At 46.4% G+C, this 144,179-nt stretch overlaps 1 protein-coding gene across 1 annotated transcript; it reads left to right on the forward strand.

The window, feature by feature from the left end:
* Positions 1-3,045: 3,045 nt before the first annotated feature.
* On the forward strand, positions 3,046-120,507 carry LOC147121047 (mucin-like protein). The gene is made up of 17 exons (XM_085977688.1): positions 3,046-3,636; positions 9,608-9,718; positions 10,994-11,214; positions 12,917-13,004; positions 13,521-13,808; positions 28,650-28,895; positions 30,938-31,090; positions 36,079-36,257; positions 49,900-50,092; positions 53,233-53,352; positions 65,262-65,381; positions 84,648-84,668; positions 88,984-89,096; positions 102,979-103,171; positions 115,055-115,177; positions 117,785-117,944; positions 120,251-120,507. The coding sequence occupies exons 1-17, from the start codon at positions 3,111-3,113 to the stop codon at positions 120,360-120,362; spliced, it is 2,967 nt and encodes a 988-aa protein (XP_085833814.1). The 5' UTR covers positions 3,046-3,110; the 3' UTR covers positions 120,363-120,507.
* Positions 120,508-144,179: the final 23,672 nt, after the last annotated feature.

Raw genomic sequence — 144,179 nt, forward strand, 5'->3', positions numbered from 1 at the left:
CAGAGGGAAGAGGAAGATGCAGAAGACGAAGATGCAGAAGAGGAGGAAGCAGAAGAGGAGGAAGTGGAAGGAAGGATGCAATCCAGACAGCCCCTTTCTGGCCGGGATATCCGGGATGGAATCATCCATCTGTGGTACCAGTGACCACAACTATAATTCCCCTTTCAACATTTGTCCCACACCTTCCCTTCCCTCTGTTACTACCATCACAGCATCCTCTTGGCCATAATGCTGAAATGAAAGCCACCACAAAGTAAACTTTCCAATCCAACTTTATACATCTATCCATCCAATATGACATCAAGAAATCAACTAATCACCCATGTGCATTTCTTTAATGACTGTCTAGTGTGTGCCTTTGCCTATCCTACTGATGTCACGCAGGGCTACCCTAGTGGCTGCAGCATGGCTGGTGGAAGGCTGCTGACTTTCAGTGGGGGACACTGCAAATGGCCTTGCAGGACAACCTCGAGGAGCTGGTGGCTGGGTGTGTGAAATTGAGTGGCGTTGTTTCTTCTTCTTCTTCTCTCCTCTCCCTCTTCTTGGTCAACTACTGGCTGGGCAGGCTGTGTAGAGATTGTTGGTAACTCCGTGATGGGGGGTGGAGGTGTCATGCAATGAGCAGTGTGTGAGGCCACTGGTGCAGTTGGTAGATGACTTTTAAAGATGCATTCACTGACCTTGACCACTGGTCTGAGCTCATGAAGCTTCTTTGGGCACTGGAGCCAGGTCATGGGGGTGACACTGCTGGCAGTGACGGCCTTGGTGATCTGGTCCCACATTGTTCTTTCTGGAGGACCACCTGGCCCCTGTGGGTAGAGGATCTCACTTGCAGTGTTGACCCCCTGCAAAGCTGGAGTGCTGCTTGCGAGACCATGGGTGCCCCTTCCCTGACTTGTTGAGCCATTTGTGTTAGTCCTGAAGCACTTTTCCCATTTTTTTAGGTGCGGAAGGCAAATCAGCTTTAAGAGCTGAAGACTGCCATTTGAGACTTATATTTAATGTTGATTTATTTCAGAAGGTAGTTAAGTTCCAAGGGCTGAAAACTGCCTATATTACGTATATGATTTTTATTTTTTTCATTTTAGAAGGCAGTTCCCCTTTAAGGGACCAACACTGCTTTCTAAAATGACAAGCTAGCTTTAAGAGAACGCTGCTGTTGCTCCAGGGACGCTACATTGGGCCTCCTGCTGAGAGTAGCACCCGAAAACCAGCCTTACACGGTAAGTTTAGTGTTGCACTAATGTTAAACAGCAGGCAACACCAAAATACCGGTGCTGCCTGCACAATTAATTCAGGCGGTCGTTAAGTACGGCGTGCAGTGGCACCGGCAGCTTTTTGGTGCACTGGAATTTTTAGCCCAATTTGTCCTGTTATTAGGCAAGGTATTTGCTTACGGATTATTCTGTTTTTTTTGGAAAAGAGGGCAATCAATAAATGTTATTGTAACATAGTGGACCAGATATTCCGACCCCCCCCACGGGTGCGTACGAGGTGCGCATGCACCCGTAGGGGCCTCGCAAGTGTCTCGCAAAGCGCATGCGCTGAAAACCAGCACTTCCGATCTATCCTCTTGACAGATCATCCGCCTGCTCGGGAGAAGGGCCTCCGCGGGCAGAGAATTCCGCTTTCTGCAGAACCTCCGCCCGCTGAAAACCTTTAAAAATCTTATGCCTGGTAAGGCCTGCTTTTACCAGCATAAGAGTTAAAAAAAATTGAAATGTTTTCACTCATTTATAATTTAAAAATACTTTTAAAAAAGGTAAGTTTATCTTTAGCCCCGTAAAAAACTTAATTTTTTTCAAAAAATTTAATTTTTGTTTAAAATAATTAATTTAATGTAATTTTAACTCATTTTAAATATGTGATGGTTTTTAAAAATGTATTTAATGTTTAACTGTTTTTTAAGTGAACTCCATTCATACTTTTGACAGAGACCTGTCAAAAGTGTGCAGTGGGATTCCCTTCTTTGATTGGTTCCCCATGGCCCAAGTGATCCCAGGGACGCTTGTGAATCGCCTTCCCCCCTGGGATACCTGGGCCTCTGCGCATTTCGTAGTGGAGAGGCCCAGGGTCGGAAGTCTCGGGACATACGGAACCAGCAGGCAAGTGAGTAGATTTTTCCTGATCGAAGGCATCCGCATGTAGGAAGCCTCTGATCAGAAAATCTGTCCCAATATATTATACTAAAAGTAAGACTGTTATAATGTATGGAGTTGTAAATGCTTCCAATAATAAATCTTGATATTTTATTTTTATGAAAAGAATGTTGTGAAATGTCTGTGGCCCTGATATTACTTCATAAGATACTCAGGTACAAACACTTAATACATTCATCTAAAATTCTACTCTCCATTTTGGTGGCATTAACCTTTTTATTTTAAACAGATTAATGTCTCTGCTAAAGCAGTGGATAAAAAAATTTCAGATGAAAGTATTAAACATTTGTATTTTAGTATCCATGGTGTAATTTCAGGACTTATATTTTGCATGTGTTTTATTTTGTTTAAAATAAGAAAATATTAAAATTCCCAAATAGGTTTATTTAAATTGTACACAATAAAGCAAATAAGGAAATTTGAAATAAAAGCAGAAATAATTGAAATTAATTCAGGCCAATGAGTGTCCAGAAGGGAAAGAAAGATTGATGTTTGAGTGTGATTTGTCATGAGAATTGGTTAATAATAACATTTTGGTTAACTTTAAGGTCAACATTTTCGTGTGACCTTCGTCAGTCATGATGAAGGGTCACATCCAAAGTTTTAACCTTTTTCAGATACTGATCGATGTGATTTATTTTTTCAGCATATTCGGTATTTGTTATTCCATGCATGAGTAAGACCATCATAGCCCACTGTTAGATTTGCCTCACCCAGGCCGTAACAAGTACATTCTCTCTGTAAACTGACTGTGTTCTCTACATGCTCTTGATTAGTTGAGTAGGCTTAGTCCGTTGATTTGTAACTGCTTTTTTCATTTGACATAATCTACTCTTTCGGAGAAATTTTAGATTTTTCCCTAACAAAGATATTTATTTACAGACAAACACGTTTCAGTGCATATTGACTACGGATGGAATTTGCTCCTTTGCTTTGTTAAGATATGCTACAATGCTCTGGTATCCTGGTCAGAGATTATTCCACAGAGCATTGATGGGCTACACAAATGGAAAAGAAATATTTTACAACGATCCCCAAACACAAAAGATTAACACATATGGCCCAAGAGGAAGGTACAGGCCAGATCAAACAATTGGAAACACAGGACTCCATGGGCAATGGGCTTACCGGCTGGATCTGCACAACACCAGTAAATATGGTACAAGCTACCAGCAGAAGTGCTGGAATTGGTATCTAACTGAACCAAATCCTTCTGCCTGGAATACCGATGTACAGTCTTGTCCCTGCCATGAGTCACAAGCGAAGGAAGACAACCGTTTTATACCTGAGATTACACTATTCAATGTTTCAGCCAAACTGAAGCTGGAAGGCAAAAGGATAACATTTCAATCTGCATTACCTAATAGGTTCACAGCTGGCCGAAGGTGCATCTATAGTTCGGGTTACCTGATTGCGGGCATAACTGACCGTTACTTTATTTATTCCTCAGAAGCAACAACGATGCAGGACCACATAAGTGAGTATAGATTAAAATGCTTTTGTTGTCCCAGGTTAAATGCTCAATTGATGCTGTTAGGAAATCTCAGCTGGAGTGCCAGTAGGAATGCTGTAGTTAACCTTACTGCCTAGATTAGAGAGGAGATAAATCAGCCAGGGTTTCAATTCCTGATTGATTTTGAGTGACTTCTGCTGGAAAATGTGTGTGTGGTTAACAGCTGATGACAGGTTTGGGAATAGCTCTTACTCTTTGTTTCTCATGACTTGAAAACTGTAGAACTCCTTTCCTCCCTTGGGCTTCAATTCCTCGTACAATCTTTTAAAATCCTTGGCATTACTTCACTATTACTTCTTGATTTTACTTCATATTCTCCTCTACTCTTTTGAACTTTGGTGGTGTCTTATGCTGTCAGAATTAGCCAGTGTTGCCATCTTTTCCCAAATCAAAAACCTCCAAAACCAGACAGGTAAATGGATAGAGGTATGTTTAATACTTGTTTTGTTGCTGTTACTGTTGAAACTTCATTGAAAATCTTAATAATGAATACCTCTTAATCATGAAGCACAGAAGCACACTTTCCCTGTGGAACTCTTGCAAGTGGTCTACTCTAGTTCCAATAACACACAAAGGCCTAGAAATTCAGTTGGGCGCGCCAGCCGTTAGCGCCTTAGGGGGAGTAGATCTCGAGCGCTAGGCGCTTATCGCCCGGGCGCAGCGCGATCTGCGCCTCTCCCCAACTTCAGGACACATTTAGCGCCGGCGCAAAGTCTTAGCGCGCGCCCTGCTGCGCGCGCAGATCATGACATCATATAATAGTGCAACGCCCTTTGTGCGCCCCAAACCGGAACTTCACTCGCGTCGGCCCATTGTGCGCCGGGCGTCCCGAGCGACTGTGAAGTGGAACGGTACACAGGCCAGCCGGGCCGGGGGGAGCGCTAATTAAAGGGCACTTACCCAGCAGTATAAAGGCCAGCCATTTTGCAGCATTCACTCTTGTGCAACGGTTTTTTGGACAGAGACCAAGGAGGAGAGTTTACTGGTTTGGACCAACACTTGGACAGGTATTTTTGGCTCAGGCCAGAGCTTACCAATTATCTTAGCCTTCATTCAGAGCTCAGTGTTTGCCAGCATATAATGGGGGCTGCATTGGGTGGCAACGCTGAATTTCAGCCTTATGCCAGAAGGGCTTACAGACGCCGTGAGAGAGTGGCAGCCCTGGCTAGACGCAGAGGGGGCAACAGGCGTCGCCAACTGAGGCCTTACCCACGCAGGGTATACCGCCAGCAGACCTCCTATCTGACCATGTCTGCCGCGATGTGTGTTAGGAGGCTGCGATTCCGAAGGGAGGTGGTTGCAGACATCTGCCGGCTGCTTCAGAGAGATCTGCAGCCACAGCTGATGCGCAGGACGTCTCTGTCGGTGGCAGTGAAGGTGACGGTGGCTCTCAACTTCTATGCCTCCGGCTCCTTCCAATCCGCTACTGGGGAGATTGCTAACATCTCCCAGTTCGCTGTGCATTGCTGCATCCGCCAGGTGACCGAAGCCCTTTTCAGAAGGAGACATCAATTCATCTCCTTCCCCATGACCCTGGACAAGCAGCAGCAGCGTGCAGTGGGGTTTGCAAGAATAGCGGGCTTCCCCATGGTGCAGGGCGCCATTGACTGCACGCATGTGGCTTTGCGGGCACCTCTTGAGCATGCCGAGGATTACCGCAACCGGAAGGGCTACCATTCCCTCAATGTACAGCTGGTGTGTGACCACAGGCAGCGCATCCTAGCTGTCAATGCCCGCTTTCCAGGCAGCAGCCACGATGCCTTTATCCTGCGACAGACAACTGTGGCTGACATGTTCCAGGCACAGCCTCCCCCAAGAGGATGGCTTATCGGGGACAAAGGCTATCCTTTGTGTACCTGGCTCATGACCCCGCTCCGCGCGCCCACGACCCCTGCTGAAGAGGCATACAACGAGAGCCATCAAGCGACGAGGAACCTCATAGAACAAACAATCGGCGTGCTCAAGCAACGGTTCCGCTGTCTCGATCACTCCGGGGGAGCCCTCCAGTATTCGCAGGATCGAGTCTCCCAATTCGTCGTCGTTTGCTGCATGCTGCACAACCTGGCTATCCGCAGGACTCAGGCACTGCCACCTCACGTTGGACCACCACCTCAGGAGGAGGAGCAGGAGGAGCATGAGGACGACGAGGACGAGGAGTACCAGCCCAGGAGGGACGCACAAGGTCCAAGGGCCGCCCGTCGTCGGCTTATTGAACGTCACTTCTAGGCCCCCTGTCAGGGAATGGCTTGTGCCAATGATAGAACATGAATGCAGCCGCTCCGCAAGCCCTCAGCCGGTTAAGGCAACAAACACTTCAAAGATCAAACATGGACAATGTGAATAAATAAAATGCTTTATTGTACAAACTCTGGGCCCTTCCCACATGAAAACCAAAAACAGAGGAAACCCCCAAAAAACACTCCAACACATTACTCACTCCCACAACCTGGGGAGGATTAACAAAATAGGGCAACTAAAATGGCCGTCATTGTCGGCCTTCGTCCAAAACAAACATCACATCATCGGCCTTCAAAAAACTAACATCCAATTCTCGGCCTCAAGAAACAAACACAAATGGCCACACATTCGAATATTTGGCCCGCTAGGGCGATGCCTTGGCCATCTTTGGGTGGCCCCTGCCCGCCCTGCTGCTCCGCCTCAAAGTAAGGCCATTGGCTGCTGCAAGGCTGGGGGCAGGCTCCTGAGGGGCACATGTCGTGACGGCAGATGCCCTTGGGGGTCGGCCTAGTCGAGGTCTGGTCGTCGAGCGGCCGGCTCTTGATTGCTGCAGCTGTGGCTGGCCAGCATCAGTCGCTGCAGCAGCTCCTGGCAGCTCCACTGGGGGAGTGGCAGTGGCGGCTGGAGGAATGGCGGCAAGCTGGTGGATGGCAGGCGCTCGCTGGTCGCCTGAGACACTGGCACTCGCCCGGGCCAGCACTGCAGCATGCGCACCAATCTGCCGAGGGACAGACCGATGTGCTGCTGCAGCGCGCCGCGTGCCCTGGCGATGCCTGGCTGACACAGCGAGTGTGGCAGCAGTGAGTGCCCGTGTTGACCTGTTCACTGCCCGCAGCAGAGCAGCCAGTGACTGGATGGCACCACTAATCACCTGGCCAGTCGCTGCAAGATCTGCCCGGTATTCCACCCGACTGGTGGCCTCTAAGGGCCCGAACTCGGCCACACTCCGAGAGAGGGAATCGATGGACTCAGGCAACCGTGACACTGCCGCCATGAGCTCCGTGTGCCAGCGCTCCGAGTCCGCGGACAAGTCTTCGAGGCCTTCCATCTCCTCGGCGAACAGCATCTCCTGACTGGAGGCCGGACTCTCCCTCTGGGGAGAAGGCCGCCGAGCTGGCCGACCCTTCCTGCGTTGCTGGAGGCCGCTGGGCCCAGCAATTGGACTCCTCTCCGACGCATCCCCCCTCTGGGGAGAAGGCCGCCGAGCTTCCACCCCCCTCCCGCCTTTCTGCAGCACGCAGGTCCCAGGAGCTCCCCTCCCCTTCGACACTTCCGCCACGCTGCCCTCCAGGGAAGACGTGTCCCCTACATTGGCCTGGGTGGCCGCGGCTGAGGGTTCCCCTGATGGGCCGCCTTCCTCTTGCTCCTCCTCCTGCTCCTCCTCGGAGGGTCTGTCACTGGCAAGTTGAGGGACCTCCTCTTGACCATCTGAAAGCAGGAAGGCACAAGAGTAGCTTTAGAGTGAGGAGAGGGCGTCAGTGCGGGATGCATGAGTGGTGGCATTCAGCGCATTGGTCGGACAGTGGCAAAGGATGTAGATCTGATGCGCAAGTGGGACGAGAGAGGTGCAAAAGGTGATGTCCTTACCATTGCTTCCCAGAACAGGGTCGGCATCTCCACATGCCACGGGCCCAATCACCCGGCGACCCATGAGGCGCTCCACGCGATGTTGCAGGTCGGTGAGTGGCTGGATATGGGGTCGTCCTCCCCCGGTCGCAGTCCGGCTCCTGCGATTATTCGCCAGCTTGGCCTGCAAGAGAAAGGACGGCCTCTAAGTACAGTGTGTCGCCGTGATCTTGTGTGCACTGCCTCCCATGGTGGAATAGCCTGGCCAGTGTGTCGCCATGATCTGCTGTGCACTGCCTCCCATGGTGGAATAGCCTGGCCAGTGTGTCGCCATGATCTGCTGTGCACTGCCTCCCATGGTGGAATAGCCTGGCCAGTGTGTCGCCATGATCTGCTGTGCACTGCCTCCCATGGTGGAATAGCTTGGCCAGTGTATTCAGTGCAGAATGTGCAATTGATGCTCATGCCTGTGCCATAGCTGCTGGATGAAGGCTGGCCATTAGAGCTTTCAGGTCCCTTTGCCCATAATGTGAGGTGCACATGCAAGGATGAGGAGGTCATTGGAAAGGGTACTCACCCTGACAATGCGTGTGAGGTCATTTATCTTTTTGCGGCATTGGGCACCGGTCCTGGGGACGTCGCTGTTGGCTGACAGCTTGCTGGCGACATGCCTCCAGGCTCTCCTGTAGACGCGGACCGTCGCCTTCTTGCCATTGTCCGGGTACAAAACATGGCGCCTCTTCTCCACAGCAGCAAGCAGCACACTCAGATCATGCTCTGAGAAGCGCTGCGCACGTTCACGGGCCTTCTCCATGTCTTCAGGCACTATTTGGGTCCAGCAGCAGTGTTCAGGCCTAGCTGGAGGGCTCCACTATCCAGGGCGTGGCAGCAGACACAGTCGACCCTTCCCCCTTAAGAGCTGGCCGGCGCCAGGGTGTCTGCTGTCAGTCACGAGATGGCCGCACCTGCGCTGCACCCAGCCTCGGCGCTATCGATCACCACCTCCGGCTTAGCGCCCAAAGAGAGGCGTCCAACAGCAGTTTTAGCGCTCGCCCGAACTAGTAGGGCGAAGCTAATGAATATCAGAGAAGTGGCCTAGATTTGGGGGCGGACGCAAACTTTAGCGGACGCCCCACTTTAGCGCCCCAAAAGTGGCGTCAATGAATTTCTAGGCCAAAACCCCTACTTCAAGCACCCCTCTGCTTACTATACCTTGTCATGGATGTGCATCATGTTACAATTACTTACATCACCTCTCCTGCCATCAGCAATGATGACCATTAGCAACCAGATAGCAAGCTGTGGAATTGAGCTTAATGTCAGATTGGTAACTTTTACCACACAGTCATGTCAATTCTCTCAGTCAATACAGGAGTCATTAAAATACCTACTAATAGACATTAAGCTATTTTGAAACAAGTGTTTCCAGCAAACATATGGAATAAATATTCAATATTTATGTAGAATAGCTTACTTACTGTCAATAAATATTTCAAATCTGGGTCTGAGTATCAAAAGTTTGTAAATCATTCTGGCTCCAGGTGGACAGAGGTCTACTGACTTTGCAGGCCCCAATTTGAAAACTTGTGCCTTCATATTTTAATTCTGGAATATTAGATTTCGGTTAAGAGAAACATCCAATGAGCTAAACTTATGTGGACTTTATCGTTAATAATTTTTTGGGCTCCTCACTATAAGAGAGACATAATAGCCTTGGAGAAAGCGCAACACAGATTTACCAACATTATAAAAACAACTTGCATTTATATAAGTACCTATAACGTAGAAAAACATCCAAAGAAGAATAAGAATTTTAAAAAAGGGGAGAAAGAAGAAGGCAATTGTGTAAAATCAGACACTGAGAGGGTCCTAAATTCAGCATAGTCAAGAAAGGCCAAATACTCCTTTGCTAAAAAATGTTTGTTTCTATTAATGGGAATTGTAGTTCTTCCGTACCCACTATCCCACCCCCCCAGCCCCCACCCCCCAAAAGACAAATCCCAAACCTTGGTGCTGTGGAACTTTTCATGTAATCCAGTGTATTCCATCTTTATATTTAATAATCAGCTTGTTTTGAATTTTAATCACAATTGTTTTATTTTTTAAGCCATATATATATTTTAATTAACAGTGGGGGACTTGGAACCTTTTGAATGGTGTTGTAGAAAATCCTCCTTATGCAATTTGTATTATGAAAAACGACCTATTGATAAATGTGAGAATTATACTTCATTGGGTTTAGGTAAGTGAATAACAATTTAAGTTGTGCATTATGACTGTTGTGGCTTATCGTGTTGAGAATCGTATTTATATTAGTTGGATTCATTTAATTCGGTGTTTTTCAAAAGTTATCTCCTCTTTTCCAATTGTTCCCTTTTACAATCATTCATTGAGCTCCAACTAGGAGAGCACAGGGTAAGCCATAGGCGCCTGACTGTTGTCACTGCTGCTCCATAATCAGCCTGAGGAGGTATGACTGAAGTCAGGAAGACTGCAAAATACCAGCTTTTTCTTATAAAGGTTGAATAGTTATTATATTGTGTTCCATCTCATCGACAGCTTAAACACACCCACCTAACCAAGACAATCAAGTTGAAGCCATAAGTAGTTGTAGGATACAAATTCACAGCCTTCAGGTTGAGCACCAGAAATTGAACCAAGAAAGCAAGAAGGCTGCTTAAGTTAGTCTTTTTGTTTCCCAACTGATACCTTACCTTTTTCTCCTCAATTTTTCCCCCTTTTCACTTTTCCTGAAGAAGTGGACTGATGCAGGACATGGCATCCTCAATGGCCATTCTTCATGTATGAGTCTAGACAGTGTTGGTAAACTATTTAACTCAAGGGCAAATCATAGCCACACCTATTCTTGTTCCATCAATACTGTGCACATTCCAGCAAGGTTCACTGCCTTAGAATCAGGAGCAAGAACCCTGGCTGATTTTATTTCACCTCCATGGGCACTGAGGCCAAATGCAGCACCCAAGTGCCACCCATGTGATTTCAGCTAATCCTGCACAGGCTGGGGATCAAACCTGAGACCTAACTGGTTAATGGGGCTCTGTTCCACACTGAGCAATGCATTTACCCACTAAGCCACTGAGGGAACCCCACTTATAAATATTCTTACAGATCTTTTTGCGTAGATTTTCGGAGCCACAGTGTGGTATGGTAGCACAGGGTTACTGCCAAAGCTAGACACTTCCCCACAGAAAAAGAGGAACAATTAGAGGATACGCCATCCAGGTGACTAGTAGCCAACTCAAGAGTGGTTCAGAAAAGGTGTAATTGACTGTGACATGGGAAGGGAAAGAGGACCTAAAGATGGAGGAGAAAAATAGCCCCCAAAAATGTCAATAGATACCATTCATTATGTAATTGAAAAATGACAACAACACGATCATGGACTCAGACTAAGTGGATTTAGGCTCAACAAAATTCATTTTTATAAAGGTAGAAAAGTTAAAATAAGTACTGTATATATGGATAAATATTCTAAAAATGAATACTTCTTATTAAGGTCAGATTTATGGAACCCTGCATGTGAAAACATTTGATGGAGTTGACTACATATTTCATGGACTTGGAGAATACGTCATTGTCAGGCTGTCATCAGACAAAGGACATAATATATTTACTCTTCAAGGCCAAAGTGACCTGATAATCAAGGATAACACCTTTATAAATGTAGTGGCCTTTGTAAAGTTTGCTGCATTTTATCAAGGGATGGTAATGATGAAAGTAAGTACTTTATTCTCAGAGTCACATCCTGATTGTTTAAAATTTCTGTTTCAAAACAGTCACCAACATTTCTGACATCTCTAGTCCTAAACTAAAACAGAACTTTAGTACGATAGCAAAATACTGCAGATGTTGGAAATCCGAAATAACAACAGAAAATGCTGGAAAAACTCAGCAGGTCAGGCAACATCCGTGGAGAGAAATTTGAGTTGACGTTTCGGGTTTGACCCTTCTTCAAAACTGGAGAGAAAAGGAACTAGATCGAAGGCAGGGCTGCGATCGGACAAAAGAATAAAAGAACCAAAAGAAGTAAAAGAGATTAGAAGCTAGACGAGATGGTAATAGGCTGGGATTAGGTGTAAAGTGTACTGGCAGGGCAAAAGATAGCTGCCAGGTGTGAGAGAGAAACAAAAGGAAAGGGGGGGGGGGAGGAAAGGAGTGGAAAAATATAAGTAAAAATGAAATAGGGGCCGAGGTTATGATCTGAAATTGTTGAACTCGATATTGAGACCGGAAGGCTGCAGAGTGCCTAATCGGAAGATGAGGTGCTGTTCCTCGAGTTTACGTTGAGCTTCCGTGGAACAGTACAAGAGGCCAAGGACGGTGAGGTCCGAGTGGGAATGGAGCGGTGAATTGAAATGACAGGCGACCGGAAGCTCGGGGTCACCCTTACGGACTGAACCTCTGCCCTCACCCCTGCCCCTCCCTCCCGGAACCACGATAGGGTTCCCCTTGTCCTCACCTTTCACCCCACCAGCCTCCACATTCAACGGATCATCCTCCGGCATTTCCGCTACCTCCAAAGTGATCCCACCACCAAACGTATCTTCCCCTCCCCTCCCCTTTCAGCATTCCGCAGGGACCGCTCTCTCCGAGACACCCTAGTCCACTCCTCTATCACCCCAAACAGCCCTTCCCCTTCGCCTGGCACCTTCCCGTGCAAGCGGAGGAGATGTAACACCTGCCCCTATACCTCCCCCCTCCCCACTGTCCAGGGCCCCAAACACCCCTTCCAGGTGAAACAGCGATTTACTTGTACTTCTCGCAATCTAGTATACTGTATTCGCTGCTCACGATGCGGTCTCCTCTACATTGGGGAGACCAAACGCAGATTGGGTGACCGCTTTGCGGAACACCTCCGTTCAGTCCGTAAGGGTGACCCCGAGCTTCCGGTCGCCTGTCATTTCAATTCACCGCTCCATTCCCACTCGGACCTCACCGTCCTTGGCCTCTTGTACTGTTCCACGGAAGCTCAACGTAAACTCGAGGAACAGCACCTCATCTTCCGATTAGGCACTCTGCAGCCTTCCGGTCTCAATATCGAGTTCAACAATTTCAGATCATAACCTCGGCCCCTATTTCATTTTTACTTATATTTTTCCACTCCTTTCCTCCCCCCCCCCTTTCCTTTTGTTTCTCTCTCACACCTGGCAGCTATCTTTTGCCCTGCCAGTACACTTTACACCTAATCCCAGCCTATTACCATCTCGTCTAGCTTCTAATCTCTTTTACTTCTTTTGGTTCTTTTATTCTTTTGTCCGATCGCAGCCCTGCCTTCGATCTAGTTCCTTTTCTCTCCAGTTTTGAAGAAGGGTCAAACCCGAAACGTCAACTCAAATTTCTCTCCACGGATGTTGCCTGACCTGCTGAGTTTTTCCAGCATTTTCTGTTGTTAAAACAGAACTTTTCTCATTTCTTTCAGATAGAGTGGGGATCCTCCAAGTCTGAAAAAGAACTTTCTGTTACAGTAAATGATAAAGATATCAGATTGCACAAAGGTGAAGATTTAGGTAAGAGTTAGTGAAAGAGCCGGTTGAAATGCTGCAAATGCTAATCTGTTAAATGTCTGTCACTGTACTTGAATTTAGACATTGTAAATATCATACTTTAACAAATCTAAATTGTCATATTATTGTAAATATAATTCTGCAGACTTCCAAACAAATTCATTTCTTTTACAACAGTGTACTATATGCCTACTGTGAAGCTGGTCTTTAAATCCCACCTGTGTATAAGTTACTCCCTCCTGAGTTGTTTTTCTGAAATGTATATTGTATATAAATTAACCCATTGTATTATAGCTGTACTTTATCCACTTTGTATTTTTCATTTGTAATGTGCATTTGTGAGATTTGTGCGAATTCACTTTGCATACTTTCTCCACAAATACCGCTGATTCCAAGAGCCATGATCAGTCATTTGTCATTTTCATCAGCTTGTGATAACTAATCTTGATTGACACCTGTAATTCAGCTGAATTTTAGTAAATAACAGTCCCTTTCCATTTCTTTGTTTCTTCTTCACAGAAGTATACCATTTCAGTGAGAACCAGTTGGCACTGGTGTGCGAAAAAGGGACCAGATGCTCCGCAGTTTATTTTTCTGGATTACAGGTTACAGTGGAATTAGGCATAGGTGGCTTCCTTCAGGCAGCAGTCTACTTGCCACATTCTTTCTACAACAGAACTCTTGGTCTACTTGGCTTGTGGAGCAGTACAACAGCAGATGAATTTCTGTATCCAAATGGGGATTATCTAAAGTTCCAGTCTGGCAGTGTTCCCACCGAGGAGGAAGTATATAAGTTCCAACAATCCTGTAGGTCTTTGTAGTAATTAAAACACAGGTTACAAATGTTAATCTGGTTTCATTTTAGGTTGGCTCAGCATCCCATGTCTTTTCATATTCTGTCCCGAAGGAAAAGCACCATGCTGGAGTAGAGTTTCATGGGTACCAGCAACATATTGGTACCTCACGCAAGTAGCCATTGTTTATGTGTGACCCTGAACAGTGAGTGTAACAAGCTATTTGACGGCAGATGCTATCGGAGCCAAGCTCAATCTTGTCCTTACCTAACAACCACACATGCACTTTCCAGCAAAGGTCACTGGCTAACGGTCAGGAATATGAACACAGGTTGACTTTTTCCCATCCTAGCTCAGGGCCCACAGGTCAGTTCTTGAGAACAGATAATTCAGCAGACCTTGGATTGAATCTGGGACTTACTGGTTGATATAACTATTTATCACTAAGACCACCTATTTCCACCTCCGAAACATCGCCCCACTCCACCCCGCCTCAGTTCATCTGCTGCTGAAACCCTCATCCATGCCTTTGTTACCTCTAGACTTGACTATTCCAACGCACTCCTGGCTGGCCTCCCATCTTCCACCCGCCATAAACTTAAGCTCATCCAAAACTCTGCTTCCCGCATCCTAACTCACACCAAGTCTCGTTCACCCATGACCCCTGTGCTTTCTGACCCACATTGGCTCCTGGTTAAGCAATACCTCACTTTTAAAATTCTCATCTTTGTTTTCAAATCCCTCCATGGCCTTGCCCCTCCCTATCTCTGTAACCCCCTCCAGCCCTGCAACCCTCCGAGATATCTGCGTTCCTCCAATTCTGGCCTCTTGCACACTCCTGATTTTAAACGCTCCACCATTGGCGGTGTGCTTTCAGCTGCCGAGGCCCTAAGCTCTGGAACTTCCTCCCTAAACCTCACCACCTCTCTACCTCTCTTTCCTTCTGAAGACACTCCTTAAAACCTACCTCTTTGACCAAGCTTTTGATCATCTGCCCTAATACCTCCTTATGTGGCTCGGTGTCATATTTTGTTCGATGTAGCTCCTGTGAATCGTCTTGGGATGTTCAAGGTGCTATATAGATGCATTGTTGTTATAATTCCCCACATGCTTTTGATCCATTTCTTATTGTCCATTTCTAACCAACAGCTGTTTCTAGAGTACACCAGTATCTTTCTTTATGCAATTTTAGTTTTTATTAAATAAAACAAAAATGCTTTGTTTTATATGTGAGTTAAACTGCCTTAGTTTCCCATCGTGATGCATTTTCTGCAGTTGAGGGGATAGGTAGTTAATGTATTTTCAGGCCTCTGACAACATAGCTCTGAAATGACCTTCAGAGCAGCCTAGGAATGTTTCACCTTCTCTTCTGTACAAAGGCACCTGATTCTCCATAGCAACACAGATCAAGTGGTAGGGAGCCCCAACACGGGAGAGAAATGAAAGCTGAGGATCAAAAGCTGCATTTAAGGTGACTGCACGAAATGAAGCATTGAGAACCAGACTAAGACAAAAGCCATGTAGAATCGGACAGCAAAACAAATTACATACAGGCATCAAATCATTGATTTTGCATTATGAAGAAAGGATTCACTTCAACTGGAGATAAACCTATAATAGTAGTCTGTGCAGCATTCAGAAGAATGTTTGCACCTAGATATGTGGGTACTTTGGTTCCGGAAGCTAGATATTCCTGGGGGCACTGCAGGAGTCATCCCCTTTTGTTCTGTACCTGTGGGACATCTGAACAGGAATGACCAACCAGAATCAGTTATTAAGTTAGAAATAACTGTGGATAGAAGATAACTGTTAAACTGTTAAACTGGTGTCAAGGAACGTAAGCTTACAGGCTTAGTCATTATCTTTAATATTTGAGGCATTGAAAGGAGCCACATGAGCAATGCATGCATCATTTATCAATTCATGGATAATGATGGGTCTCGATGCTCATTGACATAGAATGCAAGCATCTCCTACCATTGTGTATTTGATCTAGCTTGCTACATAGTTCTTTATTCGGCACCTGTTAATGAGGAAATATATACAACGATCTTCCATACTTACTTAAATTTTCAATTGTTTCTAAGGTAATGCTGTGCTCCATTAGCAGTCAGGTAGTTCCCGATTTAAAAACATAATTTCAGGAAATCTTGAATTTAGTGGACTGTTTAAGAAACATGTGCTGGAGAGATTATTGGCTATGGTTCCAAATTTTTGTTGTCCTTATAAAAAAAAAAAAGTATAATAATGCTTTCACTTTTTTTACTTCTGTATAATCATAATTCATAATAAATTTGTCTTGTAGATTTAGCCTGAGCATTGCAGTCTGACAGCGTGTTGTTTTTCTACCTAGCAGTGAGAACAGGAACATACAGTAGGCAACCCATGCAACCTCCAGTGTCAAATATATTGCGCAAAGGGAAATTGTTAGTCTGGTGCAGTTCTGGTCTCCATATGACAAAAATGCTATTGAAGCACTGGAGAAAGTGCAGAAAAGATTTACATGGGTGTTACCAGAATTGGAGTTATTAGGGAAGATTGAGCAGGCTGGGGCTCTTTTCTCTGGAAACGAAAAGACAAAGAGGAGACATGATAGAGGTCTTTAAAGTTATGAAGGCATTTGATAGGGTAGATGTGGAGAAACTTTTTCCACTTATGGGTGATTCCAGAACAAGGAGGCTTAGTTATAAGATATCCACTCACAGATCAAATAAGGAATTTAGGAGGAATTCCTTAACACAGAGAGTAGTGAAAATGTAAGTGGAACGTGGAAATCACTGCCACATGGAGTGGTTAAAGCAGAGAGCATTGGTGCATTTAAGGGGAGGCTTGAAGCATACCTGAGGGAGAAGGCAATAGAGGGAGATGGGAGCAGGATGGGAGGAACCTCGTGTGGAATATAAATACAGGTCAAATGGCCTGTTTCTGTGCTGCAGATTCTCTATATGATAGTAATTTTAACTCAAAAAGTCATCATGGGTCATCTTATGGAAACTAATGAAAATCCAATAGGGAATTCAGAAGAAACTTATTTTTCCAGAGAGTGATGGGAATGTGGAACTCGCTACCACAGGGAGTGGTTGAGGCGAATAGTATAGATGCATTTAAAGGGAGGCTAGATAAGCATATGAGGGAGAAGGGAACAGAGGGGTATGCTGATAGAATTAGATGAGGAAAGACGGGAGGAGGCTCGAGTGGAGCATAAACACCGCATGGATTGGTTGGGCCGAATGGCCTGTTCCTGTGCCATATATCCTATGTAATCCTATGGTATTCAAGAAGAATCCCAGACATTCCAGCATGGCACCTGTGTGTTTGTGCTGCAATATATGATGCCTCCACAATGGCCCTGCAAACTTGATATAGTTTTGTATTCCACAGCTGTTTGCTGTTGTGCTCTTTATAGTTAAAAAAATCTAATTTAAAAGAAAATAACGAAAGCTGCAAGGAGCAGTTGCTAAAACCAATCTTAAGTTCCTGAAGAGCCACAATTGTTTTTAGGTCACGTCATAATAACCCACATGGAATTAAATCCGTCAGACTTTATATTAACATTTGTTCCTGTGTAAGTTCATACACTGGAATTGACAATTTTAGTTTAAATCAAGTTGACATGAATCTCTGAGTTTGCAGCTCGGAAGTTGCACCAGTTGAGTGGGATTCTTAATCTGACTAATCATTTTTTCATACAAGGTGATTTGGAGCCTAGCGGCTGTAAATTTTCAACAAATACTATAATTATAGCTACAATATAAATGGGACTTGTAATGTCAGAGCTAAAAATTCTTAAAGTAGATTTAAGAATCTTTGTAAACAGATGGGTTCTGAGTTGACGCACCTCCACACCCACAGTAAAGCAGGATGTGCCTGTTACATGGTAAATATTATGAAAGAGAAAATGACAGCAAATCTCAGCTAGACCTGTAATCATGGCGCAGAAACTAAAAACCATTGTCACTCTCTTGAAGTAAGGGAAAACATTTTCACCCAAAGGGTAATGATTATAATATAATAATTGCGCTTATAGAAGCATAGAAACATAGAAGATAGGAGCAGGAGTAGGCCATTCGGCCCCTCGAGCCTGCTCCGTCATTCAATGCAATCATGGCTGATCATCCAAATTCAGTACCCTGTCCCTGCTTTCTCCCCATACCCCTTGATCCCTTTAGCCTTGAGAAATATATCCAACTCCTTCTTGAATATATTTAATGAATTGGCCTCTACTGCCTTCTGTGGTAGAGAATTCCACAGGTTCACCACTCTCTGGGTGAAGAAATTCCTCCTCATTTCTGTCCTAAATGGCCTACCCCTTATCCTTAGACTGTGACCCCTGGTTCTGGACTCCCCGACCATCGGGAACATCCTTCCAGCATCTAGTCTGTCTAGTCCTGTTAGAATTTTATAAGTTTCGATGAGATCCCCTCTCATTCTTCTAAACTCCAGCAAGTACAAGCCCAATCGATCCAATCTCTCCTCATACGTCATTCCTGCCATCCCAGGTATCAGCCTGGTGAATCTTCGCTGAACTCCTTCCATGGCAAGAACATCCTTCCTCAGATAAGGCGACCAAAACTGCACACAATACTCAAGATGTGGTCTCACCAAGGCCCTGTACAACTGCAGCAAGACATCCTTGTTCCTGTACTCAAACCCTCTCGCTACGAAGGCCAACATACCATTTGCCTTCTTAACCGCCTGCTGCACCTGCATGCTTACCTTCAGTGACTGGTGCACAAGGACACCCAGGTCTCGTTGCACTTCCCCTTCTCCCAATCTATTGCCATTCAGATAATAATCTGCCTTCCTGTTTTTGCTACCAAAGTGGATAACCTCACATTTATCCATGTTATATTGCATCTGCCATGCTTTTGCCCAATCACCCAACCTGTCCAAATCATCCTGGAGTTTCTCGGCATCTTCCTCACAGCACACACGCCCACCCAGCTTTGTGTCGTCTGCAAATTTGGAGATATTACATCTAGTTCCCTTGTCTAGATCATTAATATCAAATCAAATCAAATCAAATCAAATCAACTTTTATTGTCATTGTTAGTGCACAAGTGCAGTACAACGAAATGTAGGCTTGCGGCTCCCGAGAGTGTACATTTGGATTAAGACATTTAAACATTCAACATATATTTGGCTTGTAGTATATTAACATAAACATAACCATAATAAAGTGCATTGGCAGATGTGCAGGCTTTAGAGTTTATTTGTGGAGTTCAGTAGGATGACAGCCCTGGGAAAGAAGCTGTTCCTAAATCTGGTCGTACGGGTGCGAATGCATCTGTAGCGTCTCCCAGATGGCAGGAGGGCGAACAGACTGTGGCTGGGGTGGGTAGGGTCTTTGATGATGGACCGTGACCTCCGTAGACAGCGTTTCTGGTATATGTGCTCTATGGTCGGTAGCCGGGTGCCGGTAATGCGTTGGGCAGTTTTGACTACCCGCTGCAGGGCTTTCCGGTCATAGTAGCTACAGCTGCCATACCATACTGTGATACAGTTTGTCAGGATGCTCTCTATTGTGCAGCGGTAAAAGTTAGAGAGGATCAGGGGTGACAGGTTGCATCCCTTCAGCCTCCTTAGGAAATATAGGCGCGGTTGGGCCTTCTTCACCAGAGAGGAGGTATTGAGGGACCAGGAGAGGTCTTCCGTGATGTGGACTCTGAGGAACTTAAAGCTGTCCACCCTTTCCACCACAGCCCCATTGATGTGGATGGGGGTGTGACTTCCGCCTTTCGACTTCCTGAAGTCCACAATGATTTCTTTGGTTTTCTTGATGTTAAGGGCCAGGTTGTTATCGGCGCACCACTTCACGAGATGCTGGACCTCCTCCCTGTAGGCTGACTCATCGTTGTTGGTGATCTGGCCTACTACCGTGGTGTCATCCGCAAACTTGATGATGGTGTTGGAACCATTAACAGCCACACAGTCGTGGGTGAAGAAGGAGTAGAGGAGGGGGCTCAGCACACATCCTTGTGGGGCCCCCGTGTTCAGGGTCGGGGGGGGGGGGAGGTGTGGTTACCTAATTTGACAGACTGGGGTCTGTTTGTTAGGAAGTCCAGGGTCCAGTTGCAGAGGGAAGTGTTCAGGCCAAGAGTTTGGTGGCCAGCTTGTTGGGGACGATAGTGTTGAATGCTGAGCTGTAGTCTATGAACAGCATTCTGATGTAGGTCTCCTTACCATCTAGGTGATTCAGTGCCGAGTGTAGAGCAGTTGTGATTGCATCCTCCGTTGATCTGTTTGCCCGATAGGCAAACTGGTGTTGGTCAAGAGAGGCAGGAACACTGGCTTTGATGTGGGCTAAGACCAGTCTCTCGAAACACTTCATTATGATGGGTGTGAGTGCGACAGGTCGATAGTCGTTCAGGCACGTCACAGCCGTTTGCTTTGGCACAGGAATAATGGTAGCGGTCTTGAAGCATGTAGGGACTACTGCCTGGGCCAATGACAGATTGAAGATGGCGGTGAAGACATCAGCCAGCTGATCGGCACATTCCTTGAGTACCTGTCCAGGGATGCTATCCGGTCCAGCAGCCTTTCGTGTGTTCACTCCGCGTAGAACACCCCTTACGTCGGAGGTCGACAGAGTGAGCACCTGATCTTCCGGGGGTGGCAAGGCTTTGGTAGCCGGCTCCCTGTTGTCCCTGTCGAAGCGAGCGTAGAAGTTGTTAAGCTCCTCTGGGAGGGAGGCATCGCTAACCGGGGGGCTGGTGTTTTTGCCCTTGTAGTCAGTGATGGACTGGATGCCTTGCCACATGCGCCGGGGGTCCGAGTTGTTGCGGAAGTGATCCTCTATCTGCAGTGTCTGTTTCCTTTTGGCAGTCCTGATACCCTTTTTTAGGTTGGTCCTAGCTGCACTGTAAGCCGCCGCGTCGCCAGATTTAAATGCTGCGTCGCGTGCTTTCAACAGTGAGCGGACCTCTCCGTTCATCCAGGGTTTCTGGTTGGGGTATGTCCTGATATTTTCATGGGTCGTGGCGACCTCGACGCAGCTGTTGATGTAGAATAGCACTGTGGATGCGTATTCCTCGATGTCATTATGGGCAAACATGCCCCAATCAGTGCGTTCGAAGCAATCCTGTAGCTCCGATACTGCCCCCTCTGGCCATACTTTCACTGCTCTCACTGATGTTCGCCCTCTTTTGATGAGTGGTTTGTATGCCGGGGCTAGAAACAGGGAGAGGTGGTCAGACTTCCCAAGGTGGGGGCAGGGAATGGCCTTATAAGTGTCTACAATGCTCGTGTAGACTTGATCCAGTGTGTTCTCCCCTCTTGTGGGGCAGGAGACATTCTGGTTGAATTTCGGTAGTACAGTTTTTAGGTTTATGTGATTGAAGTCCCCCGCGACGATAAAAGCTCCGTCTGGGTGCGCAGTTTGTTGTTCGCTGATGGCCCTGTAGAGGTCCTTCAGTGCTAGTTTGGCATTAGCGTGTGGTGGGACGTAGACCGCAGTGATGATTATGTGGCATCTTAGCATGTCAAACTGTCTCAAAGCAATTCACTACTTTTAAAATACAGTGATTGTTTTATAGACAATGGGGGAGAAATTCGGTTGGCAGCGCCTCCAATTAGCGCGTAAACAGGCCGAGAAGTGGGGCGTTAGCCAATTTTTGGCTGGGCGCAGTGAACCCAGCGCCTCCTCCCATATTGAGTGGGCATTTTGCGCCGGCGCCAAACCATAGCGCCCACTCGCGGGCGCAGGCAGATCATGACGTCATTTCAGTGTGCAACGCCTTTTGGGCGCCCCGGACCGGAAATTCAGTGTTGCGCCCCTCCGTTCCGCCTGGCGCTAATAAGGACTGCTTACCTGGAACGTTCCCCAGTCGCTCTCGGGCTAGGGGGGCGCTCTTTAAAGGGGACTGCACTGGTATAAAAGCGGCAGCCATTTTGGGAGCACAACTTCCTCGAGACTTTCACAGAGTTGCTGAGCTGCACTCTGAGAGCCATTGCACCAGTGAGCCAGTGCTGGCCAGAGGAACTTCAGCCTTCTGACCATCACCTTGCAGCTGGTGAGCATTTACAACGTTTACAATTTCTTGTGCACTATTACTATGGGGGCTGCATTAGAGGGGAACGTCCTGCTGCTGAACCATCTGGAAAGGGCACAGAGACGCAGGGAGAGAGGGGCAGGAATAGCCAGACGGAGGAGGGCCAACAGATGTCGCCTCACCAGACCTTACGCTGCCAGGGTTTTCCGACAGCAGTTCTGTTACTTGAACATGTCAGAGGAGCAGTGTCTTAGAAGGCTGCGCTTCAGAAAGGAGGTGGTGACTGAGCTGTGCCACCTGCTTCAGCCAGATCTGCAGCCTCAGATAAGGTGCAGGACCTCTCTGTCGGTGGCTGTCAAGATGATTGTTGCCCTGAATTTCTATGCGAGCGGCTCCTTCCAGGCCGCAACTGGGGACATCGCTAACATATTGCAGTTTGCGGTGCATTGCTGCATCCGTCAAGTAACAGATGCCCTATTTAAAAGGAGGCGGCAGTACATCTCCTTCCCTGTGACACTGGAGAAGCAGTGGGAGCGCGCAGAGGGCTTCGCAGCAATAGCAGACTTCCCCATGGTGCAGGGCACCATTGACTGCACGCACGTGGCTTTGCGGGCGCCTGTATTGAATCCGGAGGAGTTCCGCAACCGCAAGGGGTTCCATTCCTTGAATGTTCAGCTGGTCTGTGACCACCGACAGCTGATCCTCGCAGTCAATGCGCAGTTCCCTGGCAGCAGCCACGACGCCTTCATCCTGCGCCAGACTTCAGTTGCAAACCTATTCGAGGCCCCAGCTCACCCAGGAGGCTGGCTTCTCGGTGACAAGGGCTATCCTCTGTGCCCATGGCTGATGACGCCACTCTGTTCGCCCAGCACTCCTGCTGAAGAGCGCTTCAATGCGAGCCATCAGGCGATGAGGAACATTGTGGAGCACACAATCGGTGTGCTGAAGCAGCGGTTCCGCTGTCTGGACCATTCCGGAGGCGCCTTGCAGTACTCACCAGAGCGAGTCTCCCACTTCGTCATAGTCTGTTGCATGCTGCATAACCTCGCCATCCTACGCACCCAGCCAATGCCACCAGCCATTGAAGCACCAGCGGAGGAGGAGGAGGAGGAGGAGGAGGAGGAGGAGGACCAAGACGGGAGGGAGGTACAAACTGGAAGGGCCGTCCATCAGAGGCTGATAACAAGCCGCTTCTAGGCCCCTCTGATGGAATGCTTGGTGCCATTCGATGAGGAGGAATGGAACCGTCCGGATAACTCAAAGCCTATGAAGGGCAGTGAATGTAAATATCAGACATGGCCAATGTAAATAAAAAAAAGTTGTTTATTTTGCTAAATGTGCTTCCTTCCAACATGACAAAGCAATGGCAACAGAAAGCAAAACTAACACACTAACACATACGTGACTCGCACACCCGGGAGACTATCCAAAACATTACTAACAGTCAGACCAGCATCCACGGCCTTGATTTCTACAAATAAGACGTCTCAGCAGCACCTTCTACTCTTTCCCCCTTGATGGTGATCTACTTCTCTTGCGAGATCGGCCTCTTCCCTCCCTGCAGCTCTCCCGTAATGGGACCCCAGTGGCTGCATCAAGGCTGGGGGAGGCCTGCTGGCTGTCCGAAAGCGCAGATGCCCCTGAGGGACGTCCTGGACGACCTCTGGCCTTGGAGGGCCCGGATGCTGACTGCTCCAACTGTGTATGGGTGGAAGCAGTCTGTCCTGCAGGTGGTGGCAGCTGCAGTGGAGACGTGCCAGCGGTGGCATCGGGAATGCTGACATCCTGAGAGCGGACAGCAGCTCCCTGGTCGAACGACACACTGGCACTCTGATGGGGCAGCACCGCAGCATGCGCACCAATCGGCTGGTCCACAGATTGAGGCCCTGCTGTGGTGCTGCAAGGGCCCCGGGTAATCCCGCCTGATCCAGCGAGGGTGGCAGCAGTCATTGGTCGCGTGGCCTCAATATGTGTCTGCATGAGACCAGCGAGTGACTGCATAGCAGCACTCAGCACTTGCGTGGCAGGTGCCACTGCTTCGGTGAAGCCCTGGACAGTCCTTTCCAGTGCTTCGCTGAAGGCCGGGACAGTCCTTTCCACTGCTTCGGTGAAGCCCTAGACAGTCCTTTCCAGTGCTTCACTGAAGGCCGGGACAGTCCTTTCCACTGCTTCAGTCAAGCCCTGGACAGTCCTTTCCAGTGCTGCCCCGGAGCCATGGACAGTCCTTTCCAGTGATGCCCTGAAGTCCTGGACAGTCCTTTCCAGTGCTGCCCCGAAGTCCTGTGCACTCCTTGCCTGTGCTGCCCCGAAGTCTTGGACACTCCTTGCCAGGTCTCGATGGATTCAGGCATCCTTGCCACTGCAGCCATGAGCTCAGTGTGCCTGAGCCGAGCCTGGGCGCTCATTTCTGCGAGGGAATGCACCTCTTCTGCGCAGCAGTACTCGCGGCCTGACTCGCTCTCTGGGGAGACGGCCCCCGAGCTTCCCTACCCCCCTTGCGTTGCTGCAGCCCGCTGGTTTCTGGAACTGCTTCCTCCTCAGAGCATTCCCCCCCGCTCCCCTCCAGGGAAGTAGTCTCCCCAGTCTGCAGAGGGGCTGGCTCACCTGAGGGTGGCAGAGATGGTCCAGCTTCCTCCTGCTCGTCGCCTCCGGTGGCAGTGGCAGCTTGAGGGCCCGGCTCCCGAGTTGGTGATGCAGCATCTGAAAGCAGGGAGGTTGAAGAGTGGCTTTAGCGAAAGGACAGGGTGGCAGCAAGGGATGCATGAGTGCTGCAATGCTCTGACATGGGTCCAGAGTGAAAAAGCATGCTGGTGGGGGGAAGAAGTGGAAGGAGAGAGTTCAAAAAGGTGATGACCTTACCATCGCTGTGCACAATGGGGTCGGCAGCTCCAGTGGTGACAGGACCAGTCATCCGGCCTCCAACAATCTGGTGGACTCGTTCCTCCAGGTCCGTCAGTGTCTGCAGCTGAGGAGGGCCTCCTCCGGTGCGAAGCTGCTCCCTCCGGTTCCTGGCCAGCTTGGCCTGCAGGAGAAAGGACGGGAAGTGATGAAACATGCTGGCCTGAGCTGACATCACATGCCCCCATGGTAGATTAGCCCTTCCATTATGCATTGAGATGACATCACATGCCCCCATGGTAGAATAGCCCTTCCATCATGCATTGAGCTGACATCACATGCCCCCATGGTAGAATAGCCCTTCCATTATGCATTGAGCTGATATCACATGCCCCCATGGTAGAATAGCCCTTCCATTATGCATTGAGCTGACATCACATGCCCCCCATGGTAGAATAGCCCTTCCATTATGCATTGAGCTGACATCACATGCCCCCCATGGTAGAATAGCCCTTCCATTATGCATTGAGCTGACATCACATGCCCCCCATGGTAGAATAGCCCTTCCATTATGCATTGAGCTGAATGTGCGTGTGTGTTTCCAGAAAGGGCCATGGGTGCTGGCTGACAGATGGCCATTGGGGCTTCGCGCACCCTCTGGCCATAATGTCAGGTGCAGATGGAGGGATGAAGAAGATGGCGAAAAAGGCACTCACCCTAATGACCCGAGTGAGGTCGTTGAACTTCTTCCTGCATTGCACAGGAGTCCTGGGCACCACGCTGCTTGAGGTGACTCTTTGACAAACTTCCCTCCAAGCCCTGCGGTACTCGCTCTGATGAGGCCTCCTGCCATTGTTGGGGTACAGCACAGCTCGCCAGCGCTGCTCTTCGCCAACCAAAGCATCCAATGCCCCATCAGTAAAGCGCTCCGCTCTCTGCCTCACCCTCTCCATATGTTCAAAGTTTGGAACGCGACAGAAAGCACAGCGCCGATTTTGAGGCCTACAAGGCGCAGAGTGTGGCTGCTGCTCCTAATTGCGGCGCCAGCATGTCTCGGGGTAATCGATTATTGACAGCACCTGCGCTGCGCCCAGCCACTGACATATTGAGTAGCTCCGCCGGATTAGCGCCTTAAGACTCCTGTGCAGCGCCTGAATCAACGCCGCAATCATCTTTAGGGGCGCAGCAACCCAATATCGCTCGAGGTGGCGATAAGTTGCGCAGCGCCAATTCTAACGCCCTAAACGGGGCTATACCCAATTTCTCCCCCAATATGTTATGTAATAGATTATTGAGTAAGTTACCGGGGAAAACTGATTTAAACCAGCAGTACAAATGGATGCAAGAGACAATTCAATGTGTTTTTGCAGAGATAAAGGATGGAGGGATATGTTGAAAAGGCAGGTAGGTGGGGTTAATCTCTGAAAAAGGATTTATGGGATGTGGGTGTCGCTGGCAAGGCCAGCATTTATTGCCCATCCCTAATTGCCCTTGAGAAGGTGGTGGTGAGCCGCCTTCTTGAATCGCTGCAGTCCATGTGGTGAAGGAACTCCCACAGCGCAGTTAGGGAGGGAGTTCCAGGATTTTGACCCAGCGAAGATGAAGGATCGGCGATATATTTCTAAGTCAGGATGGTGTGTGACTTGGAGGGGAACTTGGATGTGGTGGTGTTCCCATGCGCCTGCTGCCCTTGTCCTTCTAGGTGGAAGAGGTCACGGGTTTGGGAGGTGCTGCCAAAGAAACCTTGGCGAATTGCTGCAGTGCATCTTGTAGATGGTACACACTGCAGCCACAGTGTGGCCAGTGGTGGAGGAAGTGAATGTTTAAGGTGGTGGATGGGGTGCCAATCAAGCGGGCTGCTTTGTCCTGGATGGTGTCGAGCTTCTTGCGTGTTGTTGGAGCTGCACTCATCTAGGCAAGTGGAGAGTATTCCATCACACTCCTTACTTGTGCCTTGTAGATGGTGGAAAGGCTTTGGGGAGTCAGGAGATGAGACACTTGCCACAGAATACCCAGCCTCTGACCTCTTGTTGCCACAGTATTTATGTGGCTGGTCCAGTTAAGTTTCTGGTCAATGGTGACCCTCAGGATGTTGATGGTGGGGGATTCGGCAATGGTAATGTCATTGAATGTCAAGGGGAGGTGGTTAGACTCTTGCTTGTTGGAGATAGTCATTGCCTGGCACTTCTGTAGCTTGCTTGAGCCGAACGGCCTTTTTTGGTCCAAAAAAAATTAGGTTACTACGTTCTTCTCTTAAGATGGAGAAAGTGAATATTTAGGACATTGAACTACTACGTCTTTTAGAGCTCTGCTTCCCTTGTTCTCAGTTATACATAGATGATTTGGACAAGTATAGGGAATAAAGCACAATATTTGGTAACAACACAAAAGTGGGAGGTTTAGCAAACAGTGAGGAGGACTGTAAAAGAAAGGAAAAATTCCCAGGCAATCCAGCAGGAAGACATAGGCCCTGAATTTCCCTGATATCAGTTATGTTGTTACATCGTTGATGCACCGTAAGGTTATACCATTCACCAACAGAAGCAGTTACACACAGATTTCCTGGGGTAAGTTAACTTAATTATTTTTGGTGCAGCTCTGGTGTAACTTGAGTGTAGAAACTGTGTAAGTTGCTTACACAAGACCCAGCCCAGGAAACGTATGTGCAACAATGACATAACTCTTTAAAAAAGCCCTCTACAGATGCTGGGTAGCAGCAGAACACTATCCGACAGCAAGATAAGCAGCCGGCAAGTGGTTTTACTGGCAATTTCCACTAAATCACTTGACGGCATCTCTCACCCCCTGCATTGGTCCAGATAGACACCATCGTACATGTTTTGTGCTAGCTGTGCCCACAGGGCATCATGCCAAGGCAGCAGGCAGAAGAAGCACAACTGGCTTCACTGATGAAGATCTCCAAACCCTCCTCCAAGAGCTACAAGACACTCACACTCCTGGATCTTCCTTTCAACAAGCAAGACACCAACAGCAGTCATGCTGCCTACAGAGGGCTAGCACTGGCACTGCCTCTCAACTTCCTCACACCCAGAACTGATAAACAGTGCAGAAAGAAGTGAAGACTCTTCACAATAGGAAACCAAGAGTAGGATGTTACCACACTATCCCTTTCCTCCCTGCCCATCCTGGGTGCTATCACACTCTTCACCCTCTTAAAGCAACGCTCACACTACTAACCCTTCACACTACACTCTGGATAAGGGCACCTCCAACTAGCTAAACACAACCTCAAAACATCTGAGTTTGAGCATGAGCTGACAACACTCTGCACCATATAGACGGAGGAAAGGTTCATGGAACATTAGTTCCAGGAAGTACTCGTCCCACAGGTAGAGAGGGGTCAGGGGCAAAATAAATGGGTGTCCACTCGTGGGCCAGGAAGGGAATGGAAAGAGGAGCAGGAAACCACTGTGCATCTGAAACTGTCCAATTGTTGTGCTGAGCACCTGTGATGAGGACAGAATTGGAGATATAGGGGAAGGTAGCCATAAGTAACACCATGGTACCATAGAGCAAATGGTTACCTAGGGGGGACAAAATGAAAGAGGTGAATAGGCGCGTGGTCATGGCAGGAGATTCATATCAGAGGAATAGACAGCCGTTCAGAGTCCTGAATGGCATATTATCTCCCTGGTGCAAGGGTGAAGGACATAACGGAGTGGAAAAGCATTCGGAAAGGGACGGCGAGCAGCCAAAAGTCGTGGTCCATGTAGGAACCAAGAACCATTGAAGTCAATGGAAATGAAAATTGAGAGAGATGTAAAACGGGCTGCCGATTCGCGATTTTACACTATTGTCCAAAGTCAAAATTACACCCAGTGGATGTTATCTACCTGCATTTCAGGACGATATTTGACATATCACAGAATATGAGTCCTAATTTCAATATAGTGAGGATGCAAATAGGAGAAACATATTGTGAAAATTAAACATTCATAGAAACAACAGAGCTCCAAATGTTAATGATTCCTTTAACTCCTGCTTCCTGGCATTGTATTTTTTAGGGCTGGTGCCACCTCCAGAAAGTCTTTTTCTTTCACATCAGCCAGTGGAAAAGTGGAAAGAATTTAAGCCAATCTTCACATCAGTACTCCTTGCATCTGCAGATAATAAAAGGCTGAAAAATATCAACAGGACCTGTTCTGGCAATACCGCATGCATTCATGATATCCTAGTTGCTAATGACACAAAAGTGGGATTGCAAACCAAGGATTACTACATAAAGTATGAGAAATCCACAGTGATTTTTGGTTAGTACTCTATTTCCCATGTCGGTATTGAATAAGTGAGTGTCACTAGTAAGGCATTTTACAAAGAAATATGAACATGATTAACTTTAACAGCCTTTAGCTAGCTTTGATTTAAAAAAAAAATCTTTTAAAAGTGGTGGTTGATGACATCTTAAGGGTCAATGTAGATCACAATGCAGAGCACAAAAATGAAATCATGAAATAATGCCTCAATTTTGGCTGTTCTTAAATATATTTTGATATTTTAGAACACTATTGTGCACTGGTTTTCAGTGAAAACATACTGCAAACCCCAAAGCAAAGTGAAATAAAACAACTTCAATTCTGTTTGTAATTTGAAGACAACTGATGCAGATTCTGGTGTTTCTGTGAAGAAAAAGTTGATAGACCGATTTTTGTCTTTACTCTGCTGTATTCCTTTTTTCCTTCTCTTATCTCTCTTCCTTTACTGAAAATGATGACATACAGGGGTATGGTTTTATGGACATGATTAAGTCCGGCCTTTAGAACCTCACCGAAGTGCCTTCATTAAGTACCGGCAGACAACTTGACCTTTGGGGAAGGCAGTGGCGTTACATATAAATCCAATCCTTTCTTCATCCAATGCCTGCTTACCAACAAAGGTAGTGACCAGGATTGGGCCCTGGTGAATTTTTTCCTTCTCCATAACCTGGAGATTTGGAGGCCAGTTGTAGAGTCTCCTCTGCCATCCTGACTGAGATCGGCTGATTCAGACCTGACCAGAAATAAAATCTGTGACCTTGCTGGTCTGTATTGTTCAGTACCACAACCTGATGTGTGTTTACTCAGCAGAACAAATGTGGGGGGTCCCATTTGAAATCAGAGGAGATAGTGAGGCCAAAAATGTTAATGAAGATACACTAACAGTGGAACAATTAGAAGAAACTTTTCCGTGCCTTGAGTTATCAGAATGTGGCATTCTTTGCTCCAAGTGCTGATCAGTACTAAATCGGTTACAGCATCCTTCTTTCTCGCTTTTCTTTTTCTTTTTAACCACGATACAAAATTACTGTCAAAAAAACTATTAACATGAGGCAGTGGCCCGGAATTTGCAGTCAGCAGCGAAGCAAAGGCATTCTCTGCTGGCCCCGAAATAAGCTCCGCACAAGGATCTTGCAATCCCTGTGTCAAGAACTTCGGGTTTTCCGACCTTGAATTCAATTCAACGGAACTTAATGGAGATCTCCTTGTTTGAAATGCTGTGATGTCAACAGGCTGTCTAAGCAGCCAATCAAAAGGCAGAATTCTCACAGACAGCGAACAAGGAAGTGAGTAAGCCCTTAAAATTTTAACTTTTTAAAATAGACAGAGCAAAAGAAAGATTGGGGTTCTCATATGGGGAAAAGGCAAACCTAAAATAAAGATGCACAAACTTGCAACTTTAGGATTTTTGAATGTACCTGCGCATGCGCCAAATCCCGAAGTTGCGGTCAGTTTCAAAGGCGGAATAATGGCGAACTCTGCCGTTCGCCGTCATCCCGGCTGCAAATTGCGGGCCAGTATCTTTAGACAGCAAAAGCTCAACCTGTTTATGCAAAATTGAAACGTCAGTTATGTGCCAACCTGGAATGGTTTTGAGCAGCTCCAAGGATGCTGTCCGGTTATATTTAGCAATTACAATTGAAATTTTCAATAAATAATGAAACTTTTATAACAGTTTTTAACGTATGTATTTGACTTTGTGGTTTAAATAAAGCTAGTTACACTGCATGCAGTCTTGTTTCGTTTATCCAATAGTGATTTGCTACAATTTTGTTCAATCGTACAGTACTGTAATAGCACTACCTTTTTAAACCGTCCAATGCGTATAGCAGGCAAATTGTGTTAGCATCAACACGCCTGCTATAAGCGGTGGAAATTGTACCAATAAGAACAATTTTGCCCAACTTCCCTTTTTGTTACTGTCCACACTTATGTGTGCCTACAGATGGCTGTTAAAAAGAGTTGAACGTTTGAGGCAATGTAATTCTTTTGGTATGATGCTGAGTTTAGTTAATACCATCTATGTCTGTTACATTTAGGAAACATGCCTCCAACATTTATTGGCCCTTTGTTTATCCATGTTAAAGTTAATAGTACAACAAGGGTTCAATTTACAGCTGAAGACCTCAACAATGATAAAGTCAACTTTGCACTTGTACCACCCATCCCTGAAGGAGCAACAATAAGCTCAGGTTTGTAATTTATTAATGAAAACCTTTTGTGACTCAGAACTCTATCATTTTTACTATATGGAACTGAGCTCATATCTTCTACAGTATATCCCTTTTTTCTCTTGGCCCATCTCTCCTTCCTGTCACCTACTCCTGCCACCTTTCATTTCTCCCCTCTTGGGTAGTTAGCCCCCCTTCCTAGATCCTACCCCAACTCATCACTACTCCTCTGCCTTTCCATCTTCAGCCGCCATCCCAGGTTTGAATTCCTCTTGGATAACTCCACAGCTACCCTCTACGCCTCTCTTGTCATTCTCCAGAGAACCTATTGAGGTACCCATCATTACCTTCTTATGAGCGTCAACCCCAATTTCCCATTCTCCTCTCTCACCGATCCTCCCGTCCAGTGTACTCACTGGGAATTGAACTTGCCAACCTTCTTCCCGACCCACCCACTACTGCCCCCTCAAACTCTGCCAGTGGATCAACAATCCCCGTCCCTCTCTGCATTTCCTTCTAGAATGACCATTTACTCGTGAACAAAACCCTTACCATCCACAACCTTATTGCAGGCAATCACATTAACATCATGGCTTTGAGGGATGTCATGGCTCACAGGTAGCAATACCTTGCCCCCTACTGAAGCCTCTCCGCCTTCCTATACTTTCCACCACCTGCCCCGCACAAACCGCCGCAGTGGCGGTGTGGCCCTTATTACCAAATCACACTTTAGACTCCCACCAGTCCTCTGGCACCTTCTCCTCATTCGAGAACCTCAGCTTGTTCCACCCCCCTTGCCTCTCCTTTAACGTCCTCATTCTCTACTGCCCCCCTCAAGCCCCATCCCGAGTTTCTCACTGAGATATCCTCCCATTTTTCCACCTTCCATCTCTTCATTGTGCGACTCTTTATCCTCCAATTTCCATTTCAACTCACCTTGCCCTCTCTCCTCTGTCTTGACTGCTCCCTGTCCTCCCCAAACCTCTCCTTCATATAAATTCTCCTACCTACATGCACAGCCTTCCCCTTGACCTTGCCATCCCACGTGGCCTCTCTCTCCAATTGTATCAATCGTAGACAAGCGTATCTCCGACTACTTCCTTGTACTGTATCTCTCATCACCCACATCCCTCTACTCTGCCCCTGGAAAAAAACTCTCCCCTAAGACACCTACAATTTCATGCTGAAAACTGCCTAACCTCTGGGCTTCTGTTTCCCATGATACTTCTGCAGATGTCGATCTGCTTGATCACTCCCTCACCTCCACCTTTAATGCCCTTGTCTCCAGTAAAACCTTCACTGTCCCCCTTCCTGGTCACTCCCCGTGGTATGGGCCCCATCTCTGCTCCATCAGGTACAATGGGCGTAAACATGAGCATATCTGGCGCACAACTGCTTTAGCCATCGATTACCAGATCTGGCTGGACCACATCGGGCCTCACCTTTCTCTGCCAAAACTGCCCACTACTCCAGGATCATCCTAGAGAGCAAAGATAACACCAGTTTCATTCCTCCACTACCAGCTCTCTCCTTAAACCCTCACCTCCTAAAACAAGTGTGAGGAGCTCATGGACTTCTTTGTCACTAATACTGAAGCCATCCAGCCAGTTGCCTCTGCTGCCTTCCCCTTACCCACCAAGTAAAATCTCTCCCGAGGTTCCCCAGCCCTAGTCCTGATCCCGCATCTTTCCCTAACATATCCCTTTCTTTCCCTCATGCCGTTTTCAAGCTCATGTTGTCCATGAAACCAATCTTGATCCCAATCCCACAAAGCTACAGACCACCCAATTTCACTTCTTGGTCCCCATGCTAGCTGACATTTAAATGGTTCCCTGTCCTTAGGTACTGTCCCATTCCCTTTCAAAATCACCATCATCACCTCCCTAATCAAAATCACAAGTGACATCCTCTGTGACTGAGACCATGGTACAGTTTCTCTCCTTGTTTTCATTGACCTCTTTGCAGCCTTTGACATGGTCATCCAGACCATACTCATCTAATGCCTCTCTTCCGCTGTCCAGCTGAGTGGGACTGCCCTCTCTTGGTTCCCCTCTTATATATCCAATTGTAGCCAGAGCAATTCCAGCATTAGCTTCACTTCCTGCCCCTCACTATGAGCTCTAAAATCCCCCAAGGATCTATCCTTAGCCCCCTCCCATTCCGTATCTACATGCTCCCTCTTAGTGGCATCATCCGAAGACACGGGGTCAGATTCCACATGCATGCTGATCATACAGTTCTACCTCCCATCATCTCTCTCGTTCCGTCAACTGCCTTTGTGCTGTCATACTGCTTGTCCGACATTCAGTCTTGGATGAGACGCAATTTCCTCCAGCTAAACATTGGGATGACCAAAGCCATCAACTTGAGCCCCTGCCACAAACTCCATATCCTAGCCACCGATTCCATCCCCTTCCCTTCCCAGCCAATATATCGGGTTGAACCAGACTGTTCGCAACCTCAGCATCATATTCGACCCTGAGCTGAGCTTCCGAACCCATATCATCTCCATCACAAAGACTGCCTACTTCCAATTCCGTACCTTTGCCTGCCTCCATCACTACCTCAGCCCACCTACTGCAGAAATTCTCATCTATATCTTTATCACCTCAAGACTATGTCACTGTTCTCTTGGTCAGCCTCGTATCCTTTACACTCTATAAACTTTAGCTCATCCAGAATTCTGCTACCTGTATCCTATTCCATCCTGCTCACCCCTCACTATTGGGTCCTGGTCCCTCAAAGCCTTCAATTTAAAATTCTTATCTCTGTGTTGAAATCCCTTCATGGCATTTACCCACTAAGCTATTGAGGAGTGTAAAATATTTCTATTGTATTGTTAAATACAGTTTAAAATCATGTATTATCAGGGAGTACTTGTTTGCAAGCAATTAATTTTGGTTTGTTTGAAAAATCAGCAGATTGATTGTGACAAAGATTGTGGTAATATGTGAGTAAGCCAGTATTGTTACAATTGAAAATGCCAACAATGAAAAGAAATCAAATCTGTGGCTGGGTGGCACAGTGGGATTACTGCACCAACCTTTAGCCTCCGATGCCTGGGTTTGAATTCAGTTCAGACTGATGAGATGACGTTTCTGCTAACTGTAATAGTTATAGTAAATATGAGCTTTAGTGGTCTCAATCCAGATCCTATTCAGTATGAACCCACATCACAAAACTGATTCTGATTTAATATTATTGGCACAAAGCTGGCAATTTTACTCAAAGAAATTACAAGGATAGCTAATGCATAGGGATTTCTCTGGGAATATGAAAAATGTCACCAATACTGCAATGGTTTCTCAAGCTGGGCCTAATGAACATTTTTGGGGAGCGTTAGTCTATATTTGACTTTGTTATGTCTGACTTGACAGTGCTTGATAGCATCACTGGGAAAGCATTATGTTCCCCAGAAATAACATTCCTCACATTGATGTGCACTGAAAGAAATGGACTATAAATGAAGAATACTGAAAGAGTGAGGGAAGACACGTAATACAGATGAGAACTCAAAATGAATGTGTGTTCAAATATAGATGAGTAATAGGGTGAATCAGTGAAGAGTATGTAGGCAATGAGGAAACAATTACATTAAGAGAAAAACAGTATGCATCCCAGAATACTGAAAGAAGTTAGGGAACAGATAACACAGACATTAACCATAATTTTATTAAAATATTTGGAAACAAGAATTGCCCCAAAGGATTGGAGTGTGGAAAATGTTACACTCCTGTTCAAGAAAGAGGAAAAGGATAAGCCAGAAAATTATAGACTAATTAGGCTTATCCCAATTATGGCCAAACTTCTACAGACTGTCTTTATGACTGCATGTTCCCGGTGCAGAGCATGTATTGAGAAATCATAGGGAGAGTGCCTGCAATTTCTCAATAAGTGTTTCTGATGGGCGAGGGACCCATCAGAAGTACAATTTTGTAAAATCGGCCCTCTAGGGTCCATAATACAAGGATGAAATTACTCAGCACTTAGAAAAGCATTTCCTAGTCAAGAACAGTCAGCACCAATTTGTAAGGGGCAGGTTGTGCTTGACTAATTTGATTGAATTTTTTGAGGAAATCATACAGTGTATAGATAAAATGAATGCAATGGATGTTTTATATATGGATTTTCAGAAGAGGTGTGATAAGATCACTTGTTATGAAAATTATGCCACACGGGACTGGACTTTCCTCCAGGGTCTGGGTGGGACTGTGGTGGAAAACAGGGCAAAAAATGTGCAGCCAGGCCTGCCAGGCCTGCCACCCCTGCTTCCCTGTCCTGAGCTCCATGTCTCTCCCTCCGCCACCGCTGGGACCACCGCTATTTGTCCCTTCCCGACTCGCCACACGTAAATGCAGGCAGCCCGCCCTGAATGCCAAATGATCCCCTACCAAGAAAAATGACTCCACTTCGGAGGGGTGGGCAGAAGTCCACCTCTGACATTACTCCGCCCATGGTATTTAAGGGAATATAGCTCCATAGGATAAAGGGATGATGAACCTACAGAAAGGAGAGAGTAGGGGTAAATGGATGTTTTTCAAATTGACAGGTAGTATTGATCCCCAGAGATCTCTTTTGCTTTTCATTTATATAAATGATTTGGACTTAGGCATAAGAGAAATTATATCAAAGTTTGCCGATGATGCCAACCAGGTCTCCTGGAAACCTGTGAGAAAGAATGCAAGACATTACGGGAGGATATAGATGGGAAGAGGAGTGCCTATTGGCCAATATGATTCAATACACAAAAATCTGAAGTAGTACATTTTGGGAAAAAGAACAGTGAAAGGAATTGTATCCTAAATGATAAGATTCCTAATGGAGTAGAGGAACAGAAGTGCCATTTTTCATTTTTAGCGCTCCTGGTGCATAGCTTCACATCCTAGGAGCACATACCGGGAATTTCATTTAAACATGGCTCAAGCATTCTTACATTAATATTGTGGCAGTCATTTCTATGCTATAGTTACGTATTTTTTGTGCACATCATGTTTCTTCTAACAATATAGCTACAGGTCTTCTGACCTGGACACCACGAAATATCGAGCCAGTCCAAATAACCATTCAAGTGAATGATGACTTGAGCGGATCATTTCTGAATGTCACTGTCCTGATGTGCAATTGTATGGACGGCGGAGAATGCGATTACAATACCATCACACAGACCTACTTGCTGGGGAAATTCCAGGTTAGTAGCTCTGCAGGCACCACTTGCCTGGCAAGTATGGCAATATTTCTGGGAAGGGGGATTAAATAATTGATTACTGTTTTGAAGAGGAAATGATTATTGGTCGCAGATAAGTTACAAGCACTGAACAGCATTTGCTATTTGCACTCTTGCCTTTTCGTTTTATTTAAGTACACAGTGTAACCTAGGGTATTGTGCTATATCCTTAATACAAGTGTTGCAGTAATATAAATTGCATGTATTAGTTTTTATATAGTACATCAAGATAACTGTGTATATCATTTCATGTAACATACTGGGTGTTATTTTCTCTATACTGTGTTACTCTCTCTCTAACATATATTATATTTGACACTGGCTGTTTACAATGTCATCAGTAATCTATGTTATTGCAATGCAATACCTGATAGGTTATGTTATAATTCTCCAGGCCAAACATCCTATACCCTTAAACCTATATTATGTCTGAACGGTATCCATGTTATTAATGGCAGAGTTACCACATCGGCAGAAACAACTGAAAATATTGAAAAATGAATACAATACAAATAGACGGATGACTTTAAAAAATAACTCATTTGTCATATAGATGATGTAATAGCAAATGCCAGGAATTGAGTTAAAGGCAGTAGTGCAGCAACAAGTGCCCAGAGCTCATAGACTTCTTTGTTACAAAATTAAAGAACTCTATCTCTGCTGTTTCTCCCCTTTCCCCTTCCCCACAAATCCAAATAGCCTCCTTGCCCTAGCCCTGAAACTCCATCTCTGAGCTCATCTCAGCTATGAGACCCAACTCCTGCTCCCTTGATCCCATTCCCACTAAACTGCTGCTCACCCAACATACTGCCTCTTGATGACATCATCTGTACACAAGGTTTCAGCTTCCATATGCATTCTGACAACACTCAGACACAATGGGGGAAAAATTTGGTTGCTTTGCGCCTCCCATTAGCGCCCTAAACACTACCGCTACGATCTCCTGCATCCGCAGATAATGACGTCAGTCGAGCGTGCAATGCCCCAGTAGCGCCCCAGACCGGATATTGAGTGGCGCTCGCTGCCTTACCGCCTGCCGCTAGCAACGACAGTTTGAGGGGAACGTTTTGCAGTCGGGAAGGAACTGGGGGAGCGCTATTTAAAGGCGACCGCTTCCTGACTTTTTTTGTCGGTGACATTTTTGCACCACGCATTCTGAGAGAGAGAGAGACTCCTGGAGAGATTTAACGCTGTGTGAAGGAGTTTTGGGTACTGAGCAGCACTTTGCAGGTTCATTTTGATTTGACCTTCCTTGCATCGATTTAGAAGAGACTGAGGGGGCTGCTCTCTGAGCTCTTTCCCTGGGCCTCTCCATTGTTCTTTCCAGCAGAATTAATGTACAGGTCTCTCCAGGCCGAGATTCAAGGCTGCAATGAGCAGGGTGTGGATGGAGAGCAAGATCGACCCTCTCCTTTAAGAACTGGCTGGCGCCAGTGTGTCTGTGTTCCATTGCTGACTGACATAACATGAGCTTCATCAGCACTCTGAGTTAGCGCCTCGCTCCTCGGCGTTAGCACCTTAAGAGAGGTGTGTAACGCCTGAATCAGTGCTCCAATCACCTCCAGGGGCGATAGAAGCCAAGTTTGCAGTCGGAGGCGATAATTAGCCTTCCATTGCTTCTGTGTTGTCAGACTGCTTGTCTAAGATCTAGGGCAGGATTTTCATTCAGGAGTCGGGTTGGAGGCGGGACTACAACTTTCAGGGTTGTAGTCCCGCCTCCAGCGAGATGCGGCCAATCCACGCGATTTTATCTTGATTGACCTTGTTGAGCCCGCCCAGCGGGCTCAGCAGGCCAATTAAGGGCCACCCGGCAACAGGTGACGTCACAGACTGAAATTTTATCTGTCACTCACCTGAACACCGACATCTTGACCCCTCCAAGTCCTTCAACCCGACGGCCCGACTCCTCTAACTTGGCGTGGTTTGGAGCCGTTGGGAATCCCACACTTCAACCTTAAAAATAGGGATTAGGCTAAAAACTGCCTGTTAACTACCTGTTAACAGGCAGTTAATTGGCACTAATCCCTTCCCGCCTCGGGTAGTCGGGTCCCAGTGCGGGGCGGGTACCCGCCTCCTTTGAAACTGGCATGGAGGCGGGTTTGGGTGCGGGATGGGGTCGGGACCCCTGATTTCGGGATTTTAACCCCCCACACGCCTCCAATCCTGACTCCATGGCCCAATGAAAATCCTGCCCCTAGTCTTTGATTTAATATGTGCTTTACTAAAAAGAAGGGTATCACAGAGGAAGTGATTGAGAGCGATATTATGATGGATAAAAGGAAAACTTTAGATAAATGAGTTAAGCTAAAGGAAGACAAAACACCAGGGCCTGGCGCGATACATTCTAGGATCCGGAGGGAGATGAGGGAGGAAATTACAGAGTCCTAGAAATTATATTTCAGGGCTCTATTGAATATGTATGTGTCAGAGTATTGGACAGTAGCCAGAGTAGTACCCATTTTAAAAAAGGGAGACAGAGCTAATTAGGGTTATTACACATCAGTTACCTTAAGATCTGTGAAAGGGAAACTTTTAAAGTCTTTAATTAAGGACAAAATTACCATGTATCTAGATAAGGAGATAATAGTTAGAAGTAGCCAGCATGGATTTCAAAATGGACAATTATGCTTGACAAACCTCAGAATTCTTTCAGGACTTAACAGACAGATAGGGCAAATGAAGTTGATGTATTGTTCATGGACTATAGGAAAACCTTTGACAAGGCACCACACAAGAGATTACTAAAGAAGACAAAGGGGTGTGCAATTAGGGAGAGCATAGAAAATTGGATAAAAAACTGTTTAGAAGGGAGAAAACAGACAGTAGGAGTTAAGGTCAGTGTAAAGTGGTTGAAAGTGGGTAGTTGTGTTCCACAGGGTTAAGTTCTGGCCCACTTCTATTCACTGTGTATATCAATGATTTGGATAGAGGAAGTGGTATCAAAGTTTGCAGATGATACTATTATGTTCATTAATAAATTAACATTCTTATTATGAACACAGCTAGCTTCTGCTAGACACTTTACTGAGCACATGTGGACTAGGTACAGTATCTGTATAGGCACCCATCTTGACTGCTGCCTTCAGGGTAGCCTAGTGCCTCATGGGTAATGTAGTCTTAATATACATACAGCTGGGTAGTGTAGTCTTATATACATACAGCTATATACAGCTCTACACAGCTCTACGGCTCCACCTAGTGTCCACTAAAGAATGACATGTTATTGATCATTACATCCCCCTTTCTTTGAGGTTTAACAAAATCAATATCAATCAACTTTGAAGAAAACAATAAAGATAATATCAGCAACACTTTTGTTAGTGCTCTATAAACATAAACATTTTCAAAACAGTCAACACATTTTCAAAGCTTTACATTGTACTCAAAGATTAAGTCTATCAGGCTTTTTTACTTCACGTGTGGATCTTCTCAACACGGGTAAGTCTGATGTGTCTTCATGAGATTGTTCTGGTGGTGAATGACAAGATGCAGTTGCGGCATTGTCATCAATCTGGTCTTGAATAGTCTGTTGTGTTTTTAGGAGGGAACGGCGGTTCCTCCTGAGAATCTGTCCTTCCTCAGTTCTAACAGTGTATGACTTTGGTCCTACTTCCTCAAGAACTGTAGCTTTCCTGTTCCATGCATCTGGATCCTCAACCCTGACAACATCATCCCTTGTCAATGGTTTTAGAGTTTTGGATGACTTGTCATAGTATGATTTCTGTTTCAGCTTTAACAGTTGAAGTCTCTGTCTCAGTTCCTCACTTTGCTGCTCTTTTGCACAGCAGGGTAGCGTGGTGCGCAACTTGCGACCCATTAGTAGTTCAGCAGGTGAAGAACCACAGTCTAAAGGTGAGGCTCGGTAGCTCAGCAGGGCGAGATAAGGATCAGTTCTGTCACTTTCTTCAGTAGCTGCTTGAGAACTTGAACACCTTTCTCTGCCTTACCATTTGACTGAGCATACAAAGGACTGGATGTGATGTGCTGAAAGTGCTGAATGTGCTGCAAACTGTTGCCACTCCTTACAGTTGAAGCACGGACCATTGTCGCTAATGGCAATCCTGGGAATTCCATGTCTGGCGAAGATGGATTTCACATGCATTATGACACTGCTTGCTGTGGTGCTTGAGAGCAGCGCCATCTCAGGATAGTTAGAATAGTAGTCAATCACTATTAGATAGTCTTTACCATTTAAATGAAAAAGGTCCATACCAACCTTTTGCCATGGTGCTGTTGTTATGTCAGCTACAATCATTGGTTCCTTTGCTTGTTTGTTTTGGTGTTTCTGACATGTCTCACATTTGCCTATCATGTTCTCAATGTCCTTATTTATGCCAGGCCAATAAACAGTGTCTCTTGCTCTCCTTTTGCATTTTTCAATTCCGAGGTGTCCCTCATGAATCCTTTTGAGCATGTCTTGACGTAGAGCCTGTGGAATGACTATTCTGTTCTGTTTTAGTAATAGTCCACTTGCGCACTCAATTCTGACCTTATGTGAAAATATTTTGGACAGGAACCTTTTGGCCAACCATGATGAATGTTCTCTATTACTGTTTGTAATACTGTATCTTTTACTGTTTCTTCTGCTATTTGCTTTGATTTTGTGTCTGACATGGGCAGCGCAGCAGTGACCATACTCACATGAACATCCACGTCTTCTTCAGTAGAGCTCACATGACTCATTGTGGGTGCTCGGGATAGTGCATCTGCTAACACTATGTATTTGCCTGGTGTGTAGATCAGTTCAAAGTCATATCTTTGCAGCTTCATCATGAGTCGTTGAATCCTTGGAGACATCTCATTCAGGTTTTTTTTTATGATGGCAACCAGAGGGCTGTGGTCTGTCTCAACTGTGAAGGTGGGAAGTCCATATATGTAGCCATGAAACTTTTCTAGTCCAACTACCAAGCCTAGACATTCCTTTTCAATCTGGGCGTATCGACACTCAGTATCAGTCATAGACCTGGAGGCATAGGCAACAGGCTTCCAATCTTCACCCTCTGCTTGTAGCAAGACCGCACCTAGGCCATCTTTTGATGCATCCGTTGACACTTTGATTCTTTTTGTTGGGTCAAAGAAGGTGAGTACAGGTGTGGTTGTCAGCACTGTTTTGAGGTTTATCCACACTTGTTCATGTCTTTCTGTCCATGCGAACTCATTTGTTTTATGTAGCAGGTCTCGCAGACAGACTGTCTTGGCTGACAAGTTAGGAATGAACTTTCCAATGAAGTTTATCATCCCCATGGTGCGTAGCACTCCTTTTTTGTCAGTGGGTCGGGGCATTTTGAGTATGGCGTTTACTTTTTCCATATATGGCTCTATTCCTTTACCAGATAGATTATCTCCTAGGAAAGTGACTTCCTGGACGCCAAACTGACACTTGGCTTTGTTGAGCTTCAGTCCATTCCGGCGTATGCTCTGTAGCACTTTAGTCAGTCTCTCATTGTGTTCTTTCAGTGTGGAGCCCCAGATGATGATGTCATCAACATAGACCCGAACTCCTTCCAGACCTTCAATTATGTGTTCCATCGCTCTATGAAAGATTTCAGATGCAGATATTATCCCGAAAGGCATTCTGAGGAAACAATACCTGCCAAATGGTGTGTTGAAGGTACAGTATTTGGTGCTCTCTTCATCCAGTTTTAGTTGCCAAAATCCTTGTGAGGCATCGAGCTTTGTAAAGTATCTGGCACCTGACATTTCACTGGTGATTTCTTCTCGCTTGGGCATCTGGTAGTGTTCACGTTTTATGTTTGCATTTAAGTCCTTTGGATCCATGCATATTCTTAGATCATTGTTCTTTTTCTTTACACATACCATGGAGTTAACCCAGTCTGTTGGCTCTTCGACTTTCCTGATGACTCCTAGTGTGGTCATTCTGTCCAGTTCATTCTTGAGCCGGTCACGCAGGGGTGCTGGAACTCTTCGTGGAGCATGTACCACTGGCTGAGCATCCTCCTTTAGCTGGATCTTGTAAGTGAATGGTAGAACTCCAAATCCTTTGAACACATCCTGGAAATTATTCACTACAGAATCCATCGAGTCATCTGGTCTGCTTATGGCACAGTTTATACGGTAGACTCTCTTGACCAGTTCTAAGTCCTCACAAGCTTTGTCACCCAGTAGTGAATCAAGTCTTTCAGCCACAACAGAAAACATGAGATGATGCACTTTGTCTTTGACTGTCACTTTAAGTCTGCATACACCTAAGCTATCTATTTTCTGTCCATTATAGTCCTTCAGTAGTACTGACTTTTTCTGTATTTTGGGCTTTTCTTTCATATTGTTAATGTCACTCATACTGATTAAGTTTGCTTTTGCCCCAGTGTCTAGTTTCAAGGTAACTAATGCTCCATTTACCTGCAGTGGGATCATCCATTTGTCCTCTTTTACTGCATTAACATTATGTTCAGCATTGTCCATTTCTGAGGGCTGCACATTTTCTGTATCCTTTTTGATATTGTCACATGACACCATTCCTACAAAAAATGTCTCACTTAAATCAGTGTCCTCAATTACATTAACTCGTTGCCCTTTCTTAGTTCTTACTTTTGAAAAGCATTGTTTGGCAAAGTGATTCTTTCCATTACACTTTGTACACATTTTTCCAAACGCTGGGCATTGTCTTAACTGGTGTTTGTAACCACAGCGTTTACAATTAAAAATTTCATCCTCCGATTGCTTTTCACTTCTGTTCTGCCCACGTTTCTTCCCCTTGTAGGACACAGCACCGACAGCAGCATTATCACTCATTACAATCGCATCATTATTGATTTCACTGAAAGTCTTCGCGTGCTTTCGAGCTAGCTCGCTGGCTTGGCATATTTTCACAGCATTTTCCAAATTTAGTTCGGTTTCTCTCAACAGACGTTCCCTGACTTTTTTATCATGAATACCAAACAGAATCTGGTCACGAATCATGGACGCTTTCAGCTCAGAGAAATTACATGTCTGTGCTTTCAGTTTCAGATCAGTTATAAAGCTATCAAAAGTCTCATTTTGCTGCTGTGTCCGAGAACGGAAGATGTATCTTTCATAGGTCTCATTCTTTTTGGGAGAGCAATGTGCATCAAATTTTTTTAGCACATCTTCTAATTTTTCTCTGTTCTCCTCTGGATTAAATACAAATGTATTAAATACCTCTATCACCTGTGGGCCTGCAACCGTAAGCAGCAACGCTATCTTCCTTGCATCTGGCTTCGTACCGAATCCGATGGCTGCAGTGTAGAGTTCGAATTGTCGTTTAAGAGTCTGCCAATTGTAGTCGATATTTCCTGTGAGTTTCAAACGCTCTGGTGGCTTCAAATTCTTCATGTCGCTTTTCACAATTTTCAGCAGATCTTCACCAATCCTGGTACCATATTATGTTCATTAATAAATAGACATTCTTATTATGAACACAGCTAGCTTCTGCTAGACACTTTATTGAGCACATGTGGACTAGGCACAGTATCAGTAGAGGCATCCATCTTGACTGCTGCCTTCTGGGTAGCCTAGTGCCTCATGGGTAATGTAGTCTTAATATACATACAGCTGGGTAGTGTAGTCTTATATACATACAGCTATATACAGCTCTACACAGCTCTACGGCTCCACCTAGTGTCCACTATAGAATGACATGTTATTGATCATTACAGATACCAAAATATGAGGTATAGTTAATTCTTTAGAAGGCCAGAGGAAGCTGAAAAGGGATAGTGGTAAGATGGGGAAATGGGCTAAAAAGTGGCAGTTGGAGTTCAATGTCAATAAGTGAAGAATAATTAAAATAAATAGATAAACTATTAGTGATTTCTTTGAAATAAACAGTTTGAATAATACTCAGATATTTCCTTGAAAGGTTTACTTGAAGTTGAAACTGAGGAGACACTTGCATTCTGCAAAAGCCTGTATAATCTATTAAAAATTCTTATCAGCAGAAAATGGAGTTAACTAATAGTTTTGTGATTATTCTGATTTTTGTGATTATTATCCAGCCATTCAGATCTTGTCTTACAGGCAACTGTTTATATATCATTGCGATTTACAATTATTGATCTGTAGGTTTACTACTTAATTTACTAGCTGGCCAATCAATGTACTGTTTTTTCCCCCTTTATGTCTATTATAAAGAGCAATATATTAACTGCATGTTCAGCATCTTGTAGATATGTTAGTATAGTCAACGCAAAACTAGAGAGAAGGTGACGCAAACCAAAGACAATTGAATGCATTCTGAATATTTGTGTAACACAATATATATTGTGAATTGAGACAGGCATGTTCACTCTTAGTATTTAACTTTCGACTCCTGAATATAAGAATGGGAAAAGAAAATCCCAAGTTTTTAGCCATTCTTGGGTTGATGATTCCTGGTGTAGGGCTGGCAGTCACTTTACATCAGGCTCTCCAGCTCTTCCTCTTTGGAGCTGGAATTGGGGGCTTGAGCTGAGACTTAAGTTGGGTGGCAAATTTGCTTTAGATTGATCATTTCTGGTGAGGAAGTGGAGTGACGTGGGTTTGAACCTACTGAATGTGCAGCAATTCATCCAAGTTCAGCTACATTCAAGACGGGTTTCTAACGTGTACTACCTAACTTTTGCTAGGGTGAAGGGGGGAGGGAAACGGTTTACAATCATAAACAAAAAGTATACAAAAATGTTGTGAAATATGAGCATAGATGTTATTGCTGGCAATATTAGCAGACTCATACAGACATTCCTGTACCTGCTGTTTTAACAATTGAATTGTGGGTTAACATCTTGTTAAAATAAAAGACAGAGAAATGTGTTGAGCATTTGACTGCTAATATTAGCAACAGCAGTTCCTAAGCTATGGTGAGGTCATGGTGCAGTTCCTCCATATTGCCCAATGTTCCTTGTTCACCCAATGAATTTAGTCATATTAAGCTGTGGCACTACCAACACTTTTTTTCTCCTTCCTTTTTCTATCAATTTTCTCCCTTCTCCTCTCCTGATGATACTAGCTGAAGTATGGTTCCACAGGCAGCAATCACCCTCTGCTACCTCAGCCAAATGTCAGTTCTTCATCTGTGATCATAGAGAGTGAGCATTGTCAAGCTCACAAGTCCTTTCCTCACCTAACATCTACAAACTTGCATTTCCAGCAGGGTTTGTTGAATAGTGATCAGGGCAAGAACCATAGCTTATTTTTTCCTTTCAACCTGGGATGCAGAAGCTATTTCTAACACCCTTAATCATGTAGGATCCATCCAAATTTGTCTATGTTTTCAAAAAGCATATTCTTTACTTTACTTCTCCGCCACATGCATACAATGTAAATATATTTTCCTATTAAAAAGTATATATCAATTCTGGGTAAACGGGAGCTGGAAAATTTAAAGGAATATACAATTTGATTTTGTACTCATCTCAAAGGAGGGTACAGCTAAGGGCGGCCATTCAGTCCATCTCACTCATCCTTCCACAGAAATCTACGGATCTCCCCTCTCCTCCACTCCAAGAAACTTATGGCCTTTCCAGTAGAAGCCTACAGTCTTTTGTCAGATATAGTACAATTAAATGTAGAATAAAGCTCCCTGTAGTCCATACTTAAAATGTATTTCACCTAAGCTTTGAAGAGAACCACTACGGCATCAATTGTGTTATTTTGTAATTTCCAACAGCAGCCAGCCTGTGACTTCACAGTCTAACAATTAGTGCCAAATTAGGGGCAGTTTTTTTTAATGGGCCCACTGGGAACTAGATTAAGATTGTTCAATCTTACTTAGCATGCAGGTAGTATATAAAGACTTCGGCCGAGAAATTCAATAAACCCCTGAAAATGGGCGAGGGGATCATGATGCGTGATTAACCCGCACCCGTTGAGTCCAATGCAGGCAGCACACCAAACTTTGTGCTGCCTGTTAATTTAAATGATGGTAGCATGCAACCAGCGCTAACTGCACTGTTCATTGGCTGTACGCATCAGTAGATGGGCCAAAATTGTGAGAAGTTAGCACTGTTGTGTCGGTACCTTTCTACCTAGACACAATTTAGGACTCAGAACTCAGAGATTCAAACATGAAGTGCTTTATTGGAAGGAAAGAAAGTTCTGGAAAGTTCCGAACAAAGAGAGCTAAACTTAACAGAGAACACCCAACCATTTATCTCCTGTGACAGCGCCACCACAGGTGGGAGGAGAACACACAATAGAACACACACTACTTAAAGCCAGCCTGTACCTCTTAAAGGGGAGGTGCATTGTGGCTGGAGCAGCTGCTGGAGTCGTGGTTGAAGAGATTCTGACCTGGGAAAGAGTCAATAATGGCACAACAAGACAGAGAGCGGGCTCCAATATTTTCTGAGGCTACACTGGAGGTCTTGGTGGAGGAGGTGGAGAGGAGGAAAGATAGGCTCTATCCACAGGAGGCCAGAAGGCCCTCCAGGCAAGCTCCCAGAAGGCAATGGGAGCAGATAGCCATGCTGGTCAATGCCAGAAGTTAAGCCCCGAGCACCTGGATGCAGTTCAATGACCTCACACGAGTGGTCAAGATCAAGGTCAGTGAATGTCTCTTGTGCATTGTGCAGAGCTTGGAGCCCATCCTCTCCAGCATGGAAGTGGTGGGCAACTCTATTAGAACACTTGTGGACCCAACCATGATACAGTGTCTGCTGGCCGATGTCTCAGCTTTCATTGCAGCGCAAGCAGAAGCCACCCAATGTCTGTGTGCAGCAGTGGAAGCTCAGTCTTCTGTCATACAAGGTCAGCTTGTTGCCACGCAAGCTCAGGCTGCCCTCATGCAAGCTCAGTTTGCTGCCACGTAAGCTCAGACTGCTGCCATTATGGCTGCAGATACCAGTGTTCAAAGGGGCTTGCAGGGTGTCACAGCAGTCCAGCAATCTGTCCTCCAACAGATTACTAGGATTGCTGAGGCAACGCAGGGGAGTGGCAGTAGCTCCATGGAGCACAAACCTACTGTCTGCTCTCAGGATGACAGCATTTGTCCTCCTGCCATTGCCACTCTGCTATTATCCTTGCTGTTGTCTGTTAGCCAGCCAGCCCAGACTGCTGCCGTCCATGTCGAGATGGTGCAGTCAGAAGCCAGGCCTTCTAGGCCCAGAGCTGCTCGAGGTTACCCTCCAAGGCCATCTGAAGTCTCCCCCACTGAAAGTCAGCAGCCTTGCACCAGCCATGCTGCAGCCACTGGGGTAGCACTGCGTGACGTAATAAAACTCACTACGCACTTGGTTTGAGCATAAAGCAAGGCTTTAATCAACTTGTTTCAGAACATGGAGGTCTAGTTGTACTTCACTAGTTCCTGTCTTACAAAATGTCCCTGGAAAGCTGGGCCCACGCCTGAGTATTTATACTCCTTGGACGGCGCCACCAGCTGGTCATCCAGCATTATTTCATGAGTAGTTTCTCGATGAATGATGAGATTTATAACACTGCGTAGGAGCACCCAGACAGGCAAAGGCACTAAGGGAATGCACAAGGGTGATTAGTTGATTTTTTTAATGCAATATGGCATGGTTTTAATTTATAAATTTGGTTTGGAATGTTTATTTTGTGTTGGCTTTTACTTTTGCATTGTGACCAAGTGGATACTGTGATGATCAGTAACAGAGGGAAGTTAAGGTGTGGGACTATTGGTGAATGGGGAATTGGGGTTGCGTTTACTGGTATCGCAGCTGGATGAGTTGTTCACAGACAGTGCTGCCAGAAAGGGGCTATCTAGGTTCCCTCCTCCCTTCCTCTTCCTCCTCCTCTTCCTCCTCCTTTTCCTCCTGCTCCTCCTCATGCTCCTTAGCTGCTCACCATATAGCTGGTGGCAAGGGCTGTGCCCTCATGATGGCGAGGTTGTGCAGCATGCAACAGACCACCACAAATCTTGACACTCTGCCGAGTACTGCAGGGCTCCTCTGGAGTAGTCCAGGCAGCAGAAGCATTGTTTCAGCACACCAATGCTCTATCACATTTTATGTGGCAGTATGGCTTTCATTGTATGCATGCTGTCATGTGTGAGTGGGTTGCTCACCAGAGTCATGAGCCATGTCATCAATGGATAGCCCTTGTTACCCAGTAGCCACCATCTGGTTTGTTGTGGTGGCTCAAATGCGGATGGCACAGCAGACTGCCTTAGAATGAAGGCATCATGACTGCTGCCAGGATACCGGGCATTGACCTGCATGATTTGCTGCGTATGGCCGCACACCAGCTGGACATTGTGGGAGTGGAATCCCATTCGGTTGCAGTACATCTCAGAGTTCAAATGCAGCACCCGCAAAGCGATGTGCATGCAGTCAATGGCACCCTGCACTATGGGGAAGCCTGCAATCCTTGTGAAGCTGCATGCTCGCTCTGCCTGCTGCTTTCTGGCAAGAGAGAATGAAATATAGCCAGCTCTCTTGGAATAGAGAACCTCAGTGACCTCCCTTATGCAACAGTGGACGGCAAACTGTGAGATGTTGCAAATATCTCCAGCTCCAGTCTGGAGCATAAAGGTTCATGGCCACGGTCACCTTCACAGCCACTGGCAATGCAGTCTTCGTCCTGCTTTGAGGTTGCAGTTGTGGCTGCAGCAGGTGGCAGATTTCAGTGAGGACGTCCTTAGTGAAGCGCAGACGTCTGACACATTGTTCCTCGCTAAGGCTCAGGTAGGAGCATTGCTACTTGAACACTCTGGGTAAACATGGCCTCCTGCTGAGAACCCTTCTCCCCCTCCTCCTCCCTCTTCTAGCAGCTTGCCCTGCTCTGTGTCACCTCTGCTCATTCTCCCAGTCATTCTGTAGTCCAAGGGGACTGCCTACTACTGCACTCATGTCTGGGAGCAAGTAGCTTGTGCAGAAGCCTTGAAGTTAGGACAATGTTCTTCAGCACCTGCCACATCACTCCCTGTAGACTTTAGCAACTTTAAAGAACTCTAGAAGGCACCAAACACCTGTACAATCATAGCAACAGCCAATAGAAATCAATCAGCAACAAACCTGTAAGTAGTTGATGATCCCTTTAAATAGCGCCGGTGGGGGAACCTTCCTGCTGCTGAATGCGTGTTCAGCTGTGCGAGGTTAAGAGAAGCCATTAGCTGGAGCGTTGAGCCCCAAAATGGCAGCACTAGTGTCAAATCAGCGTTACACGCTGATTGATGCCATGATCTGCCTACATTGCATACTTCTGATGGACGCTCACTGTGCACGTGCTAACGCCCTCACCAATATGGCATCCGACGCAACTCACACAGAAGTGTGCACGTATGCCCCGGATGCCATTTTGGACCTCTAAGGACACTCGTAGGCCCAAAAAACAGGCGCTATGGCTCCGAAGTTTGCACCTTTCATCTTGTTAGTTTGAGCTGGATTTGAACTCAGATCCCAGAGGGGAAGATCCAATGTTTTATTTAAGTTATTAATTAAAAGAAAGTGCAGAACTTTCTGTCAGAAGATTAGATCAACTTAGTAGAATCCATGTTTGTGCAAGGTCTGTGAAAGGAGCAGGATTGATGGGTTGAAAGACCTTTCCTTGTGTTTACTTGTATTCTACTCAGCTCCTTTTCACAACTGAGATTGGGAACTTAGATTGGGGGGAGAGGGGCTCAATCTGCATCCACCCAATGTTTATTCATAACAGTATATAGGTGCCCAGCATTGTTCTCTTCTCATTGCAGGTTGTTGGTTGTTTATGCTCAGAGATGTTTTCAGGAGAGTTCTGCTCAGATTATAAAGATCACTGTAAAGGTCAGCCTTGCTTCCCAGAGCTGAAATGCACAAACCAAATGAGTCTACATCTTTTTCAATGTGATGCATGCCCTTCTACAACAATTCCAAACGGGAAAGAGGGATACAAATGCTTCTTAAGTGGTGAGAATTGATTAAGAAATTATTTTATGCTGAATTCATTGGGTTAAAGTGAAAGTATCTTTCTGGAGCAAAATCTAAATGGAAATAAGAAAAGATGGCCATTAATGATTCTTTACATTAAAACTGTATCTTTTTATAGATACCAGTTGATCTTTCATGGCATTGCCATGAAAAATATTTTGCTGTAACATTCTGTCTGCTCATCTGCCACTCTCTAATATTTTAATCTCTTTTTTTGTCTTCCAGTTTTTTTTTTGTCTACCTATCTCTGTGTAGTTCTCATATTTTCTCTTGCTGTCTCTATTAGGATAAATCTGCAACTTTAGCACCCATGTGCATTGATCTCTATGCCAGGTTGGCCTCTAACTCTTTATCTCACTCGTTCTCTCCCTTCTTCTTTTAGTCTTTCCCTGCCTCTGTTTCCTCTCTTATTGATGTCTTCTACCCCCCTGTATACCTCTCACACTTAAAACAAGAAAAAATGTCTTATTAATGATGTTTTATGTTGAAACTACAAAATGTTATATACACAGCAAATAATATTATTTAGAAATGTTAGTATTAAATATTGTAAACAAGTTATGAAATTAAAGTCAGTTTTTTTTAATGGAATGTTACCACTCTGTTGCCAGAGTGAAGTATACTATGGAAACTGGGGAAGGGAGGGAGAGCAGCCAAAAGTCATGGCCAATATTGGAACTAATAACACAGATAGAAGTAGGTTTAAAGTCCAGCAGAGGGAGTTTAAGAAGTTAGGCACTCAATTGAAAAACAAGACCTCAGGGTAGTAATCTCTGGCTTGATTCCTATGCCGCACGCTGGACAGGTTAAAGAGAGGAAGATTAGGAAAGTCATCCTGTGGCTGCAAGGAGGGAAGAGTCCATATGCTTGGGGAATTGTTGTGAGTTCTGGAACTAGGGAAGGTTATACTGAAGGGATAGCCTTCACCTGAACCGAAGTGGCACTAGCATCTTTACGGAGAGGGTAAATAGATCACTGGAGGAGGATTTAAACTAATATGGCAGGGGAGGAATGGGGAAAGTCTAGTGAGGAAGCGGAGGATTAATAAAGCTATTGGAATAAAAGCAGAAGGTTTAACTGAAACAAATAGTGAGAAAATATTATCAAAGGAGAAAGGGAAAGAAAGAGGCCTGGAAGTAGTGCGAGATAAAAGCATTGTTGTGGAAGGGGCAAAGGATAGCAAAAAATGTCATGAGAAAACCAGGAAAAAGAGAAAGGCCTGTAATGCATGCTAAAAAAATTGGAGTCAGGATTAGGTGACATGTATGTATGTATGTATGTGAATGCATGAAGCATCCAAAATTTGTAGACTCAGAAGCATTAATAACTATGGAGGGATATGATATAGTAGCTATAGCAGAGATGTGAGCTCAGTCTAGACAGGACTCAGGACTTAATATTCCTGGTTATAATATTTTCAGGAGCGATAAGGAGGGGAAAAAGGAAAATGAGGTGCTAATGTTAGTAAAGAATTTGTAGCACCAGAATGTCCTGGAGGTTGTGTTAAGACAGAATCCATATGGATAGAGTTAAGAAATAGGAAAGGAAATTGTACAATTCTTAGCATGCATTACAGGCCAGCAAACAGTGGAGATGATATACAGGTAGAGATTTGAAGACAGTTCAGCGGGATATGCAAGAACAACAGGGCAATAATACTGGGTGATTTTAATTATTCCAAGATTGACTGGAATAAAGATAATGCATGTGGTCAAAGTGGGGATATAACGGATGTGAGCGTCTCTCCGACAGAAGAACAATTGGGGAATAGTGATCATAATATAGCTAGGTTCCAGAATAGAAAAGGATAATGAAATCAAAAATAAGGGTGCTGGACTGGAAAAAGGTGAAGTTTAGCAAGATAAGAAGGGATCTGGCCCAAATTAACTGAGCAGAAAAGCTAGCAAACAGCTCAATGGATCAAGTTATTAATAGGGGAGATTTTCTTGGGTCTTTGGCCAATTGCCAGATCACCTGGGCACAGCAAATGGCAGAAAATCAAATGGGTCAGAAAATGGGATGGATTCCTTTACAGACATGTGCTCCGACCCATCTGATTTTTCAATATCTGTTGACCACAGCGATCTAGTGTGATTGACTACAGACTCAGGAAAATCTCCACAATATCGCAAAAGACATAAAGAAAGATTTAAATGGTTACTTTCAGTTGGAATTCATATACATTTAGTTGCTAATATTGTGAATAGCAATCTAATTGTTAATTTCAAACTCTTTCATATAGCATCTTTTTTAACTCTTATTTCCCTTCCATTTCCTTTTTTAACCAATTTTCCCCCCTCGTCTCCTCACAAACATTGACTTCCTACTGAATACGTTTCCATAGGTGTATGGCGCCATCTGGTACCTTGCAAAAGTGACCATTCTTCATGTGTGAGATTAGACAGTAAATGTCGGCAGGCTGTTTTATTATCGGGAATATCACAGCCAAGTCCTTATCTGGAAGTGTGCCTTTGTAGAAGTTAGAAAGTTTCACTGTATAGTGATCAGGAGTAGCAACCTTTTGCAATTTTCCTCTCTCAAACCAATTATAGTGCTACTACCGCCACCCCTGCTGAGACCAGCTACTTTAGCATAGACTGACAGTTGTACCATGAACTTTTCTGGTCTGTATGGTTTAGCCAAACCTCTCTAAAGATTACTTATATATTCAAAACATAATCTACATTCATTGTTAGGATTGGTACTAAAGTCTGTGCTATACGATAGATTTTATTAATTTACACTCACGCTACAGAGTTTTACCCACTAGGAATCCATATCAGGGAATCGGGCTTATGGGCCAGCACAACCACAGAATTTTCTGCCCATAATCAATGGAAAATCCTGCTGACATCCAGACCTGAATTTCCAATAAGTGCTCTTGGCAGTGGCACTGAGCGTGTGAATTTGTAAAATTAATCCTATGACTCATTTTGTGCATCATGTATCAAAAGTATATCGTTGAAAGCATGTAGATTCTGCCACACTTACATATGTGTTGTGTTGTATGTTTTAGCAGAAAGATGGCTACTAACACTATTGGACGATACAATTATTTTAATTCCTTGGATAATGTTATTTTCTGTTCTTGGATTAATCCTTTTTTAAAACCTTTTCAGATAAATGCCTTCCACCATTTCCTTTCCCCTGCCATGAATTAGCTGACTGCATCAGCACTACTGACAGCTACATCTGTCAATGCAAGCCAGGGTTCATGGGTGATGGAAGAAACTGCACAGGTAAGCGTTAAAAGCTCAAAGTCACCCTGCTAGTCTTTTAGAGGCATTCTGCAATGTTATGATGTTACCAAATGTGATTGGCAAGCACAATTGTTTCAGTGGCTTAGACACCAGTGAACCCATATCAAAATTGCACGATAGAGTTAAAGAAATTGAGTTCACATTGCAATTTCCTTAGAGGAGAAGGGGAGTGGAAGCAAGACATTAACCCAGGGAAAAGAAAATAAGAGTGTGTCTCGAGATTGGGTACCCTTGTTTACCAGTTAATAACAGGAAACCATTGCAGAGGCCTAGGAGCTGCTTATCTCCCATACTGTCTGTCAGTGCATGATACAACAAGGTCCTAAAAAAGAAAAGGGAAAAAAAATCATTCAAAAAATGTGTATGGCTCCACCACTGACTCACTGGATAAAAGCCATGGAGGAGATTTTATGATGTTACCAAATGTGATTGGCCAGCACCACTACCTGGTGTGGGACTGAGCCATATGGATTAATTTAATTCAAGTTACCTCAGCACCCTAGACTAGGAAAGGTTCCTACTTCTGATTGCTGTCTGGTGGTACTTGCTGGAAAATGTGCATGTGTGGATGTGAAGTGAGGACAGGATCAAGCATGCCAGTGTTTCTTGTCCAGGCATATGCATGAACAGTGGCCACTTGGTAATGCCCAATGGGCCAGCAGTGCCCCAGCATGGAGTCATTGCCTTTTAGAAAGGAGGGGAGAAAAATAATGAAAATTGGGAGGGAGGGTAGAAAGAATGCACAGCTAGCAACTAAATTCTGTGCTGTATTAATTAGGCTGGGATGTTTGCTGAGCAATACAGCCTGCCACTTGTGAAATAAACTGACAACACTGTGCCATTTTATAACAAGGGCAATATGCTTTGAGAATTTACAGCAGTGATAATTTTATCAAGCTCTTCTGCAGATCAATTACAGGACTGACACAGCAGAGCAACACCGCTCTCATATCTTTCTCTCACAGTAAGTTAACTCAGCTGTGAACAGAAAGAATACATTTCCCCCCCTGTTTCATAAATCCTGAGTGACATCAACTAAGAAAGATTACAGGCTACATTTTAAAAATTCGTTCCTGGGATGTGGGCGTTGCTGGCAAGGCCAGCATTTATTGCCCATCCCTAATTGCCCTTGAGAAGGTGGTGGTGAGCCGCCTTCTTGAACCGCTGCAGTCCTTGTGGTGAAGGTACTCCCACAGTGCTGTTAGGGAGGGAGTTCCAGGATTTTGACCCAGCGACGATGAAGGATCGGTGATATATTTCCAAGTCAGGATGGTGTGTAACTTGAAGGGGAACTTGCAGGTGATGGTATTCCCATGCGCCTGCTGCCCTTGTCCTTCTAGGTGGCTGAGGTCGTGGGATTGGAAGATGCTGCTGAAGAAGCCTTGGCGAGTTGCTGCAGTGCATCTTGTAAATGGTACAAACTGCAGCCACGGTATGCCGGTGGTGAAGGGAGTGAATGTTGTTGGAGGGTGGTCGATGGGGTGCCAATCAAGCGGGCTGCTTTGTCCTGGATGGTGTCGAGCTTCTTGAGTGTTGTTGGAACTGCACTCATCCACGCAAGTGGAGAGTATTCCATCACACTCCTGACTTGTGGCTTGTAGATGGTGGAAAGGCTTTGGGGAGTCAGGAGGTGAGACACTCGCCGAAGAATTACCCAGCCTCTGACCTGCTCTTGTAGCCACAGTATTTATGTGGTTGGTCCAGTTAAGTTTCTGGTCAATGGTGACCCCCAGGATGTTGATGGTGGGGGATTCGGCGATGGTAATGTCATTGAATGTCAAGGAACGGTGGTTAGACTCTCGCTTGTTGGAGATAGTCATTGCCTGGCACTTGTGTGGCGCGAATGTTACTTGCCACTTATCAGCCCAAGCCTGAATGTCGTCCAGGTCTTGCTGCATTCGGGCATGGACTGCTTCATTATCTGAGGAGTTGTGAATGGCACGGAACACTGTGCAATCATCAGCGAACATCCCCATTTCTGACCTTATGATGGAGGGAAGGTCATTGATGAAGCAGCTGAAGATGGTTGGGCCTAGGACACTGCTTTGAGGAACTCCTGCAGCGATGTCCTGGGGCTGAGATGATTGACCTCTAACAACGACAACCATCTTCATTTGTGCTAGGTATGACTCCAGTCAGTGGAAAGTTTCCCCCCTGATTCCCATTGACTTCAATTTTACTGGAGCTCCTTGATGCCACAATTGGTCAAATGCTGCCTTGATGTCAAGGGCAGTCACTCTCACCTCAACTCTGGAATTCAGCTCTTTTGTCCTGGTTGAACCCAAACTGAGCTTCGGTGAGCAGGTTATTGGTGAGTAAGTGCCGCTTGATAGCACTGTCGATGACACCTTCTGTGACGGGGGTGGGGAGCCACGGGGCCGTGTAGGCACGGGGCCGTGCTCTCCGGGTAATGTAGGTTCTGGACCCAAGTGCAGAAACGAGGCGAGAGGCAAATATACAGTACTTTGTTTGAACTTAACTAGATTCACACATAACTAGATTCATACAAGGAACAGAACAGCATACGTAAGAACTCGAGACAGGAACACCACAGCATACATAGAACTCGAGACAAGAACAATGTACATAGAACTCGAGACAAGTTACAAAACGACTAGTCAAGAATAGGAACTCAGGACAGCTTCCATGAGGCAACCTACTTGTCCATACTGAGCTGGGATAAGCTTACCACAAGCGCAACCAGCTTGCCGAGACGAGACTCGAAACAAGCTATCACGAGGGGCTGCCGCAGGGGTAACAGGCTTATCAATACAGAGCTCAAGACAAGCGCCAGCATGGCAACACGCTAGTCCAGCCCAGCACCTTATCAAGACTAAGAACAACAAGAACACAGACTTAGTTACATCTTAAATACAGAGCTCGAGAGAACCATGGCAACCAGCTAGTCAAAGCCAGGAGCCACAGAGCGAAGGCTAGTCCCCGGATCCCCGGTTAGGACTGAGCACAGAGGGAAGCAACCACAGAACTTATATACCAAGAAAACCAGGTGAAACCCATGAACAGTTAACAGGCCGTTAAGAATTAACACAGGAAGCTAGGAACAATTAACAAAGGGCTAGAAACAATTAACAAAGGAAAACAAACAAGTGAAGGTGCCATCTAGAGGCTACAGACGGAACTGACTGGCACCCTCACAACCTTCCATCACTTTGCTGATGATTGAGAGTAGACTGATGGGGTGGTAATTGGCTGGATTGGATTTGTCCTCCTTTTTGTGGACAGGACATACCTGGGCAGTTTTCCATATTGTTGGGTAGATGCCAGTGTTGTAGCTGTACTGGAACAGCTTGGCTAGAGGTGCGGCTAGTTCTGGAGCACAAGTCTTTAGCACGATAGCCGGGATTTTGTCAGGATCGATAGCCTTTGCTGTATCCACTGCGCTCAGCCATTTCTTGATATCACATGGAGTGAATCGAATTGCCTGAAGGCTGGATTCTGTGATGGTGGGGACCTCAGGAGGAGGCCAGTATAGATCTTCCACTCGGCACTTCTGGCTGAAGATGATTGCAAAAGCTTCAGCCTTGTCTTTTGCACTCGCGTGCTGGGCTCCGTCATCATTGAGGATGGGGATATTCGTGGAGCCTCCTCCTCCCTCCTCCTCCCATTAGTTGTTTAATTGAACACCACCATTCACGACTGGATGTGGCAGGACTGCAGAGCTTTGATTTGATCCGTTGATTGTGGGATCGCTTTTCTCTGTCTATAGCTTGTTGCTTCTGCTGTTTAGCATGTATGTAGTGTAACATTTGCATATTGAATTATCATTGGCCCGCAGGCATCTGTAAGGAATACCTATTATATTCACATGTGATCACATGCTGAGTTGTCATTGGCCTGCAGGCATCTGTAAGGACTACTATTGTTTTGGAAGACCCAGGCTAGGGGTCTTAACTCCATCTTGTCCCCACACAGTGCTGTATGAGTAATCACAGACCTGATGCTTCATAAAAGAGTTTAAACTGTAATACTCCGTTGTCCTGCAATTTATTATTTTTGTACAAAGTGTGCAAAACAAGACATGTAGTCCTGTGTTGCAGCTTCCCCAGGTTGGCACCTCATTTTTAGGTACGCCTGGTGCTGCTCCTGGCATGCTCTTCTACACTCCTTATTGAACCAGGGTTGGTCCCCTGGCTTGATGGTAATGGTACCAATACTGTGATGGACAGATGCATCTGCAACAGTTAGATTGGTGAGGATGAGGTCAAGTAGGTTTTTCCCTCATTCTCTCACCATCTGCCACAATCCTAGTCTGGCAGTTATGACCTTCAGGACTCTGCCTGCTTGGTCAGTAGTGGTGCTACCGAGCCACTCTTGGTGATGGACATTGAAGTCCCCCACCCAGAGTAAATTCTGTTTGCTACTCTCAGTGCTTTTTCCAACATGGAAGAGTACTGATTCATCAGTTGAGGGAGGGTGGTAGGTGGTAATCAGCAGGAGGTTTCCTTGCCTGTGCTTGACCTAATGCCATGAGATTTCATGGGGTCTGGAGTCAGTGTCAGGCTGTGGCTTGACCAGCTCTCCCAATTTTGGCACAAGTCTCCAGATGTTAGTAAGGAGGAGTTTGCAGGGTTGACTGGGCGTGCCGTTGTCGTGTCCAAAGCTGGTGCCGAGGTTGATGCCGGGTGGTACATCCAGTTTTATTTTTATTATTATTGTTTTTTGTAGCGGTTGTGTACAACTGAGTGGCTTGCTAGGCCATTTCAGAGGGCAGTTAAGAGTGAACCACATTGCCGTGGGTCTGGAGACACATATAGGCCAGACCTGGTAAGGGCAGCAGATTTCCTTCCCTGAAAGACATTAGTGAACCAGATGGGTTTTTACGACAATCCGATAGTTTCATGGTCACCATTACTGATACTAGCTTTTTGTTCCAGATTTATTTAATTTATTGAGTTTAAATTCCCCAGCTGCCGTGGTGGGATTTGAACTCATGCCTCTGGATCATTAGCCTAGGCCTCTGGATTACTTGTCCAGTAACATAACCACAATGCTACCGTTCCCTTTTTGCGATAAATCACATGACAGTGGGAACAAGAGAGATAGAAAATGTCTGACTAGAGTGCAAAACCCCTAGTTTTCAAAAAAATTGGAGCGTGCTCTAATGGTCATTTTATATGCCAACATATTAAGATCACAAAATACAGAATCTTTTTATTGCATAAAAAATAGAACATCTAAGAGCCATAATATGATGCCTCCAAGGTTGAAGAGTGTATGATAGAAGATGAGGCAAATCAAGAAGTAGTAATTAAGTAGCACCACAAGAGAGTGATTATAAGGACAAGAGACGGCACAGAGTAAAAAATGTCAAGTGCTGCAGAACAGGATCCATTCTTCTGTTGTATCCAAGCACCAGTATTAATTAAAATAGAAATAGCTATCCTCCCACAAAGTATCACTAGAGGTTCAGTACGTCCCTCCTCTGGATGCTCAAATTTCCCCTCGAACTGTGTGATAAACTGTGACTTTTTAGTGACAGCAGTTCCCCAGAGATTACTCCCGCCCTGCTCTGGGAGATTGCCAAGCAGTAGTCCAGAGGGACATCATACATTGCCAGTGAAAAGAAATCTTGAAGATAGATGATGCTCCACTCCTACCATACCTAAAAAACAAAACCCTGTGGCAGAGCCACTAAAGGACTCAGACTGTTTGTATATAATTCCCTTTAACAACATGTTAGCTACAGCCTGAGTCTGTATCTTTAATTATACTGTTTACTTGTACAGAGCGTGATTACTTTAACAATGCGGGTAAACGCGATGACGTCACGCCGTTCATCACATGATCCCCCACTGGCAGGAAGAACGTGATGACGTGATGACGTTATCCATGGGACCGCCCGAGCAGTCCTCATGGAGCCTCTGAACTGAGCAGACCTACACTTGATGTTCTCCTGTAGTTACTTGTTTAAACCTGTTAGTTTCCATTAAACTTCATTTTGTTTGATCGCCTGAGTGGACCTCAGTCTTTGGATAGGAACTAGACATTCCTACATTGGTGACCCCGACTTTTGTGAACGGTTTTCGCAGAAGATACTCAACATGGAAATGAACGCAGTTACCTTGAAGCTACCACAGTTCTGGGAGCAACAACCAGCCGTGTGGTTCATCCAGGCTGAAGCCCAGTTCGCCATCAGGGACATCGTTGCGGATCAGACCCGTTATTATTACGTGGTCTCCGCGCTCGACAGCGCCACAGCCTCGCGGATCGTCAGCCTACTCGGTAGTCCGCCTACTGATTGCAAGTATGACACGTTAAAGGCAGGGTTGCTGCAGGTCTTCGGGCTCACAAAGTCGGAGCGCGCCTGCCGGCTGCTCGCTATGCCCGGCCTCGGGGACTCCAAGCCGTCCAAACTCATGAGCCAAATGCTCACGCTCCTCGGTTCCGAACCGGAATGCTTCCTCTTCAGGGAGCTATTCCTCAGCCTCCTACCGGAGCAAGTTCAGGCCGCCCTAGCCAGGTCCGAAGTCACAGACTGCGCGGAGCTTGCTGCCGAAGCGGACAAGATTTTTGCGGTGACACAGCAGTACTGCGCTGCCACGAGGCGCCCATCCCCCACAAACGCTGCTCCAGCTCCTCAATCAGCGGGGCTGTGCTTCTACCACGCCCGTTTTGGTGCGAAAGCAAGATGCTGCCGCCCTCCCTGCAGTTTTTCACTAAAAAAAAATCTTCAGCCACCCTAGCGAAAGAGGACCGGGTCTAACGAGCGCCCCGTGGCTGCGATGGCCATCGGAGATTCGGGAAAGCTTCTCTTCATCACCGACTCCCTATCTGGTCGACGTTTCCTTTGTGATACCAGGGCGCAGTGTAGCATCCTACCTGCGTCACATCTCGATATACTAGCTGGGGGCCACGGCCCCTCCCTCGAGGCGGCTAACGGCGCAGCCATTCGGACCTTCGGAAGGCGGCGGGTCCAGGTGTGTTTCGGCGGCCAGTGCTTCCACTGGGAATTCATCACGGCCAAAGTCTCGCAGGCCATCCTTGGGGCGGATTTTTTGTGCGCCAACGGCCTCCTGGTCGATGTCCGACACCGCCGGTTGATCAATGCGGCCACGTTCCACTCCATCCTGTGCTACCGCGGTAACGCTGTACCGTGCACTGTCTCCTGTGCGTTCCCGCCTCCAGATGACTTCACTCGCCTCCTCGGAAAGTTCCCAGATCTCACCAGGCCCACTTTCTCCTCCTCGGCCACTAAACATGGTATAGAACATTACATCACCACTACTGGCTCCCCGGTTTACGCACGGGCCCGACGACTCGAACCCGGCAAGCTCGCGGCTGCGAAAGCGGAGTTCGACACGATGGAGCGGCTGGGGATTATTCGCCGGTCGAGTAGTCCCTGGTCTTCGCCTCTCCACATTGTTCTGAAACCCGGCGGCGGATGGCGTCCATGCGGCGACTACCGACGCCTGAACGACGCCACTACTCCTGATCGGTACCCGATCCCGCATATTCAAGATTTCTCGGCCCATTTGGCGGGAAATACTTTTTTTCAAAAGTCGACCTCGTCGGTGGTTACCACCAGGTCCCCGTGCACCCGCAAGACGTCCCGAAAACCGCAGTCATCACCCCATTCAGCCTGTTTGAATTTCTGCGGATGCCGTTTGGTTTGAAGAATGCTGCACAGGCTTTCCAGCGCTTGATGGACTCCGTGCTTCGGGACCTAAAATTCATCTTCGTCTACCTCGACGACATCCTCATCGCCAGCCCTAGCAAAGAGGAGCACCTCTGCCATTTGCGCACCCTCTTAACACGCCTCAGTCAACACGGTTTGATTATCAACCCGGCCAAGTGCCAGTTCGGCCTGCAGCGGATTGATTTCTTGGGCCACCGCATCACATCAAACGGCGCAATTCCCTTACAGACGAAGGTCGAGGCCGTTACATCTTTCCCGCGCCCGTAGACCATCAAGGCCCTACAAGAGTTCCTCGGGATGGTCAATTTTTATCACCGGTTCGTCCCTAAGGCATCCCTTGTACGAGGCCCTCAAGGCCAAGTCCGGTAAGGATCCGATCAGCTGGACGGCCGAGATGGACCAGGCGTTCGTCGACACCAAAGGCGCCTTGGCCAACGCAACCATGCTGGCGCATCCGCTTCCAGGTGCAACCATTGCCCTTGCCACCGATGCATCAGACTACGGAATCGGCGCAGTGCAGGAACAGTGGGTGAATGGGACGTGGCAACCGCTGGCGATTTTCAGCCGTCAATTACGGCGAAACGAAAGAAAGTACAGCACTTTCGACTGGGAGTTGCTAACCCTTTTTCTGGCCATCCACCATTTCCGGTTCTTACTAGAGGGACGTCCGTTCACGGCTTTTGTAGACCACAAGCCACTAACGTTCGCTATGGCCAAGACCGCCGAACCGTGGTCAGCTCGGCAACAACGTCACCTGACGTTCATTTCAGAATTTATCACGGACATTCAGCATTTGTCCGGCAAAGGCAACCTGGTGGCGGATTGCCTCTCCCGCGCGACTGTTCACGCAGTCCAACTCGGAATCGACTATGCCCTCATGGCTGCAGATCAAACCTCGGACCCAGAGGTCCAAGCATACAGGACCAGCCCCTCTAGCTTCCAAGCGGCCGACATCAAATTCCATGCCGCAGGCACCACGCTACTTTGCGACGTCTCCATGGGAGCTCCCCGCCCTATCGTACCAGTCGCCTGGCGCAGAAAAGTTTTCAACGCCATACACGGGTTGTCACACCCTGGCATGAAGGCCTCGCAAAGGCTGATGTCATCAAAATTCGTCTGGAAGGGTATGCACATGGATGTCCGCGACTGGGCCAACACCTGCGTGGTCTGTCACAAGGCCAAGGTACAACGGCATGTAAACGCTCCATTGGCCACTTTCGCTGTTCCGGAGCGTCGTTTCGACCACGTGAATGTGGACCTCGTGGGGCCGCTTCCACCTTCTCAAGGTTTCACACACATCCTCACAATGGTAGACCGCACCACTAGATGGCCAGAGGCGGTTCCTTTGGTTTCCAACTCTTCGACAGATGTAGCCAGAGCTTTCATCTCATCTTGGGTTGCTCGATTCGGGGTACCGGCGGACATCTCTTCCGATCGTGGACCACAGTTTTCATCTGAGCTCTGGAACGCTGTGGCGCAGGGGCTCGGCACCAAGCTACATCGCACCACCGCCTATCATCCACAGGCGAACGGTCTGTGCGAGCGATTCCACAGGTCGCTCAAAGCCGCTCTGCGGGCCAGTCTTCAAGGCGCGGGATGGGTGGACAGACTTCCATGGGTCCTTTTGGGTCTTCGCATGGCACCCAAAGAAGATTTGCAATCGTCCTCGGTGGAACTCGTATATGGCCAGCCACTACGGGTACCAGGGGATTTCCTCCCGTCTCCAACAGAGCCATGGTCTGCATCCCAGCAACTCGTCAGCCACCAGGAAGCAGCCAGCTGTTTCACTCCAGTGCCTACGTCGCATCACGGCTTACAGAGCTCCCACGTCCCAACTGAGCTGAAAAACGCCGAGTACGTGTTTATCCGCCACGACGCTCACCGGGATCCGCTCAAGCCTCCTTACACTGGTCCCTTCCGCGTCATAGAGCTGGGAGACAAAAACTTTTCGGTCGATATCGGAGGTAAACCGGACCATATTTCGGTGGACCGGTTGAAGCCGGCACACTTAGACCTGTACGCCCAGTCGAGATCGCCCAACCACCAAAACATGGCCGACCGCCCACAGTCGCCGTGCCAGATCCACCACAACCGCCCGCCAGCCCGACCACCGCCCATCAGCTTCCACCTCAGGGTTACAGAAGTCGCTCGGACAGGCTTATCAGGCCTCCTCGCCGTCTCACTTTTGCTGTTAAAGACAATTCTGGGGGGGCGCATGTGGCGGAGCCACTAAAGGACTCAGATCATTTGTATATAATTCCCTTTAACAACATGTTAGCTACAGCCTGAGTCTGTATCTTTAATTATACTGTTTACTTGTACAGAGTGTGATTACTTTAACAGGGCGGGTAAACGCGATGACGTCACGCCGTACATCACGTGATCCCCCACTGACGGGAAGAACGTGATGACGTCATGACGTCATCCATGGGACTGCCCGAGCAGTCCTCGTGGAGCCTCTGAACTGAGCAGACCTACACTCGATGTTCTCCTGTAGTTACTTGTTTAAACCTGTTAGTTTCCATTAAACGTCGTTTTGTTTGATCGCCTGAGTTGACCTCAGTCTTTGGATAGGAACTAGACATTCCTACAACCCCATATTAGCTACTTTCAGGATCCAGCCCTTTTGCTGTTCTTGGATCCAGAAAAGCATTTGACAGATTTCAATGAGTACACTGGAAGGCCATGCTAAAAGGAATGGGCTTCAGGGAAAGGTTAATAAGGTATTGTTGGTTGGACTACCCTCCCAAGCTCTCTGCTGGGGAAATAAAAGACCTCAAAATGAACAACCCATCCAGGCTTTTACACGTTACAAATTCTCCCAGGCATACCGCTGAATGGTTTTACAGAATTAGTTAGGGTCGAGATTGTGGAGGGATGGGGAGGCGGGGGGCGGGGGCAGTGTCTCAGGTTATTTTTGTGGGGACTGGAAAATTACACCTTCTCCTCCAGGCCCCATAAAAATAATTCCAAACTTACCTTTGCTAGGCCACTTTGGCTCCATCACCCATGGAACATGCATGGCACACCCTCCGACCTGTTCCAGTAAGGCTTCCGGCCCTATTTTGAGACTGTTACCACCCCTTTAATGGCGTAACAAGTGAAAATCGGCTCTAAGAACTTTCAAAATATAGTTGAATGTTACAATGGGAGAGTTAGGGCAGTAAAGTCATGGGCTGGAATTTTCTCAAGGGAGGCGGGGTGGCAGTGGGGGGGTCCTCTGAGGCGGGCGGGAAAACCAGAGGCCGGGTTTCCCACAGGCGCTGCTGATTTTAACGGCGGGGCCTGGTTTCAATGTGAGGCCTTGGATTCCCTCCTGCAGCCAGCCAGATTGAAAGAGGTCGGTCCGGGGGAGGGATCGTGAGGTCGGCATGGTCGGGGATTGTGGGAGGGGTTGGGGATCGGCGTGGCGGTATCAGGGATCGGGAGTGAGGGCAGTATCGGGGATCCGGGGGGGGAGCTTTGGGGATTTTTTGTGGGGGTCGTCGGGACCGGTGATCGGCGGGGTGAAGGGGGGGTCAGCCTGAGGATCGGGGGAGTCAGTGATTGGCGGGGGTTGAGGGGGGTCGGTCAGGGGTCGGGGAAGGGTGTTGGGGATTGTGGGGGGATCAACAGAAGCGGGTGTTGGCCAGGGATCGGCAGCGGGGGGGGAGAGAGGATCAGGATGGCCACTGGAGGATTGTGGCCAGTCTCAGCATCATTGGTGGGGTGAGGTGTGAGGCTTTATGAAGGGGTCTCTGATCGCTGGGGGGGTGGCCGTGGGTAGAGGTTAGGTTGGGACCCTGGATCCAGGAGGAGGTAGGTTTAAAGCCACTTACCTCCTAGATCCAGTAGTCCCCAACTCAGTTTAACGACCTGATTTCACGAATTGTGTGAAATCCGTCCACATGCAGTTAAATTTAAAATGGAAGTGAAAAAAGAGGTTTCCAGCCTCATTATAATATTTAAATTGATGTACCGACCCTTGGGAGTGGGTTGGTCACCCACCCCCAATCCTGCCTCCGCTAAAACCGGAAGTGGGCGGGTTGGAGGTGGTATCAGGTTGGAAATCCCATTTTTAACAATGTAACTGCTCCCACGCTCCAAACCCACCCATTTATTTAGGGGAAAATTCCGGCCATGAACTTCAATGAGTTAAATGGGCTTTTCCTATACTTGGCTTCACTTACGTTGTTAGATGTTAAATTTGATTTTGTGGTTATATCACCTTAGAATTATTTTCTGTTTACAGATATAGATGAATGCAAGAATGTGTCCTCCTGTGCTAGTGCTAAATATGAATGCATCAACATTTTTGGTTCTGTTCGATGCGCTTGCAGGTATCACAGTGAAGACGGCTCTGCAACTTGTGGTGGGTATGAGAAAAATAGTAAATTACACATATAGAAAAAAGATGAATCTTAAAATAATTTTATAAGGAGACATGAACCAAACAGTCCATATTTCATTCAACAGAATAGAGTAATCCTTTTCTTGACGAATTGTAATCATAGAGGTTTCTGTATCTTGGAACATAGATGTTCTGCCACTCTATAAAAATATAAATTATAAGAATGAAAGATAAAAAAACATGTGCATAAGAAAGCATGGAACAAGTAAAGGCCATTTGTCCCAATCCTTCCACTGACCATATGGACTACTCCATGATGGACTCTATCTCACTTATTTAACCTTCTGAGGGTAAGTTCTGTATATGTACTCCCTGATCCGCAAAAGTAGCAAATAAAAACCGCCCAGAATATTTACCCTTTGTGACATCTCTGTCATTCAGCCCTGCTATCTGACCTTCACAAACGATAGAGTCTGGAACATAGAAACAAAAGTATTCCATTCAGCCTCTCGAGCCTGTTCCGCCATTCAGTTAGATCATGGCTGATCTGCATCTTAACTTCATTTACCCACCTTGGTTCCATAACCCTTAACTACCCTTGCCTAACAAAAATCTAGCAATCTCAGTTTTGAAGTTTTCAATAGATTTGAAAATAAAAATGGGATTATTTATTATATTTTATGGAAACTGTATGATTAACTGAATAATGAGCTGTACTGTGTGTCGGAAGTGGTAAAATGCTAGTTCAGAACATCTGATTCTCTTCCTGACTAATTGATGATCTCTGCTGGGTCTACAAGAGGAAATACTATGTGAAGGTCAGGCAATTAAGGAGGGAAATGAATGTTTGTGTCAATACAAGGTAACCAGATTCAGAGTAACCAGCAGAAACTTGGGAGAATAGTGTCTGATATTCACAGGTTCTAGTGTGTAGCACGGGAGCAGCTGGAAAGAAAAACACAGGGAAAAGATAGGAAAAAGATAGTACCAGGAGGGGCTACCAGTGAATCAGCTACATGTGATATAATGTAATTAGGACAGGGAGTAACACAAGCATCTATAGAAAGTTTTAGACGGCAGTAGTAGTACTGTCTCAATATGATAAATCCTTTTTGACAGGAAAGTCCAAATTTTTCACCTGTGTTGTTTCAATACATTAGAGCAAACCACCGTTCTCCCCCAGATATCTACCTCGAATTGGTGCATTTTGCATATTATCTTGCTGTGTATTCTCAGCTTTATAACTGGTAAGGGATAAAAATGAAACACATTAGTAAAAAAAAATATAGCCCAGAATTTGCGGTCAGCGGCGAAGCAAAGGCATTTGCCGCTGGCCCCGAAGTAAGCTTCGCACAAAGATCTCGTGATCTCTCTGTCAAGAAGTTTGGCTTTTCCGACGCATAGTTCAAATCAATGGAGTATAGCAGGGATCCCACAGTGCGAGCTGCTGTGACGTCAACAAGCTGTCTAAGCAGCCAATCAAAATGCTGAATTCTCACAGGCAGTGAACAAGGAAGTGAGTAAGCTCTTAAAATTCAGCCCGTGGAGGAGCAGTGAGTGACAGACCACAACTTCAGGATTTCCGCATGCGCCAAATCCCGAAGTTGCGGTCAGTTTCAAAGGCGGAATGATGTTGAACGCTGCCAGTTTGCCGTCATCTGGACCGCAAATTCCGGGCCAATATATAGAATATAAAAGTTGCTCATTACAATTTTCACTGAATAATAGACAGATTTGTGAAATTCAATTCCCAAAGCACCGGTAAAAATAGAAAATCCCAGAACACATTTTAATGCAAATGGAATTTGACTTAATCAGTCACTGTAAATCGGCCCCGCTGATGTTAATCCGTTACATGGTATAAACACCACTATTGTAAAGAACAGCAAATTTTCTGACTCACCATAAACAATAGCATGGGAGATCTACTAATAATACATTAAAAATGTTAAGCTTGGAACAAAATTGGGATAGTTTGAAGAAAATTTCCTGTTAGGTTATTAATTTACTAACGTCATAGAAAATTTAAGATAATGATGGTGCAGCTATTGGCTTTGACAATTATGCCAATGATAGTTACAATGATATAGAAATTAATTCTTGACTGGGAAACCTGAGTGGACATATCTGCGTCTTGTCGCACATTTCATAAGAACATATGAATTGTTGGAAAAATCTTCTGGCCCAACATGTTATGTTCTTTTTTCATTGATTAACTATACCCATCGGCCTTCTCGCGATAGGATAAATGCAGGGAACCCCACTGCAAGCAGAAGGCCTCGCTGGAAGGGAGTGCCATTTGGAGAAGTTGTGCTAAAGTTATGGCCCAGAAATTCGGGTCGAGGGCTTCCCGCGGGTGCAAGCCCCCGACCTGCACTTACCTTGCGCGCCGGCCGTTGAGCTCTGGGCTCCCATGGAATTCCAATCCGGGGCCTGGTCCAGCTGCCGGCGCGCAGTGCTTGCGTATCCCAGGGGCGCAGTTAGTTCGATGCATCCCCTGGGATCACGTGGGCCATGGGCTGCCAATCGGAGCAGGGAATGCTCCATTCATAAGTCTGACAGGAAGTGCTGTCAAGACTTATAAATACTACAGCCCCAAAATAGCACTAAATCTTCAAATAATTTTTTTTTAAATCACATTTTTAAAATAAACTATAAATTACATGAAATAACTATTTTAAACAATAATTTAAATTTTTGAAAAAAATAATTTTATTTTCTAACGGGGCTAAAATTAAACTTACCTTGCTTTAAAGTATTTAAAAATAATAAACCTGTGGAAAAAATGTTTTAATTTTAATTAATTCACCACTTACCTTGTAAAAAGCAGGCCTTACGCCTGCTTTTTATATTTCTAAATTCTGCAGGCTTACGTTCCCGGGAAAACCTGTAAAAAAAACGAAGTTTGATGCGCACGCGTAGCATCCCCCGCGCACGCGTTCGACCTCTGAACCTCTTCGTTCAGGGGCTCGGAAGTGCCGGTTTCCCGTGCATGCGCAGTGCATGCAGTGCTGTGTATGTACCTTTAAGGGAATAACTGGTCTCAGACTGCAGTACCGGCAGTGACCACCCCTGTATAAAAGGCCCTAGCAGGCTTCTGTAGTTTCAGTTTCCAGGTTGTCTCCATTCAGTAAAGACTTGTGATAATCAACTCCTGCAGTCCGTGTCTCAATTATACACGGACATAATACTGGCGACGAGTAAGAAACGAACTTACCTGCAACTCTGCAGCACCTCAGACGATGTTATTGAAGGTCGAAGCCAGAAGAAAAAAAAAAAAATCTAAAGAAACTCGAGAAACGGGCGTCGACCGTGGGCAACCGCCCTCCAAATCATCGAATTGAAAAGTGCAGGAGAGACTGTCGAGAGCCAGGCTTGGTTCTCCAGTCTGTGGTTTCCCAGCTAATCGGGCTGGTGGCAGGTAGTGCACTGATCCTTCCTGGGCTGCGGCGGGCTAGAGCTCGATCGGGTGGCTCTGCAACGGGGCTGGGCAGCGAGTCGGGAAGCAAAGAGAGAGAGAGAGGGTGGAGCACACAGGGCGCGGCCGGTGCTTCGAAGCCGGGCAGCGTTCGGACCTAAGAAGAGCGAGGGAAGTGTTCCAGAGGGTCCGCTCCACGACGGGAACGGTTCTTCAATTAACGGAGCAAATATTGAAGCGCGATAGAAAAATAAAAATACCGCGGAGCGTGGCGTTGGCAGCAGCGATCGGGGAGGCGCGAAGACCATAGGGCGTTGCCATTACAGGATAGTAAAATAAATATAATCACCAGCAACAGCGTTGGCAGCGGCAGGAAAGCGTGGGAGGCGCCATCTTAACTCGGCGGGGAAGAAGGAAAAGCGCGGGAGGCGCCATTTTGATCCATCGGGGACGAAGGCAAAGCGCGGGAGGCGCCATCTTAGATTTTCAAGATGCCAAAGACTGGCGATATCACTGCCTTCGATAATGCAATAGAAGACTGGACCACGTATGTGGAAAGAGTCGAGGTATATTGCGAGGCAAACAAAATAGCCGATGAGAAAAAGGCATCAGTATTGCTAAATTTAATGGGCGCAAGAACGTACGGCCTATTGCGGGACCTGATTACTCCAGCCAAACCGAAGGCGAAGAGTTTTAACGAAATTGTTGCTATCCTACAGGAACACCTAAATCCTACACCGCTGCTGATAGCAGAAAAATTTAAATTCCACAGGAGAAATCAGCATAAAAATGAGAGCAATGCTGATTACCTTACGGAACTACGCAAGCTATCAAAGCACTGCCAGTTCAGAGCAGGACTGGCAGATACCTTACGGGACAAATTTGTCTGTGGACTCCTGAGTGAAGGAACCCAGAAGAGGTTACTCTCAGAGAAAGAGCTGACGCTAGATAAGGCTTTCAGCATGGCAGTATCGTACGAAGCAGCAGCAAGGGGAGCTGTGGAAATACAACAAAAGCCACAGGAATACGGCACCCACGAAATGACAAGGGGATTTGCAAAATGTTATCGCTGCGGCAGAACAAACCATGACCAGAAGGACTGCTGGTCCAAGGACAAAATATGCACTGGCCCAAGGACAAAATATGCAGGCAATGCGGAAAGATGGGACACATTGCACGAGTTTGCAGGTCTGGGAAGAAGACCAACGACAACAAAAAGGCTACTAAGGAACTGTACAGGAAAGTACAAAAGATGACGGACAGTAGTTCCGAAGACCAGATGAGCGATAGTGAATCCGGGAACAAGAGACTAAGCTGTCTCAAACTTCACAACGTAATCGCAAAAGAGGATCTCCGAACCATTTGGGTCACCCTCACGATAGCAGGGTCCCAAGTCAAAATGGAATTGGATACAGGATCAGCTCTAACCGTCATGAATCGACAAGACTACGAGCGGCTATTCTCACACATACCCTTGAGAGAGACATCCATTGTCTTGAGGACGTATACGGGGCTAAAAGTATACCCCAGAGGAAAAATAAGGGTGCCTGTCGAATACAACGGCAAGAAAATACGGAAATTGTATCTCTACATTCTGCAAGATGGTGGACCACCGTTATTGGGACGTGAATGGATCAGAAAGATAAGTTTAGACTGGCACTCCATTCAGGCACTGACGGTGGCTGGTAAAAAGGATGACGACGTCACTCCTGGACGATTGTCAACAATCTTAGCTGATGCCAAAGAGGTATTTCAACAAGAACTGGGCACTCTTAAAGTCGTAACCGCCTCGATAAAAATAGAGGAGAATGCAATTCCCAAGTTTTTCAAAGCAAGACCGGTACCATATGCAATTCGGCCAGCCGTCGAGGCAGAGCTGGAGATCTGGAGAATGCAGGCGTGTTATCTAAGGTAGACTGGAGCGAGTGGGCGACACCCATTGTTCCTGTCATGAAGAAAACGTTAAACAATAAGTCTGAGGAGGCAAGGAAGGTTCGCATCTGTGGGGACTTCAAGGTGACGGTGAACCCAGTCCTTCACACAGTACAATATCCTCTTCCAAGGATAGAAGATATCTTCGCCTCACTATCTGGAGGGAAGCGTTTTACAAAAATTGACCTAGCACAAGCATATTTGCAGATGGAGGTTGAAGAATCCTCTAGGAAGTATCTCACGATAAACACTCACAAAGGTCTTTACCAGTATAATCGACTGGTATTCGGAGTAGCATCAGCTCCGGCGATATGGCAAAGAGCGGTGGAACAAGTCCTGCAAGGGATTCCGGGGACTCAGTGTTACTTAGACGACATCCTAGTGACAGGTGAAGATGACAGTGAACACCTTGCCAATCTAGAGCAGGTGCTCACTAGACTACGTGAACATGGGCTATGAGCCAATCGCCCCAAGTGCGAGTTTTTTAAGAAACAGATATCGTATTGTGGCCACGTGATTGATGAAGAGGGGTTGCATAAGTCCCCTGACAAAATTGAAGCGGTAGTTAAGGCTCCAGCGCCTGAAAATGTGTCGCAACTGAGGTCATTCCTCAGATTGGTGAATTACTACCATAAGTTTTTGCCGAATTTGTCCACAATTCTGCATCCACTGAATGCCCTACTACGAACGGGAGTAGCATGGAAATGGAGCGATGAATGTAAGCGGGCCTTTCAGAAGAGTATGGACCTAATCACTTCAAGAGAAGTATTGGCTCACTACAACCCATCACTACCGATAAGACTGGCGTGTGATGCGTCTCCCTACGGCATTGGGGCGGTACTGTCACATAAATTCCTTGATGGTTCAGAGAGGCCGATAGCTTTTGCGTCACGCTCGTTAACTTCAGCCGAGCGTAACTATGCCCAGATTGACAGAGAGGCCCTCAGCCTGGTGTGGGGGGTGAAGAAGTTCAATCACTACCTGCATGGTCAAAAATTTACTCTACTAACTGATCATCAACCTCTCGTCTCCATTTTCAACCCTCAGAAGGGCGTACCAATAATGATGGCACAACGGCTACAGAGGTGGTCCCTTTTCCTAGGGGCACACCAATATGACATCGAGTACAAAGGAACTAAACAGCATGGGAATGCTGATGGATTGTCGCGCCTACCGTTGCCGACGGTGGAAGAAGAACTGGCGGTGGAGCCAGTGGAGTTATTCCACTCGACTATAGTCAAATGTCTCCCTGTGACGAATGCAAACATAGAAAAGGAAACACGAAATGACCCGACACTCTCCTGGGTCTATGATTTAACGGTGAAGGGATGGCCAGCACATGGCGAACCACTGCTGCCAGCTTTCTCGCCGAGAAGAGAACAGCTATCAGTGCGCAGAGGAACCTTGCTGTGTGGATCCAGAGTAGTAATTCCACCCAAATTGAAGGATAGAGTGCTCAAGGAGCTTCATGAGGGTCATCTGGGAGGGGTAAAAATGAAGAACTTAGCCAGAGCGTTTGTGTGGTGGCCGGGAATCGATAGAGAAATCGAAGAGATGACCAAGAGCTGTACAGGATGCCAGAAGGTCCAAAACGCCCCACCACAAGCCCCTTTACATCCATGGGAGTGGCCCTCATCTCCATGGCAAAGGGTGCACATTGATTTTGCTGGTCCCTTTATGGACTCGATGTTTTTAATTGCGGTGGATGCACATTCAAAGTGGCCAGAGGTAATAAAAATGTCCTCAACCACCACAGAAAAAACTATCACAGTCTTACGAACCATATTCGCCAGGAATGGGCTGCCTGAACAGATTTGCTCTGACAATGGACCACAGTTTGTGTCTGATGAGTTCCGGAGGCTCTTAAAGAACAATGGTGTTAAGCATTACACATCCGCCCCATATCATCCAGCCACTAATGGATTGGCCGAGAGGTTTGTCCAAACATTCAAGAAGGCTATCAAGGCAATGTGTAATGAAGATATACCCCTACAACACAAGGTGGATAACTTCTTGTTTGCCTACCGGAATGCGACACATGCGGTTACCAACCAAACTCCAGCCATGATGTTCTTCAATCGAAGACTACGGTGCCGCTTGGATTTGGTTAAGCCAAACGTCAGAAGAGATGTGGAGAACAGGCAGTTTCAGAATATGAATGAAAGGCCGACCAGGAGTTTTAAGATAGGTCAACCAGTTTTGGCCCGGGACTACCGCACAGAGAAATGGCAGCCAGGAACGCTCTGTACATGGCAAGGACCTCTAATGTATACCGTGGACGTTGGAGAGAGCATTGTAAGATGCCATGCTGACCAGATTCTAGAGTCACTGGAAAACGTCAACTCCACACCACGATCTGATACACCTGGCGATGAAACCGAAGTACCAATTGCATCTACCGCAGAATCGGTGATATTGGAAGCAGACGAACCAAACAACGACATTGATCCCGACGCAACCTTGCCAGAAGAACCTGATATTCCAAAGAGGTGTTATCCAGACAGAATCAGGAAGCCTCCTCAAAGACTGAACTTATAATTGCTTAACTTCAACCAATGTATCTAGCAACCGTAATTGTAATTGTAATTCGTTATTATTTAGTTGTTAAATGAATGTTATGTACTGTTTATCTAAAAGGGGAGGAATTGTTGTGTATGTACCTTTAAGGGAATAACTGGTCTCAGACTGCAGTACCGGCAGTGACCACCCCTGTATAAAAGGCCCTAGCAGGCTTCTGTAGTTTCAGTTTCCAGGTTGTCTCCATTCAGTAAAGACTTGTTAGAATCAACTCCTGCAGTCCGTGTCTGAATTATACACGGACATAATATGCAGGAAACCAGCACTTCCATCGGGCCTACGGGTGAGTACGCCGTGCGTACTCACCTGTGGAGACCCAAATTTCTGGGCCCATAATGGAGCCTTATATGTGACATCTGTCACTTATCACCCCTGCTCCCTGATCTATCCAGGGTGCCTCTGTATTTGATCAGCCTGTTCCTGGTGATTGTAGTCCTTGCAACACTGTTTCCATCTGCAAACCTGAAGAGTTTTGTTTCAGTACCCACTTCCAAATCACTTATGTATATTGTAAACAGCAACGATCCCTCAGGCACTCTGCTGATCCAGCTCCATGCACAACCACCCATTCCTTTCACTGCTTCAGCCAATTTTCAATCCATTTCAGAAGCTGTCACATCTGCTGTGTCTGCCAACCTGGTGAACAATCTCCTTTGTTTCCTCATAACTTAAGTTCCTAATACATGGAATTCAAGCTCAAGCTTCTACTAAAAGCTGAGTTTTGTTAGTTTCAGTTGGAGAGAAAGGAAAACTGCCTGGTTGGGAAAAAGAAAGATGTGCTATGTGCCTTCTCACAACTCAGGAATAACCTTGGTGGGCCAGTGAATTAACAACATCAGTAGAGACATCTGTGGGCTGGACTCTTCCATCCCTCTCAAATACAGGTTATACAGGAAGATAAGGGATCTGGATCAATTTATTATAATAAATTGTGGCCTAGAAATTGAGGTTGCGCTGCGCCGGGGCTTAACACCGGAAATTTAGCGCCGGTGCTAAGTCGCGCTGTGCGCGCCAAAAATTCAGTAGCGCCGCGCCCAAACGGCTGCCGGCGCTACTGAAGGCTGTTTGCGCCTGAAAACTGGCGCTACGCGCCGCATTGCGGCGCTATTCCGGCGCTGCGGCGCCCGATGCGGTGCGGCAGGCTCGGGAAGTGCAGGCCTCCTCCTTCAGTTAAGGAGGAGCTGCCTGCACCCGCCCGCTGGCCGGTAAAATCTTCACAAAAATGAGCCCGGCACCTCGGGGAAGTGCCGGGCTCGCAGCCGAGAAGCATCTGTTCCGCGGGGGGGGGGGGTGGGGGAGTCCGGGAAGGGAGGTGCGGGCAGGCGGCCGGCGGGAAAGCGGCCGGCCGCCGCTCCACCTTTATGTGCCGGCGCAAAGTCGTGCAAGACTCTGTTGCCAGAGTCTTAGTTGCGGCTGCCACGGGCGAGGCGGCCGCAACTGAATTTCGGCGCTGGGGCCCGTCACCACGGCAACCGGGACGCTGCGCACACCGATGACGTCATCGGTGCCGGCGCAGCGCTACCGGTGTAACGCCGATGTTGGGCCCTCGTCAATTTCAAAACCGGCTGTAAGTCCAGCGCAATGCCCTCTAGCGCCGCAAAATGGGCGCTAAGCCCACTCAATTTCTAGGCCTGTATGTCTTCTCACCTCCATTTTCTGCCCATAATTCATATTGAATTGAGCTGTGGACAGAAAATGGAGGCAAGAGGCTTGCATATAAATAATTTATAAAATAATAATTGCATGTAAGGACTTTGCAGCACAGATCTGAAAATAGAACAATTAACTGCTCTGCAATATCTGTTTCTTTTTCTGTTAAACACTTATGACGAGTCACTCCAGCTGGTATTGAGACAAGCAAAGATACAGATGAGAATTGTTTACTGATACAATAGACTGTATCAAATAGCTCTGTGTGAGATGCATGCTATTATTTTCCTTGGCAACTACTTCCACTGGTGCTGAATATTAAATTGCAACAGCTAACAATAAAATTAATTCCAAACCCAGTTTAATGTAATTCTATAAGGACAAGAATTAGTCAGAATAGGGAATGTTGAACAGTGTTTTTCATATTCTACTCTTGTATTACTTGTCATGCTTACGTAAGCCTTTGAAGAGTTTGGGAAATTCATAAGTTGTTTTGCCCTACATCAACCCTTTACGTTTCTGTAATATTCATGAATCACCTGATAAACTAACTGTTGATTTATTTAATTGATACCTTCATAGGTTGACATACTTTCGGAGCAGTGAGTTTGGTTAAAGAAGCCACATGGAATGGCCAAAAAATGAGCTTTTTAGGCAACTTAAAAAAGACTTTCTCCCCTCCCTCAGTAACTATCTGCTGGCTACTAACTCATTGGCCAGAATTTTTAACTGTGAGGCGAGTCGGGTGCGGGGGGTGGTGGTGGGGGGGGGTGGGGCGCAGTGGGTCGGCCTCACGCAGTACTCGGCAGCGCGCTATCCACTTTGTCTTTAACTCAATTAGATCAATTGAGCTAGGCCTGCAGGTTTCCTGGCCAATTAAATGGAGCGGGTCTGATGACATTATTGATGACTCGCCTTGAGATGAGATATTTAAAGGGGCTCCACACATCAGACTTGAAGGTTGTTGGAGGAGGATCACAGGTCTTTGGGAGAGCTGTGGTTGGTGAGACACTAAAGATTTTCGACCTGAGGCTTGAGGGAAAGCATGGAGTCCCAATGGCAGAAGGCAGCGCCCAGATTCTCTGACTTCTCCCTGGAAGTCCTGCTCCAGTGAGTTCGAGCACGCAGGGACACCCTGTTCCCTGGGAACGGGTGCATGAGACCATCCAGTGAGACCATGAGGACATGGTTGGAGATTGCGGAGGATGTCAGCAGCAGGGATGTAGTCAGGCGCTCCTGGATCCAGTGCCGCAGAAGATTTAATGATCTCATGAGGTCAGGAAAGGTGAGTTCAATGCCACATTCAACTACATCCTGATGTGCGTGACACCCCAACAACCCAATCAGTCTGCATTCCCAAGCCTACTCCTGCACGTCAATCGTCACACCAACCTACCTTGCAAGGTGCACCTATCCCTCACTCTCTCTGCACCTACTCACATCCCCATCTGACTAACCACCACTGACACTCACCCTCATCCTAATGCAATCATACGAAGCAACGCCACCGAAGGAGGCCATTTGGCAATGTCACACCACTCCCTCATACAGATGTAGTCCATCCATTTCTTACACTCATTCCATCACTCTCACTCAACGTTCTCTTCTTTCCCTCCTTGCCGGAGAAGAGAGCCCACAACAATAGGGAGAGGCAAAGAACCGGAGGTGGCCCTCCAGTATACAGCATATTGATTCCAGCAGAGGAGGAGGAACTGCAAATCAATTGAGTTGGAGAGCTGCTGGCGTTGGGAGACGGAGAGAAGGGGACCTCCCAGCAACCTGGTGACAGAATTAAATATCATACAGCCACATGGCATACAATAGTCACTCATGGTGACTTGATGTCAGCAGCCAGTGAAATGTGATCATGTGCGTAATGGTAACGTTGCACATTCTTATCATTAGAGTTCTAATTTATGTCTTTACTCTCCCACAGGTCCATCAAGTGACCCCCCACTGTCCAGCCAGAGGAGGAAGATAACTCCTCAGAGGAAGCTCCACTCGCTGAGGATGCACCATCACCAGACCCATGCGCACCCAGCACCAGCGCAATTACGCGCACATCGGTTGGTCCTGTGAGACGTAGAGTCGTGTTGTCACCTGGTGTCTCACAGATCACAAGTGCGCAAGAGCAGTTGGTGGAGACAGGGACAGCAGTGGAGAGTCCTCGCCGGAGGGTGTGGACTGCTCCAGGCTCTGCTCAGCTGCATGCAAATGCTGAACCTCGGGGACCGTCGACAAAGAGGTTGGTCTTGGAGGAGCAGCAACAAATGCGCGAGGCTCTGACAGCTTTTGCAGCCATGATGTGTGCGATTGTAAAGAGAATGGGGGAGTCCATCACCAACATGAGCACCACCATATTGCAGGCGATGGTGATGATGTGCTGTTCCATGGAAATGATGGCCTCCTGCATGGAGCAGCAAATGTGCCAGTCAAACGAGAACATGCTTGCTGCGAACAACAGATTGCAGACTCTCATTGACCTCATCTTGAGGAAGGATACCAACATAAACTTGTGCGTTCATGGCCCCACTGATAGGCAGCAATGTGTCCAGCTCCTTGCTAGCAGGGAAGTGCGGGTAGCCCATGAGAGGGATGATGGTGAGAGGGGACATGGAAGTGGGGGATCTTCTCAAAGCACTCCCACTTCTCCCACATTGCCTCCCCCTCAGTCAGAGTCCCATATGCTGTCTTGGATCCCGATGGTCGAGTCTTCCCCTGCACAGTTACAGGAGGAGCAGTCTTTGGTGGGGCCCTCAAAGGCCCTAAAGCCCAGAGGACATCTGCCAAAAGTGTCAAAGCAGTCAGAGCAGGGAAGTGAGCAGCCTACCTCTTCCTCTGCTGAAGCCACAGCGGGTGCATCTTGTAGAAGCACTCGGAAAAGAAAAGTGACACAATCTTAGATGCACAAGGGTATGCACATGGGTGTTTGCCAAAATGTTAGGGGTAAAAATTGGGCAGCGTTCCGAAAAAGTTAGCGCCCCCGCGGCCGATTTTCCCAGGTAGCACCCCGAGAGGGAGGAGGGGCGCTACTGGAAGCGTCCCGTGTCTCTCTTGGGGCGCTGCGAGTCAATATCATGCCACTACATGCCGCGGTACTGCAGGCCTTCCTCCCCTTATTAAAGGGGAAGGGCCTGGCGCAGCGCGTCCCGGCGCCCAGCTGGGCCACCAGGGATCGTGAGTGCCGGCAAACGAGCCTGGCACTCGAGGAGTTCCAGGCTCACGGAGAGCAGCCGGCACCCCGCAGGGGGGCTTCACAGGGGCCGGGGACATAGAAACATAGAAACATAGAAGATAGGAGCAGGAGTAGGCCATTCAGCCCTTCGAGCCTGCTCCACCATTCAATGAGATCATGGCTGATCATCCAAATTCAGTACCCTGTCCCTGCCTTCTCCCCATATCCCTTGATCCCTTTAGCCTCAAGAAATATATCCAACTCTTTCTTGAATATATTTAATGAACTGGCCTCCACCGCCCTCTGTGGCAGAGAATTCCACAGGTTCACCACTCTCTGGGTGAAGAAATTCCTCCTCATTTCAGTCCTAAATGGCTTACCCCTTATCCTTAGACTATGACCCCTGGTTCTGGACTCCCCGGCCATCAGAAACATCCTTTCTGCATCTAGTCTGTCCAGACCTGACAGAATTTTATAGGTTTCGATGAGATCCCCTCTCAATCTTCTAAACTCCAGTGAGTATAAGCCCAATTGACACAATCTCTCCTCGTACGTCATTCCTGCCATCCCAGGTATCAGCCTGGTGAATCTTCGCTGCACTCCCTCCATGGCAAGAACATCCTTCCTCAGGTAAGGTGACCAAAACTGCACACAATACTCAAGGTGCGGTCTCACCAAGGCCCTGTACAACTGCAGCAAGACATCCTTGTTCTTGTACTCGAACCCTCTTGCTACGAAGGCCAACATACCATTTGCCTTCTTAACCGCCTGCTGCACCTGCATGCTTACCTTCAGCAACTGGTGCACAAGAACACCCAGGTCTCTTTGCACTTCCCCTTCTCCCAATCTATTGCCATTCAAATAATAATCTGCCTTCCTGTTTTTGCCACCAAAGTGGATAACCTCACATTTATCCACATTATAGTGCATTTGCCATGTTTCTGCCCAATCACCCAACCTGTCCAAATCGTACTGGAGTTTCATGACATCCTCCTCACAGCATACCCTCCCACCCAGCTTTGTGTCGTCTGCAAATTTGGAGATATTACATCCAATTCCCTCGTCCAGATCATTAATAGATATTGTGAACAGCTGGGGTCCTAGGACCGATCCCTGCGGTGCCCCACTAGTCACTGCCTGCCACTCGGAAAACGACCCGTTTATTCCAACTCTTTGCTTTCTGTCCGCCAACCAGCTCTCTATCCAAGTCAATACCTTGCCCCCAATCCCATGTGCCTTAATTTTGCACGCTAACCTCTTATGCGGGACCTTATCGAAAGCCTGCTGAAAGTCCAAATACACCACATCCACTGGTTCTCCCTTATCTATTTTACCAGTTACATCCTCAAAAAATTCCAGTAGATTAGTCAAGCATGATTTACCTTTTGTAAATCTATGTTGACTTTGTCCGATCCTGTCACTGCTTTCCAAGTGCTCTGCTATTACATCTTTTATAATGGACTCCAGCATTTTCCCCACTACCGATGTCAGGTAATTCCCTGCTTTTTCTCTGCCACCTTTTTTGAATAATGGGGTAACATTAGCTACCCTCCAATCCATGGGTACTGTTCCAGAGTCTATCGAGTTCTGGAAGATGACCAGCAGTGCATCTACTATTTCTAGGGCCACTTCCTTAAGTACCCTGGGATGTAGATTATCAGGCCCTGGGGATTTATCGGCCTTCAGTCCCATCAATTTTCCTAACACCATTTCCCTACAAATACTGATTTCTTTCAGTTCCACCCTTTCATCAGACCCTATGTTCCGCGGTATTTCTGGGAGGTTATTTATGTCCTCCTTTGTGAAGACAGAACCAAAATATGTATTTAGTTGGTCTGCCATTTCTTTGCTCCCCATTATAAATTCCCCCGATTCTGACTGCAAGGGACCTACGCTTGACTTCACCAATCTTTTTCTCTTTACATATCTATAAAAGCTTTTACAGTCAGTTTTTATGTTCCCTGGAAGCTTACTCTCATATTCTATTTTCCCTTTCTTAATTAATCCCTTTGTCCTCCTTTGTTGAATCCTAAACTGCTCCCAATCCTCAGGATTATTGCTTTTTCTGGTCAATTTGTATGTCCTCTCCTTGGATCTTATGCTATCCCTAATTTCCCTTGTTAGCCACGGTTGAGTCACCTTTTTTGTTTTATTTTTATGCCAAACTGGGATGAACAACTTCTGTAGTTCATCCATTCGGTCTTTGAATGTTTGCCATTGCCTATCCACCGTCAACCCTTTGAGTGCCATTCCCCAATCAATCCTACCCAACTCGCTCCTCAGACCATCGTAGTTTCCTTTATTTAAATTGAGGACCCTAGTTTCTGAGTCAACTACTTCATTCTCCATCTTAATGAAGAATTCGATCATATTATGATTGCTCCGACCCAAGGGGCCTCATACAACAAGATTGCTAATTAATCCTTTCTCGTTACATAATACCCAGTCTAAGATGGCCTGCACTCTGGTTGGTTCCTCGACATATTGGTCCAGAAAACCATCCCGTAAACACTCCAGGAATTCCTCCTCCACAGTATTGTTACTAATTTGGTTAGCCCAATCTATATGTAGATTAAAGTCACCCATGATGACTGCTGTGCCCTTATTGCACGCTTCTTTAATTTCCCTTTTAATGCCATCCCCAACCTCCACCTTACTGTTTGGAGGTCTATATACCACTCCCACTAATGTTTTTTTCCCCTTAGTATTTCTCAATTCTACCCATACAGATTCCACCTCATCAGAGCTAATATCCTTCATTACAATTGTGTTAATCCCTTCTTTAACCAGTAATGCTACCCCTCCTCCCTTTCTTTTTTGCCTATCTTTCCTGAATATCGAATACCCCTGGATGTTGAGTTCCCAGTCTTGGCCGTCCTTGAGTCATGTTTCCGTAATCCCAACCAAATCATATTCATTTACCTCTATTTGCGCAGCGAATTCATCCACCTTATTACAAATGCTCCTCGCATTAAGACACAAAGCCTTCAGGCTTGTTTTTTTAACGCTCTTAGACCTATTAGAATTATTATTTACTGTGGCGACGTTTGATTTAAACCGTTGATTTCTCTGACTGCCACTTTTGTTTTTCTCCTTCCTATCTTTTGCTTTTATCCTTGTTTCCCTTTCCTCTGTCTCCCTGCTCAGGTTCCCAACCCCCTTCCATTTTAGTTTAAACCCTCCCCCACAGCACTAGCAAACACTCCCCCTAGGACATCGGTTCCAGCCCTGCCCAGGTGCAGACCGTCCGGTTTGAACTGGTCCCACCTCCCCCAGAACCGGTTCCAATGTCCCAGGAACTTGAATCCCTCCCCCTGGCACCATTCCTCTAGCCACGTATTCATCTGAAGTATCCTTCTATTTCTACTCTGACTAGCACGTGGCACTGGTAGCAATCCTGAGATTACTACCTTTGAGGTCCTGTTTTTTAATTTACCTCCTAACTCCCTATATTCCGCTTTTAGGACCTCATCCCGCTTTTTACCTATATTGTTGGTGCCTATATGCACCACGACAACTGGCTGTTCACCCTCCCCTTCCAAGATGTTCTGCAGCAGCTCGGAGACATCCTTGACCCTTGCACCAGGGAGGCAACACACCATCCTGGAGTCTCGCTTGCGGCCGCAGAAACGCCTATCTATTCCCCTTACAATTGAATCCCCTATTACTATAGCTCTACCACTCTTTTTCCTCCCATTCTGTGCAGCAGAGCCACAGCAACGGGGGCAGGTGCTGGCAGGTGGCCAGCAACAAAAATGGCCGCCCGCCACCTCCCCTTTAACTAGCGCTGCCCCGGCCACAGGTAGGCCCCCTTGACCCCGGCAGACATAGTGTCCGGTGGTAAGTCGGGGGGCGCCACCCAATATTACAGCCGCGGCGCGAACAGGGTGCTGCACATGGCAATGACGTCATCGCTGGCGGCACAGCGCCACACCGCTAACCTCCCGCTGAATTTCGTGGGAGGCGTTAGCAGTGCCGCGCCCAGGCGCTAGTTGATTTGCGCCTTAGGGCGCTAATGGGAGGCACAAATCAACCGAATTTAGCCCCCTTAATGTTAAGGTTAACTTCTATTTATGATGCACATAAATTTATTTCTTTGCACTACTTTCCTGTCTTGTCCAGTTTTGCCAGCTACCTGGGAAGTGGCTTTGTCACTTGGAGTGAATGGTGAGACATTACTTAACTTCGAGCAATGGGTGTTTGCTTGACAGGAGAGGCTTGGTCATTTTAGGACTGCTTTGTGGTGTTGTTGGGGGCGGCGGCGAAGTTGGTACAGCACCTGGGAGCCATATGGGTGCACTGGTGCAAGTTAAGTAAATCGGGCCATTATGGGGCCATCTTGGGCCTCCCGGGCAGCAATGTGCACTGCTGGTGCCATCTCCACCTCAGCTTCTTCCTCCTCCTCCTTCAAAGTAGCTGTGTGTTCTGCGCCTTGCTCCTCCTGCAGCGCGCAGCATACGACGATGATTCTGCAGACCCTGGCTGGTGCGTACTGAAGGGCTCCTCTAGATCTGTCAAAGTATCTGAAGCGCATCTTCAGCATGCCGATTGCTTGCTCTATGACACATCAGGTGGACATGTGGCTGTCATTATAGCGCTCCACGGCCTCATTGCTTGGCCTCCTCAATGGTGTCATCAGCCATGTCTTCAGCACGAAAGAGTCCTAACAACTGCCAGGGAATCTGGCACACACAAGCATGAAGTTCTTTTGATGGTTGCAGACGAGCTGCACATTGAGGGAGTGGAAGCCATTGTGGTTCACAAACACTCCTGGGTGATGTGGGGGTGCCCTGATGGCCACATATGTGCAGTCGATGATGCCCTGCACCTGTGGGAAGTCAGCCACAGCCACAAAGCTGAGCGCCCGCTCTGTAACACTGGCTTCATCAGTGTCAAAGTTTACATAATTGGCTGACTTGTGAAACATGGCATCTGTCACTTGGGTGCAATGCATTTGTGGGCGATCAACTGCGAGGTCCTGCAAATGTCTGCTGCAGATCCCTGGAAGGAGCCTGAGGCGAAGAAGTTGAGGGTGGTGATGACTTTGACAGCTACTGGTAAGGCGTGTCCACCAGGTCCTCTGGGCAATAGGTCTTGTTCCAGCAAGCTACAAATGTCTGCGATGACCTGGCATGCTAGCCGGAGCCTCCTGAAGCACTGCTGCTCAGTCATGTCCAGAAAGCTCATCTTCTGCCTGTATACCCTGTGTTGGGGGTATCACCTCCAGTGTGGTGCAACCCTGTGTTGATCCCCTCTCTCCTGTGGAGCATCAGATCGGTGAGGAGAAGGCTGCTGGTGTGGTTGCTGCTGCTGCTGCTGGTGTTGTTGCTGCTGCTGCTGCTGTTGGTGTGGCTGGTGTTGTTGGTGCCGGGGCTCATCTTGATCCAAATCTGAGGTCTAAGGTGAGACAGTATAAGCAGCACCCATGCTGATCTAATAGATGCCAAGTAAAGTGGAGATCAGAAGCCCAATCTCTCCAATGTAGTGAGAGTGACTTGCAATACGGTGAGAGTGGCTTCTGAGGTTGCAGAAATCACCTGCAAACTCCTGAAAGCCAAATCTCTGCATAAAATGGTGTCAGCAAGAGCCTTTTCCTTTGGCAAGGAAGCAGGTGTAAGGTGTCTGTGCTTATGTGCTTTTTCCAGCTGTCACTTAATGAAGTAGCACAATGGCCACTGAGCTCCCACCTCCCCTTCACAGGCAAGGTTCCCGAGGTCTGTGAATCCCATGCGCAACCAGTTAAAGCTGAAACCTCACGTTAAAAAGGTTGTTAAGGGACTGTAAAGGAGTAGTTACCAACCTCAATGATGTCGCCCGCCTCTCCCGAGCGGATCCATGGCACGGCTCGAAATGCGCCCCATTGAAAGGCGGAAGTTGGCGGGTTCCCAACGCGCTGTCAATTTCAGCATTTTTAACTGCTGACCCGTTCCCAAACCTGCCGCTCTACAATGTGAAAATTCTGGCCATTGTCATGCTACGGTTAAGAGTAAAATGCTCGTTCTACAGTGTTAAGATTAGCTTATTTTCTGGCTCTAGCTCCATGGTGGACAAGTGAGCCTTCAATAAGTGAAACAGCACTGGCAGCACAGCACCATTTCTCCTCTCCCAAACCACAAAGCTATGTGATCATTTTGTACCTCTGACGGTGGAAAAGGAGGAAATAGAAGCTTGACTCAAAATGCTTTTCTTTTTGGCTGTGCTAAACAATGCATTTGCAATTGTCCACAAAGGGGGAAAATCAAGCCTATTACTTCAAAAGAATATCACAATAAAAAGTGATAATTGTTAATATTTGGAATAAATAAGTATAATGTAAAGTGAATTTTAAATATATTTCAGAATCTAGCCTGCAGCTTTGCTTTCAGACTAGTTTGGTCATAATTTTGTCACTGAGTATGACTAATGCATTTTTCCTCCCGCTTTAATTTACAACAGAGAAGTCTGACTATTATTACATTTCATATAATGATATAAGTACATTGTTCATTTTTATTTTAGACAATCTTATGATATACGCACTTATTTCTTTTCACAGATGAACCAGTAAGTCCACCAGGTAAGTCCAATCTTAAATTGAATTGCAGGTGGAAGAAGGTTGCTCTTAAAATTCACTGATCACTTTGAATATTTTTGAATACCAGAGCAGTGCTGGTGACACAGTAGCAGAGATAAATGGCTGGAAACACAAATGGTGGTAGTACTCAAACAATCAGTGTCCGCACCTGATCTAAAAATTATGTCTGCACAATTCCTCACAGTGAGCTCCTCAATCTCAGTTGTGTCATTGTAGAGAAGCATCAAGTGGATGCCAAGCACTTCTAAAGGGAAGGAAGAAAAATCAAAAGCATAGTTGCCTGGGGCTGCTCTTGTACCCCTCTATTTAATTTAGGTGGCATAACATCTGACCATGACTGCATCCTTTGCTGATGTTCATACATAACTTTCAGTAAAGGTGCCTTCATAGTGTTTAAGAGCAGGAACCCTTGCTGATTTTTATTCCCCTTATTGGCTGGAGGTTACAGACAAGAAATGTAACACTCTCATCACTGCCCTGACTGAGGTCTACTAACTCAGGACAGACTAGAGATTGAATCTAGCACCTTGTTGGACTGTGTGGCTGAGAAACACACCACACAATGGGCAGGATTTTCACTCAGGAGTCGGGAAGGAGGCGGGACTACAGCTTTCGGGGTTGTAGTCCCGCCTTCATCGAGATGCGGCCAATCCACGCGATTTTAACTTGATTGACCTTGTTGAGCCCGCCCAGCGGGCTCAGCAGGCTAATTAAGGGCCACCCGGCAACAGGTGACGTCACAGACTGAAATTTCATCTGTCACGAGGTTTTGATAGATGAAATATTAGTGTTTGAAAGCTGTTTGAAGCTGTCAAACACTGACAGTCTTACTTCTAACCTAAGTCCTTCTCCACAGACTCAGTTAGAAATCTCTCCTGCACAGAAAGCTGAAGGCTGTCACTTTTGACAGTTCGCAGCCATTCTGCTTTCTGTGCCGGTGAAATGAGGGACTCCCGGGACCTAAAGGAAGGAAGGCTGAAAAGGTAAGAAAAGGTCATTTAAACTTCTTTAATTACTTTAGACACACCAAACACACTTACCTTTGCACTCATGCACACATCACTCACCTGAACACCAACATCTCGACCCCTCCAAGTCCTTCAATCCGACGGCCCACCTCCTCTAACTTGGCGTGGTTTGGAGCCGTCGGGAATCCCACCCTTCAACCTTAAAAATAGGGATTAGGCTAAAAACTGCCTGTTAATTACCTGTTAACAGGCAGTTAATTGGCACTAATCCCTTCCCACCTCGGGTAGGTGGGTCCCAGTGCGGGGCGGGTACCCGCCTCCTTTGAAACTGGCATGGAGGCGGGTTTGGGTGCGGGATGGGGTCAGGACCCCTGATTTCAGGATTTTAACCCCCCACACGCCTCCAATCCCGACTCCACAGCCCAATGAAAATCCTGCCCAATGTATTTACTCACTAACCAACTGGGGAACTTCTAAAAAAATAATACCTTGATTTAAAAATGTACAAATGTTTAACAGTAGTTTTACCAAATATTAGTAAGCAATTTAATAGTAAGGAGCTGGATATGTATTGTAGTTAGTTTGTTGAATACTTGTGATCCTATTAGTGAAGATAGCAGGAATTAATATATGGCAAAAGTTTTCTACAACAATATTAACAACAAAAATTTGAATTTGTATAGTATCTTCAATATAAAAAAGTCCTATGATGCTTCATTGATAGGTGTATGGAAAACGACTGCTAAATAAAGGGAGTGGTTAGGAGGGCTGACCAAAGGCTTGTTGAAGAGATGGGGCTCCAGAAGTTTTTAAAATGAGAGTTGGGAAGTAGAGAGGCAGATCAGGAATTCTAGAGAGTAGGACCCAGGCTACTGAATGTTGTGAGGAGAGGAAGCAGAAAAGGCCAGACTCAAAAGTACAAATTGTTCAATGGGGGATATAGGGCTGGAGGAAATTGCAGAGATAAGATGGGGCGTTCCCACTAAATTTAATGCATTGGGGAACGGAGACAACAGTGTCCCGGATAATGATTGTTTCAGTCTTATATTTCATTATTGCCACTGGATCACTCACTGTGTAATAGACATGTTGATCCTGGATGTTGATGGTAAATATGAAGTTTGTTTGGATGGAATTGGTTTGACAATCCTACAATCATCACTCACAGGAATGCTGTTACTTCGGTGACAAAGATCCAATACCTAGCAGTTAGCTGTCAGAAAAACATTTACCTCAGATAATGGAATCAATTTCAGTAATGTATAGTTAAGATAGCCCCTGTTATAATAAGATTTTATTTTCATCTTAAAAACATCACAGAACTTAATTTTGTTGAGCGCAAAGAGAGTCACAATCAACCTTCTGAAAACCAGCAAGTGTTTTATATTTAATGAAACAATGCATTTTTTATGGCTGCACAGGTTTTTAATGTACAGTATTGATGCTAACAGTATTTTGAAGTATTTCTGACAAGTCTATAAATATTAATGCTACCTTGTCACCAAACCAATTTTTACAATTGTAATTATCTTTTGTTTGAGCCTCACACTCACAGAGTCACATTGTGAGCTACAATATTATTTATATTCTAATTTAAAACATATGCTTAGGGTTTTAATATTCGCGCACTAGAATCTTGTTATTATAAACCTCTCATTTACAACAAGCTGTTTCTCGCACCCTGATGGAACCTCCATTATACACAAGCCTCATTGATCACAATGAAGATTGACTTCATATGTTCTCTTTTTTCTTTAAAGTCTCCCTGTACCATCTATCTTTCCTAGCCAAGGGCTGAACTGGGAATGTGCTCCAGACTTTGGACAATAGCATGCTAGCACCAGCTGCTAAAAGTTAGAAGTATTTCTCCTTCAGATTTTCCCTCCCTCTACATGAAGAAGTCTCTGCTCAGTACCATAACAGCTATAACAATAAATACCACTAACTTACCAGAAATCTGATCCTAACAGGCATGTAGCATTATCTAAACTAATATCATTAACTGAGTTCTAATAGAACTGAGCAATGAGAAGGGGAAATTAGCCCTTTGAGTTGTTGGTCTTCCCTCCGGTACCTAACCCGAGTGGCCTTTCAAAAGATGTAGAGATGTTTCCACTTGTGGGCAAGACCAGAACTAGGGGCCATAAATATAAAATAGTCACTAATAAATGCAATAAGGAATTCAGGAGCAACTTCTTTACCCAGAGAGTGGTTAGAATGTGGAACTCGTGAGTACATGGAGTAGTTGAGTCAAATAGCATAGATGCATTCAAGGGGAAGCTAGATAAGCACATGAGGGAGAATGGAATAGAAGGATATGTTGATGGGGTTAGATGAAGAGGGGTGGGAGGAGGCTGGTGTGGAGCATAAACACCAGCATGGACCTGTTGGGCCAAATGGCCTGTTATTTGCTGTAAATACTTTGTAATTTTAAGTCATTTTGAGGAAATTCTAGGCTATACTTTCCAGCAAGGGTCACTGGTCAGTAATCAGGAGCAGGAACCCTGGCTGATGTTTCTCCTTCCTAGCCCAAAAGCACTAAAGCCAATTGTAACACCCCAACTGATGTCCCAGCAAAGATCAGCTAACTCAGCACTGGTCAGCGACAGAACCTGGGACCTGCTAGTCTGTATGGCTTAGTATTGTGCCAGCTGTGCTTTTACCCACTAAGCCATCAGGAAGCATCTCTTTATCTGTTCACAGCTTCTTTTATATTGCACTTAGTCGGGCACTATGGCTGCTCCTGATATGCAGGGCCAGTGAAGCTAGAAGCTACTGCAGAGTAAATGTGTTTGACTCACATTGCCCATGGCAACTCATGGGTTGCAGGGACACCCATTTTTTATTGGGTCTTCCCAATGGCCAGCCTTAATGAATTCAGCAAGTTTATTCTGGGGTCGCTACCAGCTACACAAGACCTGTGTATTGAGAACCAGCAGCTGTAGCATCCCATTTAACACAATATAAAAGAAAATCAACATTCATTACACATGGCACTTGGTTTGCCTATGTTTGGTATACATACAAGTGCTAACCTGAAATAATAGATCCATTGCTGCTGGCAAGAGCCATGTCTATGTAGCAGAAATAACAAAGTTGGTCCTATAAACCAACAATTGTTCTTTTTCATTTGGAATCTGTGGCTAAGGAAATGTTTCAATTTAAAAGACTGCTCCAAGTATTAGGAAATCCATAAACTGCTGTGTACTACACTGCAATTACATAATAAAATTAAGATTAGTCGCAAGGAAGGTTATTAGATAAGATAAGGAATAATGTTTTATTTCAGTTAAGAACCTTATCCTTATTCTGCAGTTGTAATTTTTTAGGGTGGAATATTTTCAACTGTACCCTTAATTGGAAAAATTTAGAGAAGTCTGAAGAGCTCTTGAATTTTAATAGTTCTTCATTCAAGGAGAATGCCAAGAAATATGCTGACAAGGTAGGATGTGTATTTTGTTCATTGCAATTTATTCTAACACTTCCTATTTGCAAATAAAATATAATTTGCAATGTAATCATACAGTGCATTAAAAATAATTTTGTGTCATGAATTATTTACCAACTGGCCAAATATGCATTATATTTCCTTAATACAATGTGGGGTCATAGAGTCATAGGGGGGAAAAATTTAGTTGTTTGCGCCTCCTGTTAGCGCCTTAAGAGGGCGCTAATGGGGTGCAAAGCAACTAGCGGTCGGGCGTGGCGATGTTTGCGCCGCTCGTGAAATTAACTAGACATTTTGTGGCGGCATTAAACACTACCGCCACGATCTCCTGTGCTGGCAGATCATGACGTCAGCCGAATGCGCAATGCCCCAGTAGCGCCCCGGAACGGATATTGAGTGGCGCCCTCTGCCTTACCGCCTGCCGCTAGCAACGACAGGTTAAGGGGAGCGTTTTGCAGTCAGGAAGGGACTGGGGGACGCTATTTAAAGGCGACTGCTTCCTGCCTTTTTTTGTTGGTGACAATTTTGCACTACGCATTCTGAGAGAGAGAGAGAGAGAGAGAGAGACTTCTGGAGAGATTCAACGCTGTGTGAAGGAGTTTTGGGTACTGAGCAGCACTTTGCAGCTTGGTTTTGATTTGCCCTTCCTTGTAGCGATTTAGAAGAGACTATGGGGGCTGCACTCTGAGCTCTTTCCCTGGGTCTCTCCATTGTTCTTTCCAGCAGATTTGATGTACAGGTCTCTCCAGGCCAAGATTCAAGGCTGCAATGAACAGGGTGTGGATGGAGAGCAAAATCAACCCTCCCCTTTAAGGTAAAAACAGAAAATGCTGGAGAAACTCAGCAGGTCAAGCAGCATCTGTGAAGAGAGAAACAGAGTTAACGTTTCAGGTCGATGACCTTTCGTCAGAACTCCCCTTTAAGAACTGGCCGGCGCCAGTGTGTCTGTGTTCCATTGCTGACTGACATCACATGAGCTTAGCCAGCGCTCTGAAGTAGCGCCTCGCTCCTCGGCCTTTGCACCTTAAGACAGGTGTGGAGCGCCTGATTTAGCGCTCCAATCACCTCCAGGGGCGATAAAAGCCAAGTTTGCCGTCGGAGGCGATAATTAGCGCCAGGCGCTAACTTTTGCGCACGGCCAATAATGGCGCCCCAAACGGGGCGATACTGAATTTTTCCACCATAGAGTCATAGGGCAGGATTTTCATTGGGCCTTGGAGGCGAGATTGGAGGCGTGCGGGGGGTTAAAATCCCAAAATCAGGGGGCACGAACCCATCCCGCCCCCAACCCGCCTCCATGCCAGTTTCAAAGGAGACAGATACCCGACCCGCACTGGGACCCACCTCCCCGAGGCGGGAAGGGGATTAGTGCCAATTAACTGCCTGTTAACAGGTACTTAACAGGCAGTTTTTAGCCTAATCCCTATTTTCATTCTTGGTGTGGGATTCCTGACGGCTCCAAACCACGCCTAGTTAGTGAGGCGGGCCGTCGGGCTGAAGGGCTTGGAGGGGTCGAGATGTCTGGTGTTCAGGTGAGTGATGGCTGCATGAGTGCAGAGGTAAGTGTGTCTGGTGTGTTTAAAGTGTTTAAAGAAGTTTTACTTACCTTTACAGCCTTCCTTCCTTCAGGTCTCGGGAGTCCCTCATCTCACCGGCACAGAAAGCAGAATGGCTGCGAGCTGTCAAAAATTACAGCATTCAGCTTTCTGTTCCAGAGAGATCTCTAAATCATCCTGAGAGGAAGGAATTAACTTGGAGTACAGATTGTCAATGTTTGACAGCTTCAAACAGCTGTCAAACGCTGATATTTCATCTGTCAAAAGGTCTTGACATGAAATATCAATCTGTGACATCACCTGTTGCCGGGTGGCCCTTAATTGGCCTGCTGAGCCCGCTGGGCGGGCTCAACAAGGTCAATCAAGTCTAAATCACGTGGGTTGGCTAGATCTCGATGGAGGCGGGACTACAACCCCGCCTCCTACCCGACTTCTCAATGAAAATCCAGCCCATAGAGTTATACAGCACAGAAAGAGGCCCTTCGGCCCATCGTGTCCGCGCCAGCCATCAAGCCCTGTCTATTCTAATCCCATTTTCCAGCACTTGGTCCATAGCCTTGTATGCTATGGCATTTCAAGTGCTCATCTAAATGCTTCTTGAATGTTGTGAGGGTTCCTGCCTCTACTACCCTTTCAGGCAGTGAGCTCCAGATTCCAACCACCCTCTGGGTGAAAAAGTTTTTCCTCAAATCCCCTCTAAACCTCCTGCCCCTTACCTTGAAACTATGCCCCCTGGTTATTCACCCCTCTACTAAGGGGAAAAGTTCCTTTCTATCTACCCTATCTATGCCCCTCATAATATTGTATACCTCAATCAGGTCCCCCCTCAGCCTTCTCTGCTCTAAGGAAAACAAACCCAGCCTGTCCAGTCTCTCTTCATAGCTGAAGCTCTCCAGCCCAGGTAACATCCTGGTGAATCTCCTCTGCACCCTCTCCAATGCAATCACATCCCTCTTATAGTGTGGCGACCAGAACTGCAGCAATGGCCTAACTAGCGCTTTGTACAGCTCCATCATAACCTCCCTGCTCTTATATTCTATGCCTCGGCTAATGAAGGCAAGTATCCCATATGCCTTTTTAACCACCTTATCTACCTGTCCTGCTGCCTTCAGGGATCCATGTACATGCACACCAACGTCCCTCTGATCCTCTGTCCTTCCTAGGATCCTACCATTCATTGTGTATTCCCTTGCCTTGTTAGTCCTCCCAAAATGCATCACCTCACACTTTTAAGGGTTAAATTCCATTTGCCACTGTTCTGCCCATCTAACCATCCCGTCTATATCGTCCTGTAGCCTGAGGCTTCCCTCCTCGCTATTTACCACTCCACCAATTTTCGTGTCATCTGCAAACTTACTGATCATACCTTCTACATTCATATCTAAATCATTAATGTACACTACAAACAGCAAAGGACCCAGCACCAATCCCTGTGGTACATCACTGGACACAGGCTTCCAGTCACAAAAACAACCTTCGACCATCACCCTCTGCCTCCTGCCACTAAGCCAATTTTGGCTCCAATGTGCCAAATTGCCCTGGATCCCATGGGCTCTTACCTTCTTGACCAGTCTGCCATGTGGGACTTTGTCAAAAGCCTTACTGAAGTCCATGTAGACTACATCAACTGCACTACCCTCATCCACACACCTAGTCACCCCCTCGAAAAATTCAATCAAATTGGTCAGACATGGGGCTGGATTTTCATTGAGGAGGTGTGTAGGAGGCGGGCCTACAACTTTCAGGGTTGTAGTCCCGCCTCCATCGAGTTGTAGCCAACCCACATGATTTTGACTTGATTGACCTTGTTGAGCCCGCCCAGCGGGCTCAGCAGGCCAATTAAGGGCCACCCGGCAACAGGTGACATCACAGATTGATATTTCATCTGTCAAGACCTTTTGACAGATGAAATATCAGCGTTTGACAGCTGTTTGAAGCTGTCAAACACTGACAATCTGTACTCCAACTTAATTTCTTCCTCTCAGGATGATTTAGAGATCTCTCCGGAACAAAAAGCTGAATGCTGCAATTTTTGTCAGATCGCGGCCATTCTGCTTTCTGTGCCGGTGAGATGAGGGACTCCCGAGGCCTGAAGGAAGGAAGGCTGTAAAGGTAAGTAAAACTTCTTTAAACACTTTACACACACCAAACACACTTACCTCTGCACTTATGCACCCATCACTCACCTGAACACCGGACATCTCGACCCCTCCAAGCCCTTCAGCCCGACGGCCCGCCTCACTAACTAGGCGTGGTTTGGAGCCGTCGGGAATCCCACACCAAGAATGAAAATAGGGATTAGGCTAAAAACTGCCTGTTAAGTACCTGTTAACAGGCAGTTAATTGGCACTAATCCCCTTCCTGCCTCGGGGAGGCGGGTCCCAGTGCGGGTCGGGTATTTGCCTCCTTTGAAACTGGCATGGAGGCGGGTTGGGGGCGGGATGGATTCGTGCCCCCCGATTTTGGGATTTTAACCCCCCACACGCCTCCAATCCTGCCTCCACGGCCCAATGAAAATCTTGCCCTTGATCTCCCCCTGACATGCTGAATATCCTTGATTAATCCCTGCCTCTCCAATTGGAGACTAATTCTGTCCCTCAGAATTTTTTCAATAATTTCCCTACCACTGATGTTAGGCTCACTGGCCTGTAATTCCCTGGTTTATCCTTACTGCCCTTCTTGAACACTGATACTACGCTAGCTGTTCTCCAGTCCTCTGGCACCTCCCCTGTGGCCAGAGAGGTTCTGAAAATTTGTGTCAGTGCCTTTGTAATCTCCTCCCTTGCCTCACACAGCTGCCTGGGATACATCCCGTCAGGGCCTGGGGATTTATCCACTTTTAAGCCCGCTAAAACCGTTAGTACCTCCTCCCTCTCAATACTAATTTGTTCAAGTATATCACAATCCCCCTGCCTGATTTCCATGCCTACATCGTCCTTCTCCATAGTGAACACAGATGCAAAATATTCATGTAAAACCTCACCTATATCTTCCGGCTCTACACACAGATTGCCACTTTGGTCCTTAATGGGCCCTACTCTTTCCCTGGTTATCCTCTTGCCCTTAATATACTTATAAAACAACTTAGGATTTTCCTTTATTTTGCCCGCCAGTGTTTTTTCATGCCCCCTCTTCGCTCTCCTAATTTCTTTTTTAAGTACCCCCCTGCACTTTCTATACTCCTCTAGGGCTTCCACTGTTTTTAGTCCATTGTATCTGCCAAAAGCCTCCCTTTTTTTCCTAATCCATTCTTGTATATCCCTTGACATCCAGGGTTCCCTGGGTTTGTTGGTCCCACCCTTGACCTTTACGGGAACATGTTGGCATTGTACTCTCTCTATTTCCCTTCTGAAAGACTCCCACTGCTCTGATGTGGATTTTCCTACAAGTAGCTGATCCCAGTCCACTTTGGCCAGATCCTGCCTTATCATATTAAAATTGGCCTTCTCCCAATTTAGAACCTTTATTTCCGGTCCACCTTTGTCCTTTTCCATGACTACCTTAAATCTCACCGAATTATGGTCACTGTCACCAAAATGCTCTCCTACTGACACTTCTACCACTTGCCCGGCTACATTCCCTAGAATTAGGTCCAGTACTGCCCCCTCTCTTGTAGGACTTTCTACATGCTGGCTCAAAAAGCTCTCCTGGATGCACTTTAAGAATTCCGCACCCTCAAAGCCTTTCACACTCTGACTATCCCAGTTAATATTGGGGAAGTTGAAATCCCCTACTATTATTACCCTATTATTTCTACACTTCTCTGAGATTTGCCTACATATCTGTTCCTCTAACTCCCCCTGACTGTTTGGGGGCCTATAGTACAGTCCCAGCAAAGTGCTTGCCCCCTTTTTGTTTTTAATTTCTACCCATATGGCCTCATTAGAGGAACCTGCTAAGATACCATCCCTTCTTACAGCAGTATTTGACTCCTTGATTAATATTGCGACTCCCCCTCCTCTTTTACACCCCCCTCTGTCTCGCCTGAAGATTCTATACCCCGGAATATTGAGCTGCCAGTCCTGTCCCTCCCTCAACCATGTCTCTGTGATATCAACAATATCATACTCCCATGTGTTCATCAACACCTTCAATTCATCTGCCTTACTCGCAAGACTCCTTGCATTAAAATAAATGCCATCCAGTCTTGCCACACTCCCTTTTGCCGTTACATATTTGCTCTGCCTTCCAGGCTGACTTGTTTTTTCCTCTATATTTGGCTGTGCGTCACCCCCTACTATAGCTCCACTCTGTATCCCATTCCCCTGACAAGTTAGTTTAAACCCCCCCCCCCCAACAGTACTAGCAAACCTCCCCGCAAGGATGTTGGTCCCGTTCCAGTTCAGGTGCAACCCGTCTGACCTATACAGGTCCCACCTTCCCCAGAAGCAGACCCAGTGATCCAGGAAACTAAAGCCCTCCCTCCTGCACCAACTCTTTAGCCACGCATTCATCTGCTCTATCCTCCTATTCCTATACTCACTAGCATGTGGCACCGGGAGTAATCCAGAGATTACAACCTCTGAGGTCCTGCTTTTTAATCTGCAACCTAGCTCCCTAAATTCTTGTTGCAGGACCTCATCCCTCTTTCTACCCATGTCGTTGGTACCAATGTGAACCACAACCTCTGACTGTTCGCCCTCCCCCTTCAGAATGCCCTGCAGCCATTCAGTGACATCCTTGACCCCGGCACCAGGGAGGCAACATACCATCCTGGAGTCATGTCTGCGGCCACAGAAACGTCTATCTGTTCCCCTTACGATAGAATCCCCTATCACTATTGCTCTCCCACTCTGGGTGGAGTGAGAAAATGGCATACAATTTGAATTCCTTTGCTTTACCTGACGAAAAGGAGGTGCATATCCTAGTCATCGTATAAAATGAAAATATTAAGTAATTATGTCCTCCTGCCAGTTCTTGAGTCAAATTCTGTCCTGGTACCAGTTTGCCCAATGACTTACTAGGAACAGCACACATCACCTGGGTGTGGTACTGAGTCGTATGGACCACAAAAGTCTATGCTGAATTACCCTGGGTTCAGCTCGGATGACGGTAGGAAGACTATCATTGGACCCAGCACATTTAGGCTGGGAAAAGAAAAAAAATCAGTCACGGTCCCAGTCCTGGTCACTATCCAGTGTCATGTGTTGGAAAGTTAGCACTTGTAGATATTAGGTGAGGATGTGGGGTGGGGGAGATTTTCTCTGTGCACTATGTATAGCAAAATCATAAAAGTTTCTAAAGAGCGAGTTTATGATTTCACCACACCAATTACACAGAGGAAATCTTTACCTATTGTCAGGCTAAGCTGTGATGCCGCTTATTGTCAAGGCATGCTCGCGAAGAATGGTCACTTGGTGAGGTACCGGAGAGCTGCTGGAATCTGTGGAATCATGAGTCAGCAACATCTTGCACATATATCATCTTAAATGTACAAAACACCCCAAGGCACTTTACAGAGGTATTCGGAAAATCTGACTCCAAGCCAACGAAAGAGAGATTAGGAGGGGAGACCAGAAGCTATTAAAGAGGTAGGCCTAGAAATTCAGTATCGCCATGTTTGGGGCGCTACAGCCGAGCGTTCGCTAAATTTAGCGCCCGGCGCAACTTAGCGTCACATTTGCCGAAATTGAGTTGCATCGCCCCAAGAGGTTGATGCTGCGCTAAAGCAGGCAGTGCACGACTATCATAAGGCTCTAAGCCGGTGAGCCGAGGCGCTACTACCGAGGGCGGGCGCAGCACAGGTGCGGTGAGTTATCGATTGCAGGCAGACACGCTTGCGCCGGTCAGCTCTTAAAGGGGGAGGGTCGATTTGGTTTGCAGCCACGCCCTGCAAACTGGAGCCCTGATTCTAGGCCTGGACAGACCTGCTTCGACAACGTTACGCCCACAACCATGAAGAAGGCCAGGCAGCGAGCGCAGCGCTTCAGTGAGGGTGCCCTGAAGGTTCTGGTTGGCGCAGTGGAGCGCAGGCGACCTATCCTCTTTCCTGACAGTGGCAGGAGGCCGCTGCCCAGCGAATATAGAAAAGCTTGGAGGGAGGTGGCACACAGAGTGACCTCCAGCAGCATGGTCCCTAGGACACCAACGCAATGCAGGAAGAAGTTCAACGACCTCACTCGGGTTGTCAGGGTGAGTACCCTTTCCAGTATCCTCTTCATCCCTGCATGTGCACCTCACTTTATGGCCAAAGGGTCCTGAAAGCCCCAATGCCCAGCCCTCATCCAACACCTATGGGACTCTCATGAAAATCACATGCACATTCGCCACTTGACACACTGTCAGGGCTATTCCACCATGGGAGGCAGTGCAGGCGAGATCAGGGCTTGACACTGTCAGGGCTATTCCACCATGGGAGGCAGTGCAGGCAACATCAGGGCTTGACACTGTCAGGGCTATTCCACCATGGGAGGCAGTGCAGGCAAGATCAGGGCTTCACAATGTACTCAGAACCCGTCCTTTCTCTTGCAGGGCAAGCTGGCCCACAATAGGAGGCAGCAGCAATGGACCGGGGGGGGCCGTCCTGAGCTTAAAGACCTCAGCGACCTGGGGCAGCGAGTGGAGCGGATTATGGCAGGCCGCCTGATTGGCCCCGTCACCACTGGAGATGCCGACCCCATTCTGGACAGCAATGGTAAGGTCATCACCTTTTTGACCTCTCTCTTTCCACTTGTGCCTCACACCAGCATCCTTTGCCACTCTCAAACCAATGCAGTGCATAGCAGCACTCATGCCTCCCTCACTGCCACCCTGTCCTCACACTAAAGCAACTCTTGTGCCTCCCTGCCTTCAGATGCTGATTCGCCAGGTGAGGAGGCGGGCCCTCAAGCTGGCACTGTGAGTGAATCGGAAGGCGAGGAGGAGGAAGAGGAAGCCGAACCATCAGTGCCACCCTCAGCCGAGGCAGCCTATGGCCATGATGGGGACACGTCTTCCCTGGAAGGGAGCAGGGGGGAAGGGTCTTAGGAGGGTGAAGCTCCGGGGCCCAGCGGGCTGCAGCAACGCGGGAGAGGTAGGGAAGCTTGGCAGCCTTCTCCCCGGAGGGTGAGCGCGGCCTCCAGTCCTGCTACAGTGAGCGCAGAGGAGGTGCGGCTCCTTGGTGAAATGGGCGCCCAGGCTGAGCGCAGGCACCTTGAGCTCATGGCTGCAGTGGCAAGGATGCCTGACTCCATAGAGTCACTGGCAAAGAGTGTGCAGGAATTCGGGGCAGCACAGGCCAGGAGTCTGCAGGAATTCGGGGCAGCACAGGCCAGGAGTCTGCAGGACTTCGGGGCAGCACAGGCCAGGAGTCAGCAGGACGTCGCTGCATCACATGCGGCATCCAGCCAAGTGCTTAGTCGTGCCATGCAGTCACTGGCTGGTCTGATGCAGACACAGATCAGGGCCACATGAGCACTAACTGCTACCACCCTTGCTGGATCGGCCAGGAATCGCCGGGGCCCTCGCCACGCCGCAGCAGCCCAGCAGTCTGTGCTTCAGCAGATTGCTCCGCATGCTACAGTGCTGCCCCGTGCGAGTGCCAGTGTGTCGTCCGACCAGGGAGTGCCTGTTCTCTGTCAGGATGGCAGCATTCCTGCTGCCAACACTGTCACTCCTCCACTGCAGCTGCCACCACCCGTAGGACAGACTGCTGCCGCCCAAGCAGAGTTGGAGCAGTCAGCAGCCGGGCCCTCCAGGCCCAGAGCTGGTCCAGGCCAAGGGCATCTGCTGACTCACTATCTGACCCTCAGCAGCCTTCCCCCAGCCTTGCTGCAGCCACTGGGGTCCCATTGCGGAGGAGCTGCAGGGCGGGAAGGGGCCAATCTCGTAAGCGAGGCAGGTCACCCTCGCAGGCCAAAGAGTAGGAGGTGTGGCAAAATGTTGTGTTTGTTTTTCTGAAGGCCGAGGATGTTGTGTTTGTTTCTCTGAAGGCCGAGGCTGTTGTGTTTTTTTCTCTGAAGGCCGAGGATGTTGTGTTTGTTTTTTATGAAGGCCGAGGATCATGGGCATTTTTGTTCAACTGTTTTGTTCATTGTCTCCAGGTTGTGAGAGCCAGTAATGTGTCTGACTGTTTTTTGGGGGGTTTCTCTGTAATTGTTTGTCATGCGGGAAGGGCACAGAGTTTGTTAAATAAAAAATTGTCTTTATTCAGATTGTGCATGTTTGCACTTTGAACTATTTGTTGCCTTGATTGCCTCAGGGTTTGCGGAGCGGCTCCATTCATGTTCTTTCAATGGGCCAAGCCATTCCCTGAGAGGGGGCCTAGAACCGACTTGCAATAAGCCGCTGACGGACGGCCCTTGCACTTTGTGCCTCCCTCCCGTCTTGGCGCTCCTCCTCCTCCTCCTCCTCCTCCACTGGTTGCCCTCCAATGTCTGCTGGCAGTGGCTGAGTCCTGAGGATAGCCAGGTTGTGCAGCATGCAGCACACTACAACGAAATGGGAGACTCGCTTAGGCGAGTACTGTAGGGCTCCCCCGGAATGGTCCAGACAGCGGAACTGTTGCTTGAGCACGCCGATTGTGTGCTCAATTATGTTCCTGGTCGCTTGATGGCTGTCATTGTATCGTTCTTCAGCAGGGGTGGTGGGCGCACGGAGCATGGTCATTAGCCAGGTGCACAAAGAATAGCCCTTGTCCCCGAGAAGCCAGCCTCCTGGGTGAGCCGGGGCTTCGAAAATGTCTGCCACAGAAGTCTGGCGCAGGATGAAGGCGTCGTGGCTGCTGCCTGGAAAGCGGGCATTGACAGCTAGTATGAGCTGCCTGTGGTCACACACCAACTGCACGTTCAGCGAATGGTACCCCTTCCGGTTGCGGTAATCCTCGGCATTCTCTAGAGGCGCCCGCAAAGCCACATGCGTGCAATCAATGGTGCCCTGGACCATGGGGAAGCCCCCTATTCTCGCAAATCCCATTGCACGCTCTTGCTGCTTGTCCCGGGTCATGGGGAAGGAAATGTACTGATGTCTCCTTCTGAAGAGGGCATTCGTGACCTGGCGGATGCAGCACTGCACCGCGAACTGGGAGACATTGGCAATGTCCCCAGTAGCGGATTGGAAGGAGTCGGTGGCATAGAAGTTGAGAGCCACTGTCACCTTCACTGCCACCGACAGAGACGTCCTGCTCCTCAGCTGAGGCTGCAGATCTCTCTGAAGCAGGTGGCAGATCTCAGTGACCACCTCCCTTCTGAATCGAAGCCTCTGAATGCACTGCTCCTCAGACATGTTGAGGTATGAGAACTGCTGGCGGTATACCCTGGGAGGGTAAGGCCTCCTGTGCCGACGCCTGTTGGCCCTTCTCCGTCTGGCCATGATTGGCACTCTCTCTCGGCGTCTCTGAGCCCTTTCAATGCAATGCAGAAACCCAACATAGAAACATAGAAGATAGGAGCAGGAGTAGGCCATTCGGCCCTTCGAGCCTGCTCCGCCATTCAATGAGATCATGGCTGATCATCCAAATTCAGTACCCTGTCCCTGCCTTCTCCCCATATCCCTTGATCCCTTTAGCCTCAAGAAATATATCCAACTCATTCTTGAATATATTTAATGAACTGGCCTCCACCGCCCTCTGTGGCAGAGAATTCCACAGGTTCACCACTCTCTGGGTGAAGAAATCCCTCCTCATTTCAGTCCTAAATGGCTTACCCCTTATCCTTAGACTATGACCCCTGGTTCTGGACTCCCCGGCCATCAGAAACATCCTTTCTGCATCTAGTCTGTCCAGACCTGACAGAATTTTATAGGTTTCGATGAGATCCCCTCTCAATCTTCTAAACTCCAGTGAGTATAAGCCCAATTGACACTATCTCTCCTCGTACGTCATTCCTGCCATCCCAGGTATCAGCCTGGTGAATCTTCGCTGCACTCCCTCCATGGCAAGAACGTCCTTCCTCAGGTAAGGTGACCAAAACTGCACACAATACTCAAGGTGCGGTCTCACCAAGGCCCTGTACAACTGCAGCAAGACATCCTTGTTCTTGTACTCGAACCCTCTTGCTACGAAGGCCAACATACCATTTGCCTTCTTAACCGCCTGCTGCACCTGCATGCTTACCTTCAGCGACTGGTGCACAAGAACACCCAGGTCTCTTTGCACTTCCCCTTCTCCCAATCTATTGCCATTCAAATAATAATCTGCCTTCCTGTTTTTGCCACCAAAGTGGATAACCTCACATTTATCCACATTATAGTGCATTTGCCATGTTTCTGCCCAATCACCCAACCTGTCCAAATCGTACTGGAGTTTCATGACATCCTCCTCACAGCATACCCTCCCACCCAGCTTTGTGTCGTCTGCAAATTTGGAGCTATTACATCCAATTCCCTCGTCCAGATCATTAATATATATTGTGAACAGCTGGGGTCCTAGGACCGATCCTTGCGGTACCCCACTAGTCACTGCCTGCCACTCGGAAAATGACCCGTTTATTCCAACTCTTTGCTTTCTGTCCGCCAACCAGCTCTCTATCCAAGTCAATACCTTGCCCCCAATCCCATGTGCCTTAATTTTGCACGCTAACCTCTTATGCGGGACCTTATCGAAAGCCTTCTGAAAGTCCAAATACACCACATCCACTGGTTCTCCCTTATCTATTCTACCAGTTACATCCTCAAAAAATTCCAGTAGATTAGTCAAGCATGATTTACCTTTTGTAAATCCATGTTGACTTTGTCCGATCCTGTCACTGCTTTCCAAGTGCTCTGCTATTACAACTTTTATAATGGGCCCTAGCATTTTTTCCACTACCGATGTCAGGCTTACCGGTCTATAATTCCCCGCTTTTTCTCTGCCACCTTTTTTGAATAGTGGGGTAACATTAGCTACCCTCCAATCCATGGGTACTGTTTCCACCCATTGCAGCCCCCATTATATGTGGCCACTCAAGGCTATGGCACTGAAAAATCAATGCAACTGCAAAGCTCTGGGCTGAAGCCAGAAGTACCCGTGCGAGCGCTGAGTCAAAGCAGAAATCTCTCTCCCTTTGTCTCTTTCCAAATCTCTCTCTCTCTCACAGAAGGAGTGGAACAAAATGGCTGCCACAAAGAATGCAGGAAGAGTCCCCTTTAAAAAGCGCCCCCCCCAGCTCCACAGCGACTGGGAACCGTTCCACTCAACCAGTCGCTGTGAGCACCAGGTGGAAAGAAGGGGGGTGCCACTGAAGTTCCGGTTCGGGGCGCACCAAGGGCGTTGCACCATGAAATGACGTCAGGATCTGTGCGCGCAGCTGAGCGGGCGTTGCGGTTTTGCGCTGCCGCTAAGTCTTCACTCAAGTTCGCGAGAGGCGCAGATCGCGCCGTGCCCGGGCGCCAGCCGCTTCGCGCCCCACTTATCGCCCTCTTAAGGCGCTAGCGGCTGGCACTACCAACTGAATTTCTAGGCCGTGGATTTTAAGGAGGGTGTTAAAGAGGGAGAGGGAAGTGTAGAGACAGAGGAGTGTAAAGGGAGAATTTCAGAGAAGCAGCTGAAAGCACAGTTGTAAATTGTGGAGCAAAGAAAGGAGAGATAGAGTCGGTGGCAAGACTATGGAGTTTGTGGCAGGAGCCGAAGACATTGATATTGGTCTTTCCAGTATTTAGCTGAAGGAAGTTATGGCTCATCTAAGATTGGATGCCGGACAAGCAATCTGACAGCTCAGAGGGAGCGGAGGGGTGAGAGAGATGGTAGAACGATAGAGCTGGGTGTCATCATTGTACATGTGAAAGTTGACCCGATCTGTGGATAATATTGCCAAGCAATAGCATGTAGATGAGGAAGAGGAGAGGGCCAAGAATAGATCCTTAAGGGACACCATTGGTGTTGGTGTGGGATGGGAAGAGAAGCCATTACTAGAAATGCTCTGCAACAATACAATAGCAAAATACTGTGGATGCTGGAAATCTGAAATAACAACAGAAAATGCTGGAAACACTCAGCAGGTCAGGCAGCATCCATGGAGAATGAGAAATGCTCTGGCTATGATTGGATAAATAAGAGTGGAACCATGTAGGGGAGTCCACTGGAGCTAGACACTGGAGAAGAGGCATTGGAGGAGGATTATGTGGTCACCCTTGTTGAAGGCAGTAGAGAGACCTGGGCATTCCCCCGCCCCTCCTCCCCCACCCACTGTGAATGAGAGGAGACCTTGTAGAGATATGGAAGATAATAAGGGGTCGAGGATGGGCAGGGATCAGGCACTATGGTCATAATTACAGAGAATGTCATTTGCGATTCTGGTTAAGGCAGTCAGCAGCTTCAGAAAAGGTGGGAGAAAATATGCCAAAATTATCCAAAAATAATACTATTGGTTACATGAGAAACTTTGTCATTGTTTAAACTTCATTATAATTTTTGTTTACATTTACAGCTTAATAATATTCTGACCCTAGGATTTGAGAATAAATTCTACAATCTTAGTTTAAAGTCATTCCCAGGTGGGGGTCCTTCAGCCGAATACCGAGTGAATGTTTCTAGTGACACACCTCATTGGTTTGTTCGGGACTTCTTGATTCAAGTTGCCGAGCACTATGGAGTTGATCCATCACCTGTTTCAGTAGAAGGTACATTTTTAGCTGTTTTATCAAAGCAAAATGTCTTCTTTGTTCTTTTTAATTCTATTTAAATGAATGCAAGGAATGGATACTTCCGTCTGATAAAGGAGCTTGGAGTAAATCACTTTTCTTTTTCCACATTTAATCAGTGAATCAAGTTAATCCATACCAGGGTCAGGTTATAGAACACTTTCCATATTTTGCATCAATTTTTCCAGGTCAGGCAAAGCAATGGATGGACGTTCCACCTGTTTGTTCCTTCAGACTCCCTCTGCTAGTTCACGGTCAGTAATTTAGAACGAACTTGCATTTATATGGCTGATTTCACAACCTCAGGACATCCCAAAACCAACCAGCCTATGCACCCCCTCCTTTCCACCCATCATGGCAGCCAGGCACCAGAGTTCCCAGTACATTGGGCAGGCAAACACCCAATATGACCCTATACTGGCATGGGCACTTGCCAGCCCCATGCAAATGAGATGTCTTCCCACTGACTCCTCATACTCCAGTGGAGTGAGTGCTGGAGGGCACCAGCAGTCGTGACCCCGATGTATTTTTGGGGTCAAGTTGGCAATCCAACTATGATGCATAGGAGAAGAAAATAGAGGGCTGATTTAACAGTAGGATGCAGAGCTGGTGCACCCAGAAATGTACAACTGCATCTAGCATCAGAAGCATGCACAGCAAAAGCTTGTGAGGTCCGCTCATTTAAATAATTATTCAGCATGAACTGGACAATCATGCTGGGGCAAGCAAGCAGCAGATTGAAAGAGCTACTGCTATGCCTTAAAGGAGCAGGTACAATTTTAGCAGTGTAGGTTTGCAACAGGAAAAATTGTATGGACTACACGGAAACAAATGGCTAAGGGCAGTGCAAGGTTCCCAGGGAGGAGAGAGGATTGACTCCTTTACAGAGAGCACATTAGAGTTGATGCTGAGAAAGGTTCCGCAAAGGACGTTTACCGTCTTTGGATCGGAAGGGCATCTTCTTCAGATGTCTACAGTCCAGTGTCTGAGAAAAGATAATGGAGCAAGCAAATGTCATTTCACATGTGAGGAAGTCATTGGCACAAATGAGCAAAGCGTTTACGATATTGAGGAAGTTTGCCAAGGTAAGTGTACCCTAAATATGTTATGTCAAATGTAATGTCATGGCTACAACACACATTTTCTTTCAACCAGCTGCATCTTGGCTTTGAACACATGATGATTTTTAGGAACTTTCCTCAATCACAAGGTAGCCCATATTCATGTATGGCACACCTTCCAGCTTCCATGGAAACCTGACAATGTGGCTCACTTATGAAAACATAGGCCAATAATGTTTCCATCAATAGCCACTGGTATGCTGCATGCTCATTGGCTTATATTTTGTGAAACAGGGTGGCCATTTACAAAGCATTTACAAATTCAGTTAATTAAATAAATTTGGAATAAAAAGCTAGTATCAGTAATGGTAACCATGAAACTGTCGGATTTTTGTAAAAACCCATCTGGTTCACGAATGTCACTAATGTCCTTTAGGGAAGGAAATCTGCCATCCTTACCTGGTCTGGCCTATATGTGACTCCAGACCCACAGCAATGTGGTTGACTCTTAACTGCCCTCTGAAATGGCCTAGCAAGCCACTCAGTTGTAATTAACCACCACGAAACATAATAAGAATGAAACCAGATGGACCACCTGGCATCGAACTCGGCACCGGCTACGGACACGGCAACGGCACACCTGGCCCAGTTGACCCTGCAAAGTCCTCCTCACCAACATCTGGGGACTTGTGCCAAAATTGGGAGAGCTGTCCCACAGATTAGTCAAGCAACAGCCTGACATAGTCATACTCACAGAATCATACCTTTCAGCCAATGTCCCAAACTCCTCCATCACCATCCCTGGGTATGTCCTGTCCCACCAGCAGGACAGACCCACCAGGGGTGGTGACACAGTGGTATACAGTCGGGAAGGAGTGGCCCTGGGAGTCCTCAACATTGATTCCGGACCCCATGAAGTCTCATGGCTTCAGGTCAAGCATGGGCAAGGAAACCTCCTGCTGATTACCACCTACCGCCCTCCCTCAGCTGATGAATCAATATGTTCCTCCATGTTGAACACCACTTGGAAGAAGCACTGAGAGTAGCAAGGGCACAAAATGTACTCTGAGTGGGGGACTTTAATGTCCCTCACCAAGAGTGGCTCGGTGGTAGCACCACTACTGACTGAGCTGGCTGAGTCCTGAAGGACATAACTGCCAGTCTGAGCCTGCGACAGGTGGTGAGAGAACCAACACGAGGGAAAAACTTACTTGACCTCGTCCTCACCAATCTACCTGTCGCAGATGCATCTGTCCATGCCAGTATTGGTAGCACTGACCACCGCACAGTCATTGTGGAGACGAAGTCCCGTCTTCACACTGAGGACACCCTCCATCGTGTTATGTGGCACTACCACCGTGCTAAATGGGATAGATTCAGAACAGATCTAACAGCTCAAGACTGGGCATCCATGAGGCACTGTGGGCCATCAGCAGCAGCAGAATTGTATTTCAGCACAATCTGTAACCTCATGGCCCGGCTTATCCCTCACTCTATTACCAAGCCAAGGGACCAACTCTGGTTCAATAAGAAATGTAGAAGAGCATGCCAGGAGCAGCACCAGGTGTACCTAAAAATGAGGTGTCAACCTGGGGAAGCTGCAACACAGGACTACATGCATGCTAAAAAGCTCTGCAGTCCTGCCATATCCAGTCATGAACGGTGGTGGACCATTAAACAACTAATGGGAGGAGGAGGCTCCACGAATATCCCCATCCTCAATGATGGTGGAGCCCAGCACGTGAGTGCAAAAGACAAGGCTGAAGCATTTGCAACCATCTTCAACCAGAAGTGCCGAATGGATGATCCATATCGGCCTACTCCTGAGGTCCCCAACATCACAGAAGCCAGTCTTCAGCCAATTCAATTCACTCCATGTGATATCAAGAAACGGCTGAGTGCACTGGATACAGCAGAGGCTGTGGGCCCCGGCAACATCCCGGCTATCGTGCTGAAGACTTGTGCTCCAGAACTAGCCGCGCCTCTAGCCATGCTGTTCCAGTACAGCTACAACACTGGCATCTATCCGACAATGTGGAAAACTGCCCAGGTATGTCCTGTCCACAAAAAGCAGGACAAATCCAACCCGGTCAATTACCGCCCCATCAGTCTACTCTCAATCATCAGCAAAGTGATGGACGGTGTCATCGACAGTGCTATCAAGCGGCACTTACTCACCAAAAACCTGCTCACTGATGCCCAGTTTGGGTTCCGCCAAGACCACTCGGCTCCTGACCTCATTACAGCCTTGGTTCAAACATGGACAAAGGAGCTGAATTCCAGAGGTGAGGTGAGAGTGACTGCCCTTGACATCAAGGCAGCATTTGACCGGGTGTGGCATCAAGGAGCCCTAGTAAAACTGAAGTCAATGGGAATCGGGGGGAAAACGCTCCACTGGCTGGAGTCATACCTAGCACAAAGGAAGATGGTTGTGGTGGTTGAAGGTCAATCATCACAGCCCAGGACATCGCTGCAGGAGTTCCTCAGGGCAGTGTTCTAGGCCCAACCATCTTCAGCTGCTTCATCAATGACCTTCCCTCCAACATAAGGTCAGAAATGGGGATGTTCGCTGATGACTGCACAGTGTTCAGCGCCATTCACAACTCCTCACATAATGAAACAGTCCATGCCCGCATGCAACAAGACCTGGACGACGTTCAGGCTTGGGCTGATAAGTGGCAGGTAACATTCGTGCCACACAAGTGCCAGGCAATGACTATCTCCAACAAGCGAGAGTCTAATACCTCCCCTTGACATTCAATGGCATTACCATCACCGAATCCCCCACCATCAACATCCTGGGGGTCACCATTGACTAGAAACTTAACTGGACCAGCCACATAAATACTGTGGCATCAAGAGCAGGTCAGAGGCTAGGTATTCTATGGCGAGTATCTCACCTCCTGACTCCCCAAAGCCTTTCCACCATCTACAAGGCACAAGTAAGGAGTGTGATGGAATACTCACTAGTTGCCTGGATGAGTGCAGCTCCAACAAAACTCAAGAAGCTCAACACCATCCAGGACAAAGCAGCCCGCTTGATTGGCACCCCATCCACCACCTTAAATATTCACTCCCTCCACCACTGGCGTACCGTGGCTGCAGTGTGTACTATCTACAAGATGCACTGCAGCAACTCGCCAAGACTTCTTCAGCAGCACCTCCCAAACTCGCGACCTCTTCCACCTAGAAGGACAAGCGCAGCAGGCACATGGGTACACCACCACCTCCAAGTTCCCCTCCAAGTCACACACCATCCTGACTTAGAAGTATATCACCGATCCTTCATCGTCGCTGGGTCAAAATCCTGGAACTCCCTACCTAACAGCACTGTAGGAGTACCTTCACCACACGGACTGCAGCGGTTCAAGAAGGCGGCTCACCATCACCTTCTCAAGGGCAATTAGGGATGGGCAATAAATGCTGGCCTTGCCAGCGATGCCCACATCCCATAAACAAATTAAAAAAAAGCAATGTCAGGGAATCCTACATTTCCAGGCTAGTACCATCACTGCTGCTGTTTCTTCCTTCCCCTAATCTTTCACACACTCAATCAGTGTCATAACAGAAATCACAATTGTGTTTACATAAAAAGTATTTTATTTTAATCAGCCAAGTGTCTGACATGCGCAGAAACTCATTACCAACCTTAAGTGCCTTCAAACCAAAATAATGAGAAATCAAAACAGGTAGAGTTTTTGTTTGCCCAATATGTAGTGCACATGGTCTAGTTTTCTAAACCCAGGTAACTTCAGCAAATGATGCCAAGAGCCAAAGCTAATGAACCATCAAATGTGCTGGGTTATTTCTTGCGTTTAATCTCCTAAAATTGTGCAGTTTACCAGAGCAGCTTACTGATAAGTCTCCCACTCTTTGTCCAGCAAGAGCCATTCTAAAGATGAGTACATTAGCTTGCAGTGTCATCTAAAGTTAGTATCACAGAATGATACAATACAGAAGGAGGCCTTTCGGACCATTGCGTCCGTGCTGGTTCTTTGAAAGAGTTATCCAGTTAGTCCCACTCCCTCGCTCTTTCCCCATGGCCCTGTAATTTTTTCTCTTCAAGTATTTATTCAATTCCCTTTTGAAAGTTACTATTGAATCTGCTTCCACTAACCTTTCAGGCAGTGCATTCCAGATCACAACAACTCGCTGCGTAAAAAAAAATCCTTATGTCGCCTCTAGTTCTTTTGCCTATCACCTTAACTCTGTAACCTTTGGTTGCCGACCCTTATGCCACTGGAAACAGTTTCTCCTTATTTACTCTATCAAAACCGTTCATGATTTTGAACATCTCTATCAAGTCTCCTCTTAACCTTCTCTGCTCCAAGAAGAACAACCCAAGCTTCTCCACATAACTGAAGTCCCTCATCCCTGGCACCATTCTAGTAAATTTCTTTGGCACCCTAGACATCCTTCCTAAGGTATGGTGCCCAGAATCAAACACAATACTCCAGCTGAGGCCTAACCAGTGTTTTATAAAGGATTAGCATAACTTCCCTGCTTTTGTACTCTAGCCTCTATTAATAAAGCCAAGGATCCCATATGCTTTTTAAACAGTCTTCTCAATTTGTCCTGCCACTTTCAAATATTTGTGTACATACAACCCCAGCTCTCTCTGTTCCTTCACCCTCTTTAAAATTGTACCATTTAGTTTATATTGCCTCTCCTCATTCTTCTTACCAAAATGTATCACTTCACACTTCTCTGCATTAAATTCCATCCGCCATTTCACCAGTCAGTCTACATCCTCCAGAAGTCTGTTACTATCCTCCTTGTTGTTTATTACATTTCCACATCTCATATCATCTGCAAACTGTGAAATTATGCCCTGTATACCCAAGTCCATTTCATTAATATATATGAGAAAAGAACAGTGGTCCTTGTTGGATCCGTGGTTCAGTGGATAAATAATCACACGGATGCTGTACATTAACAAATAACAGGTCTTTACTGGAGGAGGGTAATCTCTAGACTGGGGGTACAGAGGCATGCGCAAAGCTTATATACCGGTGTGGTCACTGCCGGTACTACAGTATACAGGAGCTGTAAAAAGTAGTTCTGACTTAAAGGCACATACATTACAATTCCTCCCCTTTTAGATTATTAATACCCCCTTAATATTCAAATAACAATTACATTTTTACATGTACATTAAATAACAAAAGTCCATTTATAGATTCAGTCTTTGGGGCGGCTTCCTGACCCTTTCGGGATAGAGCCTTTCCAGAGGTTCTTGTTCTTGGTGCAGAGGCGATTCTGACCCCTTTTCATCGGCTAGTTCATCGGGTTCCACTGCTACTGGGTCTGAAGTAGATGCTACCGGTATGTCGGGTTCATCCCCAGGTACTCGAGACATGGGGTTGACGCGTTCCTGTGACGCTAAGATCTGATCGACGTGGCGTCTCACAATGTTCTCCCCGACATCCACTGTGTACATTAATGGCCCCTGCCTTGTACATATCGTTCCGGGCTGCCACTTCTCTGTTCGATAGTCACGGGCCAAGACTGGTTGCCCTACAGTGAAGCTCCTTGTCGGCTTCTCATTGATGTGCTGGAATTGTTTGTCCTCAACATTTCTTCGCACATTTGGTCTGAGCAAGTCCAGACGAGATCTCAACCTTCGGTTAAAGAACATCATGGCCGGGGTCTGGTTGGTAACTGCATGTGTCGCGTTTCGGTAGGCTAATAAGAAATTGTCCATCTTATGCTGTAGTGGAATTTCCTCGTCGCACATGGCCTTTATCGCCTTCTTAAAGGTTTGTACGAACCTCTCAGCCAATCCATTGGTGGCTGGATGATACGGGGCGGATGTGTAATGCCTTACCCCATTCCTTTTCATGAATTTTTGGAACTTGTCAGACACAAACTGTGGTCCATTATCAGAGCAAATCTGCTCTGGCAAACCGTTTCTGGCAAATATGGTCCGTGGGACTGCAATCGTTTTCTCTGTAGTGGTTGAAGACATCTTTATCACCTCAGGCCACTTTCAATGAGCATCCACTGCTATTAAGAACATTGAGTCCATGAATGGACCAGCGAAATCAATGTGCACCCATTGCCATGGAGAGGAGGGCCACTCCCATGGGTGTAGAGGGGCATGTGGTGGTGCATTTTGGACCTTCTGGCATCCTAAGCAGCTCTTAGTTAGGTCTTCGATTTGTTGATCGATTCCCGGCCACCACACATAAGCTCTAGCAAGGCTTTTCATTTTCACTCCCCTCAGATGACCTTCATGTAGCTCCTTTAGCACTCTCTCCCTTAACTTGGGTGGAATCACCACTCTGGACCCACACATCACTGTCCTCTGGCATACTGACAGCTGTTCTCTTCTGGATGAGAATGCTGGCAACAGTGAGTCGCCATGTGTTGGCCATCCCCTCACCGTCAATTCATATACCCGTGACAGCGTCGGATCATTGCGGGTCTCCTTCTCTATATCCGCGTTTGTTACTGGCAATCGTTCAATTATCGACGAATAAAATATCTCGATAGGGTCCACTGCTGGTGCTTCCTCCACAGTAGGCAGTGGCAGGCGCGATAGCCCATCAGCGTTCCCATGCTGTTTCGTGCCTTTATATTCTATTTCATATTGATTCGCCCCTAGAAACAGGGACCATCTTTGTAACCGCTGTGCAGTCATTACTGGCATGCCCTTCTTAGGATTAAAGATGGAGACAAGTGGTTGGTGGTCAGTCAGCAAGGTGAACTTCTGCCCATGCAGATAGTGGTTGAATTTTTTTACTCCCCATACTAGGCTGAGGGCCTCCCTGTCAATCTGGGCGTAGTTGCGCTCGGCTGAGGTTAGTGACCGAGACGCAAAGGCTACTGGCCTCTCCAACCCATCTGGGAATTTGTGCGACAGCACCGCTCCAATGCCGTAGGGTGATGCATCACATGCCAAATGAATTGGTAGTGCTGGGTTGAAATGGGCCAACACCTCTTTTGATGTGATCAATTCTTTACACATCTGGAAAGCTCGTCTACGTTCGTCATCCCACTTCCATGGTACCCCTGTTTGCAGTAGGGTGTTCAGCGGGTGTAATACCGTAGACAAATTTGGTAAGAACTTGTGGTAATAGTTTACCAGCCCGAGGAACGACCTCAGTTGTGACACATTTTCCGGTGCTGGAGCCTTGACTACTGCCTCAATCTTGTCAGGGGACTTATGTAACCCCTCTTCATCGATGACGTGGCCGCAATACGAGATCTGTTTCTGGAAAAACTCGCACTTGTGGCGATTAGCTCATAGCCCATACTCCTTTAATCTGGTGAGCACCTTCTGCAAGTTAGCGAGGTGATCACCGTCATTTTCGCCCGTGACCAAGATGTCGTCCAAATAACACTGGGTCCCTGGAATCCCTTGCAGGACCTGATCCATCGCCCTTTGCCAGATAGCCGGAGCCGAGGCTACTCCAAACACCAGCCGGTTGTATTGATAGAGACCTTTATGAGTGTTGATCGTAAGGTAATGTTTCGAAGCTTCTTCTACCTCCATTTGCAAGTACGCCTGGGCTAGATCAATTTTGGTGAAGCGTTTACCACCAGATAGCGAGGCGAAAATATCCTCAATTCGTGGAAGCAGATATTGCACCGTGTAAAGGACTGGGTTCACTGTCACCTTAAAATCCCCACAGATGCGGACCTTCTTTGGTTCCCCAGGCGTATTACTCAACGACCTCTTCATTACAGGAATGATGGGTGTAGCCCACTCGCTCCAGTCCACTTTGGACAGTGCTCCTGAACGTTCCAACCCTTCCAGCTCTGCTTCAACAGCTGGTCTGATCGCATAAGGCACTGGTCTGGCCTTCAGAAACTTTGGGCTTGCATTTTCCTCTATTTTAATCATTGCTGCTATTCCTTTTAGTGTTCCTAGTCCCTCCTGGAACACTTCTTTTGCGTCAATTAGCATTTTTGACAGTCGTCCAGGTGTGACGTCGTCATCCTTTTTGGCCTCAACCTTCAGTGCCTGTATGGAATGCCAATCTAATTGTATCTTCCGGATCCATTCACGTCCTAGCAGTGGTGGTCCTCCATTTGGCAATACATATATATCCATTTTAGGTATTTCCTGGCCTTTATATGTCACTTTCACCCTTATTTTTCCTTTAGGGTAGACTTTTTGCCCCGTATACGTCTTCAAGACAATCTCTGTAGCTTTCAAGGGTATGTGTGAAAATAGCCGCTTGTAGTCTCTTTGATTTATGACTGTTAGAGCTGACCCTGTGTCCAATTCCATTTCCACTTGGACTCCGTCTATCTTGAGTGTAACCCAGATAGTCTGGTGATCCTCCATTTCGGTTACATTATGTAGTTTCAGACAACCCAGCTCCTTGCTTCCGGAGTCTGTGTCACTTTTCTGTTCATCTGAACCACTGTCCATCACCTGGTGTACCTTTTTGTACTTCTCCTGTGGAGATTTCTTACTGTTGGTTTTCTTCCCAGACCTGCAGACTCTTGCTATGTGTCCTGCTTTCCCACACTGTCTGCACACTTGGTCCTTGAACCAACAATCTTTCTGGTCATGTGTTGTTCTGCCGCAGCGATAGCACTTCCCTGTTCCATAGGTCATTTCGTTGGTGCCATATTCTTGCGGTCTCCGTTGTATCTCTGCAGCGCCCCTTCCGGCTGCTTCATGTGATACTGCCATACTGAAAGCTTTGTCCAGCGTAAGGTCCTTTTCTGATAGAAGCCGTTTCTGGGTTCCTTCACTTTGTAGCCCACACACAAACTTGTCCCTTAACGTATGTGCTAGTCCCATTCCAAACTGGCAGTATTTCGATAGCTTGCGCAGTTCCGTTAGGTACTCAGCATTGCTTTCGTCTTTGTGTTGGTTCTTTTTATGGAACTTAAATCGTTCTGCTATCAGCAGCGGTGTGGGGTTTAAGTGGTCCTGTAGGATTTCTACTATGCTTTCAAAATTCTTGTTTACCGGCTTCTCTGGGGTTATTAGATTTCGCAGTAACCCATAAGTTTTTGCACCCATGGAATTTAACAGAACCAGTGCTTTATTAGCGTCTGGCACTTAATTCGCCCTGCAGTACACCTCAAAACGCTCCACATATGTCGCCCAATCTTCGACTTCATTGTCGAACGTAGAGATACTGCCACTCTTCGGCATCCTTGGTTGTGCGTTAACTATCACCAATGGCGCCTCCCGCGCTTCCCCTTCTTCTCCACTGGCACAAAATGGCGTCTCCCGCGCTTTCCTTCCTTCCCGCGCTCGCCCTTCTTCTCCGCTGCGGCTTCTCAAAATGGCGTCTCCCACGCTCTTCCTTCTTCTCCGTGGCTCAATGGCGTCTCCCGCGCTCTCCCTGCAACTCCGTGGCTCAATGGCGTCTCCCACGCTCTCCCTGCTTCTCCGCGGCTCAATGGCGTCTCCCCTTGCTTCGCCCCGCGGACCCTGATCAGCCCGTGATCCCTGGCTGTGCTCTGCGCGTTCTTCTTTTGATATTTTCCGACGCCGCTCAGTCTAGAACCCGACTGTTTCTTACCCTCTCTCTCTCCGGTTTGCTTTATTTTTCCTCGACGCCGCTCGGTGTTCAACCCCCGGCTGCGCCCTGCGCTCTTCACCCTCTGTCTTACCCCGTCGACGCTGCTCGGCTCTCTCTCCGCCGTCGGTCGGCTCCAGCCGCCGCTGCTCAGGAAGGGTCTGTTCTGAACCTGTCGTCGGTCTCTTACTGCTCGTTGTGGCTGGGGAACCAAGCCCGGCTCTCCACAGCCTCCCCTGCGAAGTTGGATCTCTGCCTGACTGCTGGACGGTTGCTCGTGGTCGACGCCCGTGTTCCTGGCCTCGAGTATTTTTTTTTCTTTCTTTTATGTTGCAGGTAGATTCGAATCGACACTCGTCGCCACTGTTGGATCCGTGGTTCAGTGGATAAATAATCACACGGATGCTGTACATTAACAAATAACAGGTCTTTACTGGAGGAGGGTAATCTCTAGACTGGGGGTACAGAGGCATGCGCAAAGCTTATATACCGGTGTGGTCACTGCCGGTACTACAGTATACAGGAGCTGTAAAAAGTAGTTCTGACTTAAAGGCACATACACTACAGTCCTAACACTGACCCTTCGGAAACATCACTGTATACTTCCCCCAGTCTGAAAAACAACCGTTCATCACTACTTTTTGCTTTCTGTCATTTAGCCAATTTTGTATCCACGCTGCCAATGTCCCATGGGCTTTAATTTTGCGTACAAGTCTATTATGTCAAGATCTCCAGCCTGCAGGGGCAGCTAAATCCTTTTGCGTTCTATCAATGAATCAAGCTGACTAGTCTATCAACAGGGCTGTGGAGTACTAGCTCAGATATAGAATTATCGTCTGTGCCAGAGAGGATTGACTTGGCTCTAATATCCCATCGCCAGGTGTGTCATTCTGGAGGCAGCTCAACTCCAAAGAGACCCTGCTTAGCTTTCGTTCCAGGAGGATAGTCAGTTGTTTAAAAGCAAAGAAAGATTTGTATTTATACAGTGCCTTATCACATCTCCCAGAAATGTCCCAAAGCTTTTTGCATACAGTGAACTACTCTGGTGCAATTACTGTCATTTTGTGGGCAAACGCAGCAACTGTTTTGTGCACAGCAAGATCCCCCACAAAAATCATTGAGATATTTTACCAATTAATCTGTGCTTTAGGTGGTGTTCGTTGAGGGGGTAATGTTGGCCAGAACACTGGGATAACTCACTTCTCTTATTCAAATAGTGGCATAGGATCTTTAACATCCACCAGAACAACTGATTTTAACATGGCTACATATAACATTAAAATTATGCTGCTTTTTTATGTGTTTTACAGACTTAAATGAATGTCTCAGTGGAGAAGCAGACTGTCATGGAACAGCCCTGTGTGAGAACACTTACGGTGGCTTCAAGTGCATTTGTAATGGAAGTGCTGAAATGGAATCCCAGTCATGCTACAGTAGGAACTTCATTTATTCAAAGACTTGCAATACAAAAGATCTTTATGAAATGGTTGGAAGGGAGAGCTGAAAAATCAGGCTATTAGTTAGGGATGAGTTACTGTGCACTTTGAGTGAACTGAGCAACAAGTGTCAGCTTGCAAGAAACACTAGTGGGTTTATCTTTCCATCTCAGTTCCTCAGTGTTCTTTTATGTTCCATCTGATCTATTGGGAACTGTTACAGCTGTTCCCGACCTCACAAATTTTGAACTCTTCGGCCCTGATATTTACAGGGAGGTGGGGAGAGTGCGGGTAAGGCCGAAAACAGCTGAAGAACCCAGCAAGGCCGGGGACACGGAGGTCCTGCTGATCTTAACGGCAGGGCCTCATTAACATTTTATACGTCCGCCTCCTGCTCACCTGCCTGGCCAGTGGACGGAAGGGAATACCAGTGACAGGAGGCCACAGCTGGGGACCTTTGGGGACAGTCCCTGGCAATCAGGAGGGGGGGAGATGCCCACAATCGGGAGGGGCAAGAGGCCTACGATTGGGAGGGTTGGTGGGAGGTTGGCAGTCAGGGCTGGGGGGAGGCCCGGGATCAGGGATGAGGGGAGGTCGGCAATTGAGGCTGGAGGAGGCTGAAGGCTTCCTTGAGGAGTGTAAGGAGAGCACTCCTGCCCCTCCTGGCCCACAAGAAGCCTGCAGCTCCTGCCTCTCTTTCCCTGCCGAGTTTCCAGACCCTTGGGAAACCTGTAAAGCAGTAGTAAATTTCAAATTGGGCTCCTAATTGCACAGTGGCAGCCTGATTTAAATATATTAATTAAACATCCCATCTCTCCACTGTGGGACACTTGGACGCCCTGATATCCGCCACTGTAAAAAAAAAAGGCAGCCACGTGTGCAGCGGATTGGGGTCACGTTGCACGCATTTCACTTTTTAACACCTCCTCCGACCCTCTCCCGCCCATCGTGAGAGGGTTAATATAGAGGACCTCGTCTCTACCAAAAATGAATCCTCTTTCATGTTCCTTTCCTCTGGTTAACGATAGAGGGCCTGAAAATGCACTAAACATTATTACTGGCAAAATAGGGTGGTGACCAACTGTAAACAGGTCCCATCCAAATTTCCAAGCTCGCTAGCCTCCGCTTGCTTCAACAATGCCCCCAATGCAACACTAACCCTGAGGGACTTTGGGACCAAAGTTACAGTTTTGGGCATGTGCAGAGTTAATTTAGGTAAGTTTGAAAAGGTTGTACTCAGCAAGCAATGAGTAACTTAAGACATTTATCCAGCATTGTATAGAGCACCTTGGTGAAGTTACTTCACAAAACCAGGTGAAATCCTATACCTTGTCCACTTCTACCGATAAACACGAGTCCATTGTGTACCAATTTACATGACTTTACATTTATTCATATTAAATCAACCTGTTTTCCTTAGCCCATTCTCTCCATTTGAATATGATTACTCATGTCTACATAGATCACCTACACATAGTCTGTTGTCATCACTAAAGTTTATAATGTGGTTATGGAGCACTCATTCCATATCCTCCTTTAAATGTTCATGTTGCAACTGTGTCTAAAATGCTGAGATTTCTTACTAATAATGTGTAGATCAGTCTTCTAATTATTAAGAGATACAATTAAGATATAACACAAATCTTTGTAATATTTTTTGATTTGTTCTCAGGAGGCAAGGCCGGCATTTATTGCTCATCCCTAGTTGTCCTTAAGAAGGTGGTGAGGTTGCTAGGCTACTTCATGGTTAAATGTCAACCACGTTGGTGTGGGACTGGAGTCACATATAGGCAAGGCCGGCAGGTTTCTTTGCCTAAAGGACATTAGTGAGCCAATTGGGTTTTTACGACTATCCAACAACTTCATAGTCACTTTTACTGGTACAGGAAACTCTTTTTATCCGGCACCAACGGGACCGGCGTGGTGCCGGTTTATCAAAAAGTCCGGATTACAGAGAGGTATAGTAAAAGGTACGAGAGCTCCGTACACAGCAACAAATCCAGGCTTCCCTGTTGCTTAGCAACAGGTGCAGGAACACCAGCCACAAGATCCAAGCGTCCCTGTTGCTTAGCAATAGGTGCAGGAACCGGCCACAAGATCCAAGCGTTCCTGTTGCTTAGCAACAGGTGCAGGAACCCGACCACAAGATCCAAGTGTCCCTGCTGCTTAGCAACAGGTGCAGGAACCCGGCCACAAGATCCAGGAACGGCCACTAATATGAATTAAAACTTACCTGAACCTACTCCTGAATTTTGCCGGTTAACAGAGATTTCTGGTTATTTAGGTGCCGGTAAATCGAGAGTTTCCTGTACCAGCATTTTATATGTGGGATTTGAACTCCTAGTTCTACTGGATTATAGTCCAGTAACTTAGCCATTATGCTACCATGTTATATAATAGGTTTTAATATACTTTGGAAAGCACATAGATCAGGTTAAGTGAGCATTGGAAAAAATAAGTGATGTATGAACTTTTACATTACTTCTTTTTTACATTCTAACTGTAAGAATCCTAGAAGTTTTATCATTTTCCCAATATATTCATAAAAATATTAGTGGATAAAATATTTCTGTATGTGTAATTCTCACCTCTCCTTTTATACAGATTCTAAATCAGACAATGTTACAGTTAATGTTGGTCCAAAGCACAGCAACCAAAACAGACTGCTGATCGGCCTGGTGTTGGGAATAGGAATCCCACTACTGCTACTTCTGCTTGCTTTACCAATTTTCTACTGTTGCATTAGAAAGAGAGTAAAAGCAGAGTAAGTATAGTCAGCCTAAAACACAAAGTTATGTGTTTAAGCAAACTGCCTAATCAGTTGTCTTCCATACTGGGCAGATACAGTCAGTGTGGAACGTACAGACCAGGAATATTCCAGCTCTGATCTCTGGTCTGTGCTGAGTTAACTGTTCTCACCAGTGATGTTGACATTAAAGTTTACTTCAGTGCCATTGGACTAGGGAAAGGAAAAAAAACCATTGGTGAATGCAATACAGTGACCCCTGCTGGATAGTGCACGTGCGGCTGTCAATTGAGGATAAAATCAAAGGATGGCCCAGAATTTCCTGGAGACTTGCGGCAGTGGAATAGTGCATCTATGGCATTGAGTTTGTTTTCCGCCACAAAAGTCCTGGGAAATTATGACATAAGTGAGTTACGTCATTATTTACACCACGCCATCATTTCCTGGGACTTTTGCGCCGCTCTGCCAATACCATCATCAAAACTGTGCCAAACTATCATAGCGCCGCCGCTCCCACCCCCGCCAGTTACGTCAATGTTCTACTCAGTTTCTGACCAATTTTGGAGAAAGGTCCATAAACAGGCATTAGGTCCAACATTAGCATATGCAAGGGGCCCACTGGGGCCACCAGGGATGCCTGAATATCATCCGAGCCAATACGGTGTTCGATGTATTTCAGGTGTCCTTGTGTTGCGGGACATAGCCCCAGAAATTAGACCTTTTTGCCCTTCTTTTGCGCCCAAGAAATGGGCTAAGCGAGGTCCATTTTCACCCCTGTTTATTTAATCTGCAACTTTTTAGGTACCTTAAATTACTAATGTCATCTTCGAAATAATTGGTAACAAATAAATCTGTAACTTAGTATGTTCCTGAAAACTGAATAGGTAATGCTGTCTGCATGTCTGACCCATGATACTGAGCTGGCAGCATCAAATTTCATATGGTCCCTGTGCCCGAGTGAACAGATGTGTGCAACATGCACTCCCGTGCACCCGTTTTCACACGATGGAATTTCTAGGCACAAGGTGACTAAATCTGAGATGGTAGCAGAGGAGGCCAGAGGCACTGAGGCGCTGAAGGGAACCAAAGAGGATGTGCTTGGTTTTTCTAACATTCATCTGGAGGAAGTTTTAGCTCATCCAGGTCTTGACATCAAACAGGCAATTTGGAAATGTGGTAACAGCATTTAGGTCAATGGGAGGAGGTAGAAGGGTAGAGCTGGACGTCACCTGCATGCATGTGGAAGCTGATCCTGTACTTCTAGAAAATGTCACCAAGGAGCAGCATGTAGATAGTGAAGAGGAAAGGAGGAGAAGCCATTATCAACAATGCAGTGCCTGTGTTGAGTCAAGTAAGCACAGAACCAAGATAGAGTAGTGTCTCAGACATGGACTCTAGACGGGAGACATTGGAGGAGAATGGAATGGTCAATGGTACAAAGTACAAATGTAAAGACATTCAATATTTCACAATTCTTAAAGCACGTGCAATAACGCAGAATTCTGAAGCAAACACATTCAGTAACACACAGTTGTGAAAACCATTCAATAATGCCCAACTCTCAAATATGTGCAAAACCATGTAATTCATAAAACATGTACAAAGCACACAATTCTCAAACACATTCAATAATGCCCAATTCTCAAATATGTGCAATAACATGCAACTTTCAAGAACATACAATAACATACAAATCAAACATATTCAGTAACACACAATTCTCAAACAAAAACCTACAATAGCACACATTTCACGAACATGTGCAATAATGCCTAATTCTCAAACTTATTCAGTAACGTGCAATTCTCAAACTTATTCAGTAACGTGCAATTCTCAAATATATTCAGTAACGTGCAATTCTCAAATATATTCAGTAACGTGCAATTCTCAAACATATTCAGTAACGTGCAATTCTCAAACTTATTCAGTAACGTGCAATTCTCAAACTTATTCAGTAACGTGCAATTCTCAAATATATTCAGTAACGTGCAATTCTCAAACATATTCAGTAACGTGCAATTCTCAAACTTATTCAGTAACGTGCAATTCTCAAACTTATTCAGTAACGTGCAATTCTCAAACATAAACCAGCAATACCAAGCAATTGTCAAACAACATTCAATTCTCAAAGTGATTCAATTCAGTTCCCAAACATATTCAATAATGCACAATTCTTAAATAAATACATTTAGTAACACACAATTATCGAGTATGTTCAATAACATGCAATTCTCAAAGAAATTTAATAACACTCTATTGCATTTTATATCATCTGCTAATTTATCAATTTATAACAGCAAGCTGTTTTCCTACTTTATTTACAGCATTGCTTCAACATCAAATGGATGTGTACCTCAAGGGAAAGCCTTTAAGCCTGTTGATTGTGAGGTTGAAACTCTTGTCTATAATGTACATCATCTACCTTTATATAAATAAAATACAACATACAGACGCAACTGAAGAAACTTGAATAATATACTTCATGTGAAGAACAAATATTGAAGAAATATAATTTAAGAGCTTTTAAATTGACATTGTATGTAATTCATTAATGTACATTTATTTACACTGCGGGATGCAATACAACCTATTAACAGCAATGTTTAGATAAATAGAGCAATCATTTTCATTTTTTTCTGTGTGGGGGACCTCCTGCAAATATTAAAAGACTCCCGTGGACATCAGTCCAAACTTCCAACATTGCAGGTGCCATAGCATCATAGAATGTCATAGCTGGGCTTAGCCATGTTTCTGATATTCCCACCACATAGCACGCCCCTATCACAACAGGATCCAGCTCTGGCATCTTATTTCTAATACTTCTAGCATTCATGAGCAAACAGTTTATTGTAAATTTCCCTCCTTTCATGTCCCTCGTGCCTTCATTTTCCTGGTTTCCAGTACATGTATGTTTCTCTTAGATTTTGTGTCCATACCCGTCTGTTGGACTACCTTCAACCCTACAATCTGTCCCGTTTGGGATCTGGTTACCTCCTGCTTCTCCCACAACCTATCTCGTTTAAATGATTTTCAATTGCTGCTTCAATGTTCCTCACAAATTTCTTTGTTTCTATTTAATTAAGGAGTCTTTTCTATAACATTCCTTTTTATTCTGAAAATATCCTGAGTTTCTATGAAGGTGGCATTGTTATTCTGAGATTGCTGCCAGTCATTTACATGCTCAATTTTGTTAGTGAACTCTTCTGCTTTGCTAAATACCAGAAGTATATCAGAGAACACTACTTTGCATTCCCAAACTTTACATTTTAAGGCAATCCTCATGTATGTGCCTTTTAAAGCTCTAGGCCTAGAAATTCGGTAGGCTGCGCCACCAGTTAGCGCCCAAAGAGGGCACTTAGTGGGTTTAGCGCCACTGGCCATGCCCCCCGCAAAATTTAGAGGGGCACTAATGGCGGTGTTAGCCTGTAGCGCTGCGCCGCTACCGATGACGTCATCGGTGTGCGCAGCGCCCCGCTACCGCCCCGATCGCGATATTTGGTAGCGCCCCCTGCTGTAACGCCGGTCGCAATCTGCGACCGGTTCAGGGGGGCCTACCTGCGGCAGTAGAGGCGCTATTTAAAGGAGAGGTGTGGGGCGGCCATTTTTTTTGCTGGCCGCCTGCCAGCACCTCTCCGTGCTGCCGTCCCCGGCCTTCTGAGCACCCCCCCACCCCCCGCATTGTGCCGGCTGTGTCCCAAGAGCCCGGCACTTCTCCTCGATGCCGGGCTCTTTTGCCGGCACTCGCGATCTCGGATCGCGCTGCAGCAGGCCCCTCCCCTTTAAGAAGGGGAGGAAGGCCTGCAGTACCGCAGCGCGCCGTGCCACAGCGTATGACGCTGCGGCACATTGCACTGCGATTTTCAGTTGCATCGCCCCAAGAGGGATGCGGGGCGCCTCGAGCAGCGCCCCGCTTCCGTTTGGGGCGCTGAAACTGAATTTCTCGCTGGCGCTCGCGGCTCGTTCCGGTGCAGTACTTCTGGCGCCCAGGCGAGCCTGGCGCCACCGAATTTGTTTTATCTCCCTATGTTGTTCTTCCCTTTGTAGTCTACCACCACATGGTCTGGTTTTATCCTCTTCAATATCCTTTCTAACCATTCCTTAGTGTGAACTGTATTAGCTCCAGGTAAACAACTCGCCATCCTGCAGATCATCTTTATGACATACATGGCTATCCACTTTCCTGAGCAAGGAAGCTGCTACAACTACAATCTCCCTTGCAAACTGTATCTTTGTCCAAACTGCCCTTTCTGGTATTCTAGTTGCTTTTACTCTGGGACCTTGTTTCCTTCTACAACATTGGACAGTGCCTGAAATCTGTTCATTAAAATTTCATGGCAGGTTTTGCAAGCTTTCTTACCTTTTTTGCTACTTTTCCCAACCTTATTCTATCCAGTATTCCCATTTCCATGGCTTCTCTTGCACTTGTCTCCAAATCATGGCAATCCTGTGTCTAATTACACTGGTCTGCAGTTCTACTCCCTGATGGTTCACACTCAAAGTCTAATATTAGCCTGACCATTTTACTGGCCTGTGATAGCTCACTTACTAAGTCTAATACAACACAAGCACTTAAAAAAAAAACTCACTTTTGTCTGCCCTCGTAAGTTCCAGTACCTTGCTGCTTATGGCCATAACCCTTTCTTTAAGCTTACTGATCAACAGACAGTTTTTGTATCTCTTTCTTCATTCTTCCATATCTGGCTGTTTTTGTGTTTTTGTGAACATTCCACAGCAAACACACTACACAGCCTCCATTTTAATTATACTTCTCTTTGACACAGTCCCCTTTTAGTCTTAGTCATTTTGTTTGCCTTTTATTGTCCCAAGTGCTCTCATTTTGATGTTACTACTTTCTTGTGCCCCCTTTTAATTTGTGCTTAACTTGGATGTTGTTTTGTGAATTTTTACTTTCTTTGGGTATCCTTTTTGATAGCAGATTGCTTTGATGGATACCGTTATTGTCTGTTTCATGCATGTGCTCTCTTACAACTTTGGTCCTCTCCACTGCCTTCCTTTTCACATAGATTTCTCAGCTACATAGAATTACATAGAACTTGGCCCAACTGGCTTATGCCTCTAATTACTTCTTCCCACCCTGCCCCCAATCCCTGTTCCCTTCTCCCTCATGTGTACATGAAGCCTCCCCTTACATGCATCAATGCACTAGTGTGAACTGTATTTGTCCTAACTCCATTTTTGAAGATAGGAATTACATTTGCTTTTCGACAGTCCTCTAACACCATTCCATTTTCCTATTGAATTTATACATATGGATACTAATGCCTCTGCTATCTCCTCCCTAATTGCTTTGTAAGAAGTCACACAACACCAGGTTATAGTCCAACAGCTTTATTTGAAATCATAAGCTTTCGGAGCGCTGCTCCTTCTTCACCTGAAGAAGGAGCAGCGCTCCGAAAGCTTGTGATTTCAAATAAAGCTGTTGGACTATAACCTGGTGTTGTGTGACTTCTTACATTTGTCCACCCCAGTCCAACTCCGGCATCTCCACACCTAATTGCTTTGAGCATCGACGGGTCCAATCCATCAGAACCTGGGGTCTTGCTTCCTTAAAAGTAGCTAGTTTGTTTAGTATCTCCTTTCTTTCTATCTTAACTGTTGTAATATTCTTCTTGACTTCTACTGTTCTCATTTCCTCTTTAGTAGCCTGTTCAGTGAAAATTGAGGCAAAGCATCTATTCAGTATCCCTGCCATTTCAGTATAATCTCCTGCAAGTTTATCTTGCTCAAGTTTACCTCTGAGGAAGGATGTTCTTGCCATGGAAGGAGTGCAGGTACCTGGGATGGCAGGAATGAAGTATGAGGAGAGATTGGGTCGATTGGGCTTGTTTAGAAGAATGAGAGGGGATGTCATCGAAACTTATAAAATTCTAACAGGACTAGACAGACTAGATGCTGGAAGGATGTTCCCGATGGTCGGGGAGTCCAGAACCAGGGGTCACAGTCTAAGGATAAGGGGTAAGCCATTTAGGACAGAGATGAGGAGGAATTTCTTCGCCCAGAGAGTGGTGAACCTGTGGAATTCTCTGCCAAAGAAGGCAGTAGAGGCCAATTCATTAAATATATTCAAGAAAGAGTTGGATATACTTTTTAAGGCTAAAGGGATCAAGGGATATGGGGAGAAGGCAGGAACAGGGTACTGAATTTGGATGATCAGCCATGATCTTATTGAATGGCGGAGCAGGCTCGAGGGGCCGAATGGCCTACTCCTGCTCCTATCTTCTATGTTTCTCATCCCTTAATGCTGCCCCTTTAAAAACTTATTCCTTCCTGTGCTGCTCCTTTAGTACAAGAAGAAACTACGTTTGATAACTCCTTAGCTCCCATTTGTTTATCTGAGCGTTGAACCTCCATATTGTTCCCAAAGCTTTGCAGTGTGCATCCCTGGCTTAGTGAAATATGTCACCATTTTGTTTCTATTCTCACTGTTTTTCTGGTCTGATACTGATAGCTCCTGATGTAGACTATCAACCATCTTTTGATTTAGCAATCAATGGTCCATCAGCGTCTGTGCATCTGAATAGCTTTAGATTTATTCTGCAGTCATGGAAGCCATCCAGAGGAGCAGCCATGCCGGCCTCTCTCCCTGTACTTCAAAAGTCTGTTCCTAGCCCTAACCTGGTACTGTTTTTTGAACCACAGGGATGGGATTCCCTAGAGGTAAGCTCTGTTATTGAGACTGGAACTGTGGGATGCAGCAGGGACCAGGGTCGCATTTGGGCGAGCAGAGCACTGGCCCTGAAACAGAAGTTCACTGTGGCAGGGTAGGTGGATGAGGAGAGGCCAAGCAGCAAACCGCACTGATGATATGCTTTTTTGCCAGTGAGGAATGATTCAGAGATTCAGGACAGGGAGATTTGAACAATTTGTAGAGAGGCAAAGGTCCTTAGTGGTAGGCAGCATTCATGGGGAGGGGACATTTTTCACTGGGAATGGCACCAGGGAGAGTGGGTGGATGTGAATCTTCAGGATAATTATTTTCAGCCATTTTTGCAATGGAAGAAGTGGGACTGACAGCAGCTAGGCAAAGGAGAAAGGGATTGATGAAGAATGTCATGGTAGATGCACTATCCATCAATTGTTCCAAATTAAAGACTAATGATTATGTTGTGATCTGCAAATTTACAATAAACATCTTTGACAACATTATTGAAAGTTTTGTGTGTATGTAAATATGAAGTTTATTGAATAAATTTGTTACTGAACATAGATTGAGGTCAATTCTGAAATGTCTTTTTAATGTACAAAAAGCCTTAACATTTATACAGTGTACTCATTTTTTTTTTAGCCAAGATCGGATCTGTTCTGTTACTTAAATAGGTCTAGCATGACATCACACACACTATAAAAGAGGGATTTTGTTTGATCTGATCCACCTGAAAGATGTTGGCCGGAATTTTCTCAAGGGAGGCGGGTTGGAGGCGGGGGGCCTCCGAGGCAGGCGGGAAACCTGAGAGGCTGGGTTTCCTGCAGGCCCTGCCAACTTTAACAGCGGGGCCTGATTTGAATGTGAGGCCTTGGATTCCCGCTGGCTGGCTGCGGGTAGGTAGGCCTCAGATGCGGGAGGTCGGTCCGGGGGAGAGATCGTGGGGTTGGCATGGTCGGGGATCATGTGGGGGGGGGGGGTCGGCATGGTCGGGGAGGGTGTCCTCAGGGATCGGGGGGATCGGCGGGGGGGGGGGCGGTGGTGTCAGCTGGAGCATCGACGGGGGGGAGGGGCGCAGGGGGAGAAGAGAAGATTGGGGCCGGCCACCAAAGTATTGTCGCCATCCTCAGCATCATCGGTGGGGTGGGGTAGGGTGGGGGGAGGCCTCGTGGTGGGGATCAGGGATCAGAGGCCTAGGGAGGAGATCGGAGGCCTCATGAGGGGGTCTCCGATCGCGGGGGGTGGGTTAGGTAGGGACCCTGGATCCTGGAGGTGGGTATAAAGCCACTTACTTCCTGGATGCAGCAGTCCCTGCCTTGGTTTAACTGCCGGGTTTCATGAATTTGTGAAACTTATTCACAGGCAGTTAAATTCAAAATGGAGGTGAAAAAAAAGGCTTCCAGCCTCATTCAATATCTAAATTAAGGTAATACTCCCGGCAGAGGGTTGACTGCCTGCCCCCCGTCCCGCCTCTGGCAAAACCGGAAGCGGTCGGGTTGGAGGCGGGATCAGGTCAGTAAACCCATATTTAACAATTTAACTTCCCCCACGCTCCAAACCCATCCGTTTTTTTTAGGGGAAAATTCCGGCCATCGATATATTCATGGATTTTAAAATCCAAATTAGCTTGTCCTACTTTACAACAGAGGAATCTAAGGGGGAGAAATTCGGTATCGCCCCGTTTGGGGCGCAATTATCGGTCGGGCACAAAGTTTAGCGCCTGGTGCTAATTATCGCCTCCGACTGCAAACTTGGCTTCTATCGCCCCTGGAGGTGATTGGAGTGCTAAATCAGGCGCTTCACATCTGTCTTAAGGCACTAACGCCGAGGAGCGAGGCGTTAACTCAGAGCGCTGGCGAAGCTCATGTGATGTCAGTCAGCAATGGAACACAGACACACTGGCGCCGGCCAGTTCTTAAACGGGAGGGTCGATCTTGCTCTCCATCCACACCCTGCTCATTGCAGCCTTGAATCTCGGCCTGGAGAGACCTGTACATCAAACCTGCTGGAAAGAACAATGGAGAGACCCAGGGAAAGAGCTGAGAGTGCAGCCCCCATAGTCTCTTCTAAATCGATGCAAGGAAGGTCAAATCAAAATGAGCCTGCAAAGTGCTGCTCAGTACCCCAAACTCCTTCACACAGCGTTGAATCTCTCCAGAAGACTCTCTCTCTCTCAGAATGCGTGGTGCAAAAATGTCGCCGACAAAAATAGTCAGGAAGTGGTCGCCTTTAAATAGCACTCCCCAGTCCCTTCCTGACTGCAAAACACTTCCCTCAACTTATCGTTTCTAGCGGCAGGGGGTAAGGCAGGGGGTGCCACTCAATATCCGTTCCGGGATGCTACCGGGGCATTGCACGCTCGACTGACGTCACGATCTGCGGGCACAGGAGATCATGGCGGTACCGTTTAGCGCTGCCGCAAAATGGTCAATTTCACAAGCGGCGCAAACATCGCTGCACCCAGGTGCTAGTTGCTTTGCGCCCCATTAGCGCCCTCTTAGGGCACTAACGGGAGGTGCAAAGCAACCGAATTTTTCCCCCAAAGTGTTTTCTTACTGCCCTTGTATATACCAGATTTTCAAATGTTACCAAATATTTGGCATGAAAGACATTTCTCCCAACTTAAGGAGAGGATATAGGGAAGGATATTCCTCGGAGCTGCTTCTGCAGCTGGAAATGTGGGGGCCACAGTTTTATAATGATATCAAATGTAAAATGGGAAGAAGTGGGTAAAGCTAAAGCCCCAATTTTCCACCAGGCAGGGGGAGTTAAAATTGACCCCTTTGTGTTGATCAAAATGAGGAGCGGCAGCGCTGGAATATATTCTTGTTTTGGGCACCCAGTGTCAGCCTCTAACAATGGCACATCAGATAAAGTATTGGTCATATGCAGAATAAAGATCCCAACTATGTGACTTAACTCTAAGAATACCGCTTATCACATCAGTTATCCAGCCTTATTCTGAGTGAGCTTGACAAATTACAGTAATGCCAAATTTATTGAATCACTATTAAGCAGTCAACCTCCTTTCTCCTCTGGCTCACAAGAACATGTTTTGAGTAAGCACGAGACTTCATAGTGGGGCATACAGAGCAGACTTTATTGATAAATAGTAAAGGTGATCAGTCTTAAGTGCATGCAGCGAGTGACTTTTTCGGTTTCTGTATCTTTCGAGTACACTCTGAGATACTGTTGAAAACCATGATCCTTTAGACACCATTTTTTGACTACATCAAAGGAAAATATCATCGATAAGCCTGTATGACGTATCTATTTCTTAAATCCTTTGAAAACAGAATATCCATGTAGTTTAGAAACATAGAAGATAGGAGCAGGAGTAGGTCATTTGGCCCCTCGAGCCTGCTCCGGCATTCAAGGCGATCATGGCTGATCATCCAAATTCAGTACCCGGTCCCTGCTTTCTCCCCATACCCCTTGATCCCTTTAGCCTTAAGAAATATATCCAACTCTTTCTTGAATATATTTAATGTATTGGCCTCAACTGCCTTCTGTGGTACAGAATTCCACAGGTTCACCACTCTCTGGGTGAAGAAATTCCTCCTCATTTCTGTCCTAAATGGCTTACCCATTATCCTTAGATTGTGACCCCTGGTTCTGGACTCCCCAACCACCGGGAACATCCTCCCTGCATCTAGTCTGTCCAGTCCTGTCAGAATTTTATAAGTTTCAATGAGATCCCCTCTCATTCTTCTAAACTCCAGCGAGTACAAGCCCAATCGACCCAATCTCTCCTCATACGTCATTCCTGCCATCCCAGGTATCAGCCTGGTGAATCTTCGCTGAACTCCTTCCATGGCAAGAACAGCCTTCCTCAGATAAGGCGACAAAACTGCACACAATACTCCAAGATGTGGTCTCACCAAGGCCCTGTACAACTGCAGCAAGACATCCTTGTTCCTGTACTCAAACCCTCTCGCTACGAAGGCCAACATATCATTTGCCTTCTTAACCACCTTCAGCGACTGGTGCACAAGGACACCCAGGTCTCGTTGCACTTCCCCTTCTCCCAATCTATTGCCATTCAGATAATAATCTGCCTTCCTGTTTTTGCCACCAAAGTGGATAACCTCACATTTATCCACGTTATATTGCATCTGCTATGCTTTTGCCCAATCACCCAACCTGTCCAAATCATCCTGTAGTTTCTCAGCATCCTCCTCACAGCACACACGCCCACCCAGCTTTGTGTCGTCTGCAAATTTGGAGATATTACATCTAGTTCCCTTGTCTAGATCATTAATATATATTGTGAATAGCTGGGGTCCAAGGACCGATCCCTGCGGTACCCCACTAGTCACTGCCTGCCACTCGGAAAAAGACCCATTTATTCCAACTCTTTGCTTTCTGTCTGCCAACCAGTTCTCTATCCAAGTCAATACCTTGCCCCCAATCCCATGTGCCTTAACTTTACACGCTAATCTCTTATGCGGGACCTTATCGAAAGCCTTCTGAAAGTCCAAATACACCACATCCACTGGTTCTCCCTTATCTATTTTACCAGTTACATCCTCAAAAAATTCCAGTAGATTAGTCAAGCACGATTTACCTTTTGTAAATCCATGTTGACTTTGTCTGATCCTGTCACTGATTTTCAAGTGCTCTGCTATTACATCTTTTATAATGGACATTTTCCCCACTACCGATGTCAGGCTTACCGGTCTGTAATTCCCCGTTTTCTTTCTACCACCTGTTTAAATATTCCATCAAAAAGCCATCTGCACTTACACAAACACTAATACAAAATAATTTTTTTGAAATTCCATCTCAAGACAACAACAGAAATGTTTCCACAAGGAATGCTATTTCTGCTGGTTGGCGAGTCTAGGACTAGGGGACATAGCCTAAAAATTAGAGCCAGATCTTTCAGAAGTGAAGTTAGGAAACACTTTTACACACAAGGGTGGTGGAAGTTTGGAATTCTCTTCTGCAAATGGCAGTTGATGCTAGGTCAATTGTTAATTTTAAATCTATGATTGATAGATTTTTGTTAACCAAAGGTATTAAGGAATATGGATCAAAGGCAAGTATATAGAATTCGGTCACAGATCAGTCATTATCTCATTGATTGGCGGAACAGGCTCGAAGGGCTAAATGGCCTACTCCTGTTCCTATGTTCCTAAAAGTAATTCCCCCACCCATTGAATTTACATAGAACAAAAATAACTGGGAATAAGATGCTATACTTAAATAATATAGTAAATAGAAACCTTAATGTTGAAAACACTTTTTTTCAAGCTTAGACTATTTTAGCTCCCAGGCCTAATTTAAATTTGACTGGCGGATTTCCAATGCTATCATGTTGGGAATGGGAAGCCCCATTTTCTGGGTCATATTTCTGGCAGGCCTCCAGATGCCTATTTAAAGTAGGAATGCACCTAATAAAGCGAGGTTGCATTTACTTTACATTTACTTACCCGCACTCTAAGCTACAGTGATTTTGAGCCACGGCCTCATTTACATCGGGCTGGCGAACTATGGGGCACCAAACTGGGTGTCCCGGTTCAGCTTGCCACATTGAGGCCCACTAACATCGGGTCGCCTTGGCCGGCACAAAGCTAAGTGTGGAGTGGTGGGGTTTGGTACTGCCGAGAGGGGGGCCCCTGGGCAGCAGCCGCTCAGATTATTTTTGCAGGCCTCAGTGGAGCACTGCTGCTTATACGCCGGCCATTTCCAACCAAAAATGCCAAGTGGAATCCAGGATCCCGATTTATATATTGATACTGATAACAGACAGACATTTCTGGCACCCAGCGACAGGCAGCTTTCCCAATGGCGCCGGCTGTATTGTTGGGGCCATAATACTTTCAACACCCTTTTGAGCCCATTATCACCCCATTAATGCCAGGCAATGTATAGGGTAATGGAAGCAAAAACTCTGGAATTGATCTAGAAGCAGTTGAATGCTGTGAAATAAGCATGATAAGCTTCTATAGAAGAATGAGCTAGATGTGCCAAATGGCCTCCCTCATTTGTACTTTTCTTTGCGATCTTTCTGGTCTTTATTGAAAAGTTGAGTGATTACATTGAAACAGAAGACAAAAAATCCAAACGCAGCCCTGTTGTTTCAGTAGAGCATTTTTAAATGATAAGTCGAAACAATGAGGTAACAAGAACTCCTTTTAATATGTCCTTAGAAACAAAATATTTTTTGAGCACAATGCCTAAAGATATACTTGGAATCTAATACTGATCTCTAAGTCATCAACTTAAGCTGGTCAAATGGAGCTTTTGGAATTACTGTTAACTCCAGCTTTCATAGCTTTCAAAAATGACTTGCCTTTTTGAAAGTCAATCCATGTACTTTCCATTGTATCAAATATCAAAGATATTCATTTGAAGGAATAGTGTTTTTTTAGGCAGCTTGGTTCTTGGCATAGCCTCCTCCAAAAATTCAGACTTATAGCTGCCACAGATGATGCCATGGCAAGTCCGTGCAAAAATTCATTTCATTTTTTTCAATTTTGTCCAATCCCTTTTATATCTCACACCCAGTGACCAAAATAAGGGGTCCTGAATGATAGCCTGCCTCCCACACACCAGAGTAAGGAATATAAAGGAACTGGTGCAAAAACTTCCAGAAAAGGAGAGAAAACATCCAGAAGTCAAGGCTCACATTAGAATGAATGGCATATGAAAGGCAGAGAAAGTTTGAAGAGTTGAATTCTGGATTAAAATGTAAAATCCTGGGGGTAGAAATTTAAGGATTATTCCTGATGGCACACACTGGACTGGTTAGGAAGAAGCAGATTAGATACATCAATGGGTGGTGAGAGAGTAAGTGTAGAAGGGAGGATTTTATATTCCTAGGACATTTAGGACAAGTTCTGAGGCAGGGGAGGCTGTTCAGACTCCACCTAAATTAGTCTGGTGCCAATGTCCTTACAGAGACAGTAAATAGGGCATTGGGAAAGGATTTAAATTAGTAGGGTTAAGGAAAAGTGGTACACAAAACAAACCCCAAAAAAAGAAAATTAACAGTGTCATCACCAGGGAGAACAATAATTTGACAATTAGGCTTACCCTATTAAGAAGTAGATATACAAATGTTAGAAGCTAGTCTGACTAGAAATATGTAATCCAAAATCAGCAAAGGTAACTGTCAGGGTTTGTTATAGACTATCAGGTCAAAATAATAAGAAGGGCAAGTTACTCAAAGAAGAGATCAGAAAAATAATGTAATTAGAAATACCATATTGATGGGTCCAGGGATTGGGGGGGGGGGAGGGGTGGGTGTGGGGGAGGCGGTGGTGGTGGTGGGGGGGGGGTAGGGTCGGATTTTTACCAAACTAATATAAACTGGAATTATTTTCTTATCCTGAGTGTTAGGGAAGCCACAAGAGATAACTCACATCTTGTCTTGGTGATGATAAGTGACCCAAATAGCATATTGGTAATAGAAGAATTGGCACCACCAGGCAATAGTGACTATAACATCATTACATTTGACATCATCTGGGAGCAAGAAATACCCCAAATCAATATTCAAATATATACGTTAAAAGGGTCAACTTCAAGTGAATGAGGCAAAAGCCGATATAATTCCTGGGCAGGGGGGTGGGAGAAGTAACACTGAAGAAAACCTCAGTTGAGGACAAATGGAATAGCTTTAAGGACAAACTACCAAACACACAAGATAAGTACATACCAAAGACCTGTAAGCAAAGACTAAGCAAAATGACCTGGATAGATTAACAAGATAATATTAAAGTGATACAAGTAAGAAAAACCTACAGGGAGAAAGGTGACAGAAGCCATTGGGAAGATTCAGGAGTCTCCAATAACATGTTAAAAAGGTGTTCAGGGAACTAGAAGTGAACATGCCTGTAGAAGCCACTTGCAACAGCAACAAATTCTCTCAGTAATATAATAGCAAGAGGATTATTAAAGAAGAATTGAGGGAGATGATTTTAACTTTCAGTAAACATTTGGCGGGCAGTGGGCTGAGAGATTGTACCACTTGCCCGATGTCCTTGGTGAGAGACCCGAGCCATGTTAATGGCTGCCCTCATTTACAAGGATTGCCAAGTTGCGAGCACTGATCGAGCATTTACAGACAACTCGCTGATCGGGGGACCAGGAAATCCGACGATTCCTCTGCTGAGCCAAGTGGAAGCTGGGGGTTAAGGGGCAGGAGACAGCATAGTAGGGGGACGGGGGCACAAAAGGATTGGCAGCAGACGGGAAGATTTTTGTAGGGCAATGCCACAGCTTCTTTCCTGGTGTTTGTGCACAGCAGTGCCTTTAAGGATCGTTGGTTGGGCCCCTCTATGCCTAGTATCAATGGACAGAGCATGTACTGTGCACACTTCATGCATTGGTATCTGAAAATTGCATCAAGCTACTATGTACGTTATAGGACCACGATATACCTACCTTAGTGAGGCGCTCTGGCCGTCCATCTCAAGGCCCCCAGAAAAATGGCAGCAGACAGATCGGGAGCAGGAACAGGGCAGTGAGTTTAGCACCTTGATTTTGAGCGCACTACCACCCCATTCGTGCCCAGAACAGACAGTGAAAATAGAAACATAGAAACATAGAAGATAGGAGCAGGAGTAGGCCATTCGGCCCTTCGAGCCTGCTCCGCCATTCAATGTGATCATGGCTGATCATCCAAATTCAGTACCCTGTCCCTGCCTTTTCCCCATATCCCTTGATCCCTTTAGCCTCAAGAAATATATCCAACTCTTTCTTGAATATATTTAATGAACTAGCCTCCACCGCCCTCTGTGGCAGAGAATTCCACAGGTTCACCACTCACTGGGTGAAGAAATTCCTCCTCATTTCAGTCCTAAATGGCTTACCCCTTATCCTTAGACTATGACCCCTGGTTCTGGACTCCCTGGCTATCAGAAACATCCTTCCTGCATCTAGTCTGTCCAGACCTGACAGAATTTTATAGGTTTCGATGAGATCCCCTCTCAATCTTCTAAACTCCAGTGAGTATAAGCCCAATCGACACAATCTCTCCTCATACGTCATTCCTGCCATCCCAGGTATCAGCCTGGTGAATCTTCGCTGCACTCCCTCCATGGCAAGAACGTCCTTCCTCAGGTAAGGTGACCAAAACTGCACACAATACTCAAGGTGCGGTCTCACCAAGGCCCTGTACAACTGTAGCAAGACATCCTTGTTCCTGTACTCAAACCCTCTTGCTACGAAGGCCAACATACCATTTGCCTTCTTAACCGCCTGCTGCACCTGCATGCTTACCTTCAGCGACTGGTGCACAAGGACACCCAGGTCTCTTTGCACTTCCCCTTCTCCCAATCTATTGCCATTCAAATAATAATCTGCCTTCCTGTTTTTGCCACCAAAGTGGATAACCCCACATTATAGTGCATTTGCCATGTTTCTGCCCAATCACCCAACCTGTCCAAATCGTACTGGAGTTTCCCGACATCCTCCTCACAGCTTACCCTCCCGCCCAGCTTTGTGTCGTCTGCAAATTTGGAGATATTACATCCAATTCCCTCGTCCAGATCATTAATATATATTGTGAACAGCTGGGGTCCTAGGACCGATCCTTGTGGGCCAAATCAGGGCCAAAATCTGTTAAGATGCAAACAGAGTTGAAATTGAGGAGCAATGACCTGAGGGATGAATCCAAGGATCCTAAAGGAAATGGGGAAGAAATAGTGGAGGCCCTGGAAGTTACATTTTAGGGTTCTATTGAATGTGGATGTGTGCTGGAGAGTAAATAATATAATACCCCTTTACAAAAAAGGAGACAGAGCCAGTTAGTTTAACGTCTATAGTAGGAAAAATGTTGAAATCTTTAACTAGATGAAGATACAAATTTTCTGAAAGTAGAAGAACATGCTTAAAACCTGATAGAGTTCTTTGAAGAGGTGACAGATATAGGGGGTGGGAGAAATGGAGTGGATATGGTGTACATGAACTTTCAGAAAACCTTTTGGCAAGGTATCGCACAGCAGATTATTGGAGAAGATTAAGGGATACGGAATCAGGGAAGGTAGCAAATTGGATTAAAAACTGGTGAGAAGTGAGGAAACAGAGAGTTTCTCAGAGTGGATGAAAGTGGGTAGTGGTGTCCCACAGGGTTCCGTCCTGGGACCACTTCTGTTCATTGTATATATTAATGATTTGGATATAAGGCTAGAGGGAGTGATGTCTAAATTTGCATACGATACTAAAATAGGAGGCATAGTAAATAATTCTGATGCCTAAAGAAAGATGCAAAGGGATATTGATAAGATGGTGAAGTGGGCAAAACATTTCCAGTGAGTGCGAGGTAGTACACTTTGATTAAAAAAATAAAAGTAATAATTGTAGTTTGAATGGGTGTAGATTGGGTGATGTGGAAGAGCAGTGGGATTTGGGGGTTCAAGTTCACAAGATGTTAAAAGAAGTACCTCAAGTGGATAAGGCAATAAATGGAATACTGGGTTTTAAGACAATATAAAAGTTGAGATGTAGTGATGAATTTATATAAAATTTAGTATGACCACGATTGGAGTACTGTGTACAGTTTTGAGCTCCACATGTTAAGAAAGATGTTGAGGCAATAGAGAACGTATAATGCAGTTTCATTAGGAATCTAGTATTTCTGATATGAGGAAATATAAATACAAAGAAAGACAGGAAAAAACTGGGGCTGTTTTCATTAGAACAGGAGATTATAAGGTGATTTAGTTGAGGTGTTTAAATTATGAAGCAATAGGACAGGATAGATAGAAACAAACTGTTTTCAGTGATTGAGGACTCTAGAAGTAGGTGATATAGATATAAGATTAAGCATAAGAGATTTAGGACAAAAAAACAGGAGAAACTTTTGTACAGAGTGTTGTGAGGCTGTGGAATGCACTGGTGGAGTTAATGGTTGAAGCAAAGACCATATCAACTTTAGGAACAGGTTAGATAGGTGGTTGAAGGAAAGAGGGACATAGGGAATGAAGAATATGACAGGCACATGAGTTTAGAACTATTACATGGGTGGAGAATATATACCAACATGGACTAGTCAAGAGTTAAAGGGGAGGTTAAAAAAACTTCTTTACACAAAGGGTAGTTTGAATATGGAATTATCTTGCACAAATCATTCCTGAAGCAGACTCCATAAATCACTTTAAAAGGAGCCAAATGTTTCGGTGCTGCAACATTTAATGATTCTTTGATAAAATTCAGGCTATTGCATCATAGGCAACATAGAAAATCTGGCTCTTGTCTGAAACCAAATAACTTTTAGTAAGGCAGAGCAATAGACAACTTTAAGGAAAGCCATTACACCAGTGAAGTGTAGTTTAATTCCATATCTATTACAAATTACTGAAAAAGGGGGCTTAGGGTGCAAGTTGCTCACAATCATAGTTCTGTCAGACTTTATTGAAACAGGTCAGTCAAAAATAGCAATAAAGCAAATGAAGCAGATGCTGAGTGAGCAATATTTTATCTCCTCTGTCTTAAGAAGGAAGTTTCACACTACAGCAATTACATGCCCTGCCCTTAGCATTTGTCAATTCTAATGGTTGCTCTCAAATGCTGCGTATCTGACCATGACAGTGAAGCCTCTTTGAGTTTTTCAAGTAAGTTTGCAAAAACCTAGCAAAGCCTGTTAGCATTTCTCAGAAAAAGTGTGCTGGTTCGATAACATCAGCATAACAAAGAGGATATTGTGGAGTGGGATTATGTACCTATGTCAGTCTTTTCAGAATATTTACTCAAATAACCTGATGGCACTGAGAGAAGATAAGTAGCTGACAATCAGTCCTTTATAGTGTGATCAGTAGTAAAATACCAAACTGTCAACTATAACCTAAATATCACCAGAAAGTCAAATTAGTGGATGGATTCTTAATTCGGAGATACTTTATAAAAGTAATATGATATTATTGGTAATGATTGCCACTAAACCCCAATAAAATTTCACATTCTAAGAAGTCTATTTTTGTTTTAAATTAGTACTGCGTGACATGTTCTCAAAAAGATAATAACCTGAATTATCAGATTTGGGTTATACTTGAGAGATTAGTGTTTCAGTGTTGATCATATTAAAAAAGGCTATGGGCTCGATTTTCATTGGGCCATTGAGGCGGGATTTAGGCGTGTGGGGGGTTAAAATTGCAAAAACTGGTGGGCGGGCCCAACCCCGCCTCCATCCCACCTCCAAGCAATTTTAATTAAATTGTGTCTACTGGTCCCGTCTCCGTCCCGGCTCCAAGAGGCGGGATAGGCCGTTAAGGCCCTTAACAAGCACTAAATTGCCTCTATAACTTTTAGAAGGCATAACCACAGCTGTGGAAGGTTGGAGCCTGACACCCATCTCCAGTGTGACCTCCTGGGAAACCCCTCTCGCCATCTTCACTGAGCGCTTCCTCAACTGATGCATATCCCAAGTAATCCTAAGCCCTCAATGTGGAAGTCCCATTAGCGAAATGACACACGCCACAGCTACATCAGTAGCCATCAGATCTTTTATTTACAGTAATCATCAGATGGCTTTTTAACATAAAACATCAAGTTTCACCCAAGTGACTACCCTTGTGACTATTTGTGCAGTATCTTTCTCTTACGCGTGCTCCTACGTGGTGCTTCCCCTGTGGCTTCAGCAGATGTGGAGGCCCCTTGCTCACTTTCCTGCTGCTCCTGCCTTGACACCTTTGGTGGGCGTCTTCTGGGGTTGCGAACCTGTGAGGGCTCAGCAACAGTCTGCTGCTCCTGCGGCTGTGCAGGGGTTGAGACGCCGATCTCAGATGGGTGTGGACTCTGGTGGGGCTCTGACCGAGGGCTTTGCAGTGGCATGTGTAGTGTATGTACCTTTAAGGGAGAACTACTTTTGCGGCTCCTGTGTGCTGTAGTGCCGGCGGTGACCACAACTGTATATAAGCCTTGAGCATGCCTCTGTACTGCCAGTCTTGAGACTACCCTACTCCAGTAAACACCTGTTGATTGTTAAGTTACAGCCTCCGTGTAGTTATTGGAAAACATCATGCTCTAAGAATCACGGATCCAACAGTGGCGACGAGGTCGATTCGAATCTACCTGCAACTCTGCATTTCCCTTCAAAGATTCGCTCCGGGAGGGCGGTGGAAGAAAGTCGAGGCCAGAAGCATGGGCGTCGACCACGAGCAACCATCCAGTCATCCGGCAGAGAGTGAACATCGCAGGGGAGGCTGTTTTGAGCCGGGCTTGGTTCCCCAGCCACGACGATCCAGCAACAGACTGGCAACAGGTACAGCGCAGACCCTTCCCGGACAGCGGCGGCTGGAGCCGACCGATGGCAGAGAAAAAGCCGAGCAGCGTCGGCGGGGTGAGAGAGAGGGTGAAGCGCACAGGGCGCAGCTGGGGGTTGAAAACCGAGCGGCGTCGAGGAAAAACAAAACAGAGAGAGAGGGTAAAGCAGCAGCCGGGTTCAGGACCGAGCGACGGAAACGGGAAAGGCGCACAGGAGAACGCGCAGAGCACAGCCAGGGCTCAAGGGCTGAACAGCGTCCGCGGGGAGAAGAAGGGAGAGCGCAGGAGACGCCATTGAGCCGTGGAGAAGGGAGAGCGCAGGAGACACCATTTTTAGAAGTTGCAGCGGAGAAGAAGGGCGAGCGCGGGAAGAAAGGAAAGCGCGGGAGATGCCATTTTGTGCCAGCGGAGAAGAAGGGAGAGCGCGGGAGACGCCATTTTTGACAGTTAAATCACACCCAGGGATGCCGAAGAGTGGCAGTATCTCTGCGTTCGACAATGAAGTCGAAGATTGGGCAACATATGTGGAACGCATTGAGGTGTACTGCAGGGTGAATGAAGTGCCAGATGCTAGGAAAGCACTGGTTTTGTTAAATTCCATGGGTGCAAAAACTTATGGTTTACTGCGAAACCTAATAACCCCAGAGAAGCCCGTGGATAAGAATTTCGAAAGCATAGTAGAAATCCTACAGGACCACTTAAACCCCACACCGCTGCTGATAGCAGAAAGATTTAAGTTCCACAAAAGGAACCAGCATAAAGACGAAAGTAATGCTGAGTACTTAACGGAACTGCGCAAACTATCGAAACACTGCCAGTTTGGAGTGGGACTAGCAGATACGTTAAGGGACAAGTTTGTGTGTGGGCTTCAAAGTGAAGGAACCCAGAAACGGCTTCTATCAGAAAAGGATCTTACGCTGGACAAGGCTTTCAGCATGGCAGTATCACACGAAGCAGCCGCAAGGGGCGCTGCAGAGATACAACGGAGACCGCAAGAATATGGCATCAATGAAATGTCATATGGAGCAGGGAAGTGTTATCGCTGCGGCAGAACAACACACGACCATAAGGATTGTTGGTTCAAGGACCAAGTGTGTAGACAGTGTGGAAAAGTAGGACACATAGCAAGAGTCTGCAGGTCAGGGAAGAAAACCAACAGCAAGAAATCTCCACAGGAAAAGTACAAAAAGGTACATAAGGTGATGGACAGTAGTTCAGACGAACAGAAAAGTGATACAGACTCCGGGAGCAAGGAGCTGAGTTGTCTGAAACTACATAAGGTAACCAAAATGGAGGATCACCAGACTATCTGGGTCACACTCAAGATAGACGGAGTCCAAGTGAAAATGGAATTGGACACAGGATCAGCCCTAACAGTCATAAACCAAAAGGGACTACAAGCGGCTATTTTCACATATACCCTTGAAAGCTACAGAGATTGTCTTGAAGACGTACACGGGGCAAAAAGTCTACCCCAAAGGAAAAATAAGGGTGAAAGTGATATACAAAGGCCAGGAAATACCTAAAATGGACCTATATGTATTGCCAGATGGAGGACCACCACTACTAGGACGTGAATGGATCCGGAAGATACAATTAGATTGGCATTCCATACAGGCACTGAAGGTTGGGGCCAAAAAGGATGACGACGTCACACCTGGACGACTGTCAAAAATGCTAACTGACGCAAAAGAAGTGTTCCAGGAGGGACTCGGAACACTAAAAGGCATAACAGCAATGATTGAAATAGAGGAAAATGCAAGCCCAAAGTTTCTTAAGGCCAGACCAGTGCCTTATGCGATCCGACCAGCCGTCGAAGCAGAGCTGGAAGGGTTGGAATGTTCAGGAGTACTGTCCAAAGTAGACTGGAGCGAGTGGGCTACACCCATCGTTCCTGTAATACATAGATACATAGAGATAGGAACAGGAGTAGGCCATTCGGCCCTTCGAGCCTGCTCCGCCATTCAATGAGATCATGGCTGATCTTCGTCTGAGATCATAGCTGATCTTACCAGTTCAGTACCCCGTCCCCGCCTTTTCTCCGTAACCCTTAATCCCCTTAGCCTTCAGAAATATATCCAATTCTCTCTTGAAAATATTTATTGAATTAGCCTTCACAGCCCTCTGTGGCAGGGAATTCCACAGGCTCACCACTCTTTGAGTGAAGAAATTCTTCCTCATCTCTGTTTTAAATGATTTGCCCGCTATTTTTAGACTGTGGCCCCTGGTTCTGTGCTCCCCGGCCATTGGAAACATTCTCTCTGAATTCAGCCTGTCCAGGCCTGCCATAATTTTATATGTTTCGATGAGATCCCCTCTCAATCTTCTAAACTCCAGTGAGTACAAGCCCAAACTATTTAATCTCTCTTCGTAGGTCATTCCCGCCATTCCAGGTATCAGCCTGGTGAATCGCCGTTGCACTCTTTCCATGGCAAGAACATCCTTCCGCAGATGGGGCGACCAAAACTGTACACAATACTCCAGATGCGGTCTCACCAGCACCTTGTACAGCTGTAGTAAGGTATCCCTATTCCTATACTCGAACCCCCTTGATATGAAGGCCAACATACCATTTGCCTTCTTAATCGCCTGTTGCACCTGCATGCTCTCCTTCAGTGACTGGTGCACAAGAACACCCAGGTCCCTCTGCACTTCCCCATCTCCCAATCTATTGCCATTTAGATAATAATCTACCCTCCTGTTTTTACCCCCAAAGTGGATAACCTCGCATTTATCCACATTATAGTGCATCTGCCACGTATCCGCCCATTCCCCCAACCTGTCCAAATCGCACTGTAGCCTCCTGACATCCTCATCAGAGCCCACCCCTCCTCCTAGTTTAGTGTCGTCAGCGAATTTGGAAATATTGCATCCAATTCCCTGATCCAGATCATTTATATATATTGTGAACAGCTGGGGTCCCAGGACAGATCCTTGCGGCACCCCGCTGGTCACTGCCTGCCACTCCGAAAACGAGCCGTTTATTCCAACTCTCTGTTTTCTATCTGCCAGCCAGTTCTCTATCCACGTTAATACTTTGCCCCCAATCCCATGAGCCTTAATTTTGCATGATAATCTTTTGTGTGGAACCTTATCGAAGGCTTTCTGGAAGTCAAGGTACACCACATCCACTGGCTCTCCCCCATCTATTCTACCAGTTACCTCCTCAAAAAATTCCAGCAGATTAGTCAAACACGATTTACCCTTTGTAAATCCATGTTGACTCTGTCCGATCCTTTCCCCATTTGTCAAGTGCTCCGCTATTTTATCCTTAATAATGGACTCTAGCATTTTGCCCACAACCGATGTAAGGCTTACTGGTCTATAATTCCCTGCTTTCTCTCTACCCCCCTTTTTAAATATTGGGGTAACATTAGCTACCCTCCAATCCACGGGTACTGTTCCCGAGTCAATGGAGTTCCGGAAGATGATCCTTAGAGCATCTGCTATCTCCAGGGCCACCTCCTTAAGTACCCTAGGATGTAGTTTATCAGGCCCCGGGGATTTGTCGGCCTTCAGTCCCCTCAACTTACCCAACACCATATCCCTAGAGATACTAATTTCTGTCAGCTCCTCCCTCTCATTAGTCCCTATGTTTGCCGATATTCCTGGGAGGTTATTTGTGTCCTCCTTTGTGAATACAGAACCAAAGTATGAGTTTAATTGGTCTGCCATTTCCTTATTCTCCATTATATATTCTCCCGAATCGGACTGCAAGGGACCGACTTGGGATTTTACCAGTCTTTTCCTCCTGATATACCGATAAAAGCTTTTGCAGTCTGTCTTTATGTTTGCTGCAAGTTTACTTTCGTATTCTATTTTCCCCTTCCTGATTAATCCCTTTGTCCTCTTTTGCTGTATCCTGTACTGCCCCCAATCTTCCGGTCTGGTGCTTTTTTTTGCCAGTTGATATGCCCTTTTTTTGATTTTATGCTGTCCCTAATTTCCCTCGTTATCCACGGTTGAGTCACCTTTTTAGGTTTATTTTTATGCCAAACCGGTATAAACATGTTCTGGAATTCTTCCATTCTATCTTTGAATGCTTGCCATTGTCTATCCACTGTCAATCCCCCCAGAAACACCACCCAATCAATCTTACCCAATTCCCGTCTCATACCCTCGTAATTCCCTTTATTTAAGTTCTGGACCTTAGTCTCTGATTCAATTTCCTCACTCTCCATCTCGACTGAGAGCTCGATCATATTATGATCGCTCTGACCCAAGGGGCCTCGTACAAGAAGATTGCTGATAAGTCCCTTCTCATTGCACAATACCCAGTCTAAAATGGCCTGATCTCGAGTCGGCTCCTCGACATATTGGTCCAGATAACCGTCCCGAAAACATTCCAGGAATTCCTCCTCCTCAGAATTTTTACTAATTTGGGTAGTCCAATCAATATGTAAATTAAAGTCACCCATGATGACAGCTGTGCTCTTATCGCACGCTTCTCTAATTTCCCTTTTTATGCCTTCCCTCACCTCCATATTACTATTTGGAGGCCTATATATCACACCCACTAACGTTTTCCTCCCCTTGCTATTTCTCATTTCTACCCATACAGATTCCGTTTCATCCGAGTTAATATCCTTCCTTTCCATTGCATTAATCCCCTCCTTTACCAGCAATGCTACCCCACCTCCCCTACCTTTTTGCCGATCCTTCCTAAATATTGTATATCCCTGGATGTTAAGTTCCCAGCCTTGCCCACCCTGCAGCCACGTTTCTGTAATCCCAATCAAATCATACTTGTTTACCTCTATTTCCACAACTAATTCATCCACCTTGTTCCTAATGCTTCTAGCATTAAGATACAAAGCCTTCAGGCTTGCTTTTTTCACACTCTCATTATGAATTAGTTTGGCCCTTTGTGTTTCTCTCCTTTGCTTATTGCTTCTCACCTTTCTACCATCTATTTCTGACTTCATATGACTTCCCTCTTTTCCACTACCTAGGTTCCCATCCCCCTGCCAAATTAGTTTAAATCCTCCCGAACCGCCCTAGAAAATATTACCCCGAGGACATCGGCTCCCTCACAGTTCAGGTGTAGACCGTCCCCTTGGTACAGGTCACTCCTCCCCAAGAACTGGTTCCAATGCCTCAGGAATTTAAATCCCTCTCCCTTGCACCACTGCTCAAGCCACGTATTTAGCTTATCTATCTTACTCTCTCTAAACTTATTAGCTCGTGGCACTGGTAGCAATCCAGAGATTACTACCTTTGAGGTCCTACTTTTCAATTTAGCACCTAACTCCCTAAATTCAGCTTGTAGGACCTCCTCCCTCTTTTTACCTACATCGTTGGTACCTACATGTACCACGACAACTGGCTGATCCCCCTCCCCCTTCAGAATGCTCTGCACCCGCTCCGAGACATCCTTGACCCTTGCACCAGGGAGGCAACATACCATCTTGGAGTCTCGGTCTCGGCCGCAGAAACTCCTATCTATCCCCCTTACAATTGAATCCCCTATCACTATAGCCCTATCCCTCTTTTTTCCACCCTTCTGTGCAGCAGAGCCAGTCATGGTGCCCTGAACCTGGCTGCTGGTGCCTTCCCCTGATAAGTCATCTCCCCCAACAGTACCCAAAACGGTAAACCTGTTTTGGAGGGAGATGACCGCAGGCGACTCCTGCACTACCTTCCTGCCTTTACCCTGCCTTTTGGTCACCCATTTACTGTCTGAGCTAGCCTTTACCTGCGGTGTGACCAACTCACTGAATGTGCTATCCACAAGATCCTCAGCATCGCGTATGCTCCAGAGTGAGTCCATTCGCAGCTCCAGCGCCGCCATGCGGTCCGCTAGGAGCTGCAGCTGGACACACTTCCTGCACACATAGTTGTCAGGGACAGTGTCCCTGATTTCCCACATGGCACAGGAGGAGCATGGCACGGGTCCGAGCTGCCCTTCCATGACTTAACCCTTACAATACCCTTTTATTTACTACGATTTAGCTTAATTATTGAATTCTACTTAGAATAAGTTTGTGAAAGTACTCACCAACCAGTCACCTACCTGTTTTCTGGTGTTGTATTTTCACTGCCGCCTCCTGTCCTTGAGTAATACGCTTGGGGAACCAAAGAAGGCCCGCATCTGTGGGGATTCTAAGGTGACAGTGAACCCAGTCCTTCACACGGTACAATATCCGCTTCCACGGATTGAGGATATTTTCGCCTCGCTATCTGGAGGTAAACGCTTCACCAAAATTGATCTAGCCCAGGTGTACTTGCAAATGGAGGTAGAAGAAGCCTCGAAACAATACCTCACGATCAACACTCATAAAGGTCTCTGCCAATACAACCGGCTGGTGTTCGGGGTAGCATCGGCTCCGGCTATTTGGCAAAGGGCGATGGATCAAGTCCTGCAAGGGATTCCAGGG

This window comes from Somniosus microcephalus, chromosome 3 (genome assembly GCF_052327205.1).
Source record: "Somniosus microcephalus isolate GS21.2 chromosome 3, FLI_Smic_1.0, whole genome shotgun sequence".
NCBI lineage: Eukaryota > Metazoa > Chordata > Chondrichthyes > Squaliformes > Somniosidae > Somniosus > Somniosus microcephalus.

Excerpts from the sequence above, each read along its gene's own strand:
- LOC147121047 (XM_085977688.1), top strand. The coding sequence starts at position 3,111 with ATGCTCTGGTATCCTGGTCAGAGATTATTCCACAGAGCATTGATGGGC. Across the intron at positions 31,091-36,078 it reads AGGAGCAACAATAAGCTCAG|CTACAGGTCTTCTGACCTGG; the intron begins GTTTGTAATTTA and ends CTAACAATATAG. Across the intron at positions 103,172-115,054 it reads ATCACCTGTTTCAGTAGAAG|ACTTAAATGAATGTCTCAGT; the intron begins GTACATTTTTAG and ends TGTGTTTTACAG.